This window comes from Amphibalanus amphitrite, unplaced genomic scaffold, assembly GCF_019059575.1.
Source record: "Amphibalanus amphitrite isolate SeventyFive unplaced genomic scaffold, NRLGWU_Aamphi_draft 000009F_arrow, whole genome shotgun sequence".
Classification (NCBI taxonomy): Eukaryota; Metazoa; Arthropoda; class Thecostraca; order Balanomorpha; family Balanidae; genus Amphibalanus; species Amphibalanus amphitrite.
The window spans coordinates 746,907-891,085 of record NW_024881505.1 but is presented as its reverse complement, the minus strand read 5'-3'; the positions used below and the strand labels follow the sequence as shown (position 1 = coordinate 891,085).

Genomic DNA, 144,179 nt, shown 5'->3' with positions numbered 1-144,179 from the left:
CTAATAAGAAAATGTAGCAAATATGGCATTGTTGAGCAAGCACTTAGCCTGATAGAATCTTACCTTACTAATAGAAAACAATGTGTAGAATATAACAGTGCAAGATCTTCAATAGAAAATGTAAACATTGGTGTACCCCAGGGCTCCATTCTTGGTCCTTTGCTTTTCTTACTTTATGTAAATGATCTTCCAAATATTTGTAAAACAGCACAATGTTTACTGTATGCAGATGATACAGTCTTCATTTTTGAAGGTGGAACAGCGTTCCAGCTTCAAAATATGATTGACGTTGAATTGCCCATTATATGCACGTGGTTGCAAGCAAATAAACTTAGCCTCAACACAAAGAAAACAGTGTATCAAATCTACAATAATACACTCAATCCAGCAGAACTTAATGTAACATTAAATGGTGATCCTATTGAGGCTGTTCAAGCAGTCAAGTACTTAGGAATGATTATAGATCCGAACCTTAAATGGAATCTCCATATTGACCACTTAACAACATGTATCAGTCGTAACATTGGGGTAATGAGCAGAGCAAAATTTTTCCTTGATACTCATTTGCTAACTCTTTTGTACAATTCACTGGTCTTACCATATATCAATTATTGTTGTGTGGTGTGGGGATTCACATTTCCTTCTTACTTAAACAAAATTGAGTTGCTTCAGAAGCGAGCCATTCGTATTATTACTCATCAACATCGTTTAGCACACACAGAGGAAATTTTCAAAAGCCTTATAAAGCTTCTCAAAGTTCATAATATAGCAAAACAGCAGGCTATTATCTTAATGCACAGAAAACTTTCTTTTTCTCTCCCATCATCTGTTGGTGGATTATTTACCCTTAGTGACCCTAGCGATTCAAGGACCAGAAATCGTCAACAGTTCATTGAACCATTTATAAAAAGATTATACTGCACTCGTAATGTAACATGGCTTGGGCCTCGCATCTGGAATAAAATTATGGCAACTCAATTTAACGCTCAATGCATTATCAACATGTCTAAATTGCAAGTAAAGAACATAAGTAAGGAGTATTTCCTAGAACACCCTGTGTAGCTTTTGTTTACATAAGTTCAATAATCAATAGTAAAATATGCAAATAAATAAGGTACTTTCAAATAGCATAATATGCATGCGTTGTATCACGTTGTAGTTTTTTATTCAACTCCTCCAAACACCTACTCGTATAGCGTAGCCTGTCAGCCATAGTGACTGTGGCTTACACCGAACCCACCCTTACGGCGTTGTGACCGGTGACCCCGACCAGCAACAAGCTCTGCTTAGCTGGAAGGGTTCATCCGGTCACACATGACCTTTTGCAGAATACTGACCAGAACCTGTGCTTTGTGTGTATGTATGTGTCCCTTTACTAACCCTGAATGAGTGTTCTTTTACATCATAAAACATGGTATTGGAAGTAGTGATTTAGTCTCCCGCTGCTTTCAGCGGGGACATCTTTTGCCGTTTTTTTTTCTTCTAACTAACCATACTTCCTCTTACCGACTGGTTGCTTATTTTGAGTTGTTTTCCGTTTCTTAGCAGGGAGTGCCGCGACTTTGCCATTTTTATGTTTTCTCTGGTGGTAAAGTAAGGTTCTGTGAGTCGCTGGGCTGAGGGAGGGGGCACTCCTGGTCACCTATTAATGGGTGGCGGTGTAGTTAGAAAAAAAAATGCTGACCCCCGGGCATCAAAAAGCGATCAAATCGATGCTATTAGTCAGTGGCTAGCAAGTAGGTGCTAGAGTATTACGTTTATGATTACAGCCTAAGCACTGTAATGCTTTCACGCGAAGATGAGAGATGTACGACTATAGCTTGATTAAATTAAGATCGGCACCGTGACATTCCATTTTTATTCCCCATTGATTACCTTAAAATCATTAACTTTGTTTTAAATATGAATGATTTTGTTTTCTATTGGCATAACATTTCTGTGAGCATTTTTGTCAACATGCGACATTTTCTGTTCAGGATCTGAGCCCAAAAGTAAATCACCTTCGACTGTCACTTCCGTCGTTTTAGAAGCTTGGTGCAAAATGCATAAGCCGTTGCAAGTTGCATTATTCGTCATTGCCGGGTGATAGCCAACTAGTGTCCAGTGTTCGCCACGGGCCGCAAAATCCCAGTCCAGCCCAGCCCAGCCCAGGCCCATGGGCTCAAAGCCCGGCCCAGCCCGAACCCATTCATGGTAAAAGTTTAAGAGCCCAGCCTGGCCCAGCCCGTCAAAAATGAGTGAATCAAAAATTGTGGACACCACACGGGTCATCCGAAGTTAGCAAAGAAGCAATCTTTTGCGAGCAGCATGCTCAATGCACATTGCATACATGCTTTATTATCTCGTTTTTCAGAGTCGCACAGTAATAAGCTAGTTACGGTTTTTGTGTCAGTCGCGAACCCTTGAGTTCCACTTTACAGTTATTGGCCCAGCCCATCCACAGCCCATCGATCCTTCATATTTGTGGGCCCAGCCCAGCCCGTAGCCCAGCCCAGCCCATGGCCCATTGGGCTGGCCCGGCCCGTGGTGAACACTGCTAGTGTCATACGCTGATGTGATGCGGATACCATCTGAGACGCACCTGATCTAGGTAACCCCTCCCCAGATCACCCTTCCCCCACATCCCCACATACACACATGTCCCACATGTATATAGTAGTGGTGTCAATCGGAACTTGAATACCACCCTTGTGGCGCAGTTGGCAAGTGCGTTCACGTTTGGTGTGGGAGGTCCTTGGATCAAAGCTGACCTCTGGCAGCGTTTTCCTCGGCCGGCTCCTACCCAGGAGATGGCAGTAACTGGGGAGTGTTCGCTCGGTCGTGGGGATTACCGCTGTGCCAGCCAGCGCCCCCGGCCGCAGGTACACGGGCCTGATCCGCCTTTAAACAGATCCTTCGGTCCGGTGACATGTCCCGAGGGCACGGCCTCGCTTCATGTCCCGGAGCAGCCCTCTGACCTGCCGGGCCCGAGAAATCGGGATAGCCCCAGCGTGCGCACCAGTGCGGTGCCACCTGGGGTGCGTGACAGGAAGCGTGCGGTCAAGGCTGTCCCGCGTAGCGGGTGCCGAAAACGATTCGTACCACTGCCGTGTATATAGTGTACTAACCCAGTATGAATGTGTGCTACTAACGACAAAAGCCCGGGTCGGGCAACAAAAATATTTTAAAAAAAAAAAATCGGAACTTGAATCTTCGGAATTCCGATTTTGTCCAATGTCCAATTCGAAATTCGGTTGGACAATGGCAGCAGGCTTTGGACAACTTTGGACAATCGCTTGCTACACCTCAACATTTTTAAAAAGTAATCGTGTTTAACATTGATTGGCTATTAGAAAGCTCAGCTTTCGATATGATTAACACTTTTGAGCTTGTAACGGTACATGAAAAGCAAATTAAATAACAATGTTGAGTGTAAACTATTGCGTACGTGTCGGACATCTTTGGACAAATGGCTGGCTTGGACATTTTTGGACGGACAATCGACGTAACCATTGGACATTGGACGGACTTTGGACATACGTTTTCTGAAATTGACACCACTAGTATAGTGACCAGTGGGTGCTGCAGCCCCGACTGTCGGAGAGATGCAACCAGTGGTGTAGATGAGAGCAGTAAACGATGACTGTTCCTAGTTTCTAGCCAGAGAGACGAGGAGCAGCCGCCGTTCGCCAGAGCTACCAATGAATACGGCTTCAGTAGCGCCCTCTGTACAGCTCTAGTACCGGTGGCTCCCAGCCCCGGAGTAGGTGGCGGCCTACGTTGCAGCGAGGAATCAACTCATTATCGAAAAGATAAAGTTCAAAACGTAAAATGAGTATATTAGGGAGCTTTTGGGCCCTGGCTCTTCGCCAACTGCTTATTCGTTCAATGTTGTTTGCTAGCTTAGGAGCTAAAATATTTTTGATCAGGGCCTCTTCTTGATTAGGGCGTTATGTTTGCTGTGTGGCATTGCAGTCTTGAATTTTCAGCACTGTTTTGAGAAGCATCATAAAATATAACATAACTAAATCAAAGGATAAAGAAATCCAATTATATCTAATCGCACTTTTTAGGTTTAGACCTTGAATTTGACCTAGTATAGGTCAAGGTTTAGAGCGGGACCGATACGATTTTCGCAATTCTCGTGCACGAGACTAATTGGACAAAACACCAAGCACCAATTGGACCATGGTCCAATTGGTGTTTGGCGCCATTTTGAGCGAAACCAGATCTCATCGCTTCGCTAAAAAACTCGCTGGCGTCGACGCCAACTTCGCGGCCATAAGCTGAGACACATGCATCATAACTTTCCGGTCCAAAAAAAGTTACCCAACATCAGCCACAGGAACCCTAGATCCTACCAGACAGCTAACGACGCTAAGGGGTGAGCTGTTTGCCTAGTAGTCCTTTGGAATTTGTCAAAGTAGCCTTAACAGATGCCAAAATAACCTTAAAAGTTATGAACTTTACCACAGAAAAAAAAATCCATGCAAACTTGGCAGCGTTGAACGGGTACGTACAGGAATACTGAGTTGTTTTTAGATAACGTTTTTTTTATGAAAAAAAGACCAAAGCACTACCCTCCCGGCTCCCTATGGGTTTTTAAGCTTCCTATCTCAGGTTAAACAGTTGGAAGGATAATAGCCGTTTTCACGACGGCCATCTGGTAAACATTTGGTGCAGATTAGGTGCGTATTTGCCATTTGGTCTGTATATTTGGTCAAATTAGGTTCACAGTGTTTCTTGAAAGTTGTTATAGTGGGTTGCGAAGATGCTTATAAGCCTCATTTGTCAAATTATCAGATAATATTTTCGATTAAAACACTGAAAAAAATCATGATATGAAGATATTTGTTGTAAGAGGGAGATGGTGCAGATTTGGTCAAATTAAGTATATACAGGGTGATCCAAAAAATTTGGAACCCCTAACTTAAAATGTCTATAAGTCCGAAAGTATTCCCTTTATTGACAAATTGCGAACACCATTAGAAAGAGCATTAAATCCTCTATTAAATCACGTCAAATTGGTGCATGTATGCTGTAAAGCATTGGCACACTACTAGCTTTTGGAATGAGCGTCAGAAAACTGAGTGAAACGAAATCGCCAAATGTTAACAATGCGCTGAAATCCGTTAGCACTCTATCTGTTGTCTTTTTGCGAATAACAGCACATCCAAATTCAATTTTATTGCATAAAAGTTTACACAAAAGCACACAGTAGAACAGATACACGCGTCCTAGCTTCCGCTGTTCATCCCAGCACTTGTGCTCAACGCGAGCTCCGTGGGCCGTCACGCAGGCCTGCAGTTGCTTGGGGACAGCTCCGACTGCGCGGACCAGCAGTCTCTGGGACAACTGGTCCCAGCAGGCCGTCAGCCTTTCCTTTCCTTACAATAGCACGTGAATGAGCTATTTTTATTCATGAACCTCCAACAAGCGACATGGTCAGAACAGCAAACCGTCAATCACTGATTTGCGCATAGGTAATGTTCAAAACCGTTTCACTAAGTTTCGTGACACAAATTTTATAGTCATATGTCTAGGGCAATACTTATAGTAATAATTAAGTTCAATCAACTTGGTTTTATAGAGAATTGAACGTTCTTTCTAATGGTGTTCGCAATTTGCCAATAAAGTGAGAATTTTCTGACTTACAGACATTTCAAGTTAGGGGTTCCAGTTTTTTTGGATCACCCTGTATGTTACAGGCAAAGTGAAAACTCGGGCATTTTGCAAAATGCCTAGGCAATTTGCAAAATGCCTGACTGGCTAGGCATTTTGCAAAATGCCCAGGCAATTTGCAAAATGCCTGACCGGCTAGGCATTTTGCAAAATGCCTAGGCAGTTTGCAAACTGCCTGGCCCACCAGGCATTTTGCAAACTGCCTGAAATTATTTTCTCAGGCAGTTTGCAAAATGCCTGACATCGAACTCACACCAGCGACGATGCGTAAGCATCATTGTAAGTGCCGCCAACAGGGGTTAATCACAAGCGATACGCACCAAGTGGGAGGACACACAGTGAGACATTCTCCGGGTAGCGCTGCCGAGTTCAATGTCACTGAGCCACAGGCAGCGCGTGCGGCCCGGCCGCTGCGCCGGCTACCGGGCGCCCGGCGCGGTTTTATCGGTAAACACACGCGTTAAACACGGTTATGTTTCTCAGAGCCTTGATGGCTCTGGAAATCAGGGCTGCGGAGTCGATGGATTTTAGGGTGACTCCGACTCCGACTCCGACTCCGGCTTCAAAAAACGACTCCGACTCCGACTCCAACTCCGACTCCGGACGGTTCTATTAAAATACATATCATGATATTGAAGTTCATAATGGAGATGTTTTTATCTTCCCTGAAACGATCTCTTGTGCTTTCCAAGGGGTTGCGTTGCAAATTGGCATTAAAAATAACATGCAGAATTAAAAAGCAGGTTCTGAGGAATTCACCGTCTTCTGCTTCCTTCGCTGTAAACGTTCGTCCAAAACAGCAAAATAACCTTTTTTTCGACAAAATCTAATTTCGAGCGCAGTATCGTCAATTAAACAGGTGCAGTGCATGACGCTGAGCCATGCAGGCAGCGTTAACTCCGGCTCCGGAGTCGGAGTCGGTAGGATTTTGGCGACTCCGACTCCGACTCCGACTCCGGGCAGAACTGTCGACTCCGACCGACTCCAACTCCGACTCCGACTCCGATTCCGCAGCCCTGCTGGAAATACTGTGTGTGGATATTGATCAGAAAAGAATGTTCTTTCGATTTATGGTAGCTTGGTTGGCGAGCCACACGTCTACATTATCAATGCATTGTGACTGTGTAAAGATGAACATGCCCGTTGCATGTAAAACTTGTAATTTCTAAACGTCTTTTTATTACAAAGGTGTGCACGTGGGTCGTGGATGACCAAAAACTTGCTTTTCTGGAAAAGCGGAAAAGCCACATGTTCTTGTTGTCTATGGAATGTATCTCATCTCATTCCAATTTCCAATGCATTGCCATTGTTTTTTTAAAATGCAGTTTTTCCTGAAATGTACCAAAAATGGCTGATTTCTCAAGATATAAATCATTTCTTTCCACGTGACACGTGATTCACAAAAATGTTTATTGGATACGCTTGTCTGCTCTATCGATCGCTGGCAACCCCGTGTCGCTGCCGTGATGTAAATAAGCACGGGAAACGAAGAATGTCGGGTCAATATTCGGCTGGTCGCCGCGTTTTTCCGCGCCCATGTTTCTCTGTGCCATGCTCCGCGCCCCATCGCAGCATACCTACACACGAACGGCTACAACTCCGTATACGAAAATTATAGGGAGACGTTGGCTCAATCTACACCAGTTCCATCTCGACGGAAGTGGCGCAAGACGTGGGTATATTCGTAAATATTGAATGTGTTTGGGGCGGCTCAGGCACATGGGAGCGACATGGTCAACGCCTGTGGTAAACAAAAACGGTAAAATAAATCAATCACAACTCAGGCTTTTTGCAAAATGCCTGACCCGCCAGGCATTTTGTAAACTGCCTAGGCAGTTCGCAAAATGCCTGGTGGGTCAGGCAGTTTGCAAACTGCCTAGGCATTTCGCAAAATGCCTGGCGGTCAGGCATTCTGCAAATTGCCTGGGCATTTTGCAAAATGCCTAGCCGGTCAGGCATTTTGCAAATTGCCTAGGCATTTTGCAAAATGCCCGAGTTTTCACTTTGCCTGTAACATATAGATTGACTCAGCAGCATAAATCAAATTAGGTGCATTCGCCAGATAGCCCGTCTTAAAAACGGCTGTCCCGTCTCCCCCATTGATCCCCGTCTCCACCATTGATCACACTTGCCTTTTTATTCGGGTTGACGATTATCCCACCACACAATCGGCGCAGTGGAAGACAGTTACAGAAGGACCTCAAACTCTCTGGGCCCTATAGGGTAACCGTTTGAGTAGCTGGGCGGCCGGTCTGCCTGACAGACATTTCCGTCTCAGCGGATTGGCTCAATTACACCAGGCTCACCAACACCAGGCTCACTAGCACCACTGAGGAGCACCAGTCCCCCGTCGATTCACCCCATGTATCCACCTTACCCCCGTACTTCACGGCTAAAGCAGAGTAGAGCCGGAGATGAGATAATAATGTGATATGAGGTCATCCATCCATGGTCATCCATGGTCATCCATCATATCATCCATGGTATAGCCACACTGGTGTGTAGCCTAACTAGTTGAACTTCTTTGATCTTAGACCATGCTGTGCACCCTTGAAAGTTATACTTCTATAGATACTTCACTATAGTAAATCATAAAAAGCCGATGCTTACTGGCGCCAGGCTTCTGGGACTTTTAGAAAACTCGCAGAGCAGTAATCAGCCGTTTATCACGAGTTTCTGAACGGTTTCGCTCGACGCGGCCTTCCGCGACACATGACGTGCGCGTTTTCATAGCTTTTCCCGACACCACACCGTATGACGGCACTAATCCAGACTTGCCGGTCACGTGATGTAACGGGCCCTTTCTCCGCGCCAGTGGCGTCCATCGACCCCGCCTCTTGTCTCGGAGACTTCCGTCTGCTGTCCCTTCGCCCATCACCCAGCTCCCGTACATTGGTCCCACCCGCTGACTCGTCTTCCTTTCCCAACGCTCGTCATAACTTCCAGAACGCATCGAGCGACGAGCATCAAATCGCGTGGCTTAGGTGAGACTGCACTTACAAAAAATAAAAATAAACACATCACGGATTGAGCTGCCGCCTGTCGAATTAGTATTGGTGCCGGTTAAGGTACGGACAATTTGTTTGTGACTACTGTCTTCTAACTCGGGATATTTACCCACAGTAGGAGCTTAAAACTGTTTATAAATGTGTGCGGCGCTAATGTATTTACATGTCAGCGCTTCTATGTTTCCAACGGTTGCTAGTCTGACGATACAAGTCTAGAGTGTTTCACTTCGAATAAAGCAAGCCAGTAATTGCCAATTTTAGATAATTTGAAAGCTGAAACCATATCATGCCTAGGTAAGTGCCAGTGCCCTCCCCATATGATGAAATTCAGAGAAAGCTGACCTTCATCAAATACAGACTCCATGTTTGCGCTTCCGAGAGACTTGGACTTCACCTGTGCCCTACAGTTATCGATAATTGATAAAACCGAAATTCTGCCAATACTAGTTTGATCTACCAAATATCAATTCGGTATTGGTATGGTATTCATGTAGGTATGCAAGTACTATAAAGATTTATCTTATCGACTGCACTGAGAGCAGCAAAAAAAAAACAGTTAGAGACTTACAACTCTGATGGGCGTTCAACAGCAGGCATCGTGACACACAACAAGGAACCAAAAACAAAGGACTGAATTAAAACAAGGCGCCTTGGTCGAGTCGCGGCAGCTGCATGCCTAGGTTTCCCTGGCACTTGCCACTTGGATCTCAAATGTGTGGGAGTGGTCGAGCTCGGGTGGCCCGGCTGGCTGCCACCACACGGCACACACAGCCTGCTTTCGCCGGGAGTAACACTCCCAGGCGGGCTGTATGCCCCTGTGCGGTCGACAGGGCCCCACTTTAGCGTCTCGCTCTGTCTGTGTCGACAATGACGTCACGGCCTACCTGCGTCGGCGTGACGTCAGACCTAGCGGCGGCGGCGCGGGCGGGCGGCCGGTCCGGCGCGGCGCCCGGCTATTGATCTGCCAGCATGGCCGCGGCACGGACGCTACTGGTGGCGCTCCTGCCCTGCCTGGGCCTCGGCCTGGAGACGGCTCGGTTCCCGCTGCTCATGCCCAAGGTGGTGCCGCCCAAGGTAAGGATCTCACACCCGCGGTCCGTGCGGCGCCAGTGTGCTGCTCCCCGGACCGGCGCGGGACCGCGCAGCCTGACCGACCCGACGGGATCCTCTTGTGACCCAGCCGGTTCCGGTCGGCATTCTGGGGCAATTGTGACCGTTACATTAGTTTGTCTACCGCTACTGCCACCGTCCTTCCCGACATTTGGGCCGTCCAGGGCGCTGGAAGCTCCCCGTCCGGCGCCATATGTCCCAGTTGCATCAGCGCGGTGCAGCCACAGGTGGCGCCCGATTTAGGCCGCTCAATGGTCAATAACGGCGCCGCAGCCAGACTGCGAACGGGCCAGCCGGAAGGGCGCAATATGCTCGGTATTTGAGAGGCATCAAACAGGATAATGTTCCACGGGGGATTGGCTTAATTTTGAGTTAGTCGAAAAGGTACGTGGACCTTGAACCCCTTCCATGAAGTTAGTTCAACTTCACCTGAGCCTGAGCAATTAAGCCGTCGCTTAGAAAGCTGTGTTCCACTTCATTCCATGTTGGATTTATTTCATTGCTGAACCATCTGATGTGTATACAATACATCTTCCTTCATTTTTACCATTTCATTTGGCTGATAAAAGCAAACAAATCCGGTAAAATGGTCACCTTTAATTACAAGTTACAACGGATTATATATATAGACAAAATTGCAGATCTGGATCGAAGCGCCTTACCATTTATTTATGCATAGTTGTGCTGCTGGCAGTATAACCTTCATTCTGTCTTGCCCCATATCTACATCCAGCATCGTAATGATTCGTCCGAGGCTGCTATTGGATCGATTGGATCAACCGATAACTACGGCAGTACGCCGTGATTGCATAAGTCCAATAACTGCCGCGCCATGATAGCTGGTGTTGCGCACCTTCTGTGGCGCTAATCCGGATGGAACAGGGTAGCAGCAAAAATATCCAACCAGAAATTTGTGTTTTCATGTTTTGATAAGAAAATGAAATACCGCAAGCTATCTTGCTTTTATAATTAAATTAAGACAACCTGAAAGGTTCCTAAGTAACTAAAATTTCGCGTTCATGCTTACTGGCATCGTTATGAAGCATCTAAGGTTACCTTCTTTTTTATCTAGCCGCAGCATCCTTCACTCTAGCCCCAGACTGTACCGCCCTGAACCATCGTGGCTCACTGTACTTCCCTTTATGTATGTCAGTGAGAGTGGTATGGTGCATCTACGGCGGGCAGGACCTTAGTCACGACCGACTGCATCGTGTCGGCTCCGCGGACTCCAACCGGTTCCCAAGATCGCATATTGGCGGTCCAGTGCAGCCGCACGACCCCACCGGAAAAGTCCTCACCCACGTGATATTCGAAAATATTCAGGGGAGTTTTAAAATAAGAAAACGGAGTTGTTTATTACCTTGGAATTAACAATCGCATTGCTAGATAAAATGAAGCCAGCGCTTTTACTCCAAACGGTGTTATGAATACAAATGCAATGCAAATCCCTTCTGGCACAAGCCCATTTAAATCTCGACAATGCCGTCATTTATGTTGGTCATGCGGATACTGTACGACGGCAATGTTACGTGGTGGGACATAAAACAAGTGAGAGCGAGCCTATGCGCCGTCACCCCCTCCCCTCCCCAGTGGGTAGAGAGCTACGAACCGACTGAGGTCAGCATGGTCGGACGAAAGATGCAACTGTCACTGACCGATATCCAAGTCCACCGATATCCAAGTATGCACACGATGCACTCTGGGGAAACTAAAAGCCAGCGGTCACTGTCTGGGATGATTTGGGCACATATAGTTATACAATTCAAACGGCAAGCTCAAAATTTGAAAAATGTCCGTAGTTTTGAAGGATATGATGACCTTGTGGTTTGTATGCATGCGCGGTTTTGTGGGAATATAAAATACAATTTGACGTCAACGTAGAGTAAATGGAAATGTACATACTCATGCTGTTCGACCGCATAGGTAAAGGCCGAGTCCCACTATCGCAGTACAAAGGTAAGGTATAGCTTTGTGAAAAAGTAAGGCAAAGGTCTGATGCAACCCCCAAGCATGGTAAAATAAAGCGAAATATTTTTTTTCCGTTTGTGTCGTCACGGTCAGTAGTCACCATGCTGGACTGTCGTATTCTAAGGCATTTTGTGTGCGATAATAGACGTTTTGGTCATTGCGAGCAAACATGCATCGATGTGATTGTGTATCAATTTTGGTGTTTCATGTTGACAGTTGATGTCTTATGTTTCAGCCCGAAACGTACTTCTGCACCTCCGTGCGGCTGTTGGACGACAAGGATCAATACATTCGTAAGTTTATATTTATGCCAGATAAACATCAATCTCAAATAGCACAGGCTTTCTCAATATTTTTAACACTGTGTAATCCAAACACATGGAGAAGCGTGACATATAGGAAACATTATAGGGTCATATCAATTAATTACTAATCAATAATAATTGTAATCGTGCCAGGCGAATGGAAGCTAATTGTGATGTGCTCGGTGTGTGATTTGTGTAGCAAAAGAACTGTTTGAGGGCTTGGGTTAAAGTGTATGGCAACAGGCAAATATGCGCGAAACATCGCATATTTCCTATGTAGACAGAAATACCTACATTAGATGTAGAAGTCATTTTTTTCTGTAGCTGCCGAAAAATAAGACATCAAATGGCTCTATCGTTTTTCACGCATCAGCTTTTCAAAAGCCAATATCTCCCGGAAGAAAACGTAAGGAGAGTGGGCGACGATGGCGGTGACGCTTTTCCCAAAGTTTCTCTTCATCTCGCGTGTTCTGGATATCACGTGCGATGACGATGGCGGCCGCCCCAGCACAAATCTCACGATGAATTGAGAATTTCAGTCACCCGACTGGCAGCCAAACCGAACGGGACTTGTTTCAGAGCATTAGTGGCCGGGACCGGTGAGATGCGACCTGTAGGCTTCAGACAGTTTATCTGATAATTGTTGGACGGAACAACTGGGTCACTTTCATCAAAGTTAAGATGCCAGAGAACATTAAACCCTTGACAGGTTTTCGAATTCCTCCCTATTTAATCGCTGTGTAATGGGGCGTGTTGGAATCAAAAGAACTAGATTTCGCTGTACGAGTATTTGTAACGTGAGAACCGATAAACGGGAACATCGGTATTAGTGGTCTGATGAGTGACTATTAAAATATGGGTTCGAGCGGACGTACTACATTCGATTACATGTGTGTTAGGAGACCATAGACAGTAGATGCTAATAAGTTGCTACGGTTAAGCAACGAGAAAACACAGTTTTCATAGCTAATAGATACCAAAAATTATATTGTGTCTGGAGATGTTTTATTAGCCTTCTGTCAGCTCCAAGTATGTTCAGGCATCAATATCGATTAAGCAGAACAGTTTTTTTCAAAGCGTCAAACATAACAAATAACACGAGCTGTTCACCCCCCCCCCCCACCCCACCCCACCCCAAAAAAAAACATTGCGTAGGATAAAATAAAAACTGAAAATTCGGCTCGAAAATAGCATGAACAGAGGATAGCATTGCCTTGTGAATATCAATCAAAACACTGTTCGTCACTAGGACCTCACCCTAACCATCTTGTCCGTACCGACAGGGAGCTTCTAGCCCAATGCCACTCGCTCTGACCGTGTTGACCGTTCCTGCAGCGAGTTTCGACCTCAAGTGACCGTTTTCCCCGCGCCGACAGTGAGTTTCGAGCCCAATGCCACCCAGAACACGGCCCACCACATGCTGCTGTACGGCTGCGAACAGCCGGGCACTGATGACGCCGTCTGGAGCTGCGGCGACATGGCCATCAGCGACCCCAGCAAAAAGTCGGGCCCCATCTGCCGCGGCACGTCGCAGGTAAGTGCCCTCAACATCATCGGCGGTCCTTTAGTTACCTAGAAAAAAGTTAATTTTGTACTTTGTCAGTCACAAAATAAGTCGACAGAGAGATTATTGTGGATCGACACACACCCCATGTTTGAACATAGTGTAGCCCGCATGCACGGCGGTTACGTAGCCCGTAACCACGTCACGCGCTACGTCAAACGTCACCCTCATGTGGGCTCAGGGCTGTATACTGGTTGTGCAGTCCTCATAGACGGCGCACAGCTCAGTCCATTCCGACCTCCCTGTCCTATCCTCCGACTCTCTCCCACTCCCATCCCCTCCGACTCTCTCCCCCCTGTTCGCCACGGCGTCTGAGCGCCCCGTCACGCTACCCACACAATACACGTGAATAAGTACCCGATTTAGGCCGCCCGCCAGCGGTAACGGATCGCACACGCCGCTGAGGTTCGTTCCAGTCCTCTGGAAGAGGGGTCAACAGCACACAACCGTTTCCGCTCCGGTCCCAATCCGTCCTCAGTCTACTATGTGCCGGGCCCGATTAGTTCCCAATCAATTCTTCGTCTCTTTCTCGGTTCCAAAATAGCTCCCACTCTAAATTGGTTAGTCTCCGATTTCGGTCAGTTCCTGGTCCATTTCCCGATTCGATCCAGCCTAGGAGGGCAGTGGACACGGGGCAGGTGGGAACCGACACTATATCCACTGACCGCCGCGCTCCAGACCGGTTCGTCTGGTGTAGCGCTGACCCAGTCCGTGGCAGTAGGTACCGACCGCTGACCCAGTCAGTTCAGGCATAATCCAGCCGGTGCCAACAGACCGGACGGACCGGCAGACCGGCTAACGGGTCAGCTCCACCGCTCTGAGAGGACTCTGTTTCTACAGAATCGGTGACAAATCTTGTGTCGCGGCTAAATAATGAAAACAGGCAATCATATAGGTACTGGCGCTGCTTTTGGTTTAGCAATTATCTTGCTTTTGATGCCATGCTGTTTGTGACGGGACTGACTTCTAATCTGCCTTTTATCAGTGATCACTGGTGAATGGTGAGTGACTCGACCAAGTATTATCAGTAAACCTTTGTCAGCTGGAAATGACAAGCAGTTAGTGCCTTGACGATCACAGATCACTGACCAATGGCTATCCATCCGCAGATAATCTACGCCTGGGCCAAGAACGCGCCCAAGCTGGTGCTGCCAGACGGCGTGGCATTCCACGTCGGGAAGAGCACCAAACTCAAATACCTGACTCTGCAGGTTCACTACGCTGACGTATCGCCGTTCAAAGGTGAGGTCAGCGCGGAATCAGCGCGGGGTCAGCGCAGGTCAGCGCAGGTAGGTCTTGCAGGTCAGCGCAGGCGGGTCAGCGTCTCTGCTGGCCGCAGGGCTATCATGACGCACTAAAGTCACCTTGAGGATAGGAGCTAATGCGCATTACGGCAGTAGAGGTTATGAGAAGGACGAATACGGTAAGCGAGCTGCCATGGCGTGGGAGCGGAGCAGTAAATTGGAAGGTAGCGGAGGCTATAAACGAGCGGTGCAGCCCGGCATGGGAGCCGAGGACTGAATGGAACGGCAGCGCGGCGGTCAGCTGAGAATAGGCACCGGAGTGGGCTCAGCGTCCGGATGTAACGACTGCTGAGCATACAGACCGCCACACAGACACAAACACGTCCGAGCAAATAGCAGCGCGCGAGATCACACACCGAGACGTGTGAGGCATACAAATTAGGTGTGACTTTGTAAGGACTGAGGGAACATGGATATGTGAAAGGCTCGTGGGCATGTGGCTCATTAACTGGGCTGATATACATATTACAACTCCCCAGAAGTTTGTGGTATTTCCGGAACAGGCTGTGTAGTGTGTAATGTAAGATAATCTTTAACCTTTGTTTCGCGCAGCAGCGTCTGACGTAGCCTGATTTTAATGACGCCATTAATTATTTGACGTGTAGGTGTAGGTACTAAAAACGTGTGGTGTAAGTATTCAACCCATTTAATTATAGTTTCCCGAAAGCCGGAGGTATTTAAGCGCCGCTCTCTATTAAAACGGCAATACTTGCACTCAGTCCCAAAAGTAAAGCATACTTACCTTCAACTGCCCTTCTAGCATGCAGTACTGTAACTGATTGGCTAGTTCCTGCACAAAACTCCTAAATCACTGGTTCGCGATACATGCTAAAATATCATCCGTTACGTTTCAGATGGAAAAACTAAGGACGACTCCGGGGTCTTCCTCACTTATACAGAAACGCCGTAAGTAAAAACGAATTGAAACACAAGTTAGCAATTGAATTTCTACTTAAGTTAGAGTTAGTGCCTTTGTCAAGTAAATTGTAAACTTTTAGGGGTGTAGTTAAATGTGTTGTGTAGACGGAACACAACTGATAAGTTGACAATTTTTAATCTTCGTTTTGAAATGTATTTATACATTTTTAAAATTTAAGTATCATATGAATATTGAATATATAGGAACCGCCATACGATTGATCAATAAGCTAAAAGAGGTACGCAGATCCACGGGGCGGGTACATGGCAGGTGAAGTCCCTATCATGACAAAATCGAAGTTTCTCCACTCGTACACTTTTTTTGCGACTACACATGCCAATGTTTTCGAGCGGCCGATTGGCAAACGTTTCCCGACACCACGCAAAAAGTGGCTCTCACCGTCTGTCCAGAATGCGCCGTCCGCTCGAGACGTCATTCTCATTTATCAGATATCTGCGCCGCTATACGTGCGGTGCCGCCACACCGGCCGCCACTCACCGCCGCGCCGTCGGCATCGGCAGCGAGCGGGTCCTCAGTTTCGGCAACATCCGGGTCACCAGCCCGCCCCTACGATCCACATAAAAAGCGTGCATCATGTGAAGAAAGCCTCGTCTGATGTGAAGAAAGCCTCTCAGTCTCTGGAGTGCCAGCCGCAAATATCACGTGACCGAGTGTCGTGTTCACTACCGCGCTGACGTTTTTGCTCGCTGGCTCCTGGCCAACTAACCATGAGATGTGACTTTCACTCGGTTTCATCCCGTGAAAGCATACTAACTGATCACGTGACTGGTGACAGCGCTATCTGCGGCTCAATCGCTGGTGAGCATAGCGGTGTTTTGTTGCTCTGTTAGTTCCGCTAAACTTCACCCAACATCCGTTAAAATCCGTTTTCTACATAGTTTTACCACCCACAAAGCACATTTCTTTATGCTCCCGTTCATGCCCTCACCAAATCTCTCTCTCTCTCTCTCTCTCTCTCTCTCTCTCTCTCTCTCTCTCTCTCTCTCTCTCTCTCTCTCTCTCTCTCTCTCTCTCTCTCTCGCCCTCTCGCCCTCTCGCCCTCTCGCCCTCTCGCCCTCTCGCCCTCTCGCCCTCTCGCCCTCTCGCCCTCTCGCCCTCTCGCCCTCTCGCTCTCTAGCCCTCTCGCCCTCTCGCTCTCTCGCTCTCTCGCTCTCTCGCTCTCTCGCTCTCTCGCTCTCTATTTATTTATTATTTTTATTTCTTACTCCCTCTCTCTCCACCTCTCCCTTTTCGCGCTCGCAAGCAGAATCACTTATATATGATGTAATAGATGATAGGTAAGGATGATATGATGAAAGTTGAAAAGCTGAAGTGTTTTCCACACCAGCTTTAAGTTAACATGCATTCGACATCCGGATAATCAGGGATAATTTTCCGGGATCACCGGGATCATTCGTTTTTTTAAGCTGACACCGTATACAACGGACATGACAACGAGTAAAAGAGCCGTTAAAGAAGCAAAAGCAATCTAAAAATGTGACTAATTGCATCGATAGTCCCTGCAACATCAAATTATTGCCGGTGATGCCGGATAATTATCCCTCAGAGGGCCTCTCTACACCGACCACACACCACATTTATGCCCGAATAGGTACTCACCAACGTTGTTTGCGGGCTGTCCACTAAGTTGCGGACTATTTCTTATGTGCATTGAACCATTGCTTGAAAAAATACGCTCGTGTCGCCTCATCAAGGGGTTCAGTTTCGGGGATACGGAGATTAAGGTCTCAGCGTATGCTGACGACCTGCTCCTTATTACGGACGGGGAGCCCACATCACTGAGAGAGTCGGTTAAACTGATGAATGAATTCCACGCAGCATCAGGACTGAAATTAAACGACAAAAAAACTCGGCCATTGTGGATAGGGTCAAATGCAGATGCAGACCATCGCATCTGCCCAGAATTAAAGCTAGGATGGAGTCACGGCCCTGCAGAGTACTTGGGGGTACTTCTAAACCCCAAAGAGAAAAACGTAGCCGAACCCAACTATGCCAGAAAGATAAGCGCCTTGGGAAGGAAACTTGCACCATGGGGCTCAAAAGGACTTACCCCATACGGAAAAGTACATATCATTAAAACTGAGGCACTTTCACAACTTACATACTTAATGAGCGTACTGGCTCGACCTTCCGCGGATCAGATAAAAGAGATCAACAGAATTGTTTACAAATTCATTTGGGGAACGACAGACAAAATAAAACGCAAAACACTAATTAATGACAAGGCGAAAGGCGGATTAAAGGTGCCAGACGTGGGCGTTCAATCGGCGAGCTTAAAGATTGCATGGGTAAAAAAATTCATCAACCCTGACTGCAAGAGCAAATGGAAAGCGGTGGTCAAAGATAAGCTTACAGTTGCAGAAGGCGTCACAGTGTTTCACTGCGAAGGAAACGTTGAACTCTTATCCACAGTTAGGGACAGCTTTTGGGCGGAGACAGCGGAATCGTGGTTTAAACTGGCCAAAGAACTCGATAAAGATGCATCTGGTGGTCAATGGCTTTCAAAACCTCTTTGGTTTAATGCAGAGTTGAATCTAGAAAATAACCCAAACATTCGAAAACGCGAACTCATCAGGCGCAGACTTCTAAGAATAGGTGACATTTATCATACGGAGCATAAACGAATGTTCACCGTTAACGAGCTGCAAAGCAGATATGGCTTCGGGCATTTTCTGATGTGGCAAGCGATGTTGCGTAGTGTCCCCAGCCATATCAGCAGAAAACTCGCACGAGACAAGCCTGGCAATGCCGAACCACTGGATAGCATTATAAAACTAGAAGAAGCTGGCAAAACGGCGCAGTGGTCATATAATATCCTACTTAAGAACTCCAATCCTACCAGTCCTACCAACAGTCAACTTAAATGGAGCAATGAACTGGCTCTTAATCAGAGCTTTAACTGGGAGAAAGCATATAGTCAACTGTATTCAAATACATCGGACTTCAAGCTCAGGTGGCTCCAATTTAGAATATGGCACAGAATCATCCCTACCAATGCTCGTCTAGCGATTTACGGGATACGGGAGACAGACGACTGCGACAGGTGTCCGGGCATAAGGGAGTCCATCCAGCATATTTTCCTTCAGTGTCCCGTAGTCGTTAAATTCTGGAGTGATTTCCGCAGTGCTCTAAGAGTAACTGTGGGAAGGCCAACGATACTTTTGAGTGAACCAATCCCAGATAGCCACCTTTCAAAGCAGTTATTTTACGTTCTTATTCTTCTTGCAAAATGGTATATTTGGAGTTGTAAACAACTTAACTTTATTCCTCATTTTAAAGGCTTTACCTCATGCGCGCTTGACTATATTGCAGTAGAAAGGTGTATCGCGAATACGGCAGGTCATAGGCCCGGGCAGCGCTTGTCGAACAGCACTGCGGATCCGAAGGTTGGGACTTGAATTGTGAAAAACCGCCCGCCCGCCGCCAAACGCAAACACCGCAAAACGCGCAAAACGGACGCCAAAACGCCAACGCAAATGCCGCAAAAAATCGCCCGCGAAAACCGCAAAAAAAAACTCAAAAAACGCAGCAAAAAAATCAAAACCGCCCGCATCGCACGCACCCCAAACGCCAAAAAACGCCCGTCCGCCGCAAAACGCGAAAACCGCAAAAAAACGCAAACCCCGCCGCCGCAAAAAAAAACCGCATCGCCCGCCGCCAACCGCGAAACGCCGCAAAAAACGACCGCCCGCCGCAAACCGCAACACCGCAAATAACGGCCGGCCGCCGGCGACCGCAAAACGCTGCAGAAAGCCGCCCGCCGCAAACCGCAAAACGCCGCAAAAGAAACGGCCAACCGCCACACACCGCCGCAAAAACGGCCGCCCGCCGCCAAACGCAAACACCGCAAAAACACCCGCATCGCCCGCCCGCCCGCCGCCAAACACAAAAACCGCAAAAAACGCAAACACCGCCGCAAAAAAAACGCCCGCAACGCCCGCCGCCAACCGCAAAACGCCGCAAAAAAAAACGGCCGCCCGCCGCCAAACGCAAACACCGCAAAAAAAACGCAAAAACGGCCGCCCACCGCCTAACACCGGAAAAACGCAAACACCGCCACAAAAAAACGACCGCCGTCCGTTAAACGCAAACACTGACGCCATTGACCTCTATTGACCTCTATTAGGTATTATAGAGGTCAATGACTGACGCATTAAGACAAATATGGCGCTCTGCGGCAAATGTGGTGCATTCATATCTGCCGTTTAAGCAGCCATCCCTTAATTACAGCGCATCCTAATCGTCCAATGTTCGACAAAGATACGCACATTCTGCGATTTGCGGCAAAAATGGCGCTTTGAGACAAACGTGGCGCACTGAGTCAAACGTGGCGCATTTGTTCCTGTCGCTTAACATTTCATCCACCCACCAAATTCTAGCCTAATCGGACTTAAACTGACAATGTTATGCACATTTGAATATTTCACTGTAAGATATCTCCGCAAAGGAGGTGCCCAAATTTGCACGTGTGCCATGTGACCGCCGGTGGTGTAAGCAGGACTTGTCCCCTCACTGATTGCACCATTTCAGTGTTCCTGGCTTGTGCTGTTTTCGTGCTATAAGGCCACAAATCGGCAAACACACGATAATCTGGGAGGTACGCGACTCAAACACGTGGCCACGTGGCACGTGCCGGACCTCTGATAGCTTCACCGCTCACGCCACGTGATGACCCATCGACGTGGCCATCAGCATGTAAAAGATGACCCCGGCCGGTGTCACCGTCTCTGAACAGTGGACGGCTAAACTCGAAAAACGGGAAAATTTAGGGAAATTTCACCTTTGAATATATAATTTCCCCAGAATTTTGAATTTTTCATTTTACAAAAAATCCGAGATAGCAGTTTTTTAGCCCCCTTCATTCTGTGCCTATACCCGTTTTCAGATCGACCCTATCATAAAACCTGACGGCCTGACGGCTATTTCCCCCATTCCTTGCATTTCACAATGCTAGTATATTTAAGCACCAAAATTGACCCCGTGCCACGGCACGTGCAATAGCACGTGGGCCACGTGACCACTAGTGCGACAAGCTGGACTCATCTGCTCACCGGCTGCACTGATTTGGTGTCGCTAGGTGGAGTGGTTTCCACGCCATAGGACCCCCAGTTGGCCAATGTCGCATTTACCACGAGGTTACCCCATCAAACACGTTTGCACGTGGCACGTGCTTTTCAATCGCCCCATATCTGACCCATACCACGTGGTAGCCGACACCCCGGGACACAACATATTCGAACATTTTCAAAATCTAACGTGGAAATTTTTGGCAAAATCGATTTGAAAATAATTTTTCGAAAATGCCATAGGCTCAACATGGGGTAACTGTCGGCGTCGATTACCCGAAATTTTGTCATTTATATTTTAAATAATTACCCCCAGAAGGTGAGGTGCCAGCCAAAGAACTGACCCTAAAAATGTGGACAAATATTACTGAACAGATTTTGCGCAAATCGCATTTTCAATTTTTCCCCATGTTAACCCTATGGGAAAATGCACGTGCCGATTACCCCAAAACGGGTTAATTATATTTCAAGCAACCGGTACCAGCCGGTAGCTCCCCCATAGGGGACCAAACGCTGAAAATGGCAAGAAAATCTAACGAGCCGTTTTCGAGGGTATCAAGATGTCCTAAATCGCGGCAGAAACGCTAAACACCCCCCTAGAGAGGTAGCTCAGGTTGGGATTTTCAATAGAAAATCACAATTCTAAAGAATAGTGATTGTCTAATTGAAAAGTCCCAACCTTCGGATATTTCAAAGTTTAATCACAAATGGTCGAGGCTGATCGAGCTTCTCAAGAACAGCGAACGTCCGCCTTAGTTAGACACTAACAGTTACCAGGGGAGGGGAGGGAAGGGGGGGGGGGCGGCGGGGGAGGGAACAGCATGAGGGAACAGCACCGGCCACGGTAGTGAACCGAAGGCAATGTTATGGTCCTGCGCCCATACAGATACCGGGGGGCCACTGGCAGGGACAGGCCCAATTAGCCGTGTCCTAGGAGCAAACTGTGAAACTTGGCGTAATGCCAGGCACTCGGCGCGTCCGCTAAGTTACCGTCTGTCCCATACGTGTCGCTAAGATCGTTGTTTGAAATGGGAAATGGGCTATGATGAGAACTTTGTAAGAGGGTCTAGTGAACACGAATCAGCCACCGCTCCTATGACCCATCCGGGCCAACCCGGGACCGGTCTCTTCGACAGGGGCCGGTCGGCCGGCCGGGCGTGCGGGGCGCCGGCCCTACAAGTCGACGGCTCGCACGCCCGGCCGGTGGATAGGGGGAGCCGCCCGCGATACCGTTCGCCGGGCGGCTCGGGCGGTGGCTGATGGCCCTTGTGGGACTGTGTAGAAGGTGGATGTGAGCGGGCTGTTAGAGCGGTCTGTTTGTCAAGTGGCTATGTTAATAAACGTTGAGAAACGACAAAAAAAAAGCACTACAAGTAAAAAAAAAAAAAAAAACAACGTTGTTTGTCGCACCGCAGGCAGCCGAAGGCCGCTGGCGTGATGCTGCTGGGCACCGGCGGCTTCATCTTCCCCAAGACGACGCAGTACATGGAGACCGCCTGCGACATCGAGGAGGACAAGGTCATCCACCCGTTCGCCTTCCGGACGCACACACACGCCCTCGGTGAGCGTCGGTGAAGAAACACCCGGGCATGAACACGGGACAAATAATTACGCTTCAATGAAATTAGTTTTATGAAGAGTTTGTTGCAGGTGGATTTGAAATGATCGTGATAGTTTCATTTTCCATATATTTGGCGGCTTTATCATTTAATTTCTTACGATGTTTATCTTTTGTTAAGTGGCCAGTTGCATTTCTCATAAATCCAAAAAACACCCATACTTAAACAGCAAAACCTAAAACTTAGGTGTTTCACTGTACGTTTTAACCCTATTCCTGGCGGGGGGGGCCTCAGGAGCCCCCCCCCCTGAGGTTTTTTGGTTATTTCTCCCAAACGCGTTGAGCTAGGAAGCTCAAATTTTCTGACTTTTCCTAAAAGGCTTCTACGCAACATGTCTGAAAATTTTGAGTTGATCTGACCTCAGGTCAGGTCACCAGAGGCGGTTTGGTGACCCTACCTCAGAAAAGTTTGCAATCACGCCAGAGCTAGAGTTTTTGACCGATCAATTTCTTCTCTTCAGGGTTTAGTTAGGGTACCAGTATGTGCAATTTGTATATCTCGGAATTTTGATATCGGTGACCTAAGGTCAGGTCAATTTCGCGACCTCCCCATTATAAGTCAATGGGGGAAAAATCAACTCCCTGTTTTTACCACTAAAACGGGTCGGAATGGCCCCATATACCATACATGACTTCATATACGATCAACCTTCACTACCTTGAGGTCTGTTTTGCTGTTGGGCAGCTGTGAGGTCATGTGACGTCATCAAAGGTCACCAAAGGTTTTTGGCCAATAACTCCGTACAGGAACAAGATACAGACGCGTGGATGGTCTCATTGTGTTCAGCTCGTCAAGACGCATCGAATGATATACATGATGACCTCGAGGTCACGTGACCTGAGGTCAACCTTTGACCTTGACCTTTCGAGGTCAACATATATATCATTCGATGCGGATTGACGAGAGGATCACGATGATGCCCTTAGTTTGTTCCTATCTTGACTAATTCGAAAGTTATTCGAGAAAAACTCTCCATATCTAGCGCCGCCATTTTGACTTTTTCGACCCCTGTGACGTCATCTTTGACCTGACCTGAAAATGACCTTAGTAAAAATTGTAGATCTTGGCCGTGCGTATCCGATGCCGTTTACCGCTTGTCGCTATCTTGCTTCGTTCTCGAGATCTCAGGGGGGGCCGAATCGGCCCCCCCCCCGCCAGTTTCTTGTCCCGGCGGAGCCCGCCAGGAATAGGGTTAAACATTTTCATGTACACTTTCATATGACAAGCACACATGTTCGCGTTCTCCAGGCACGGTGGTTTCGGGCTGGAAGGTGCAGTACAAGGACGGCGAGTACAAATGGACGCTGATCGGCAAGATGGACCCGCAGCTGCCGCAGATGTTCTACCCGGTGCTGGACGACATCACTCTCACAAAGGGAGACATTGTGGTAGGTAGAGACGTCAACCTCACCAAGGGAGACATTGTGGTAGGTAGAGATATCACTCTCACGAAGAGCGACATTGTGGTAGGGATTTAGTTATAGACATCATCCTCAACAAGGGAGGCATTGTGGTAGGTAGGCAGGATGTTGAGAAAGGTCACTTTGCTTTTATGCAAAGAAATTAACAAGTGTACCTCTATCTGTCTTCATGCATACCTATTTAATGTATTTTGGCGTGCCCGCCGCGAAGGCTTTCCGTATTTAGAATTGTGACTGCCTTGATTTATAACAATCATGTGTATCGTCTTGGCATTGAGCTAAATTCTGTTGCAGGCCGCACGATGCACCATGAATAATTTCCGGTCCCGAATCACCAGAGTTGGGTAAGGATACACTTTGTACAATGCACACATAATTGCCTTGTTTCTTCGATTCACTTAAGGGACTATCCCACCTTCTAAAATGTTGTTAAAACCAGTTAAATTGTGCCTGACTTAATAGATTGGATGACCAGGAACACGGTTCTGGCATTTATTTTTCATTAAACATCTTAGGCTTCCCATATTCCAAACACAAACTTTCAAATATGTGACGTCACAGCCCAAAATTACCTCCTTCCCCAGGCCACATTACTGTCATAAAGCTGATTCTTTTTACTCTGTAGGCACCACAACAAAGTTCATACCAAGTTCTAAGCGATTTTTCAACGAACAAACCCATTTAAATCAGAATGACTAAACGAGGTGACGTCACACTAACGGTCGCTCCATGTTGAAGATAGGGCCTTGCACAAGGCCCATTTTCAAATGAAGGGAACGAATTTCTTCAACACCAAGAGGCCGCGGGGTTGCAACCTAGATAGATAGTGGTTTCTGAACCTCGTCGCAAACTTGGCTATCTCAACTCAAACCCCATGTTAAAGGTGGGATAGTCCCTTTAAGTCGAGCTAATAAAAATCTGTGCGAATTATAATACTCAGCCAGTAAACGCATTCATTTTGTTCAGTGGGCATACGTTACATATTACATAATGCACCATATCTGTAATTTTTATGCCCACAATAATATAAATAGAGCGCTGTTTCTGTCAATTAACTTGAAAAGTATTGAGTAATTGAAAAAGGACATTCATGTTGATAAAGAAACGTAAAGCTTAGTTTCTGTATCACGGAATATTGAAAATATTGCATTCATCGTTTCATTTCCGCGTATATGCATATCGTTTTGAAAATGTTCTGTCGCTACACTTGTGCTTGCACTGATAACGACTTGCTGTGGGGCATGTCAATGCATGGTGCTGCCATTCACATCCATCATCGTTTAAATCCAAGATGATATCAATGATTGCATGTACCATGATCAATGAGGCCACCAGAAAAGCGTTCAGCATAAACTTCAAACAGCAGCTCTTCCAGCGCTTTGGTCGCCAGCATGGACTTTTGCAGGATGCAGCGTGCATGATAGCAACCATGGTGAAGGCAATTAACCTGCTTTCTTATAACGCATTACAGTGGAAGCTTTGTTATCGCCATTCAAAACTCACTTCCATTCGTGTACTTTTTGCTTGAGACTTAAAGCTTTGTACTCGTATGGCTTTTGTTGTCAATACCAGGGCTGCGGAGTCGATGGATCTTAGGGTGACTACGACTCCGGCTTAAAAAATCGACTCCAACTTCGACTCCAACTCCCACTCCGACTACGGACGGTTCTATGAAAATTCATATCATGATACCCTATTGAAGTTTATAATGGAGATGTTTTCATCTTGCCTGAAACGAGCCTTTGTGCTTTCCAACGCTTTGCGTTGCTAATATGCATTATAAATATATTTGTCAAAAATTAAAAAAAAAATCATAAAAGTTGTATTTTAACCCGCGCCCTGCTGGGGGGTTAAAATACAACAGTGTTAAAAAATACAGTGTTTGAACACCCCCCCCCCTTGTGGTTTTACGCGAAGACGCCGTTTTTGGTACACCTTATCATACATAAATTCTACACAGGTTGTGAAAATTTCAGACCAAGGTCATTCAAGGTCAGGTCACCAGGTCACTTGAAGTGACCTCACCTCATAAAAAGTTTCAATGTCTGTCATAGCTACACCGAATGACCGATCGCTTTGAAACTTTCAGCGATTGCTAAGAGCAATAGTATGTACAAAATGTATATCTCAGAATTTAGATATCGATGATCTAAGGCCAGGTCAATTTTGCGACCTCCCCATTAGGTATAAGTCAATGGGAGAAAATTGAAATGCGCCTCTTTTGGACGAAAGACATTATAAACACTCCAAAACACCGAATTACAAGTGGTTTAGACACACTGAACATGAAAATGGTGTCCGTGACCCTTGTTTATGTCCTGAGGTCATCTTAGGTCACGAATGGTATCTAACAGTTTTTCGCAAATAACTTTTGATAGAGGCATGCTAGAGCGATGAAAACGCCTTAGATGTGTTCAGCTCGACGATACGGATCGACTGATATGCAACATGACCCTTTCCGGTCAGGTCATGACCTTGACCTGAGGTCAAATTTTCAAGTTGACCTTTCAAGGTCAAGTTATAGTTCATTCGATGCGTCTTGACGAGAGGAACACGATGCCGGTAAAAGTAAGCTCGTACAGGGCTTGGGTCAAAAGTTATTGCAGAAAAACTGTTTCCGAAAAAATCGGCTATTTTTGCAGTTTTTGCCCCCTGCAGGCAAAACCGTTGACGTTAGGTCAAAACTGAGAGAATAATTCAGAAAGGGCGTTAATAGGGCTATCGAATGCGCTTTTCCGCGGCGCTGTAGCTCTATTGGTTCCCGAGTTATGCGTTGGCTTCTTGGAAATTTTCGACATTCGACCTGGAAATCGGCGAAATTTTGCCTTCAATGACCTCTGGTGACCTGACCTTTGACCTGACCAAAAAATTGACCGAAGTGATTTCCTCATTATTTTTTACGCTCTTTCGAACGCCGCCTTCCGCGTATCGCTACGTGGCCCAGGAGCCGGGTTACAAGGGGGGGGGGTGTTCAAACATCTCCCCCCAGCAGGGCGTGGAAATCCAGGACCCCCAGCCGGGCGCGGGTTAATGACACAAAATGTGAAATGCTATTGAGGCATTAAATGTAACCAGTATTAACGATCTGGATGTATTATCGAATTATTCGCTAAAAACGATTAGTATTTTTCCATGGTAGGTATAGGATGCAACTGCGATTAAGCCTAACTTTGTTACTGATTAAAGAAACTTTTAAGGTTTTTTAACATTTTCCTGAGAAGAGGCATATGCCATTTTGTTTAACTAAATTAAATTACTGTTTTAAATAAACGAAGTAACGAGGCCAGAGCCCAGTCTAGGCTGAGCTTACTGCGCAGACCTTAGATTCTTATGCTTCCATCCTATCGGGACTTTCGGGCCATGACGCCACAGTTTATCGTGCACACACAGCTGAGCACGCTTTGTTCAACTTTCTGACTTCAACTGGCTGCGGCTGCGTCCACCAGTCGCAGTATATGAAACCCCGTCCGGAATTCCATATATCGAGTGCCAGAGCTAAACCTGCAAGGTTATTAGGCGATGAGATATACGCGAATGTCCACTCGAAAACACAAGCCAGCCCACTCACACGCATGCCTCAATTAAATTCATATAAGGTAAAGGCCTGGTCTACATTATACATCATGTATAATCATTCATCTTCTTCCTAGCTGGCGCTGTACTATGAGCATGTGGAAACCTCACTTTCAATTCAGATGCGGTAAAGTTTTCCATTTTCTCAACTTCGCTCACTGTCTTCGAAGATCCGAAAAAAAAAACATTGAGAGATTATATTGTGGTGCTGATAGTGATCAGCCCAGCCTTAAAGGTACCAAGCCTATGGAGAGTTTTGCACCTCACGGCCATTCTATTGCAGCCCCCGAGCCCAAGATGAAATGTGCAATTTCTATATGATGTACTGGACAAAGAGCAAGCCGGTTGGAAGGAGCCTTTGCATTACGCTGGGGCCGCCGTACTATTCGTGGAAGAGCAATGAGATGGGTATGCGCCAGTTTTCCAACGTGCCGTCCATATCGGCGGCCTCGGAGATCACGACCGAAGAGATCCGCGCCTACTTTGGCACACCGTGAACAATCGTCCCCAAGGTGTGTTCAAAGTGATCGGAGATCCACGCTCACGCACAGTTGTGGTCAGCAAAGGCCAGCGGCACGGATCGTTTGTCAGTCGCGGCTACTAGCTAATGGTTCGGCGATGGAAAACTGAAAATAAGTATTTATTTTCTCGTAAGCCAGGGTATCGTATTTCGAAATGCCTATCATTTTGATTTTTTGGGACAAACTAAAAGGTGACTTCCTTGAGCATTCAATGCTGCACCCATCCCTGCAACACAACGTTGGCGGTCAGTTCTCATGTACATAAGGAGCGCACACTGTTAAATGCACAGTGCTGTCATGCATTCACTCTGTAAATAGGTATGCCGCACGTGGTCCGTATGCCATCCATGGGTGAAGGGTTCCGGTGACCCAGAAGCCTCTTGCACCAGTATACCTAGCTAAGTAGAATCAGCAAGCTATGAATTTTCGCAGGGAAATGATAGGCATTCTGGTGCACGAGGCTCCAGTGGTTTTACCAATAGCTCGACTGCAAAATGTGTGTGTCCGAAAACCGTCCGTCCGTCCCCACCCCGGCGTGGCAAATAATGTGTGACGCTGTTTATAATCCGTGCTTCATAACTACTAAAAAGCAGTGACACCATACAAACACGAGCAATCGTGTATGTACCTTATGACCAACATCAAAACTGAGTCAGTCGCAATGCTGACGAGTTTTCATTTGAGACTAACTTGTAAAAATGAGCTTACTTGTAAATAGTAAACTGCCTAACCGGGTACCTTATTAATTAGCTAATGTGATCAGGACAAACCACCAAAGCGAAAGGTGACCACCATTGGGCCAATGTTACAGAGCCACTGCCGACGACGAGATGTGCAATTTCTACATGATGTACTGGACCGAGCAGTCGCTGCTTTCCAAGGCCTACTGCTTCAGCTGGGGGCCGCCACTCTCGTACTGGCACCGCATACCCATGGGCTTCTGGAAACTGTTCTCCTTCCCGTGGCTCACCGGGATCCCCGAGGACAAACGCGCCTCGGAGATCGACAAAAATGAACTGCGCTCCTACTTTTTCGCCAAAATGCGAAACACGTAACTTACTCAGCCTGAAACAGGAATTAAGTCACTCTCAGGATCAGGATAAGAGTCATTTGGTTATCACAGAACAACACGGCAGACAAGGCGTAGTTTAAACATTTAAAAAAAATGCGAAAAATGCGAAATATTAAACGCGTAGCAGGCTATGGTGCATTTTCTGTGAAAATGATATCCATGCACGCTTCATTCACCCTGTTATTATTTTTTAATGTTTTTGCTTTGGTTACCTATGCCGCGCCTATGCTGAATTGTTACAGTTTTGTTACATAATCGTTTTGTTGATGTTTCTGCATGTTTTTGTGTGTGTGTTTAGTATGCGAGTGTTTAATGCCTATATATTTTATATATATTTTTTAACGTATTACTCCTTTTGTGTTCTGTCAAATAACGAGTCAAACTTCTGATCGCGCTTGTAACGACCATTCAGTGACGGACATTGAGTCATTGAGTCTGATAACTGACGCGCACGGGGCGGCGCCCGTTATTTGTTAGCCGCCCATGTTGCCGTCCATTGTCAGCCTGTCCTGTTCTGGCTATTGTTGTTAGTTGCTGGTTTGCATACATTGTAAACCACCCGAGTTGTTGCCCGTTAACGTTAGCCGCCCCTGATGTTTCCTTTAAACGGAGGCAGTCTTGTTACGGTTAGCTGTAAAGGTACCCCTTCCGCCGTTATGTAGTTGTAGTCGTTCCTGTTATCGCTTGGATATGGTGCAGGATTTATTAGTTTGGCATGCTGTCTGGTTATTTTGTGAAAATAAATTTCAATGTTCGTAGGGACACATGTTGACAGTGCTTTGTTTAATGAGTTAGATATCATATGTCGGTCTATATACCATAGGTCGAAGCTTTTGTTATCAGCTTTGCTAGTTCCCTGCTGATAGGCATGCTAGGACAGAGAGGAGGCTTTTGTTCCAAGCTGCATGTTAGCTTTATGTTTTATTTTTATGTGCTTTTTACCACATGCCGAGATATCCCTTTAACATTAGCACGTGCATTTGGGAAATGACTTCGGCCCGCCTCGGCTAATGTTGAAGGTATTTGGGAAACGATTCGGCCCTAGGGCTTTTTGATTTTCCCAGACAAAATTTTACTGAATATTCTGAGTGGAAGAACCAATTCCAAAGAAGATATTTACGGATTGTGTGTTCACTAACAGCAACAGCAGAAGTGAGCAAAATTAAGTGATGGCGTTTTCACTTACTTTTGCTGTCAACGTAATTCAACTAAACAAGGATAGGCTTTAGGTATCGTTCCAATGCCAATGTATTTATTGCTGCAGAACATGGTCAGAGTACTCATTATTACAACATAATGCACGCAAAAAACGAACATTTTAAATGCGCGAAGCATCTTAACGAGCCACAATAAACATTTGGTATTGTTCCAGCTGGGATCTAAGACGCGTTTGATTCAGCGTCTCACCCAATTTTCAGTTTTCCTCACGGTTTCCTCACTCCTGCTGCCTGCTGGACTCCATATCTTTATAGTTTGTCCTAACTTCTGGCGCTTCACCATCTTCATCCTCAGCTTTTTTCAAACCCTAAATAAGGGGGAAGTAGGATATTTCATTTTTCATATTCAACGCCGCCCAATAATAAAAAACACCAAAAATAATCACGATGACTATAAATATTAACATAGTATTAATATAATACTAACACAATAATAAGAATATAATATATAATATCAAATGAATATGATATTAACTGTTGCGCGGGTACGGCATGTGGTAAATCTCTTCCCAACCTTGGGCTGTGAAAATGCAGTTTTATTCACCTCGGTTTTTGGCTACGGACCTCGTGCCTACCGGCACTCGGTCCTCCGCACAAAAACCTCGGTGAATAAAACGCATTTTCCCAGCCGCGGTCGGGAATATATATACTCAAATATATGGGTACACTCCCCATCGTGCATGGTTTTGTTGTTTTCATATTATTGCCGTTTTTGCTCATTTTTGTACCTTTTGTTGCTGCACGTATTACTTTTGAACCCCAAAGCGCTCTATGCATCAACTATATGTAATGTATGTATACCCATGCATTACCTCATCCACTCGCTGCACAATTTACACATCAACAGTTCGACAAGCAATGCATATAAGTTGCGATGTTTATTTTCCCGCACATGACTGGGGAGGGGCCTAAAGAGCCTCTCAACTCACTTTTTCGCAATATCTTCTGAAACACTAAACGTACACCTATCACGAAACTTCCAGCACATTTAAAGGAAGGGTGCCACCTTCCGAAATTTTTGTTCTATGAATCTATTTTACTTATTTGAATTTTTAGACGTGGTTAGCGCGTCCACAATATACAAAAAACCGAAACATTGCATTTAATACATTGGCCAAAAAAAGATCGTTGTTTATATCACCACTACAACTCAAGGTCGTTTGATGTGGCAGCTAGGACGGCTGGCATATCCTGTTGTCATGGCAACATATCATTCTGCCATTTGCATTGATGGCGCAACTGAGACAAAAAGATGAACAAATAAAAAGGAAGAAGATAACATGATTTGAACTAAGTTGTAGGTAACCAAGTAGGTAACTGTTGGCCATATTTGCCAACAGTTAAAGAACATCAAATAAGTCGAGTAAAGGTTTTTCCTTTACAATGCTTAAGAGATCTATGGAACCCTTCACCCTTCATGCAACTTACTAGAAAAACTTCCCAATTAAAATTTTAAAACTTAAGTGTATACCATAAAGAAAAAATATACCCTTTCAAAATAATAAAACATGCTTCAAAAGTATAACTTTTATACATACCTTTGCTGATTTCATGTTTTATAAAATACCCTTAACACGACGAGGAAATAGTGCTGAAGATTTTTGCCTGCCCGAATGCTGGCAGCAAAACTCGCAAATGATAACTTCACGTGCGGATTCAATGCTGACCGTCTCGAGCATAGGTAAGTGAAGCCGGTTTTTAGGTTCATGTGAGGCTAATCTTGTAAAAACTGCGTTGTGTCCAAAAGGTGGCACCCTTCCTTTAACCCTCGCCGTGGCAGGGCATTTTTCATAACACGGCCTGGCAAGGGGGGGTCGATGCGACCCCCCTCGCGATTGGCTCCTATGCCACCTAGAAACACCAAATTTGGTAGGTAGGTGGGCCCTCTGGAGTTCTCTCCCCTGTGCAAATTTGGTTGATCTAGGTCAATATTTAGGGGGTTTTGGGGGTATAAATGTAAAAATTTCGCTAAAAACAGGTCAAACATTTTTCGCTTATAACTTTTGATCTAATTCAGATAGAGAAAAAAGAAAAGCACCAGTGAACTCAGCACGTCAAGGCGCGTCGAATGATATACTTTTGCTTGCTTAAGTGTACTTAAAGTTTTTCTTATTTTTTGGGTAAACTTTAATTAATTAATTAAGTTCAAGTTAACCAAATTGCATCATATCGCATAACATTCGATTCGGCTGATCACCAGGAACACAATGACACCATATTTTAATGGTGGTGGTAACCATATTTATTTGTATTCTCGTACACTTGTGTACACTGTCTTATTCTGAAGAAGACCTGTTGGTCGAAATATCAATACAGTAATATTTGGCAATTCAAATAATTTTAAATGTCGAGGAGAGGTCAATTTTTCATATATTTTCTCTCTCTCTCTAATATTCATAATGTTCCTCGCAAGAGCGCTCCAAAGAATAAACATATCCTGCAAGGTTGAATCAAATCAATGAAGAACTCTAGTCTTCATGAACAAAATAGTGCATTTTTAGTGCTACTAGGTTGACTATTAAATACTGGAAGTGCCCTTAGCAATAATAAGTTTTTGTATGTGGCATGCACTTTTTTTAGTGCCAACACATGCGCCGATGTTTTGTCTTTCCAATGGTAAAGACCCAATGTCTTTGGCTTCATTCTGCTCTGAGCAATCACCCTTTTTCCAAGAGACCGCCTAAACCTGTGGCGCACGATAAAAAATGAGCCGAGCAATGGCCAAAATCGCGCGCCATCGCCAGGTTATCAGAACCCAGCAGCTTTGTCATATCTCACTAGCTAATACCTCATTGTCATATCGCGTATGTATGCCTAAGCGCCTATCGCCTATGATCATTTTCCCCACTTGGTCTCGCGCATGCGCCATGTGAACGCTCTTGGGTGCCCCCGGACGCTGCCTGTCCGCGATGTCGGCACCTCTCCCCCTTTTGAAATCGATGACACCACCTACATATCATTTGTAGACAGGCTACAGTCGCTCCTTACATTAATATGACATGTCCTATCTCGGTAGAACTTATTCCTACCACGAACTGACCTCTGGGGACCTCGCGCCGCGCTGGCACGCGCTTTTGTCCATTTCCAGGCTTCTTTTTTATTTATGTGGGCGCCTTCTCCCTTCTCCCACAGGCGAAGGCGCCTATGTGGGCGCCTTCGCCTTCAACGCCTTCTCCCACAGCACACCCGAACAGCAGAATTATATGGTCTACCGAAGACTCACAAAACAGGCAACCCGCTGCGCCCCATAGTCTCAGCTTGCGGTGATCCCCTAGATAAGCTGTCCTGGTTCATTCAGTGTATTCTTACCCAAATTCTAAGTCTTATTCCGGCACATCTACCCAACACAGAGGCTTTCCTTACTAAACTCAACGCTGCCTTCCCCAAGAGTCTCCCGCCTGGATCCCTCATCTTCTCTCTAGATGTGTGTAACCTTTACGGGACCATCCCTATCCAGGAGGGGATTGATGCTGTGATAACCCTGATAGGAAATAATATCACCAAAGTCAATTTGTTCGGAATCACACTTTCGGATCTTCGCACACTGCTGAGTCATGTTCTTACAAACAATTTCGTGCGCTTCGGATCTAAAATATTCAAGCAAACGTCAGGCATCGCGATGGGAAACAGGATAGCCCCTCCCGTGGCGATCACCTTTATGCATATACTAGAGACTGGATTTATGTCGAGCTTGGAATTTGCCCCTGTCCTTTACTTACGCTACATTGACGATATTGTCGGGGTCTGGACACATGGGATTGATCGCCTGAACCATTTTTTCAACTGTATTAATGCTTACAACCGATCCATAAGCTTCACAATGGAGTCTACCTTCAGCACCGGTCAACTTCCTTTCTTAGATACCCTCATAACAGTATACCCCACCGGTGAGTACACCACGGAATTATACTTTAAACCGATGGCAGCCCCGATCATTCTCCACTTTACGTCCGCCCACCCCATGAGTACCAAGAAGGCCGTTCTCAATTCCCAGATCAAGCGAGCGATGAGGGTGTCATCTGACGACCGAACGAGGGATCGCAGCGTAAAGCGGGTAAAACTTCTGTTTGAGCAGAACGGGTACCCAACAGCCATGTTAGACACGAGCATAAAGAATAACCTTCGCAAGCGTAGTGAACGTAAAACTCGGCGCAACAAAGAAAACGAGATTTTCATGCGGCTTCCCTATTTAGACGAAAACGTCGTTAGAAGAGTCAATGGTGTTTTGAGAAGATCTAAAACTAATATCAAAGTAGCCTGGATTAGTGGTCCCACAATAGGAAACAAACTTATCTCTTCCGCCTTCTCTAAACCGCCCTGCCCAGCCGGGACTAAGCACTGTCACACCTGTGAGAGTGGGCTGAAGGGTAAGTGTACTAAGAAAAACATAGTCTATAAAATTACCTGTAGCCTCTGTGAAAGAAACGGACGAACTGAATTTTATATCGGAGAAAGCACCCGCCCCGTACGTTATCGATTCAACGAGCACCTAAGTGACGCTCGCCTGAGAAAACCAGACACCCCACTAGGTGAACATATTGCTGATTCGCACTTTAACGCAAGTAGCACTGAAATCAACTCCGCCTTTACTATTGATATAATCGGTTGGGGACGGGATTCTGCTGAACTAAAAATCACTGAATCCATCAAAATTAGAGACCTAAGGCCCACATTAAACATGATGAAAAGCTCATGGCCCCTCGCTCGTAAACCATAGGTCATAACACACACACACACACACACACACACACACACACACACACACACACACACACACACACACACACACACACACACTTCTCTCTCATTCACTCACCCCTCACTCACTCACACACTCACTCTCTCACTCACTCACTCTCTCACAAACTTATACACTCACTCACTTATCTCTACCCTTTGTTTCACATGTTTACTCTACCACGCACACGCACACGTACACATGCACCTAACTGACTTGCCCGACTCACGACTGGTTGACTGGAATCGAGCTAAGAACAGCGGCAATGTTTTTCAATATGATTATAATGTCAATGTTTACTGCAACCGGGTGTTGATGATGTATGCGGCTGATGTTGAGATGAGATTTATTGACCTTGTTGTACCTATGATATATTGTGTGCATGTCATGTTGTAGCGTACGTAATGATACATTGTTGTACATTATTTACTTGCCATGTGCAATGTACCACACTATTTGCAACGTATTGCAATACGTTTAAAAAAGTGAGCTGCTATGAGGATGCCTGGAACAATATGATTGTGCTCTAGCTTTTGAAAATCAAAAACATGTTAATTTATTCAAACTTGATGATGGCGTAATGCCGAAAGCTTGTTTTACTGTTTTAGATATTTATTTTGCCTAAAATAAAAGGGACGCCATTTAATTGCGTCCCAGAAAAGCTATTTCTGGCACCTAAAAGCTGACTCGCCCCAAAATTGGTCCTCAGCACCTATTTGGTGGATACCAGCACCAATCATGGAAAATGACCTTAATTAGCTGTTTCTGGCACCTATTCATCGGTACGCCTTACTCTTTTTTCTGAATCTGGCACCTAAATGCTGAGCGTAGCACCAATCTAGTAGAAAAATGAACTACTGGCTGGTAGAATCATGTTGTTCTGGTATAATGACCCCTGGAGTCTAGCCTAAAGGTTGCCAGTGCAGCTACACTCTAAGACAGCCCCGTAGTGATCTCAGCATTGTATATGACGTTTAAGTAAGCAAATAATATTAATTTGTTTGAAAAAACAATGTCATTTAAATATTTAAAAGTATTTATTTGTAATGCTTAAAGGGAAACATTTTTGTGAGTAATTGTCTCGATTTTGACCATTAAAACGGGTATTGTATTTTTTGACGTCATCAAATAGCTCCAAAAAAGAAATGTAATGTTTTCATTCCGTTCAAGGCCGCTGAAGAAACGCGGGATCTTGCGTGGGACATTGTCCGTTGTTTGCCGCGCAGAGTTGTGCCGTGGTTGTGCCTTTTTCATCCGTTTCTTACGTATGGCATATGTGTGCATGAAGCTTTGATTTTGTTTTTGGTTATTGTGTGGCCGGTGAGTCAAACGCCCCTGTAGAAACCGGATGCTGCCTTTGATCGAGATGGAGTCAGACGATGATTGCAGAAAGCTAATAATATTGAAAAGAGGGCCGGTTGCGTGGCATGTCTGTTCAGAGTTGACATTTTGCTTTACTCCAGTTTATGACCTGAGAGCCTGGCTGGAAGTGACGGATCCAAACTTTTCACGTTAAAATGGCTGAGGGTGCAATAATCTCTTCTCTACATAGCGGGCTGGTATAGGAGCGTCGGGAGCGTCTTGCTACGCTGCACCATAGCTGGCTAGTGTTTCTCTTTTGGCTAGAAATGGCATTAATCATTATCTCCACTGGCGAAAATGGCACTTGACATCACCGAATGCAACGTTCATGTTAGGATACATAAAATCAGGAAGATTACGCGAATTAGGTAGGCAAACGTGGAATAAAATAGGTGCTGGATGTTTTGGTTTTGGTGCTGAATCAGCAAACAGCAAATACGGAGTTCAACTAGACGATCTGGCAACTTTAGGCTGTGTGGTGGAAGCAATTAGGTGCCAGATTCAGATATTAGGGTCGAATAAGCATTTTGGGGCTGATCAGCAATTAGGTGCCAGAAACAGCTTTTTAGGGACCAGAAACAAATATTCCCCAAATAAAAGCACTTTGACATGCGTGAGATCATTTCAAGCCTCGTTATCTTCTTTTTTATGGTGCGCCACAGGTTTAGGGGGTCTCTTGGAAAAACGGTGATAGCCGGTTGCATCAATCCCCTCGCCGGGCGAGGATTAGGAGAAACTTTTTAGGTTTAAAACTGATATCTTCAAAAATGAAAAAGTTATAACGTGTAATTAGTTAAACCTCGCGGGCCCGGAGTATCGTTTTTCGCTCCCCCCCCCCCTCCCCCTGGCGAATATTGGCGATGGCTCTCGAACTTTTAGGGATAGAAAAGCGAACCTTCAGTGCCTTTTCAGTAAAGATCCTGAAAAGCCAGACCGATCGTACGATAGAAGGTTTAGAAGTTAGATGGCCAACGTGAATGCCAAACCGATAGTACGATAAAAACGGATCGTACCACGTCGACAGGAATACGGGCCAGGCCTACGAAACCAAACTAGATACCTGCATATTGATCATTTTCAAGAATACAAACAAAACTTAGTAAATTTATACGCTACACAAAAAAAAAACTAGCACAGTGGAACTCCTGAGATTTAACTGCATCAGATAGAAAACTTTTTGTTGATATTCCGCCATAAACATTTGGCATTTTCGGACCTGGATGACCTTGAGGTCACGTGACTTGAGGGCAACCTTTGACCTTGACCTTTCGAGGTCAACATATATATACATATGCTTCGATGCGGATTGACGAGAGGATCACGATGGTGCCATTAGTTTGCTCCTAGCTTGGTTACTTCGAAAGTTATTTCAGAAAAACTCCCTGCATATCTAGCGCCGCTACTTTGACGTTTTTACCCCTGTGACGTCTTTGACCTGACCTGAAAATGACCTCAGTAAAAATTGTAGGCCTTGTCCGTGTGTACCACATGCCGTTTACCGCTGCTTGTCGCTATTTTGCTTGGTTCTCTATATCTCAGGGGGCGGATATCCGCCCTCCCACCCCCCCCCCCCCCCCCTCCTTCGGAACTAAGTTGGCGTGGACCCCCGTCGGTGCGCGCGCGGGTTAAATTTTCCGCGACCTTTTGTGACCTGAACTGGCCTGGGAGAGAGAGAGAGAGAGAGAGAGAGAGAGAGAGAGAGAGAGAGAGAGAGAGAGAGAGAGAGAGAGAGAGAGAGAGAGGGGGGGAAGATAGGGGACAGACAGAGACAGAGACAGATAGAGACAGATAGAGCCGGAGACGGACACGGATACAAAGAGAGATAGTATAGAGACGGAGTCAGACTTCAGAGACGGCTAAAGTGACGGCGACAAGATGGCGACAGAGACAGAGCCAGAGACAGGCAGACAGGCAGACAGACTGACACTAATACAGGAAGACTATGTGACACGGGGGTGAGGGATCGCACACAATCGGTCCATCGTCCATGCTTCCCCATATTCAACTGCTTATCTTACCTCTGAGATTGACGTGTGACAGATCCTCGTTGCCAAACTAATTAGTGTCGTCAAGATAGCAACGAAAAAAGCTTCGTAATACCGCGCTTTACGTTTCCGACAAGGCACTGCCAGGAAGTATGTACACCAGTACAGCAGTACCTAAAGCAGTACAGTAAAAGGATACGGTGCGCTCACATTACCACGATTCCTATCTCCAACCGACGACTGAGTCACTGACCCGCCTGTTCGGGTCGCTAGGCCACGCACTCACCCTCCCCACCCCCCCCCCCCCCCCCACCCCCCGCCAGCGCCCCAAGGCCCACGCAGTACGGCTGAATGAACAAAAAATGCGTCTCAGTGCGACCCTGGATCAGATTTCAAATTTCAGCCTACGTTACGTGGGCATCGTCGCCAGATCAGGCCATTTCAGAAATACTGTACTGCATTATTGGTCGGCGTTCATGTGATTGAAGAGTATCAGGGGATGCTTATTATATATGATTGGCGGAAAACCACCGGCTGTGGAGTGAGGTAAGGCGCCAAAGTTCGGTCCTCCAGCCGCCTGACCATGGGTGGAGAATGTTTGAAAAAGTTACCCCGGCCGACGACCAATAGTCGGGAAGACAATATGCTCACATTGTTGTCAACGGTCATCATAAGCAAACCGCTTACGCAGCCTTCTTCAATGTTGGGCAGCTCAACCTCCTATAAAACAAACAGGGAGTCGATCCAGGAATATCGACCTGTCCCGGTCTCGCAGCTCAGTCGGTAGAGCGTTGGACTCCGCGTGGCAAGAGTACGCGTCCCGGTTACAACAGTCCGATTTCGAAGCGTGCAACGGATGCTCGGTGTTTCTGAGCATCCTGACGACTACGCTTATAAACAGGTATGATGGCGGTCTTTGGCACTGGCAGGCCAGTCAAAGGCAGCGAGGTCAAGCATTGTTTCAGAAAAAGTGCGCCGAAAACGCGCCAAATTTTCGAAACTGAACCGGATTTGAGAGCAGCATTGGCGACCACACGCGGGTCCTGGGGTTGAAGATTATGGTATGTTAAGCAAATAGTTACCTGATTTGCAATATTACGCCCATCGGCCCATGGCAGTGAACATTTGAAGAAAGAGTTTTCTTTTCTCGTTTGGAGACAGCTTCTAGGATTTACAAGAGTGGAAAAGTTACCCCGGCCGCGCCGGGGTAGGCTGAAAGTTACCCCGGCCACGGCCGGGGTGGCCGGGGCAGGTTCTCCACCCATGCGCCTGACCATCTCCAGACGAAGAGCTGAGACGTCTTACACTTCACAATTCATAGCAATTTAATTTTACTTACCGGTGGCCGTCCGAAGTCCGCCTTCGTTGGAGCAAAAGCAAGGAGGATCACCACATGCACATTGCATATGGCGCCATTGCAGCACGCGTCCTTTTCAATCACCATTCACCGACCACCGACCGCCCCTCGTTTCCTATTGCAGCGACACCGGCCGCGACGAGATGTGCAACTTCTACGTGATGTACTGGACGAAAGATGGCGCTCTAAGCACCAACAACTGTTTCCGCGAGGGGCCGCCGCAGCTGTTCTGGACCGACATGGGCCTGGACAACATCCCCGACTACGAGGCGTCTCACCTGCCGGTGGAGATGGAGGAGCTGGCCAGGCAGCACCGGCACAGCCACCACGGCTAGCTCCGCCGAGCTGCTCGGTCCGGCAGACAGCTGACGGCTGCCGCTACGGGTCCGCCCGGCAGTGCGATACGTGCCTCTGCGGCACGCGGGCATGGGCGCCCAGAGTACTGCGCGGTCTATCGGTCCACCACTGGGCTGGATATGTAGCACATAGTAGTCCGTTTTGTTGTCACAATTCGCATATTTAACTGTGCTCGCTGTCGCACGCGTCCTGTCGCTATCGTTGCGCCGGATAAGTAAACGTTCATTGTTGCGCTTGTCTGAAAATAATTAGGTAAATGTTCTTTAAGATTTTTGTCTCTCCCGTATTTCTACAATGTCGTATAAGCGCTTAGCGAACATTGGCGAACTGGGCTTCAATGTTGGTATTCTGTTATTTTGACCCTGGACCTCACCGATCTGACCTAGCTATAACCTACTCAAGGGAAACTATTTGTGTTTATACAAATATGTCTCGGTAAGAGCTATCGAGTGCTGTTTGCTTTGTCTTTGGATTACCATCCGTTGGGAAATTAGATGGTGGGAAGACAGAATCGGTCCACGCCAGCGGAACGCGGGCTGCGTTCCTACAAAATGTTATGATCACTGGTTAGGAGCAGATTGTAAGTGCACGCTTGGGTCAACGCCGAGATATATACTTTGTACCATACAATGTTAAGAAAATGTGCAATTACCGACGTGGTGTAATTGCAAGCCGAGTCACTGACTAAATTAGCATAAAACTGTCTACTTTTCACTTGAGTAAGCGATGTCTATCGTGTCAGCGTACATATTTACATGCAGACTATCGAGCTTATATGTCATAACATCGTAGCATATAACTACAGTGTGCATTGCATTGTGACTGCTTGTTACATCTGCTACGTAACCGAAATAATATTTTCATGAATATGAACGCGAGTGATATCTTAGCTAAACGCAGCTGTTGCGTTGGCCATGTATGTAACTACATATATTATACCTTCCACGACCACGTGCATAAATGTACCAGTGGGCGCACCAGGGTGAAGGGTCCATGGGCGCACCAAAAGTCGTCATGCTGATGTATCAATGAATGGATGATGTGGTCGATTCGAAGAGTCAACAGTCACAGTCCGGCGGGGAAGGAGCACAAAATGAACATGAAACGTAGTGTAAACGCGACTGACAACTGACTGTACCTATACCTACTATGTACTTGTAGCCCAGACGTGCATCATTAGTTCATGAAAACATGCATGAACTTGGATCAGACACATGTGTTTCCATGTACAATCAAACCTCAACTCCTTGGTCATTTGTCAACCGGGGAATAGGCATGTTTTGGGCCTAGCATTTCTTTTTGTGCCCGGCGCTGTAGTATACATACCTACCTATGAAAAGGTTACTTCATGATCCCCTATATTGCTGCGTCATGTAAACGGAGCAGCCGACATAATAAACCATATATATGGTTTGCATGTACTTACCATGAAGCATAGTTAGTTTAAAGTCAGTGTCGGTCTCAATGGACATGTGGTGGACACCTATTAGTAGGATTGATACAGAATAAAATAGCCAAGCCTATTATCCTGCGAATGTTTTCAAGATCTGGCATCGTTCAACCCTCGTCCGCATTGGTGTTATGCCAGCCGCTAACCTGCATACAAGAGGGGCAGAGGGGGGTCCCCCCCCCCGCGACCCCCGCGCGGGTTAAATGTCATATGGGGTAGGTATTGGTTGACCTTCCAGGTCAGGTCGATGGCCCAAAAGTCGCGAAAATAATAACTTTCTAGTTTACGAGGTCCTGATTCCGAATTGCATATTGTTTAAACAGTTCAAACAGTTCAAAACTAATTTCATGCAATTGGGATAGGTCGGGTCAGGTCAGGTCCGGTTATAACCAGTAGGCGTTCCGCCGGCTATAGATAGATAGATAGATAGATAATGTATTAAGACCTTCCATAACATGGATTATATAGCGTCTACGTCAGTACAAAAGTGATGGTTAAAACACATCAATACAATACACTTCGTGTGATAAAAGGCGATAAATGAGACAGTAAAAAACGGCCGTTGCTATAAAATCGCACCCAATCGGTGAGCTCCAGCTACATCGTAGCATTCAGAGCCTTCACCGCACGGTAGAGGAAACTGCGCTTGGCAAACTCAGTCCGTACTCGGGGTAGCTCAGCCTGCCCGCTCTCACTGGCGCGTGTGCGGCGAGAGGACACATCGGACCGCGCCAACACTCGGCGGCGCAGCATCTCAGGAGCGTCGGGGCAGGTGATGAGACGGCGCATGGTGGCAATGTCACTATCCGTAGTAGGTGTCAACCACCACTGACAGCTTGGCAACATGTTGCCTGTTTCATAGGCGTTTATTTATTTATTTCTCAAATGTTCAAATAGGCGCCAAATTTGAAATGCATAAGCTAATAAAATGCGTACCTATGTTAAAGAAGACGTAAAACTTGAAAGAAAAAAGTCACCCTAGGTCACCAAAGTTCAATTCAAAGTTTCAGATTCAAAGTCTCCAATTCAAAGTTCGAGAATAGGAGGATGCACAAAATACCTAATAAAAAACATATTTTCCGCCCGCCATAAAATCTTTCCTCCTTACCTTACCACCAAAGGTCCACTGCCTTGAACCGGCCTTCAAGTGACCTTGACATCCATCAAAGTTTTAGAGACAAGCATCATTTCACATGTTAGCACATTCCTTTTACAAAAAGACTGGAACCGAATACATGTGCGCCCTACACCGAATCGCAATTCCGGCCTGACATGTCTCGAGAAACAGGTCATCAGTTCAAAGCAGGGATGCGGAGCCGGAGCCGGAGCCGGAGCCGGAGCCACCGGAGCCGGCATATTTTGCCCGGAGCCGGAGCCGGAGCCGGAGCCGTGAAACAATATATAGCCCGGAGCCGGAGCCGGAGCCGGAGCCGTCAAAAAAGGGGGCGACTCCGGCTCCTTTTCTTAAGAGGAAACAATTATTTACCTAGTTCGGTTTGACAGAACAAGGCGTAAAACAATGTGGTATTCAAAATAGCCTTGTTATACAAATACAGAAGCAACGTGTACCAATCCCATCGCCTTTTTTCTTCCACCCGTATTTAATTGATCGCATAGGGGATGTACTGAGTAGAAGCCGGAGCCGGAGCCGCCGGAGCCGGAGCCGCCGGAGCCGGAGCCGCCGGAGCCGGATCATTTTACTCGGAGCCGGAGCCGGAGCCGGAGCCGCCATGGCATTTCACCCGGAGCCGGAGCCGGAGCCGGAGTCGATTTTTTTCTCCGGAGCCGGAGCCGGAGCCGGAGCCGTCTGAAATTTCCACGGCTCCGCATCCCTGGTTCAAAGGTCATCTGCTTCAGAGTGATGAAATTTTCAGAGTACCTATGTACAAAATTGTTTAGCCGATTTGACCGTGAGTTATTCGTGAAAAACCGAGTGGGTCCATTTTCCATAAATTTGGCGGCGCTATAGCGCCGCCAAATTTAGCATACCCTCGAGGGCAGCCTTTTGGCACCTATCCTGAAAATAACTCTAGACTGACCGTATAGAAGACTACTAGACTAAACTAGTAGTCTTCTACGGTACGGTAACCGTAGAAGACTACTAGTAGTACTAGTAGTACTAGTAGACTAACTTCTAACCGTAGAAGAAAGTGGCTGAGGTACCAATCCGATGTCCTCCATCCAAAAATCACCTAATTTCTAAATGGTGGCCCTCCACAGGTCATCCGTCTGTGTGTCGAGTTAATTGGCGCATCTGGCTCATTAGACTTTCGAGAATAGGAGGATGCATACCTAAAATATCTAATTAAAAGCATGTTTTGCGCCCGCCATAAAATCTTTCCTCCTTACCTTACCTTGTATGCATGTATGTAGGTATGTATTGACAGTTAAAACACTCTCCGATGCACACTCTCCGATGTAATACCGGCTATTCTGAGCGTCGCGTCACTTGTGTTGGTAAAAGGGAGAAAACATGCTAAATCGACGCGCGAAACAATTACGTCTCACATAAAAATCAGCTAAGATCACATAAGTGTCCACCGCATAGATAAATCATGAGAAAACCAATAAAAATGACGCTATGTGGCGTTTACAAGCAGATACGGACATGTCGGGAGATCAGGTGACAGAAAGTTGTATAGAGATGGACTGCATAAAACAAGAAGCGGCGCCTGCGCTGCGTTAGTTCTCACGCGCGGGAGGGCCAGGGCAGCGTCCTGTCGAGTGTCGGGTGGATTTAGAGCGCTGAGCGAAGCTCATGGTTTGCTGAAAGGCTTATCCTTAGTCCTTACCTTACCAATACAAAATTTTGAGGCCTGTAAGGCCTGATGGCCGATGGGGATCTAATCTCATCGAGCTCTTTATTGGAGACAGTCTTGAATTAAATTGGATGTCATGAATCTTGGACTCCTAGGTTTAACCCTAGCATGTGTAGGGGGGGGAGGCTCGGATGGACCACCCAATAGTTTTTCGCGAATAGCTCGCGCAAAAAGCGGACGATCGCAACGAAACTTTCAGTAGGTACCCTAGAGGTGATTAATTATACACCTACTCTAAAACTGTCATGGCCCTGACCCAAGTGACCTTTGACCTGTGACCTATTTCTCGAGGCCATGTTTGGCTGGAACCGCGATTCGCACGGCATATTTTAACAAATTTTTACTGCGTCCCAAAGTTGAGCAGAGGGCACGTGCTACGACTAAGGGCACAGGGCAAGGAACAGAGTAAAGTACTGAGGAGGACAGAAAGTAGGGCACGGCAGGTTACAGGCATGACACAGGACATTTTAGAGGGAAGGGTACAGGTCAGGGCAGACAGCAGGGCACAGGTCAGGGAACCGGACAGGGCACAGGGCAGGGACGCAGTGGGTCAAATCAGCAGGGGCTACGTCCCAAGGTGAGTGAGCTGCGTCCCAAAATGGGACGCAGTAAGGTAAGTGCCTTAAAATATGCGCTGGCGATTCGGCGTATGTTGGCTCGCACTTAGCCACGCGTTTGCAGTCTTTTCGTGGTTTCAAACGTTCAAACATGTGATTTGATGCTGCTCCCATGCATTAGGGTGGATGTCAAAGTCATCTGAAGGTCAGGTCAGGTCATTGACCTTTGGTGAACTCGGTTCACTTTTTCGAGTTTTACATGTTTCTAGGCCAGTTTTTGGAGCTGAATTCGAATTAAGCAGCCATATGAACATTTGTGAAGTAGTTTTGGTGCCTTCGTAACATGTTACGAAGCTGTCAGAGGCGGTCGACAACTAATACGAATACCCGGCAGGACCCCTACTGGTTGACCTGACCTGACCTGACCTGGCCTAAGTGCATGAAGACATCATCTGTGATCTAAACTAACATGATATTCGTGATCAGCACCCCGAAAAACCCCATAGCAGCCACCCTTAACCCGCGCCTGGTCGGGGGATGTTTGGACACCCCCCCCCCCCCCCTGCGGTTTTTCGCAGATACCTATCTCAAAAACGGAGGCGCTCCGCGCCGCCGTGATTGGCACACCTGTTTGTGCATCTTTTCCGCACATGTTGTGAAAATTTCAGACCCAGGTCGCCTTAGGTCAGGTCACCAGGTCACGCCAAGTGACATCATCTTAGAAAAAAATAAGAATGCTCGTCATAGCTACACCAACTGATCGATTGCCTTGAAACTTTCAGCGATGGATTAGAGCAACCTTATCTATTAAATGTATATCTCGGAATTTTGATATCGGTGACCTAAGGTCAGGTCAATTTTGCGGCCTCTCCATTAGGTATAGGTAAGTCAATGGGAGAAAATTGAAAAGCGTCTGTTTTGCACGAACGCTATTCTAGACACTCTCAAACATCGAGATGTAGGTAAAATTGACACACTGAGCCGGAAAATGGCAACTGTGACCCCTCGTTATGTCCCCGAGGTCATCTCAGGAGTCACGAACAGAATCTAACAGTTTTTCGCTAATAACTTATGATAGAGGCGTGCTAGAGCGCTGAAAACGCCTTAGATGTGTTCGGCTTGACGTTGCAGATCGACTGATATGCAACATGACCTTTTCCGGTCAGGTCATGACCTTGACCTGAGGTCAAATTTTCAAGTTGACCTTTCAAGGTCAAATTTTAGATCATTCGACGCGTCTTGACGAGAGGAACACGATGCTGATAAAAGTAATGTCATGGCTCTTTTGAGTCAAAAGTTATTGCCGAAAAAAAAACGTTTTTCGTAAAAACGGCTATTTTGGAGTTTTTGCCCTCTGGAGGCTAAACCGTTGACCTGAGGTCAAATCTGAGAACAATACTCAGAAAGGTCTGTAAAAGGGCTATCGAATACCTACACTTTTCCGCGGCGATGCAGCTCTATCGTTTCCCGAGATAGCCGTCGGCAGTTTCCAAAATGTTGAAATAGTCAACATTTTACCTCTGGTGACCTCTGGTGACCTGACCTTTGACCTGACCGAAAAAATGATCGAAGTGTTTTCGTCCTTATTTTGGACGTTCTTTCGATTGCCACTTATCGTGTGTCGCTACGTGGCCCAGGAGCCGAGTTAGAAGGGGGTGTTCAGACACCCCCGGCCCGGCGCGGAATCTCGGAGCACCGGCCCGGCGCGGGTTAACGACGTTCTAACAGTAACAGGTCCCGATTTTCCGACTTTTGGGTCATTGACTTGACCTGGAAGGTCAACCAATGACCTAGGACCTCAAAATTGGGGTCATCGGCTTCCTCTCGTCACGGGCAGCACGCTCGTTTTTTCCGCGAAGCTCTAGCTTGATCAGGGGACAAACGGCAATAGGATCCAACCGACCCCCCAACCCAACCCCTACATGTTAGAACATGGCAAACGCCGCAAGTGAGTGCACATGCGACTAGCGCGAGAGTGTCGGCAGAAGGTGCATTTTGCGACAACAGATGTACCTATATACCTGCTGAAACCAATTGCATTTGAATGGTAATTGAGCATTGAAGGCTTGGAATATCAAGCCTTGACGCCAGGCACGTAGCTAGGATTTGGCCAAGGGAGGGGCGGAGGAATCCCGGGGGCCTCCTTTCTACAGGGGGCCTCCTCCCTAAAGGGGCCTCCTTTCTACAGAGGGTCTCATGCCTACATAATTACATATACAACATAATGCAGACTTTTGTTCAGCTTTCATATGGCCAGCGCACTGGTATGTTTCTTTCTTCTTACCGCTGTCGCGGTAAGAAACATACGCATATCACAAGTCTCCGAGTGGCATGGTAACTGGAAAAAAAAAAAAAAAAACTCGGGCGCCGGCGGCGGCGGCGGCGGCGGCGGCCGGAGCGGAGCAGGAGGGGGGGGGGGGGAGGATCTGCGAGGAATGGGTGGATACTGGTTGACGGTCAGAACACTTGGTGTATTATCATATATCGTTCAAGCGCTTAACCGTATTCCGGGCGGGCTCTGAAAGACTCTGAATCGGGCGGGGGCCTTTTTGGCCCCCGTCAGAACTCGAAAAGCACGAATCGTAGCGACAAACGGGCCACGGCAACGGCGTTTGATAGTTCGTTGAACGACTTACAACTTTTGTAAACAACTTTTTTGGGTCAGGTCAATATTGAGGTCGCCAGAGGTCATAACAAATAACATGGATTATAACGACCTACATAGATAGGTCAACTTCAAAATCTGACCTAGGAAGGTCACGCTGGGTACCAATCGGCGCGTCATGACCAGGCGAACGGTTTGGTACACTAACAACTATCTAGCCCCATCATGTCGTGATTTATTGGCTAAAAACTGTTGATGACCTCACCTCACCTCAGATGATCCTTCCCGGTGCCCCTGTCAGTAAATGCCACCTGGGTGCTTACAGATCAGATAATCTGACGTAATTCAGAAAGAATTGGGTGGTTTTGTCTTTTGACTCGTTTTCTCGAAGCAGGACACAGTTCATTATATTTTCCAATAGGCTTGTCACGATTCTGACCTGACTGACGTCTGCAAGATTGAAACTATACGGTTATCAATTTTTTATGTGTGAATGATGCCACGTTTACTTGCTGTAATTAAAAATGGTTTCGTTAGTAAATTTTCCTAGGTCCAGGTGGTTTGCTTCATTTACGCCGTAGATGAAACAAACAATCGATGGATAGGTATATATTAATTTCCCGGTCAAATAAATTATTATGAGTTGTGCGAAGCATGGCTATGGGAATATCACCACGGTCTGAAAAATGGTTTGGGTAATTGCATCCATCGTAAAAATACCAACACAGCCACAGAGGGCTTCCTCTCTACAGATTGCCTCTTATCTACAGAGGGCCTCCTCTCTGCTGAGGGTGTCTTTCTCTCCAGAGGGCCTCCTTTACAGAGGGCATCCTCTCTACAGAGGGCATCCTCTCTACAGAGGGCCTCCTCTCTAGTCTCTATAGGGACCTCCTCTCTACAGAGGGCTTCCTATCTATGTAGGGCCTCCTCTCTTCAGAGTCTCGTCTCTACACAGGACCTCCTCTATACCGAGGACCTCATCTCTGCAAAGGGCCTCCTCTCTTCAGAGGGCCTTCACTCTACTGAGGGCCTCCTACCTACAGAGGACCTCCTTTCTACTGAGGGAGTCCTCCTCTACAGAGGGCCTCCTCTCTTCAGACGATCTCCTCTCTACAGAGGGCCTCCTCTCTACAGAGGGCCTCCTTTTTACAGAGTGCCTCTATTTTACAGAGGGCCTCTTTTTACAGAGGGCCTCCTTTTTGCAGAGGGCCTCCTTTTTGCAGAGGGCCTCCTCTCTAAGGGGGCCTCCTCTCTACACAGGGCCTCCTACCCACAGAGGGCCTCCTCTCTACTGAGGAGTCAGAGGGGCCTTAGCGGTCAGACACAGACACTAGTGGTTATTCACAGGAGATGAGAAGGGCCCTAGGTGTCACTTGTCAGGCTGGTCAGAGGGCCCTGATTGTTCTGACGTCATTTTTTAGATTCCCGGGTGAATTTCGTTCGCCTCCGACGTGATTTTGGCCAACGTGGGCCGAAGGCCCACGTTGGATTCAGGCCGAAAGGATTCAGGCCAACGTGGGCCTTCGGCCCACGTTGGCCTGAATCCTTTCGGGGGGCCTCCTGAAAACCCCAAGGGAGGGGCGGGCGCCCCCTCCGCCCCCCCCCTTGGCTACGTCCCTGCTTGACGCACCTTAAATTCGGTTTGGGATTTTTTAGGATATGGTGGTCAATTTCGAGATATTTTTGCAGCAATCTTGGGATTTTAGTGGTAGCGTCGCTAAATTCTAACTGGCAGCGCTGGGTGGCAGCCTTCAGTAGGCATATTTACGTCTGGACAACGAGTTGCGTTGGAGAGGCCGGAAATAGTGGCGATTTCAGGACCGCAACAATGGACCCTCATAAGAATGATTCTTTTCTAAATCGTGCACTGTTTTAAGCCGGAATTTAATAGTCACTACAAAATATTTTGTAATTACATTTTGGCCAAGAACGAATACCATCAGCGCTAAGTTTTAGCTACCATTATATTTTGCCCAGAAGCATATAGTGCTGCTATATTGCAGTTTTTGCGCGTTTGTTACAAAATATGACGCGAACATGCAAAAAAATTCCAAAGGTATATCGCAAAATATCATATTGACCTGAAGTTTATCTGTGGCATGATTGACTAGACGGATTTATACATTCCAAGTGTATCTTGGAGCAGAGGTGTCAGCGTAATTCATCAGTGTCAGAGGTTAACTTGAGGGAAAGCTATGATAATTGTTCTTGTCCATCCACTAAGAAGAAGTTCAAGTTGATGTGCTGAATTTTGCTTTGAGCACAGTGTATATAAAAAGCTTCGTGTACTCCAAGAGTAGAGGGAACTACTTTCTTTGTGCATTCATGTCAGAATTGAAGATTGATAATTACATTTTCAAGGCAGTTTATCAACCAAGCATTTAGTCTTTCTCGTAATAAGCAGTGGCTAAGAAGAAAGGGTTGATCAATGCTAAAGTTCAGTCATCTTACTTCAATTTGGCAGCAAGATCCCCAAAGATGGGATATATTGTATACCTATCCTGTAAATCAAAACATTTTTGTGTCCGCCAAGGCTAAAGTTATTGTGTGTTCAGAGTAAGGCTATGGGCATTTTTGTTGCATGTTTATGTGGAGATTGAATATAACTGTGACCCTGTGTTTGTTTGTATATTTGCTACAGTCAAACAGCGCATTCACATAACATACTCACCTAGCTCATAGCTGTACCCCGCAGGATTTGTAATAGTTGTCTTCAGCGACGAGCATGAACAAAGCAATAAAGTAGCTTAGTGTAAGTTATCATTTCCCTCATTTTTTTCTGAGCATCTAGCATGACATACAGCAGTGCAGAGCAGCTTCAAAGAAGAAACACATAAAATGCACAGACTCACACCAGCCACCCAATGAGCCAGTTCCTCTGTCCTCATTCTGTTTCCCTGGATGCAGCTTGGCAAGGTGAGCTAACTGTTGGCAAGTTGAAGGTTAGCAGCTAAGATTGATTTAGGGTGAACTGAGAGTCTTCAGTCTGAGTACCAACTTATAACTGGGTGCTACTGCTATGCAGGTCTTAAGTAGGTCGCAAATATGTGTGATGATTGAGGTTAGGTCAGGTTAGTGAGGTAGGCTCAGGACACATTTTTTATGGACACTTAGAAAATTAAAAAAACTAACATAACCTAATCTAAACTATCCCAACTAATCCTACACAACTACTAACAATAGGTACTAAGCAGTAAGCACCTACCTACTTGTGCCTACATCTCATACCAAGTCAAAGTTCCTTGCTGAAAGATTACCCTCAATACTTTTTATCCCAGCCCTGTGAAGACAACACTTCTACGCTCTGAGTCACTTCTGGCCATCCACAGAAAGAAATGCTGAGAGCTTTCCATTGTATATTGGACCAATAATCACTATCGCGAATGACTATGAACACATCATATGATCACATTGTTGCATATGGATGGTCACATTGACAATTTTACTACAATCCTTTTTTTCAAGAAATACAGTGCAGTGATTAACATCAAATTCAACATCAAGCTGATTTAGTGACCCAAGCTTTCTCCTCCAGTAGCAATGGAATGATTGCATGTTTCATTTGCCAGACACTGAGTAATGCTCATTATTTGCATAGCAAAGTAAAGCTGCTCAAGTCCATTCATTCTAGATTTTTCACTTGATAGTTAGCGCTGATTAATCTTGCTTTTGTAAGTTATAATTCAATATTCATACCAATACATCAATATACTGATGAACGCATAATGCATATGCGTTCATCAGCCAACATTTTCTGGCTTGATTCTGCTCAGCGTGCTTTACAGTACTGATCTCCTGCAATTTATAGCTTGTTTTAGCCAATAAGCTCTTTTAATTTTACTTTTTCTTGCTGATATGTGACTCGTGAGCCAGATCAACTTGCGTTTATCAACCAACATTTCTAACTTCAACTTGATATTGCTTAGGATGGAGTCAGGACCTCTGTTAGCCTCCTGGATACTTGGGATTATTTTCAGTCCACATAATTCACTTATATGATATAAGTCAATCACAAGGGATTCAAAACTAACAACAAAGCGACGTACAATAGTACGAAAACCACCAAGTGAACTTGAAAAGGGCCTTGGAACAGAACCATGTGGTGCTCCATTTGTTTGTTTACAATAATTGTAGTGCTGACGTATTTTTTAGGACTCTAGCGGTCGACCTATAAAAATGAAACGTTTTTACAAAACTTGTAAGGCAAGCAATATTTATCTGAAAGAACTAAAATATTCAAAAGCCAAACACAATGAAATACAGGAATCGGAACGAAAAAGTAGCCCAAAAATCCAGCCAAATCACCGGCTCCTAAAACTGCGACAAAATCAGCACTTTTCCCCGCAACTCGTTGTCCAGACGTAAATATGCCTTCAGTAGCGTATTTGGAAATTCCGACCTCGACGAGCATCTGTGGTAGAAAACCACCCCTTTGGTAGGGGAAACTACTGCTGTCTGCTACCATTTGCACTACATGTGTCGCTATAGCTGCGACATTAAATCGCGACGTGTGTGTGCGGTGGCCGGTGATTCTTGGGTGATTCTAATTAGCGATTAGCTAGGGCAGCAGGGTGAATCCAGACTTTCAGTTTTAGGGTGGGCGGACTCTTGGCCGGCCCGATCCCCGGCAGTCAAAGTTGCTGAGCGGGGGCCGGGGGGGGGGAGGAAGGTCCAATATAATGACCCAAAAGACATGCCTATAGGCATGTCTTTGGGCAATATATGGGCAATATATTGCCCATAGGTATATACGTATGTATTGAATGGTATCAGCACTCAGCAGTGTGCCTCCTGAGATGTTAGTGATTTTTATCGATTCATCAAGTTGACGATTTGTTTTTTGCGGATATCTTAAAAACGGCAGCGCTCCGCGTCGGTGTTTTTTTAACTTATTTAACAGGCTTCGGTAGGATTGTGATTGCAGGATTGCAAAATCCTGATTGCATTCCTTTTTGGTGGATTGCACCTGGATTTGAAATCCATTCCAAAAAACAGGATTTGATTGCGGATTGGATTGCATCATACTTCCAATTTTTGCAATCCAATCCGGATTGTGTTTGATTAGTGCTTTGAAATGGTTTGTTGCGATTGAAAATTATGAAATCGGCTTCATCGGCTTATTGTAATTTGCTATCAAGGGCTTTACATCGAAACTGGAAATAATTTAAACGCTTTTAATTTAAAGGCTCAAAATAATATACGCTGATGAACTACACAGGAAGGGCAAAATTACGTATTAGAGGGCGAGTTCTAAAAATATAAAACACTGGTTGGGTAGAGGTTTAAATGTGCCGGGGTGTTTGAGGCAAAATATATTTCCCATAAAATACCTGTGCCTTAGATAGGAATTACTCGCAAAACTAGGCACTAGAAATGGGTGATTTAGGGATGGAGGCACGGCCCTATGCCCCCCTCCCTCCCCCAGATCCACTAGTGCACATAATGATACAACAGGATTGCAAAAAAGGATTGCCGATTTGATCACAATCCAAGTGAAAAAAGGGGATTGCGGGTTGGAATGCAATCCACTTCGGCACTAGGAATGTGGATTGGGAATGCAATCCTTTCAAAAAGGATTTTACCGATGCCTGTTATTTAATAACCTTTAGCTTTAACTTTACCAATACCAATACAAACCAATACATAGGTACTATATATGCCTATAGGCAATAGATGTGGCATCATATTGAACCTTTCTCCCCCCCCCCCCCCGCTCAGCAACCGGACTGCCAGGGATGCATATTTACGTCTGGACAACGAGTTGCGGGGAAAAGTGCTGATTCTGTTGCAGTTTTAGGAGCCGGTGATTAGGCTGGACTTTGGGGTTACTTTTTCGTTCCGATTCACGTATTTCATAGTGTTTGGCTTTTGAATATTTTAGTTCTTTCAGATAAATATTAATCACCTTACAACTTTTGTAAAAACGTTTCATTTTTTATAAGCCGACATTCAGAGTCCTAAAAATACATCAGCACTACAATCATTGTAAACAAACAAATGGAGCACCACTTGGCTCTGTTCCAAGGCGCTTTTTAAGTTTATCTGGTTGTTTCCGTACTCTTGTACGTCGTTTTGTTGGATGTTTTGAATCCTTTAAGATTGACTTACATCATATTTAAGAAGCATGTGACTGAAAACAATCCGAAGTATCCAGGAAGCTGACAGAGGTCCTGACTCCTGAACAATATCAATATCAAGTTGAACTTGAAGTTATGAAATTTTGGTTGATAAACACAAGTTGATCGGGCTCATATGTCAGCAAGAAAAAGTAAAATTAAAAGAGCTTATTGGCCAAAAACAAGCTATAATATTGCAGACCTTGGAGCAATACTGAAGAGCACGCTGAGCAGGATCATGCCAGAAAATGTTGACTGATGAGCGCATATTGATGTATTGGTATGAATATTGAATAATAACTTACAACAGCAAGATAAATTAGTGCAAACTATCAAGTTAAAAATCTACAGTGAATGGACTTGGGCAGTTTTACTATGCTTAGATGCTATGCAGATTGTAATGTGCATCAGGTACCTACTCAGTGTCTGGCAAATGAAACATGCGATCATTCCATTGCTACTGGAGGAGAAAGCTTGGATCACTAAATCCACTTTATGTTGATTTTGATGTTAATCATCACTGTATTTCTTGAAAAAAGGATTGTAGTAAAATTGTCAATGTGACAATCCATGCAACGATATGATCATATAATGTGTTCATAGTCATTCGTGATAGTGATTATTGGTCCAATATACAATGGCAAAGCTCTCAGTCTCAGTGTTTCTTCCTGTGGATGGCCAGCAGTGACTCAGAGCTTAGAGGTATTAGTTTTCTTCACAGGGCTGGGATAAAAAGTACTGAGGGTAATCTTCCACCAAGGAACTCTACTTTGACATGGTATGAGATGTAGGCACAAGTAGGTAGGTGCTTAGTTCCCATAGTCAGTAGTTGTGTATGCTTAGTCGGGTTAGCTTAGATTAGATTGTTAGTTTTTTAATTCGCCAAGTGTCCATAAAAATGTGACCTGAGCAATGAGCATACCTGACTAACCTGACAGCTGACCTAACCTCAATCATCACACATATTTGCAGCCTACCCAAGACCTGCATAGCAGTAGCACCCAGTTATAGGTAGGTACTCACCCTAACTCAATCTTACCTGCTAACCTTCAACTTGCCAAAAGTTAGCTCACATTGCCAAGCTGCATCCAGGGAAACAGTCAACTGAGGAACTGGCTCATTGGGTGGCTGGTGTTAGTCTGTGCATTTAAAGTGTTTCTTCTCTGAAGCTGCTCTGCACTGCTGTATGTCATGTTACTGCTCAGAAAATGTGGGAAATGATTACTAAGCTACTTTGGCGCTTTGTTAATGCTCGAGACAAGTACAGATCCTGCAGGGTACAGCTATGAGTTAGATGCTAGGTGAGTATGTTATGTGCATGTGCTGTTCCCTGTTTGACCATAGTAAGTATAAAAACAAGCACAGGGTCACAGTTATATTCATTTGCAGGCACAAAAATGTTTTGATTAACAGGACAGGTATACAATATATCCTCTGTCCTTGGGGGATCTTGCTGCCAAGTTGAGGTACAATGACTGGACTTCAGGATTGATCAACCTTTTCTTAGCCACTGCTTATACACAAGAAAGACCAAATGCTTGTTTGTTTTGATTTACAGGACATGTATCAGTATAGGTACAATACATCCTCTGTCCTTGGGGATCTTGCTGCCAAGTTGAGGTACGATGACTGAACTTCAGGATTGATCAACCTTTTCTTAGCCACTGCTTATGTATATACGAGAAAGACCAAATTGAAATGCTTGTTTGTAAACTGCGTTGAAAATTTAATGATCCACCTTCAATTCTGACATGAAGGCACAAATGAAATAGTTCCGTCACCTTTTGGAATACACAAAGCAAAATATTTAATAAATTTTAGTGGATGGACAAGAGCAATTAGCATAGCCCCCCCCCCCCCCTCAAGTTAACTTCTGGCACTGATGAACTGAACTGATGAATAATTACACTGACGCTTATTCGCTTAATATTTTGTAACAAACGCGCTAAAACTGCAATATAACAGCACTATATGCTTCTTGATAAAATGCATTAGTAGTAAAAATTTAGTCCTGATGGCATTCATTCTTGGTGGAAACGTAATTAAAAAATATTTTGTAGTAACTATTAAATTCCGGCCGAAAACAGTGCACGGTTTAAAAAAGAATCATTCCAATGACGGTCCATTTTTGCGGTCCTGAAATCGCCACTATTTCCGGCCTCTCCAACGCAACTCGTTGTCCAGACGTAAATATGCGCCAGGGATCGGGTCGGCCATGAGTTACCCCACGCCCACCCTTAACCAGGGATGCGGAGTCGTGGACATTTCAGACGGTTCCGACTCCGGCTCCGGCTCCGGGTGAAATGCCATGGCGGCTCCGGCTCCGGCTCCGGCTCCGAGTAAAATGGTCCGGCGGCTCCGGCTCCAATACTCAGTACATTTTAAATACCTACGGGTTGCAGAAAAAAGAAGATGGGATTGGTGCACGTTGCTTCTGCATTTGCATAACTTAAAGGGACACTCCCACCTTAACATTAGTTTTGAGTTGAGATAGCCAAATTGGTGGCCATGGCCTGCAAATACCGGTTTGGGCACTCACAACATCGACAAATGCTTTAATTCGGAGATATGGAATTTCAAACTTGCAGTTTTCGGATTCTAAGGGGCTAGTGCATTGGTATGCCCCCTTAGAATTTGTGACGTCAGCGGAGATCTAACGATTTTTAAATCTTTTACTAAAACGTTTGGTAGCACGCGGTGGTATATGCTGCTTTGCGCGCAACAAATGCCGCACTTTCAAATAAAGTCGCTAGGAACAGCGGAGATCCCAAAAAGTAAACAAAAGTAAAAGTCTAATATCTTGAAAACCGGTGAATATTTTTCGATGAAATTTGGTAGATATTCGTTTTCGCTCTTTCTGAACCGAGCGACATCACTTTCGTGCCAATTCATTAACTTTTTTGAAGGTGGGAGGGTCCCTTTAAGGCTATTTTCATATTTTGAATACCGTATTTCTTACTGCCTGGAGCTGTAAGTTCAAGGCAGTTCGGTTTGACAAACCGAACTAGGTCAATATTTGTTTCCTCTTCAAAAAAGGAGCCGGAGTCGCCCCCTTTTTTTGACAGCTCCGGCTCTGGCTCCGGCTCCGAACTATATTGTTTCACGGCTTCGGCTCCGGCTCCGGGCAAAATATGCCGGCTCCGGCTCCGGCTCCGGCTCCGCACCCCGGCCCTGCCTCAAACCGAAAGTCTGGATCCACCCTGGTGCCCTAGCTAATCGCTTACTAGAATCAGCGCACACAGATGTCGTGGTTTACATGTATATGCATAGATGTCGCAGCGATAGCGACACATGCAGTGCAAATGGTAGCAGACAGCAGTAGTTTCCCCTACCAAAGTGGTGGTTTTCTACCACAGACGCTCGTCAAGGTCGGAAATTCCAAATACGCCCTTCAGCATTCGGCCTTCGATTAGCTGTGGCCAAGGCTATAGAACTCCGCTGTGGCCTTGAGATACGTTTGACAGATTTGGCGCAGAGACATGAGGTGCTATGCATTGGTGGATGTAAAATGATAATCACTGAACTCTATAATGATGATAATAATTAATACCTACAACACCTTCGACGTGATTATCTGGTCTTAGTACTGGGAATTCATTCTGTCCTTTCTTTCATCAAGCTGATTCAGGTTCAAATTGACAGGAAGATTCAGACCAAGACAGGTGAGTCAGATAGTCTGATTTTGTCGTTTTTGTGCCTTTTATTTGTTAATTTCAATTTAGCTTTTGGGCTGAGAACACATTCACTGTCATTGTGGCATTACAATCAGTTCAGCTGTGGAATTTGGAAATTTAGTATTGATATGGCCGTGGGCATTACCTACTTATTTTGTCAATTGAACTACGTACCAATGACCAATACCAATACTTTTTTAGGACATGCCAATGGCAAAATGATAGATACCTGGTGCGTAATATTAACGGGGTGTGGTATGCCCTCAGATACGACATCCCTCTAAGAGTGTGATGCTCTTGCAAAAATTTGTGACATCTGTATTCACTGCTGAGTGCTTCATAATGTTATATACCTCTAAGTGATGGATGGCACGACATGCCCATGGCCAGGTTGCAAACCATGGCAGTAGACTGTAGAGTCGATGGGCCACAGCAGCCAGAGTGGCAAGTGTGCACCAGGCACCAGCTCATATTAATCAAGCTAGAAATCCATACCAGCATGCACCAAATATAAAACAATGCGTAAATTTTGCGATTTCATAACAAAAAAATACTTGTTTCTGTTGTGGAAAACTGCAGTGATGCAATAAAAGGGTAATGATTCTCTGGTTGACCTGCTAAATGCTATCTCACATGAATATCATGTTCTTAGTAGTTGCATAGCACTGCACCCACATAGCAGTTCAGCACAGTGAAGATTTCAGACCTGCACTGCTCCAAACAAAATCTGCACTGTACCACAAATCTGTGCTTTTCTACAACCTGCTGAGTGCCCCCACATTGACAAGATGTTGTAAGATTGTGATGCTTTGCAGCTTGGACCCCATGGCCCATGGTTATGGAAACATTTTTGAAGAGATTGTGATTGTGAGGTTGGCCATATGCAACCCAGTTTGCATAACAGCCTTGGATTGGTACTTTTACTATGCAATGTGTGCCTAGGTGGAACTAGCTCACGTCATTTTTTCAACTTTCGCTTCAATATTTTTTTGTACTTCATTTAAACATTACAGAACCAGAACTAAAGTGCATAGGAACTAAGAACTAGAAGGGTAAAAATGAAAGGATTCAAATAAGTTTGTGTGTAACATCCACACCAAATGGGACAGTTTTGGCTCCCCAAACAAGTGACATGTTTACAAAGTATGCCGATGAGCAATGGGCATGTCCTCTCTGATACCTAATGTGATGCCCCTTTTGGATGTTCCTGTTGTGATGCCTCTCAGGATTGTGATGCCATTGTTGTTGGTTGTGATGCTGATGCCCCTTGGAGATCGTGGAGTGACTTTTTGCAGATGGATTGTTGGACCATGAAAAATTATGAGTAGTCAAAGTTAGCTTAAGCTACAAAAATGTTCTCATAGTTTAAAGCTTTGTGTTAAAATTGTAGCATTTCGTTACACGTAACAAATATTTTAAATGGCAAATCGATCTGAATCATTGACTGCAGCGACTGACATCTTTTTCTTACTTATAACATTAATATTGGCACAGAGGTATTTCAAGAAACAAAGCTATGCTTCAGGCTTGATGCTGGATATTAGAGTATACACATTCAAATTAAAGTTCATCAGTATGCTGCACCTGCATTATTAGATTAAATTTGTCGCCTTTGCCTATTGTTAGCATAAACTTATCTCTGTTTATGTTACATGTTGCCTATTTCAAATGCACCCCTGAATCCATTTGTGCAATTCTTACCCTCTAGCTTAGGTATCAAGGCAGAACGGCCGATGTTCTGTAGGTTGTCTTTGTTTGCTATTGTTTTCTTCCACGAGGAAGACTCAAGGAGTCACCGACGTGATCAATTTTGCTTGATTGATTAGCCGTTAGGTCTCATCTGTAATGCTAAAACAGCACGTGCATCCCTTGCGTCCGGCAGTGCATGACTTGTGCTTTCTTCGCGGTCACTTTTTCCAGCCACCAGCGATTTCTAGTTCTCCTTGCAAGGACAGTGGCTGGTTTTCCTGGGTGGGAAGCGTGTGAGTCCCCGCGGTGCACCGCTCGCCACTGTGGGAGGGAGGCCGCACCGCCGTCCGTCACCCTGACCGCACCGCTGACCTTGACCGGTGCGCCTCTCTCATCCGGGGGGGGGGGGGGGCGCACGGTCCGGCGCCCACGAACTGATGGCTGCCGTTGGGCAGACTCCCGAGTCGTGTCGGCCGCTGACGTGTATTCAAATGTATTGAATGCGGCGTGCATCGTATTTGTGGGAGATCGTGACTGCCGGAGTGGACACGAGGATGTGCCGCGGGCCGGTGGCGCCGCGGCCAGGCCCGGCCCGGCCGGCAGTGGGTCTGTGACCATTTGAGGAGCCTCGCAGAGCGGGGACGGCGGCCTGCCAGAGATGCCTTTCACGATGCCGACAGTTCCTCGGCTAGATCGTTTGCCATGAATTCTATGGCCGACGCATGACCTTAAGGAGAGTTTTATTACCGGGCCCAAGTTCTCGGAGCTCCGTGTGCGTCCTTACCCGGAGTTTGTTCCGATATTAAATCACCATTACAATATAAAACCCATCTGGGCTGCATGGTGCCATAAGCATAAATCAGCCGAAGTTTAGATGGATATGCTAAGGAGCACATCGCCTGTATTTCTTCAACGTGCTTGCATTCACCTGGCAAATCCCGTGGCTTGAGTCGATAAATGCCGAGCGTTTTGTGATATGTCCACTTCTCTCGCAGGTGTGTCTGTTTGATGTGTCTGCTGACACCGTGTAATGTTGCGGTCGGTTTTGAATAACGTCCGTTCATGCATGCTATAAATCTTGGTTTTAGCGCAGAACTGTTCTGACCGCCAACGGGAGGATTCCGGCTGTTGGCTGTCGCATCTTATGTTGATTGTGCCCGCCTGGGCCTCCCGGTATGACAAGCCTTGCGGATGCTCCAAAACGCCGCAGGAATCGAATATAATGATCAGTGGAGTGAATCGTAGTAGGTAATCGTATCGGCTTGGGCCGTGTGTGTCGCTTCTCGAATGCGTCTGGCAATTTGGTTAGTTTTTGTTCTGTCATACTGTGCTAACTGTCATACTGTGTTAGTTAAATGTGGTGTTATCCACTGCCTACGCACTATCGTGCTATGTCATGTCCCTCCTTCAGTGCCATTGTCAATGAACACTTCTCTGTCATAATTGTCGTTTCTAGCTTTTTATATCGTGATCTTGTGGTTTCCTGTCAATTGCCATATCGCTGTTATCCTGTTGTATTATACAATATCCCGTATGCCATTTCCCATCGTTCTCTGCCGTACCTTTCTATGTGGCATCCTCCGTGACCTGCCATTCACTGTCGTTCGTTGCTGTGCCGTTGTTATGTGCCGTTCAATGTCGCTCGTTGCCTTGTCTTCGCGATGCACCATTCCCTGCCGTTTATTATTGCTCGTTGCCGTGCCCTTCCATGTGGTGATGTGCCGTTCCCCGTTGTTCACTGCTGTTTCCCGCCGTTTACCGTCGTTATTTGCCGTGTCGAACTGCGCTGTTCCCTGCCGTTTAGCTACTATTGTTCGTGATCGTGCTGTTCCATCCATTGATGCGCCAATATGTTCCGTACACTGTCGCTCGTTGCACGCAGCTTTATGCAGTAATGCGCCATTCCCTGTCGTGCCCTGTCACTCGATGCCGTGTCGTTGCCGTGTCGTTGTGCTGCGTCGTTCCCTGCTGTTCCTTTCCGCTCGTTGACGTGTCGTTCTACGTGGTAGTACGCCATTCCCCACCGTGCCCTATCGTTTTCTGCCGTGCCGTTCCATGCAGTGTTGCGCCGGTCCGTGTGTGGTGTGCCGTTTACCGTCGCTCGTTGTTGCCGTTTGTCGTGATGTGCCGTTCCCTGCCATGTCATGTTGTTGTGATTCACCGTTCCCTGTCGTTCACTGTAGTTTATTACCGTGCCGTTGTGATACACCAATATCTATTGTTCGTTGCCGTGTCATTGTGACGCGTCGTTCCCTGTCGTTCACTGTCGTTCGTTGCTGTGTCGTTGTGATGTGCCGTTCCCCATCGTGTCGTTGTGACCTGCCGCTCCCTGTCGTCGTTGCCGTGCCGTTGTGATCGCCGTTCCCGTCGTGTCGTGCCGTGGCCGTCGGAGCTGCGCCGCGCTGCCGGCACGACCGCCGTATGGCCACGTCACGTTCTGATGGCTGACTTCTGTGTGGCCGCAGGCGCCTGGCGACTGCTGCAGCCGAGCGCCGGCCGCCGCTGGCGGCATGAGCCGCACAGGTAAGTGACATCAGCGAGCGTCGGCTGGTCGTGACGCGGCGCTCTGCACCCTACACGGCTCGGAGAGGAGCCCCGGGACTCTCGTGGCTCCCGGACAGAGCTGACGGTCGCCGGGCGCCACTGATTGGTCACCTGTCCGCGCGGCTGAGCTGTGGCGGCTCCCGAGTCCGTGTCGTCTGCCGATGCCGTCCGCTGTGTGTCCCCGCCTGGCTACCACAGCAGCTGTGGGCGTGTCTCCTTTGCGGCCGGGCGGCGGCGGCGCGTTGATGTGGTGCGGCGCCGTCGGCTGCTCGTCCCGGCCGGCCAGGTGGGCCCGTTCCGCGAACCGGCGGCGTACTGCGCACCGCGCCCTCCCAGAGACAGCCGGTAATTGGCGCCGGGTCGCCGCGGTCAGGGCCAGTTGCAGATGCCCCGGCGTGGCCATTGTTCTGACACCGGCCCGGCTGATGGGAGCGCCGCTCATGGCTGAAGGGTGGCGGAGAAAATCGGCCTTACTCCCAGAGGTAGCCGCGCGGGGTGTTGATATTGTGGGAGGGAGACGGCGCTTGGTGTTTGTGAAATTATCGCATGGCTCAGAGAAGGCCGAGTTGGTACGAAGGTTGATGATAGGACATAGGCGAGCACTGTGGTGTACGCTGGGAGCACGGTGTGCTATCGGGCTGAGTAATAGTGTTCGCTCCAGCTGCGACTGTGGGAGCGGGCTCGTCCCGGCGCCCGCCACAAGGCCGGTCCCTGGTCTCAGGCGGGGTCAGCTGCACAACTCAGGGTCAAGAGCGGCCCGGCGGCCGGGCGTGGACACGGCTGAGAGTTGAGACTGAGGGACAGTCACCATGTGGGGATGGACCGCCTACTGTGCAGTCTCCCCGGCTCGCTGGCTGAGGGAAAGGGATTTCAAGAGACTTCCTAACTGCCCTGCAGGGGCGGATCCAAGGGGGGGGGGGTCACATGGTCATGGCCCCCCCCTTGAGGCCCGGGGGCCCAAGACCTGCCAGGGGCACCACCGGCCTATCAGGGGTATCACAGTCCTGACAGGGGCACCACAGGACCGCCAGGGGCACCACAGGCCTAACAGGGACACCACGGGCCTGGTGCCCCTGGGCCCTGACAGGACTGTAACGCCCCTGACAAGCCTGAAGTGTCCCCGGCAGGCACGTGGTGCCCCTGACAGGCCTGAGGCGCCCCTGCAAGGCCGGTGGTGCCCCCTGTGGTGTCCATGGCAGGCCTGTGGTGCCCTTGCTAGGCCTCTGGTGCCCCTGACAGGCTTGTAATGCCCCTGGAAGGACTGTGGTGCCCTGGGCCCTGACAAGCCTGAGGTGCCCCTGACAGGCCAGTGGTGCCCTTGCTAGGCCTGTGGTGCCCCTGGCAGGCCTCTGGTGCCCCTGTCAGGCTTGCGGTGCCCTTGGAAGGACTGTGGTGTCCCTGGGCCCTGACAAGCCTGAGGTGCCCCTGACAGGCCCGTGGTGCCCTTGTTAGGCCTGTGGTGCCCCTGGCAGGCCTCTGGTGCCCTTGCTAGGCCGCTGGTGCCCCTGGCAGGCCTCTGGTGCCCCTGGCAGGCCTCTGGTGCCCTTGCGCCCGGAGAGGACTGGTGCCCCTGAAAAGTCTGAAGTGCCCCTCGGCAGGCCCGTTGTGCCCCTGACAGGCCCAAGGTGCCCCTGCGAGGCCGGTGGTGCCCCTGGCAGACCTCTGGTGCCCCTGGCAGGTCTGTGGTGCCCCTGGCAGGTCTGTGGCGCCCCTGGCAGACCTGTGTTGACTGGTGCCCCTGCTAGGTCGCTGGTGCCCCTCACAGACCTGTGGTGCCCCTGGGCCTTGACAAGCCTGAGATGCCAGGCTATGACAGGCTCGTGGTGCCCCTGATAGACCAGTGGTGCCCTTGCTAGGCCTGTAGTGCCCCTGGCAGGCCTCTGGTGCCCCTGCTACCCCTGCGCCCGGAGAGGACTATGGTGCCCCTGAAAAGCCTGAAGTGCCTCTCGACAAGCCCGTGGTGCCCTGGGCCCTGACAGGCCCATGTTACCCTGCGAGGTCGGTGGTGCTCCTGGCAGGCCTCTGGTGCCCCTGGCAGGTCTGTGGTGCCCTGGCAGGCCTGTGTTGACTGGTGCCCTGCTAGGCCGCTGGTGCCCTCACAGGCCTGCGGTGCCCCTGGAAGGACTGTGGTGCCCCTGCCCCTAGGGGTGCTCATGGGCCCAACAGGCCCGTTGTGCCCCTGACAGGCCTGTGTGTATACTTGCTAGACCTGTGGTGCCCCTGCTTCCTGGCAGGCCTGTGGTGCCCTGGTGGGCCTGTGGCGCCCTACAAGGCCGTAGGTGCCCCTGACAGGTTTGTGGTGTCCCTGGAAGGTTTTTGGTGCCCCTGACAAGCCTGAAGTGTCAAGGACAGACCCTTTAGACGCCAGGGTCAAGTTCGTCGGACTGACAACGATTTGCTTACCTGATAACGTTCCTGGTAAGTACTCGCTACTCAGCGTCCACAACATAATATGTTGCAGGCACTTTAGAAAATCGGTCATTTGTAAATGCTAGGCATTTTGCAAAAGACGGTGTTTGAAAATACATGAATAGGTATTTTGTAAATGCCTAGCATTTGCAAAATGACTGGAGAGTCAGTCATTTTGTAAAATGCCTAGGCTTTTTGCAAAAAGCCTGGAAAATCAGGCATTTTGCAAAATGCCTAGGCATTTTACAAAATGACTGATTTTCTAAAATGCCTGCAACATATACACATAGCACATCATATACTTGCTTACAATTGGTAAATGTGGTTGTGGCTAAGAGCTAAGATACTGACTAAAAATAAAAAATAAAAAAAACTGAAAATGGGGGCACCACCAAAATGAAGTGGACGAAATCCGTTGAGTTTTTAATTTTGGGTATAGGTAGGGGCACCACTTCGATTCATGACCCTCCCCTTGGAGTTTTCCTGGATCCGCCCCTGCTGCCCTGTGGTGAGAGGATCTCTCGGGAGACACCAGGTCGGTCCTGCTCAGGAGCTTGTCTGAAGGACGGCTTCCGACACGGACGGCAGCCCGTGTCTCCATCTGGATGGTGTGCTTCCACGGGCGGGGATTGTGATAGCGCTCGCCGTCATCCGGAGCTGAACGAAGGCAGAAGGGTGACGGGTCACGGTCTCTGAAATTCCAAGCCCACAGAAGCAGAGATGTCGTATGGCAGCGAAATATTGTCGGGGCAGTGCCCATTTTTTCTATTGGATGGTTCTTATGATATAAGAAAATAACAAATTTATTGGGCTTTACCGATCTTTCGGTGGATACATTGTAAAATGTATTTCTTCTCTGTCTGATTTTCCATGTAAAGGTTGTGAAAAATGTTCCCGCCAATTTCATTCGTTTTTGGCTCGGTTTCAGAGCTGCCGATGCACTTCGGAGGCCTTTCAAAATCAAACGGATTTATATGTTCCTGTCAATGCAAATTACCAGAATTGAAGGAGAGCTTGCATCGATCTTTCCGTAGCTTAGCTACTTACCGGCGCAAAAGCCGGTCCGGGAGTGTCCCGTTCCTAGAGGTCGGTCGATCGTCCCCAGTGCTGCAGTCATCGGCCTCATCCAGTGGCCGGCAACACTGGCACCTTGGCGTCACGAGCCGATCGTCAGCCGTGATGGCACACCCTTTCTCCTGGAACTGACCCAGGAACACTCGTTTTATCGGTTGATTAGTGATAGTAAAAAGTCGCACTACCGAGAAGAGGGGACCGCTCTCGTCATCGGTGCCGTTTACGGCCGGCGGCCGTGCTCATTTTGTTGGCCGGTCAAGGTGAGCGTCCAATTAGCGCCCGCGAATTGGCGGCCGGGACTGGCTGATTGGCCGACGGCTGGTCAATTGGCCGGGATTTTTCAGCCACGGCCGCCGGCGCGGAGCTTCCGATGCCGTGCCGAATGCAGACGCCACTGGAGGGGAATTTATTCTGTATTTGACCTTGAAAGGCAAGTGGTCGTTTTCAGTTTTAGCATTCTTGACTAATGTCTTGGATGCTTGAATATTGCTAATTAGAGAACTGGTTTCTGAAGTTGTAGTGGCATATGCAGTATGCACTATGCAGTAACTTTGTATCTTGGTACGAATCTCATAATGCATTCGTGTCTGGCCTGGCGTCCCCGATCCCATGACTTGCTGTCTGCTGACGTCACGGCTGTAGGTATTCCAACATGTGCGATCGGCGTGCCTGACGCGACTGGCGTCATTGCTAAAATAGCCGAATGTTTGGGGATGTTACTAATGTAAAGATTCTTATCAGCTATCACCACTATAAATGGAGCTCGGTGAGAGTGCCATTGTTCTTTGAAGCACATTATCAGTTGATGACTGGGCCAAGACTCTCCACTTCTAGATGGCTCGTGATTGAACTCGCGCTATCTGCAGAACAGTTCCTTTATTGGTCATATCTGTCGGGCCCACCGTGAATGTCGATGGGTTGACGTTTGCCTTGGACCAACAGCATTACGCTCTGCTAAGCTGAGCCCTCTCAGCAGTTGGCCCCATTGTGACCGTGACGCTCTCCCCTACGTCACACTTGTAACGTGCAGATAGTGCAGCCTTTCTCGAAGGCCGCTGCGTGGGCTGCGTCTGTTTCTGCCATCATGTGCGCTCTCGCCGAGAACACTGGGCACCGCGGTGTGGGATAGCACGCGATGTGTCATTAGCGTCACGTCACTGTCTCGTCACGTCACGGAGTGTTCGGCCGAGGAACTACGTCACTGGCTGCTGTGACGTCACTGTCGCGGATGCGTCACTGCAGTGCGCGGCTGTCGGCGCCGTCCTTCTCACCCGGGCGGATACTGCTCGGCTGCTAATGACGGCCTTCAATATCGCTCTGAGACCCAGTGACGTCACGCACAGTATGTGCGGCGGACGTTCACGTGTGGGTAATGCGTCACTGGGTCTTTAGGCTGGCTCGGTTCGACGGACTGGCCCGGTGAAAAGGACCGAGATGACGGAGGCGAGAGGAGATGAGACGGAGGCGACGCGATCGGCGGCTGAGTGGAGTGACTCATGGCGAGCGGAATATACGCTGGATGTGTCACATCCTTACAGAATGTCAGTTGGACCAGATAAAACAGATGACATGTGTTGTACGAGCTCAGCTGGTGTTCCTTGGCAGATGGTTCCGCTATTTGGTATGATAGCCATCTTGCATCAGTTTATTAGCTGTGATTTGATAAACATAGTTAACAAATCGGTATCGAACACATCTCCAATATTTGGTTCCAATTACTTATTGCCACGCGGTCAAGAACATTGTTGGTTCTTGCCTAAAATAACCATGTGCTTATTCTGTAGGCTGTAGCACTACTGAAGCTGTTTAAACCTGTTATTATTCTCCGTTCAATGTTGGGTGCAAACAAATGCTATTCAAGTTCGCGTCACCAAGGTCTCCAAATGCCATCATTTTCTGGAAGTATCGCCAGCTGGCGCTGATGTCCTTGAATTGCTTACGCCACAGGTAATGCTCCATCAGATCCAGCCTGTTTGGTAGCAGCTGTCCCTGTCACGGCCGCCGGTGCTACAACAATCTGGAGGAAGGGGTGTACCACGGGACCCGGTACCGGAGTGCCGGTCCGTATGTCCAGTCGGGGAGGCCGAGTGACCGGTCGGTGCCGAGCCGCCACTGATGTCACCGCAGGTGTCGGAGGAGGGGATGGGTGCAGCGGCTCGGGCCCCGCTGAGAACACCGTCTGGTAATTCATAAGGCGCGCGGCGAGCCTCTTGACTCTAAGCGCCATGAACCGATCTTAACAGCCGTCTGAGCGCAGGGAATACCGGTCTAGGCCGCGTCCAAACCGGATGAATGACGCTGATGGCTTGTCTTTGTAATTAAAATCGCCTTAAATCTGGCCAAAGTCCATGTGGATGGGTCAGATATTAACCGCAAATCTGGGAAACTCCTGCACTGACTGTGCCCCCAGTCGGCTGGTTTGGAAATTAGCGTTCTCGGCCGGCCGATCCGTCTGCCATTGGCTCTGGTGTGTCTGATTGCGGCGCTGCCGCCGATGGTATCCGGCGCCGATGTTTGAGTGAATGACACCGGCCCACGATAGCGGCCTGAGCCGGCCGCCGCCGCTGCTAATATGGCGCTGCATACTTAGCGAACATCCGGGATGCACATTAGCGCCGCTGACAACGCTCGTTGATAGGGGCCGCCTACTGGCGACCCACTCCCATAGACTCTACTGTTTGCGCGGTAAAGTTAGTCCCCATTGCAGGATTACTTGCGATCGAAGTGAATGTATATGGTGCACCTGCATCGTTGTAATTACGATGACTCGTTTCACTTGTCTCTGGAGTATTCAGGAGTGGTCATCGAGCACTCATTTTGTCGCATTTCTTCCAATCAATGTACACAAAGAACGTGCTTGTGTAATTATATCGTGAAGTTTAACATGTTCGCTACATTTTCTGTTCTTTTCTGCTTCGTTCGCTCAGTCCAAATGCATTCGTTTTTTTTTACGTCGAGACAAAAAAGTCACGGCGAAGGAAGCGGTGCTACGGCTGAGGCTTTCGTTTCTGATCTCTCCTGCTGCCTCCGCTGTATCACCTTGGGGATCAGTGGCTGCCAACTGCAAAAGTTACCTAATCTCGGCTGCTTGTTTACCTGGCTGTCATTTTAAATAATAACTATATAGATCGTCTTTTTTCTTCTAATAACTAATTCAGCTCTATTGGACTTGTGCACACTACGACGAGAAGACCATCAAAGTGGTAGCGAAGTCTTGCTGATCCAGGTGTCTTGTAATGCTCCTACCGCTATGCTATGGATGCAGCAATAATGTTACTATGAAGCGATTGAGAGGTGGCGGCTCTAGTTAAATGCTGCCCCATCTCGCAAGCATGCATCAATTAAGCCAGATGATTTATGTATGTAATAGGAAGTCGATGCAAAAGACGTGACCTTCGCCCGAGCAGGTCCATGTGTTGGCTTTATGCCACGGGCGCTGCATTATTCGAGATCAACATTGCGCCCTCGGTTTCATTTTCTTATGTCGGTGATATCATGGAGGGTATTACCATAAACATGCGATTGACATCATCTCTGGCATACATCCGTGAAGCCTCTGTGGTTTTCTCTGGTGTACTGTACGACACACGCCAGTTGTCTGTTGAGGCCGATGGGCTGTCATCCTGCCGGTGTCCGCACGTGCCGACCGGCCGGCGGTGACGGATGGCTCTGATCGCCGCCCGTCTGCGGCCGTGTCGCCGTGACTGGTGACGTCATCAGGTCGTGACCCGGTGACGTCACCGGCGTGTCGCGTCCGCCGGTGACCTCAGGACGGCGCCGGCACGGAGCCTGTTCGGGCTTCCCGGCGGCACTGATGGACCACTGGCTCTGTATTGTGGGGATTGCCGCCCGTCGGGCTGTCATCACAAACTGCGGCGCTGGGACTTTCTCGTGGTATTTAAACGACAGACTGGTTTAGTTGTTGATTATGGGTCGAAGACTGACGGAACAGGCAGTAGGGGAGAGTGGGGTAATTTGGCCGCTTTTTTTAGAAAACGATGTAACTAAAAATCGACAACACATTTCTGCATTTTCTCAACGCTGACAGGTGTGGCATACATTTTACTTTCGTGGACAGTAAACTTGAAATGATAGGGTAACTACTTATATTGAAATTGTGACGTATTACAAAGGTCTGCAAAGCGGCCAAATTGCCCCACTAGCAGGGTTATTTGGCCGGGGGTGTGGGGCAATTTGGCCGGTGTTATTTTGAGGCCATGATTTTTGATATCGGCGAGTCAGCTTCACATTCAGCAATGACGCCTGTCCTACGACGCATTTGAAGCATTTTGGAGGTTGACTCAGCCGTCACAGGGGTCGAAAATAGTCAAAATAGCGGCTCTAGATGCGATGACAGTTTTTTATGAATAGCTTTTGAAGCAATCAAGCTAGGCCAAAACTAAAAGTACCATCGTAATTCTCTCGTCATTCCGCATCGAAACATTTAGGGTGAAGTCGTATAAGAGTACGCACTTAGTGGATTTCTTGCTCTCATTTGTTTAATATTTGAAAGAAAGAAATCGCAAATAGGGAATATTAAAGTTCATTGAATTAGCCATCGACCCATGGTGCAACGATCCTTCAGCGTAAATGGAACTGGTCTAAAACTGACATTTTCTGAACCGCCGCAGTTGCGTACTCTTACCATATGGGGTGTGTAAGAGTACGCACGCCAGGCGGGTGGAGTACGCAAGCATATGAACACACACCTATGCAGCTTGTACTGTCCAAATGCTTAACTTCAAACTCAGAAGGCATTTAAAGGTAGTGTGCCAGCTTTCTTGGACCGTATGGAGTTAATGGCCCAGATAAGGAGAACCGGATTTTTAGAACTTATCCATACCTTCAAAACTCATGGAAACGTCTTAAATTCTTCAAATTTTGAGTACCCCAGTGCGAAATTCGCCCCGACGGGTTGTCGGTCGTACCCCAACCACATTTCACACCACTATGAACAATAAATGCACACACTGAAATCGCTATTACCGATATGCTCATCCAATCAAGTTTCGATAAACCCGTTCATCATCATCTCCTGCGGTTTCGAACACGCCTGTTAGGTGGCTTCTGATGCTCGTCGAGGTCGGAATTTCCAAATACGCGTGGTGCGTCGGGCCGCGCGCTCTGACTTCGGCCAAGAAAAATGCGTCAGCTGATCATTGTCATTTCTGCCACTTGCGTGTGGTGAAATGGGGTCATAACTTATAAGACGGCTTTTTCATATCAATTATTTTACATAAAATCATATTTCAAACCATAAATAATGTTCGACAGCCAAATAAAAGAAACAATACCAATACGGGCTTACAGTTTAACCCTCGCACGACCAGGCCATTTCTCATAACACGAACGACCAGGGGGGGGGGGGTTGTTACGACCCCCCCCTGGCGTTTCGAAACGGAAGGTCGTAGAGCTTAGCGGAAAAGACCAACGGATTGCTCTCGCCGAGATCTCGCAATTGGTGGTATATTTTTTGGTCCTAGGTCAACATTTGACCTATTTTTGACTGGTCAAAGGTCAAATTTTCGGAAAAATAGACTTTTTTCAACTTTCGGCGGCGATTGCGGCAAAACGGTGGGAGATATCGACTTGAAACCTTCACTATCGTGTTCCTTGATCAATTCTCTATCGTTTGGTATGTATTTCGTTTCCCTAGCTCTAAAAATGGCGCGTTGGGAGCGCCGGAAGTCGGCAAGGTCACAGTCGGCGGCAGAAATTCGAAAAATCAAAATTTAAATTTTTGAAATCTGATTGTATTTTTGGATTTGGGAGGTCCATTTGCTCCCTGTAGAAGCTAATATTGCTGCATATTCCCATTGAGGTGACAAGAATTAGCAAAATAGTGGTTCGGGCGCTTTTCAAAAATAGTACCGGACGCTGTTCCTCTTGTGACGTCATAGCTCCGTGACCTGACCTGACCCGGTCAAATTTCTTATACCATATGATAGCCAATACTTGCCCCAACATGCATGGGAAGTTTCATCACGATCCATCAACCGATGTCCGTACCACCGGCAGGAAACCTCGGGCGTTGGCACTCAGTTTGTGAAAATCCGGCCGGAGGCTGTACCTCTTATGACGTCATAACTCCGTGACCTGACATGACCCGATCAATTTTTTTTCGGCAAAAGATGCGCAAAGGTTGCCCCATAAGGTACCCAAAATTTGGCGGCGCTGCGCGCCGCCGTTTTTGCACCATTTCCGAAAAACCTCAGGGGGGGGGGGTTGATACAACCCCCCCCCTAGGCGTTCTAGGGTTAAGGCTCGACATTGTGTTGTCTACGATTAGACAGCTGATAACTCATTCCCGTACGTCGTATGGTCGTAACACTATAATGACCTTTGCTTATTGTCACAAGTGCGCCGCAATCGCGATTGTTGCCCGACGCCTGTTTGCAGGTGAGCCCACTACAGTTGTTATACATATCTAAAAACCGAAAAACTTTTAGGCGAAAAAGGCACTATTCCAGGCCCATTTTTGATTTTTTTTGCGATATTAGGTAAAAACAGAAGCTTCTTATCCTAGGAAAAATAAAATGGGAAATCTTTCAAAGGTGGCACACTACCTTTAAGTTAATTCTAGTATCCAAAAAGAAAAACTTAAAATAAATATTTCAAGTCTATAAATCAGGAAATAATCATGTCGTGTGTTTCTTAAAAAAAAAAAATGCACAATCAAAAGGGAGAATAACTCGTATTTGGAAGAATTTCGGGTACGCATCTGCATCACAGTGCTCCATTGATGATATATCTACAAAACAAACGTAATTGAGCGATATATTAATAATTTTATATTTCTGTATATTCCATTTAATGTATAATTCTGCGTACTCTTACCCTCCTGAACAGTGCGTCCTCTTACCGTACATGCAATTCACGCACAAAACAACCCCGAAACGTTGTGCAAAACTTCGGAAACATAATATTGCACTGCACAGTATTTCCCCAGATAACCTCACAAGTTTCCCACAACAATCCCGAAAATGTACCTTATCTCAACTGCCAAGTATCAAAATTATTGTACCATACCATAATAATATCATAACGCTCGAAAATAATATTCATCGCCTTAAACTCAACAGCATCGCCGCTCAACGCCCACGTTCCGTTGGTGACAAGCACGCACTGGCGGCTTCATGTCACTTCATGAACTCGACAAGCCCGCGTTGCTAAGCAACCAAAACAGCTGATGCGTACTCTTATCGCCCGCGTACTCTTACCCGCCCTTACCCTATGTGTTGACCTCGAGAGGTCAAGGTCAAAGGTTGGCTTCAGGTCACGTTACCTCAGGTCGCTTGACCTCAAGGTTACGTGAGTTCAAGGTCATCATGTATATCATTCGATGCGCCTTGACGAGCTGAACACAATGAGACCATTTGCGCGGTTGTATCTTTTTTCTGTAAGTATTTATTAGCAAAAAAGCGTTAGGTAACCGTTGATGACGTCACATGCCCTTACAGCTGTCCAATAGGAAATATGGCATCAAGGTATTTAAAGTTGGTCATGAATTATGTCCTTTATGGGATAATTGACCATGACAACTCAGCCGTCCGAGCATAGTGACTCTGAGCGCACCGGCCAAGTTGCCCCGCTAGTCCCGGCCAAATAACCCCACTTGGCCATTCTGAAAATTTTTGTCTATAAAGTCGTCATGGCTGTACAGAACTAGATGAAATTGCTCTTGGAACCGCTGAACACCCTCAAGAATGGCGCTATAATGTTGGAATTCGTTTACAGCCCATATACTGCATGTCATACAAATTTTTAAACGGAAGTAAAAGTTACCATTTTCTAACGAAATTCACGTTTTATTAATTTTGAATAAAACTAAGAGGGGGAAAGTTTTGACATTTGTCCTCCAGTAAGTTCTGCCGATGACAAATGAATAGAGACTAAAGTTATTTCATTCACTTTTGTCAGCTTTCGTACAGGTGGGGGCGGCCAATTTACACCACCGGCCAAATTACCCCACTCTCCCCTATTTGAATTACAATTCAGTGGCAGAATATAATGCAGTTGTATGTTGATTCTAAAGCACGGTTAATGCGTTCGTTTGAAAACAAACGAATGTATTTCAAGGAATAACGTTCCCGCGCTTATTTACGCATTCTGGAAACCGCTTCGATCCTACTTGTGCTTGGAGTCTGTGAATATAAACTATTTGGTTGCATGTGTTTTGCGCTTTGCTTTCAAAGGGTCATGTTCTGTTATACTTTGCTGGTTATTCGTTTATTTATCAGATAAAATTTCACCACACGGATAAGGCAGTGACAGGCTTACCTTCATCTCTTGGCACAAAGACAGGGATATTTTGACTTAGCTTCCGAAGAATCTGTCTTCATCCTATTATCTGGGAAAGCCCAAAACTGCTGCGCAGTCCATTTTCTTTTCGGCTTTGACATCACGCTGTATGTAGCTCAGATCCCACTGCATTAGTTTGGGGGAGAGTGTCTAATCATGGCTTGAAGCTTTGCCAAGCAGCTTGTGTTCAATGGCCATGGCAGCAGGAAAGTGGCACGAAACATTTGTCTTTTTGCTTAGCCTTGACATTAAGCTTCTATTAGGCATTTTGATGACGTCGTTCATGCCTCACCCCAGGGCGGTATGTGTTTCCGCTGGAAAACCTGGAGATTGCGCTCAGCCAGCTTTACAATTTTAACTGAGCTGGGTTTAAAAATTGTTATGCAAGGTTCTTGTGTCCTGACGTAGTCGCACTACGGATGAACGATCTGGAATATTAGACACCACTTTTCTTATATGGGTTTTGCATTTTCATCACTGAAGCCGGTGACGCCTACGCGCTGTTTTCGTACTGCCGTGCCGGATGTTGCCGCTTCAGACGCTCGCTCCCAGTGGACCAAAATAAGCCGGGATGTCCTGTGAACTTCGTCGGAAATGCCTTGTGCGGCGCTAGTTTTTAGCCGGGCTTCTAAATGTGCTCTCAGGCCAGCGCTTTTAGTTTTCAAAGTTGTGACGAGCGCTCTCCCGTGAGGCACAGCCTCTGTCCTCTACCAAGCGCGCCCGCAGCAGTGCCGTCCTCAATCGAATCGAATTATAACACACCGACTGACTGGCTGGTTACTTATACCAATACAATGTACAGGTCCAAGTTGCAATGCTGATTTCTGATTAAGTGAGGTTAGGTTAGTTTTTTATTTATTAGACTTCTGTTTAGTCGTATTCGCCGCTGTATACAAGGTAGCGGTAAACATCGCGAAGTGACTTATCACTGCCAACGCTGAACGTATTGCCAAAGATACATTGATTGGCCAACACGAGTTGGCAATTACTGCAATAGTATGCTGCTGTATGATCCAAGAGAGCACTCGAGTGAAATGAATGCACTAACGCGCCGATATTGTGTTTTAATGCACGCACGTATAAAGTTGCTCGACATTCGCCATCCGCCATACTAATCAATCAGAACATCCCAGAAGTATCGGCGATAATGTATGAGCTGCGAATGTACCACAGTCCGCTGACTGTGTGGTACGCCCGTTTCCGTCTCCTTATCCTGTTGCACGGTTTCGCTTTGGCCGGGGAGGGGCGCCACCACGTCTGTAGCGCAGCACCCCTCCGAAGGGTTCGGGGTAGGGGCGTCACCCCGTCTGTGACGCAGCTCCCCTTTGAAGGGACGTCACCCCGTCTGTGGGGCGGCTCCCCTCCGCAGGGCCCGGCGCCTCCCCTCCTCGTCCGGGGTGATCGTGACGTCACTCCAGGATGCACGGCGGCCGGATCGAGGCCGCTCTCAGCGGCGGCCGCCCGCGCCGATCCAGGTCACCAGGTGAGACTCTGGCCGGACGCGGCGCGCGCACCGTCCCCGGCCAGGGCCGCGCCGCGCCGGTTCCGGGTGCGTGTGTGCGCTCTCCACTGCCGCCCTTCTCTCCCGGAGACGGTGGCCCATATGGTGTGTGTGCCGATATCACTGGGCGGACCGGCAGCGAGCTCGGATCGCCCGCGGCGGCGCGGCGCCCGCCGTGTCCGCGGATCGGGTCGTGACTCGCTGCTCCGGCCCGCTCGCCGTATCCGATGTCCAGCCGGCGGCGCGGCGCTCCGGCGCTCGACGACAGCCGCCCATATTGTGGCCGCGGGCGGCAATCGTGACCCCGCGACACGGATGCTGACCGCCGCGGCGGCGCTCCGATCGCGGAGCGGGCTCAGTAATGCTGCCGACAACAGTCGGACAGAATGGCCGATGGCTCGAGAGGTAGCCGAGTCGCTGGTTCCCGGCTCTGCCGTGGCTGTGACGGCGCAGCCGAGCTCGTCGGCCGCACCCTCCCCGCCGCCGAGCGCGGGTACAAACTGGTTCCGACCGTGATTTAAGCCGGCGCCGCGGCCGTCCTGTGCGGTCGCCGTGTGTCCGACTCCGAGTGGCGCACTCAGCGACCTGCCGGCACTGCGTACAGCCAGCGATTGATGCTCCTGCCACGACTCGAACGTGACGGGGGTTTTGCGCCGATCGCGCCGGTCTGAGCCTCCTCGCTGCACTCGCAGTATAATTCGTTCCGGAAGATGTGTGGTAATTGGTGAATCTAGCTAATGCTTGGTTGACTGCAGGCAAACTCATAGATGTAGCGTGCTAGAATACTACGTAAAAGGTGTCGATCAAGAGTGCAGCGACTCAATTGGATGGCTTTCTCCTCCCCCAGTGCACAGAAGGTATAAATATTGGTGAATATTTTCAGAAAATCTGCAGATTAGTTGTGCTTGCGGCTCTGACGGGCTCCAAGCATTCGAGGGAAAGTGATCTCGAACGTTTCGTAGGCCCACTATTGCGCAGTAGTTCTTCGATATTGTTCGTAGAATTGATGATTGCGGAAGATTATTTCATCAGATAAAACTGGATCCCATATTGATAGATTTCAACACAAGCTGTGCATTTCTCTCATCCGAACGCTAGCTATGATTCTAAAGCATAGTTTTTTTTCTTTGTGAAAGATGAATGCTTCCGTTCACTGTTGGAATATTCTAAATGCAATTGTTTTCTGTTCCGTGGAACAGTAATGATAACACTCTTTTTTGACACCCTGACTTCCATGACCCTACCAGCATGCCCTGGCCTGCGCCTGCACCCCACCTGTCCCTTACTTCTACCCAACCTGCCCCTTATTTCTACCGTGCTCCGTCAGCTCTGGAGAAGTTGGTGCGCCAATTAGTACAGGACAGCTTCACCATTGCTCTAGTGGCATACGCTTACCTACATGATGATTGATGAATCTGACCGCCATTCCGAGCATGTCTTGCTTAGCACCCCTGGCTACAGCTGCGTCTCTGACTTTTTAATATCTCGGCTAACATTAGTTTGCTTGGTATCGTCGGGTTTCCTTGACGACCGTCCCGGTGCCGAGTGCAAACGGCTTTGTTCTGTCAGGTGATAAATGCTATCACGTAGACACAGGCGGATGTCATTACACGAGACTGCTGCGGGGATTCCTTCGCACATTTTCACATTTCGTCATCCTTGTATCGAGTAACGCATTACTGCGAAAACTTGGTATTTTTCACCTGCAGCGCTGCCCTCATTGCCTGAAAATACCGCGCCCGAAACATCCGGGAGATTCCTATGGGGCATTCCACGATAGATCGTACCAGGCCCGTCACCCTCATCTCTCAGATTTTAATTAAAATCGGTCCTAGGGGTAATCATAGGCCCCAAAGACGCCTGGCAAAATATCAGACTTCTCAGATCAAAACTTTTTGAGTTATATTGCATTACATTTTTTTAACTTCGGTATGTAACGGTGAGTTTGATGGCCTATAACTCAAGAACGGGTTAAGCAACCAACAAAAAGTAAACAGCACTAAGCTTGCGATGAATCAAAAATTAATATTACTATTTAAAAATTCCAAAGAAAAAATTTCATTGTTGAGCAAAAACCTTAATCTTTTTTCATTTGCCTCTAATGACTTTTGGGACCAAAATTTTTCACATTTTTATTTTTTCAAAATAATATTCATGTCATTGCAAATCGACATGCAAAAAATTAGAAAGGTGTTCTTTCTATAAGTTCCTCATTTTCCCGCAAACAAAATGGGTTTCGGAGGGGTTGATACGACCCCAGCACGCCGTTTCGCTTCTAATAGAGCTAGAGCCTCGCGGAAAAAACGAGCGTGTGTGCCGTTACAAGTCGCAGCGATTGATACCCGATTTTAAGGTCTCAGGTTAACCGGTAGCGTCTGAGGTCAGGTCACGTGACTGAAGTTACGGGTTCGGTTTTTAGTAAATAACTTCGCAAAAAATGGCCGCAGAGCCGCGATTTTGGCATCATTGTGTTCGCCTAGCTCAGGTGCATCGAATGGTATACTTTTTGCTAGGGTGAGGTCAACTTAAGTAGTTGACCTCGGGTCAAGGTCAGGTCAGAGCCCCTCAGGTCACGAAGCTGGGCAAAGGGTATCATATGGCATATCATTCGATTCGGAAGGTCTTCCCGAGTCCATTGGTGGCTTTCCCGACTCTCTAGCTCCATTTGATCGGGAGTTATTGACGAAAAACTCGTACGACCCTAGTGACGTCATAAATGACGTCACGCAAGGTTAACAATGCAAAAGTAAAGCATTGGACTTTGCAAGGAGTGCATGAAATCACGATACCATGTACGTGGGATAGTTTTAGATCATTCTCGGCGCCAAAATAACAGTTTTTATATTTCCCCATTGATTTATAACAGTGATGTCACGTGACCGACCTGACCTCATGTAACCTTGACAAATTCCCAGATATACAAGTTGTGAGACCTCTGGAGGACACCATGTATGCGTCCTGTAGCTTTTATCTCGGACAGCTATGGTCATTGGCGTCCAAAACAATGTCAGAACCAAACAGCCTTTTTCACCCTCGCGCTTATAGGAAAGAGGGTTGAATGAACCCTCTTTTCACTTTTTCAGATGACTCAGACTTGAATTGAAATTTCAGTAACCCGTGATGTCACTAGGCAGCTTTACCACGCCATTTGTAAGCTCCTCACCCGAAATCACTATTCGAAACCGTTATCGTGACGTAAAATAAATACATTTATAGAAAGAACACCTTCCTAATTTTTTGCATATTTCTTAACAATGAGCCAAATATTTTTTCAAAGAAATAAAAATTCAAAAAAATTTGGTCCCAAAGTCCAAAAAATACAAATGAAAGAAAACTCGATATGTCATACATCAAAAACAGCGTATTTTTCGAAATTTCAAAAATACATATTAATCTCTGTTTCATTGCAGCTTCAATGTTATATAACATTTGGCATTTGAATAATCCGTCTTAGAGTTACAGCCCGCCAAACTTAGCGCTGCAAAGCAAGATCCAAAAAATGTTATACACCATAACTCAAAAAATACTTATCTGATAAGCCTGAAATTGTTACAGGTGGATTCAGAGCCCCTGATTACCCCTGAGACCAATTCTCGTCAAATTCCGAGAGATGAGGGTGTCAAATTGGAAAAAAGTGGTACGATCTATCGTGGAATGCCCCATATTCCAGAGTTAAACTGCTCGGCCTCGGCGTTTGACAGCTAATGGCTTTTGTAATTATTATCGTCCCTTTGATGCAGGCTGCTTGACTACTCACTATTTTTGCTGTGCCCTACTGAAGTATGAATTGAATTCCAGTGTGGGAGGCGGTATGTGTTCTATTTAGTGGCTGTATTCTACGAGGTCTGGCTTGATGACGGGACTTTGTTGCTGAACCCGTACGTTTGTAGAGCTTGCCCTCGTTTTTCAGAACCGTGGCTTCTAGTCTGATAAAACTGGCCACGAACGGAGATTGCTGAGATTGTTGGCCGTCTTGTTCAGACACTGGAGTGTTTCAGATGCCAGGGAGCATAGCCGTATTTTTCGGTATTTTAAGGAAGATTAAAGAATTGGGGCGCATTCAGCGAGAATTTAGCTTTCTTTCTAATCTCAGATTGAAACGCTCACACAAGCATGTATTGGGCCGCCAGCCAGCGGCATCATGCAATATACAGATTGTGCGCCCCTCTGAACACATGAGCACTGTTAACTCTCCCGTTGCTGGGCAATATGTTGCTTGATATCACCGTGTGAACACTCGCCTGACTTAACCATACCTGATAACGCTACCACGCTACTTTTCTTATAGAAACGCTGACACCTACGTGTGCCGTATTGCTGCTTCATATCTGACATGACCGATCTGCGGCTGTTGTCTATCGTTCATTCCATTGATATTGATATATCACGATGAGTTGTGAGCATCTTAAACGCATTCGCTTATTCATGATTGTCTATAGCCTTTCTATTGTCTATTGCCTGATTAAAATACCTTGCGTTTCTTTAGGTCAAATAGGGTGAAACTGCCACACGATAGTACTGCATAATCTCGTGTTCCGGCGACAAGGCCCGGCCATGGGCTTCAGCTCAGCAGCCGCATCTGTCCGGTGGGGACGCTGACCACCGGAATGTGGCACCCCAGTGTCTAAGAAACAGCCATGCAATATGCATGCTAAACAGTCTGGGACATTATCTTACATGGAAAATGTCCTTATTAATAACCTGAATCGCTGATGAGAACCTCCGCACTGGTGTTGGCTTAATGGCGGTGATTTTACAGTTGGCCCCCCAGGGACCCATCCGTCACCTCATAAACTGGTGACGGTGGTGGCGGTTGTGTCACCTTCCCCGCCGTCGTGTCTGTTATGCCGCGGCCCTTTGTAGCCGGTCTGAGGCGCTGCGTGTCGGCGCGGCCGGTCCGTTCCCGGATCTGGGGCGCCCGCATCTGTCGGCGGCCGCCTCCGCCGCCGCACGCCAGTTCCGGTTGACATCGATCGCCCCCTGCCGTCGACCCTGCCCCTCCCGGCGGCGCCCACACCCTGGTCGGTCGGTGGAGCTGTCGGTAGGCACGGCACGGCGCCGGTGACCGGCCCGTGTTGTCCGGTGACACGGATCCGCTCCTCCCCGGGGACACGCACGCACTCGGCCGCCGCACAGGGCCGGCCACCATACCGCCGAGCACGTAGCTCGGCGGTCCAGGGGCGCCCCGGCCAGTTCGGACGGGTGCGAACTGCGAGCTGCGTCGGCCGATCGGTGGGACTTCCCACGCCGGCTGCCGAGACGGGGTGTCGGCCGCCCGCCGCTCTCAGGGTCGGCGGCGCCGGTGACGCAGTCCAGGGCCTCGTTTCATAAAACTCTGCCGTAACTTACACCTTTCCGTAATTCACACCCTTTCAAACTACGGAGCGCAAATAAATCCGTTTCACAAAGCCACAACTGGAATTGTTTACACCTCCGTAACTAAGCACATTTGCGTAGTTACCGTAATTTATCAAGCGTCCTACAAATTACAATTTCATGTCAACACTTATTTTTTACGAGAATTTATAAAACAATTATGTTGAATTTAAATCTTAAAAATTATTTATGAAAAAACAAAATTGATATTGATGACCATCCTTTATTAAAACAATATATTAAAAACAGCAGAAAGCCAGCTAAGCAGAAGTGCCTAACTACGAAAGTGGCGCGGCGCGGCGAATAAGCAAAATTCCGATAGTGGCCACAAAAAGCGACTGGTACAGAAGATTTGCAGTTTCTTTTTCTCATTTTGGCTGTTCTTTCTTCCTCACCGGGCTCAACATTATAAAATATATCAAAAATTAGCTTCGAATCTTCACATTAATTCAAAATCACGCAACATTTTTGTGCGTAGTTTACACCACTGATATCAAGAGCTTGATAAAACATTTGGCGTTAATTACGTCGTTTTATGAAACCCAAATGGCATCAATTGGTCCGGAATCGAGCATTTGCCGTAAATGAAGCTCCGTACTTTCGATGGCGTGAATTACTCCGGTCTCCGGCTTTATGAAACCGATTTGGCATCAAATACGCCAAATCTGGCATAATTGACGGAACGCCGTAAGTAATTCCTTTTATGAAACGAGGCCCAGGTGGGGCACGCCGATCGGCCCAGCTTCTCGCCGAGCGCAGCCGGACCTGCGTGACCTCGCTGCCGCTTAGCGCAGGACAGCCCGCGTCCCTCAGCCGAGGAGGCTGAACCGCTGGGTAAACCCACTCCCTCAGCGGGCTGCGCTAAATATGAAGCAGGCTGGTATGCTCCTTTTTCATATGACCGTTTCGCTCGCGGATCCTGTTTGCAGATCAGTACTTTGCTAAACGCTCTCAGACGACGATGACCGGTGAACCCGGCGTCCGTAAATCCCAAACATGATATTAGGGTGCCGGTGTTACAATTTCAAAACATCACACTGCTAAATCACACAGTGAAAATAATGTTTGATGGGACCGTCTGAATTCATCCTGCTAGACTAGCCCCTCTGTGGTCGAGCTGGCGGTCTCGGTCGGCTCAGCTGCAGCTCGGCGCTGTCGTCTGACCGCCGCCGCCGCCGCGGCCGCCGTGTGTGGTCGTCACCAGTCGCTGACACGGGGTGTGGCCGGACAATGCACCGACGTCGATCGGCGCCGGCCGCCCGGCGATTTGTGGCCGGCCGCCGCCGCCCCAGGGTGAGGGATGGCCGCGCTCCGGACACCGCCCTGGCGTGACCGGAAGGCTGCCGCGGTGACCCTTCTCTGCGGGATGCGGCGGCCGGCCAATCCGACCACTCGCCAGCTCTCGTCATTGATTGATGTGGGAGACTCGGATAAAAGACAACGGTGATGAGTTTTGGGAGGCTGTTCGTTTGTTGCTCTTCGTATCACGTGTCAATTGAGTTAAGTTTAGTTACGATGTCTTTCGAGACGAATATTTTAAGTTCTGCGAAGCTTTTATGAATGTTTTAACCTCTGGGAAATACGTTCTGTGATTGCTGTAGGTAAAAATACGCGCTCATAAAATACGTGGAGCTGCTAGGGTGATACGGTTCAGCGATGTTTCAGGGTAATACCGCGACATAATCCGTTATGTTCTTGGTGCAGCCCTGCCTGGCTCAGGGAGAAGGTGCGGCCGGGCTCTATTTCGGATTCTAGAGGACGGTCATTCTGAAGGACAGATTGCGAGGTGGTTTGGCCGTAGTTCAAGCGTCATTCTGCGGATTACGGTCTGAATGTGACTGCTTTAGCCGCCCTTAGAGATAGTGAGATGGTACTGCTCTGATTTGAGACGGCGGCCTGTGAGGTTGTGTGGCTGTAGGTTTAGAGAGCGGCTTGTGATATGTTGCGGCCGTGGTTTCAGAGAGTAGCTTATGAGATGGTTTGACGGAGCGCTGAGATTAGAGGGCGGCCTGTGGGATGGCGTCGTACGGACGCCGCCCGGAGCAGGGTGAGGGTCAGAGCCGGCGGCTCAGACTCGGCGGATCCTCCGGCGCGTCTCAGTCCATCCGGCTGGGGGCTGCTTAGCGCGGTCACCGCCCGCCGCCACGGTTTGGGAGGCCTGGACTTTCCCAGTTCAAACAGCACCGCAGAAGGTCGGCGAGTTGTTCGTGGGTCACACAGTGCGCACGAAGAGCCGCTCGGCTCGGCTAAAGTAGCTGCTTCACCCCGAACAGCTGGCGAGCTTTGAGTGGTTCGTGGAATTAAACATGGAATGCGCGGCTGCTGGCAAGTCATTAGTTGCTGAAATGATAATTTAAGGTCTCGTTGGGCGTATTTGGAGGCTGGTTATCCAGGGTAGGTAAGTGAAAACCAAGTGGTCCGCAGCAGCTGTTGTCGTTTTGCTTACGCGCTCATTGCACGGCAGTCAGCCGGGAAGGGCTGCACCCGAGAAACGAATCCATCTCTGCAGAGAATGACACTAGAAGATCTACCTGGAAAAAGTTCAGCTCGTAGCGACATCCCCTTAGCTGACTGTCGGCACACCTGTCTCCAGTTGGCCAAGCCAGGGCTTATGCTTGTTTGGTGGTGTGCTGTATTTTTGTCGTTTCTGCCGCCTGGCCGCCTCGGTGGAAGCCGGATCGGCTCAGAGCGCCGGTGGAAAGCTGAGCCGCTCTGCCGCGCCTGCATCCGTCAGTGTCCCGGCCGGCGGCTCCGGGTCACCGGGCTGGAAACGGATCCTGGCTGGGAGAGCGGCTGGATGGGGCGGTAGTGATACGCCTGGGACGACGGGCTCCGCACGTCTGATGTTGCTGGCGGGCATCTAAGGACTTGGGCGACGCACCTACCTGACACGATGTGATCGGTACATTTCGCCTGAAGGCGTCAGCAGGCATCGGTAAAATCCTTATTGAAAGGATTGCATTCCCAATCCACATTCCTAGTGCCGAAGTGGATTGCATTCCTACCCGCAATCCCCTTTTTTCACTTGGATTGTGATCAAATCCGCAATCCTTTTTTGCAATCCTGTTGTATTATTATGTGCACTAGTGGATCTGGGGGAGGGAGGGGATCCCCAAATCACCCATTTCTAGTACCTAGTCTTGCGAGTAATTCCTATCTAAGGCACAGGCATTTTATGGGAAATATGTTTTGCCTCAAACACCCCCACATTTAAACCTCTACCCAACCAGTGTTTTATATTTTTAAAACTCGCCTTCAAATACGTAATTTTGCCCTTTCTATGTAGTTCATCAGCGTATATTATTTTGAGCGTTTAAATTAAAAGCGTTTAAATTATTTCAAGTTTCGATGTAAAGCCATTGATAGCAAAGTACATTAAGCCGATGAAGCCGATTTCATAATTTTCAATCGCAACAAACCATTTCAAAGCACTAATCAAACACAATCCGGATTGGATTGCAAAAATTGGAAGTATGATGCAATCCAATCCGCAATCAAATCCTGTTTTTTGGAATGGATTTCAAATCCAGGTGCAATCCACCAAAAAGGAATGCAATCAGGATTTTGCAATCCTGCAATCACAATCCTACCGATGCCTGGGCGTCAGCAGTCAACTCGTACCGGTGACGGAGACGTTCACGTGTCGACAGCAATAGCAGCACCGACCCATGGCACTTGAAAGACGGACTTTGAAACCTCCGTGTATATTCGGGTTCTGAACGTGAAACGAACGCGTCAGCCTCGCGTGAAAAAACCAACACGATGTTTAAAAGTGACCTAGCATGCCACCCTCAAAGTCGAGGTGCAGGTAAACGGGCAGTTAATTACCTGATTCCCGGTAGGGCGAGGTTTTCTTGGAGGATGGCACAGGACCTTGCTTTCTTCGCAAGTATTTTGTTTGTCAGCTACCTGTTCCATTGTTCGCGGGTTCCTGGTCGTCCTGCATATCTGCCAGGGTGAGCCGGTTAGCTTCGAAGGTGCCCCGTGACCACTGTTTGTCATGCCATCACTAGCCGCGGGCACACGCTACGTGTGCCTCATTTGCCACTCCAAGCACCACTGCTGTGACGCGCCTACTGGCACCGAGCGCAATGTGGTCGTCCATTCGTATGAACTTTTGTGACAAAAGTAAAAAAATTGTTTGCTGTAATGTTCGAATGTAGGAACCGGCAGGCATGATGATGCGCCTGAGAGTGGGCGTATGAAGTTGGCAAGACAAAAGTATTATATTGATGAGATTGCAGGCTGGCCTTGACGCCAGGCTAAATAGATTACTGTCATGAATGGGCGGGACCTCTCGAGCTCCCCGAATAGTTTGGCGATGTGTTGGCGCTGATCTGACTTTCTAGAATTTCTGATAAGGCGCAATCAGATTGTGGTCCGGTATCCATATATTAGCCGACGTTCATCTCCAGGGACATTATGTTTTGATATTGGCCGCCCTGTCCTGCACCAGGTGGGATGCACTCTCTGTTCCCAGACAAAGCCGCTCGCAATTGCCGGGCACGTTCCGGCTAGTAACCGCCGCCCGCCGCCACCACAGAGTCGCCATTGGGGTCAGCGCCGCGGGCGAGCCGGGTCACTTCCGCGTCCGGCGCCGGACTGAAGTGATCCCTGTCTGGACACCGGGTCCATGCTGAGCGGCTGATGGTCACCGCCGTGTCGGGGGACGGGGTTCCGCGCCAGGGGTGACAGCGGGGAGGAGCCCCCGCACCGGTTCGTGCGCCGTCTGCCTGAATCTGGCTCTGGTGGGCCCGGACCCGTGTCGGCGCGACTGTTCGGACATTACACATCCGTTTGGAGGTCTGGCCCGGGGAAGCGCGGCTATATTTCTGCATAGTGGTCGTCTTATGTCGTCGAACGGCGACAGGCGGAGCATAACTTTGCTGGATGACTTTATAAGACGTCCGGGAAGCGAGCGCCGGCGGCGTTCTCAGCAGGGCGGCTATCACCCGAGGGCGGGCGGACCGAGCGATCCCCAGGCGCTGCGCGTCGGCCTGTCACGGCGAATCTCCTGGCCAATCCACCTGCGCCGTCGGGGAGCATGTATGATCACCTCCGTCGCTGGCAGGCACAGTTATGCAACGATGCTTATCATGAACGAGCAACAGACTGCATAGCCATCTGGCTCGGAGTTCTCGAAACTCATCATAAAAATGTCGTGTTTCTCTGACTGCGGAGCACGACTCGGAGGGTCTCCAAACGAGGCGCCACATGTCAGCTGTCCGACTCCGTGACGGCCGGGCACGCCGCGCGCGGCCGGCCGTGTCCGGCTGGTGACCGGCTATTGGCACACGGTCCGCTCCGACTGGGACACATCCGGCTGGCCGGCCGCCGCGCCGACTTTCCCTGCGGCCGGCGCGCGTGCCGCTGCCCCGCCCCCGCGCCGAAATCGGCCCGGCCCGGCCCGGTCCGAGCGGCGGTCGGGTGAGATCGGCCCCTGGAATCCGTGGATGGACGGGTGGATGTCTCCTCTCGGCTCTCACAGGTGAGGAAGCGCCGCCGCCCGGGCGTCCTCTGCTCCGCGGCGCGAGCGAGCCTTTGTCTCCTGCGCCGGGGCACGTGGGAGCGCGACACGGCGGCGTGCACGGGGCGCGAGGTGCACGGCGCTCACCGCTCTGTCTCACGTGTCCGGGTCGCCGGGTGGGCCGGGGTCAAGGCGCCGGCGTGCCGTGGAGGCGGTGGTGGTGCAGTTGGCGGCGCTACCACGGTGGCCGCGACCCTGCCCCGGCCCCGCCCTCGCCCCGGCTGAGGCAACCCCGGCTGACGGAACTGTCTGCGGTCGTTTCATGGATAGCTGGCTGACTCCATCCCGGAGCTTCTTGTCTCATGTCGACACACTGAACAGATGATCGGCCGCGGCGCCGCGCTCCCCGCACTGTCTGTCTGACTGTGGCAAAAGGATCTCACCATACCGGTACCGGAGCTCAGAGACTCGGGCGTCAGGTCATGTGCGTTGATCGGGAGATTTATTGGCGCTGCGGTGTCGGGAGGTGACTGACGACCGTGTGTGATTTAAAGTTGAGAGCTCGTTGAACTGCGACGATGAGCTGACGCAGTTCGACACGGTATTGTACGCAAGAGGACGCTACGATTTGGATTTGGATTGGAGAACTTGTTCATACTCAAACGGTCTCTATAGTCTATATGCTATGCAATCAAAGGGGACGAACCACCAGTGCCCCCACTCCCATCCCTCGTGCTCGTATGGTATGGGGCTGGTATGCTGCAGTATGGTGCAGTGCCCGTTGATGGGCCGCTGTTAGTACGAAACTGTCGCTCTCTGACCGTTTCGGGCGGCACATTACACCAGTGAGGCCGAGGGGGCTGCGACGATGGCGCTGCGGGACGCGCCGAACGAACATATGAGGCGGTAAAAGTTCTACCATCGCGTGCCGGCCGGGTATGTCATGTCATGCTATTGGCTGCACTATCCTTAAATAGCGCACCTAAGTGGTGGCGTCCGCTCCGCGCTCGGTCGTACCAGGCCGCAGCGCCAGGCAATTGTCTCCCGCTGTCACGTAAACAATATTTGCGCCAGACATTACCCCCGAGTGGCATTGCCAATGCAGTAAATGGCTATTCCGGGACGTCGGTGGCCGCTGGTGCTGTGCGCGGATCAAGAGAAGCACGCGAGCGAGGCTTCTGCCCTTCGCGGAGAGGTTCCGGGAGCAAGACCCCACATTTGGCACGCTGATGGATGTATCGGGTATCCAGCCGCCCCGCTCCCGGTGACGCTTTTAGTCGAGTCCGTGGAAGTGGATTCTCTGCTGAAGAGGACTCACAGAGCCGGGAGTCCTCGCGACTGTCTCGATGCTGAGAACGACCCCAAGTTCGTCTCGCGTCGCTAATAGCGGGACCGATATTGTCTGCGGTCGACTCTCCGTGAAGCTCGCCCACCCGTCCCCGGTCCCGCCGTGTCGCGTGTGGGTAGGTCGTGCGGCGCCTCCCCGTCCGATGGCCGGCGGTCGGCTCAGCCATCGATCGTGCGTGGGTCTCGCGGCGTGCTCGGACGCCGTGTTGTGCGGCTCGCTCTCCATCCCCTGGGTCTTACCGACGTCCAGCGGCTGTTAACGCTCCGAGTCCCACCGGCACCTGAACGCCCCGTCGTGCTTTCTCAACCCTTCCGCTCCGCTGAACGTCCGCGGTGCCCTGGAGCACGGTAACACCAGCAGGATGTCAGGGTAACGGTGGTAGCTGGTAGCTGCGGCCGGCTCCCGGACTTCGAAGCTCCGACCGACTCGCTCGAGATCGGGGACTCACCCGAGATCCCCGGCCTCTTTCTCGCAGAAATCAATAACGCTGCACAAAAAGTCAGGTGCGTTCTCGAGTCAGCTATTATCGTAATGTCAGTAAGCAAAAAGTTGGGGCTCCTGCAATATCAGTAATGTTGTACCTTGATATAATTAGTAATATCGTGCATTTAGTCTTTACTGAAGTCCACCGCCACCGGCAGCATGAGTTTTAGTTTCGATATAAAATGTTGCCGCTTTTACTACATAATTAAATTTGCATATTTACGCCCGATGTGTAATATAATTTGTACGTTTTTATCAGATATGGATAAGCAAGCATCTCACAGTCTTTTAAACCGTCTGGGAAATACGCATTTAGTTCCAGTGTGCAAAAATTGCTTGTTCATGAGGTGTGGATCCCCGCGTGAGATCATTGCAACCGATTCCGGCTTTGGTTTGGATCAGGCGTGCACCGTGAGCAGCGCCACCGGGAATGTGGCGTCAGCTGATTGATGCGTGTGCTGCTTTTGAACAGTTGCGTACGGTACATATCGTTCACATTAAAAATTAACCAATGTTTCAAATTCTATTATTATAAATTGACACTTTATATTATTACATTGTGTCAAAATATAATCATTATAATGTGTTATTCAATGTATAATCAAGTAGCTATCAAAAGGCTTAAATTATAAATTGAGTCTTTACCAGTAAATAGAAATAGCATATTATCCGCGTAGTAAAGCATAGGCGTATTTGTGAGAAAATGGATAGAATTGAATTAGGCAGAGTCGCTTTCCTGGTTGATCTAATTTTGGCATCGCTTCTTATTTTACATCCGCAACTATATATTCCTGATGCCGAATATCCAGCGGCAGGCATAGACACAACACTTACGGCAGGGACTTTGATGCAAAACCGCTTCTGTAAATAAAATAACTCTGAAATGGTGCTGGTTGTCCACCTATTATCTCCAGTGTAAATGAAGGCCGAGAGAACGCGCTTTCTGAAAGTTTTAATTATATGACATCCCGGCGTACTGTACGTCGTCGTGAGCGACGTTTCACGGCCGCTGCTAGCACCCTCCCACCACACGCAGCGAAATCGGTTTCCACCATTAGAGTTCAGTGGTTTCCACATACATTTAAGAACTCGGACGCTCCAATATTGAATGACGTTAGCTGGTCTCTAAACCCAATGCAGTGACTTGTCTCAGACTTAACCTGACATCGACGTGACTTGTTGACCTACTGATGGAGAATGCACCAAAAAAATCTGTCTCGACCATCCATTCGGAAGTTTGATGAGGAGCCAAAAATCTGCATCCCTCCCAGCGATTCGTATATTCATCTCAATGCTTCAAGAAGTCCGGGTTAAAAATATGCGCACAAAACACACATTAACGACTTTAAAACGGAAACAAGCTTCACCACTCACACGCAAAACTGAGGCGAAACTTGAGCTGTCATTAATTGTATAAATGATAATGTGAATTTACCACGAGCACAGAGTAGTAACCAACAGCGCAGAACCAACATGCTCGGTCCGAACTCAGCTCTGCAAATATCAGTTCTCACCGCGCCAAACAGTCTCACAAACGGCAAATAACCGAGGTTACCACGATCACGAATGTGAATGATCATTGATCACCAATACCATAAAAGTCTTGCGGCACGCCGCCGCCGGCTCCCGCCACAGCCAGCACAGCGGCGCAGCACACAAAGCAGGGCCACGCTAAAGTCTTGCGGCACGCCACCGCCGGCTCCCGCCACAGCCAGCACAGCGGCGCAGCACACAAAGCGAGGCCACGCTAAAGTCTTGCGGCACGGCGCCGCCGGCTCCCGCCACAGCCAGCGCAGCACACAAAGCGAGGCCACGCTAAAGTCTTGCGGCACGCCGCCGCCGGCTCCCGCCACAGTCAGCGCAGCGGCGCAGCACACAAAGCGAGGCCACGCTAAAGTCTTGCGGCACGCCGCCGCCGGCTCCTGCCACAGCCAGCACAGCGGCGCAGCACACAAAGCGAGGCCACGCTTAAGTCTTGCGGCACGCCGCCGCCGGCTCCCGCCACAGTCAGCGCAGCGGCGCAGCACACAAAGCGAGGCCACGCTAAAGTCTTGCGGCACGCCGCCGCCGGCTCCCGCCACAGCCAGCACAGCGGCGCAGCACACAAAGCGAGGCCACGCTAAAGTCTTGCGGCACGGCGCCGCCGGCTCCCGCCACAGTCAGCGCAGCGGCGCAGCACACAAAGCGAGGCCACGCTAAAGTCTTGTGGCACGCCGTCGCCGGCTCCCGCCACAGCCAGCGCAGCGGCGCAGCACACAAAGCGAGGCCACGCTAAAGTCTTGCGGCACGCCGCCGCCGGCTCCCGCCACAGTCAGCGCAGCGGCGCAGCACACAAAGCGAGGCCACGCTAAAGTCTTGTGGCACGCCGTCGCCGGCTCCCGCCACAGCCAGCGCAGCGGCGCAGCACACAAAGCGAGGCCACGCTAAAGTCTTGTGGCACGCCGTCGCCGGCTCCCGCCACAGTCAGCGCAGCGGCGCAGCACACAAAGCGAGGCCACGCTAAAGTCTTGCGGCACGCCGCCGCCGGCTCCCGCCACAGTCAGCGCAGCGGCGCAGCACACAAAGCGAGGCCACGCTAAAGTCTTGTGGCACGCCGTCGCCGGCTCCCGCCACAGCCAGCGCAGCGGCGCAGCACACAAAGCGAGGCCACGCTAAAGTCTTGTGGCACGCCGTCGCCGGCTCCCGCCACAGCCAGCGCAGCGGCGCAGCACACAAAGCGAGACCACGCTAAAGTCTTGCGGCACGCCGCCGCCGGCTCCTGCCACAGCCAGCACAGCGGCGCAGCACACAAAGCGAGACCACGCTAAAGTCTTGCGGCACGCCGCCGCCGGCTCCTGCCACAGTCAGCGCAGCGGCGCAGCACACAAAGCGAGGCCACGCTAAAGTCTTGCGGCACGCCGCCGCCGGCTCCCGCCACAGCCAGCGCAGCACACAAAGCGAGGCCACGCTAAAGTCTTGTGGCACGCCGCCGCCGGCTTCCGCCACAGCCGGCGCGGCACACAAAGCAGGGCCACGCTGAAGTCTAATCACCAGGATGCACGTACAGGCGCGCACGCTTGGCCTCCCGGCTGCAGGTAGGCTGCTCCTTTCGGAGACGTTCTCTGTCGCCGATGAGGCGCCGGATCTCACGTACCCGCAGCTGCGTCCTAGTCATAGCGTACTTCCTCAGTACGTATGGATGCAGCTGCGGGAACTTCAGCGCAGCAGCCTCGGCAAGTCGCCTAACGACGCCGGGGCCGCGGTCGACATCTCCTCCGTGCATCGTGGTGAACAGCACCTCCAGCTGCTCAACCTCATCGAGCCACCGCGCGCTGGGCACCGTGAGGCCGCCGCGGCTGAGGGTGTCAATCCAGGCGTAGCGCTCGTCACGGGGTACCTCGCTGGCATCGGACGTGATCTTGCCGAGCGTGCTGTCCACTGTGGCGCACTTAGCGGCCACGTACCCCGCGACGTACGCCAGCGCCTGCCTGGAGAGACTGGCGACACCGGTTGCTCCAGAGGGAAGGCTTGCAGGTGGCGGGGCGGCGCCGGCGCTGGCTGCGGGTCCCGGACACGGCTGGCGGGCGGTCACCAGGTTCTCCACCGCGGTGACGTCCGCGTCCGGCACCTCTGGCTCCACTGGCGGCTCGTGGTCCAGGTCCAGCGTCGTGGCGCTCAGGTAAGTCGGCTCCTTCTCCTCCAGCAGTACTGAGGCCCCGGACTCGCGCGGGTCATCGTGGGTTGCGGCGGCCACTGTCGGCGCAGCTCCTATGAGGAGCAGGCGGAGGCGGTTCTTGGCCTCCACTGCCGTGGGGTTGGTGTTCGCCGCACCCATGCCTCTCAACTGAAATAGAAACAGTGGTTGGTAAAATACCTAAAAAAAGACTCGATTAGGTGGGCATTAAAGGTGCGGGGTATAACTTAACCACTGTGACAACAGGTCTAATATTTATTGTTTTTTTACCATTACCGGGTCACCCAGTGAAATCAAAGAAGTGAAACAAAACATAGTTTATCAGAGTGAGGTAATTAAAGTCTATTATAACACAAAAGAGGTGAGTGTGAGTGGGTAACACTTAATATATATAAAAAAGACCAATGTCTTCATTACGAGTAAACCATGAATGTTTATTGTTTAAGGATAGAAAAAATGCCGTCAAAGTACTTATATACACAACCCAGATATGTAGTAAGCTACACATTCGGGCGAGACGTATTAAAACAATCAAATTAAAATAAATTTCAAGGCTAGATACAATACCAGGACAAAGGGCTTTGCGTGATAGTCTATGTGCATATTGCTCTTAATGTTTACCTGCATAAAAAAAGAAAGAAAGAAAGAAAGAAAAGAATCGCCCGTGTTTTATTTGAGTTGCATCAAAATGTGTGACTGATGTTAGAATGCTTACCTGCGAGAAGAAGTTTTCGACGCAGTCCTGATTGAGCCGGGAGGTCAGTAGGTAGCTGAGCCCGTGATGCCGCTGCACAGCGCTGTACAGGCCGCGCAGAGCGGTGGAGGACATCACGAAGCCCTTCTGAAAGGGCAGCATCGAGTTGCTGCCGACCACGCGCGCGTCTCGCATCACCTTCGTGAACTTGAGGAGGCAGGAGTACTGGTCCTCGATGGTATGGGCCAGCCCAAACGCCGACCGGTGTAGTTTGCCGTCCGACACGTGGCGGGAGTTGAACGTGTCGAAGGCTTGGTCGACGAGGGCGATGAACTCCGCCTCCTTCCGGTACCGGTCACCGAAGATGTGCGAGACCGCCTTGGCCACGCGCTCACTGAGGAGCTGGGCGGCCAGGTACACGCGCTGGCATTCCTGACCCCGCACCTGCGACACACGGGGAACCAAAGGAGTAATAAATAATGACGTTGGTTGACTTTTTGTTGGTCAACATTCAGGCTCACTGAAGGGTCAAATTTCGTAAATTTTTAACTTGTTTCCAATGACGAGATAAATTTTTGACTACAGTTAACACACACTATAATGTGCTACACTATCACAGCTTTGCATCAAATGTAAAAAGACATTGCTTTTCAGCGTCACGGAATTAATCATCCAAGTTGATGGCACATATCATTCATAATGCTGCTGGTTATGGTAATTAACATTGATAACTTGCTCACCGTGATGTGCTTCCACTTCAGAAAGTGGCATAGCCGAAACTCAGAGTTATCTTTCTCCAGAAGGTTGCAAAAGACCTTCTTGTCGATGACAGGGCCGCCTGGCAGCTGGAGGCCTTGCCGGAGAATGTGATTGCGGAGAAGCTTTAGGAGGTGTGGCACGTCCGCGAAGGTGAAGATTTTTCTGCAGAGTGAAACGGAACGAAGTTGCCGTCAGCTAGCATTTACACGGAAATTAAGCTACAATTTTAGTGGTTTTCGAAAGGCTGAATGCCGGTACCAAGGCCATCAAGACAATCGTTGCCAGCGGCATGACATACATGACATATTTGGTTTCAATGCAACATGAATGAAGAGTTGCTGTGGCTACATAAACTTGCTACACAACATCGAAATATAAGCTCTTATTTATGGTCTCCCTAGAAATTAGTGTCCGAAGTTAAAAACCGATGAATAAGAAAGTTAGAAAAGTTGACTTACCGGCTGGGGTCGCACGGATGGGCAAAGAACCCGTCCTCCGGGTCGATGCCCAGTCCGTCAGCGGCCTTCGGCGACCACAGCAGCTTCCGGTTGGCCGGCCCCAGGTCGCACACCATGGCGACGACCACGTAGCCGGCAGACTCCACGGCGGCGATGATGCGGTGGAGAAGGTCCTTGGTGACGTCCTTGTTGTAGTCGAAGAAGACGGGCTGCTTCCAACGACTGCACAAGGAGCGGACCATCACCACCTGCATCTTGTCGTTGGGGCCGTAGACCGCGTCGTCCGTGGAGTCGTACGCCACGCGGGGATCGATGGTGATCTCGTCGAAGGACATGACGAGCAGCCTCTCATGCGACGTCATGGTGTCTGCGGACGAGCGCATGATCTGCAGAGCCATGTCCAGGATCCCCGGTGACGTCCGGAAGCCTCGAGTCCAGCGGCGGAGGGTGGAGAGTCCGGGCAGCGGGAACTGGAACTTGTCCTTGAGGAGCTGGTAGCACTTCCTCGAGCAGCAGCGGATCACCAGCGCGCGGACGATGTCCTGCTGCTCCCAGTTCACGCGCCGCCCGGTCCGCAGGGTGGTGAGCTGGCGGTCGGAGAAAATCCCACCAAGCGCGCTCTTCAGCTGGGTGACGGCGTCCTCCGCGTCGCTTAGCTGTGTGCGCAGCCGCTTCTCTTCGGCCCTCCAGCGGCGCTCCTCGGCGCGGTGTCGCCGACGCTCGCGGCGCAGTTCGGCCGTCAGCTCGCGCTTCTCTGCCTTCAGTGAGGCGCAGCGCCGCTGGCTGATGGTGAGATCCCCCTTCCACAGGCGGCAGTGGAGAGGCGTCCTCACGGACGGCGGCCTGTGAAAATAATCGTAGGTGGTAAAGGTGTGTTGCTGTGCAGTAGAAATGGTCGATATCGAAAGCAGATTTAAATCCAAAGAGCTTTCGATTGTTACCATTTCTGTACATTTGTTATTTCACAGAACAGTATGACACAAGTGCAGATCTGCACGGTGTCCAAGAATTACCCGAATATCTTATCCTTAGCTTATGAAAGATGGCTAAGCCGATATGCACAGTGAACTTACCGATCATATCCGGGCCGCCGAGAAGACGGCGTGTGACCACTGGCGTTGGACCTGGCGGCGAAAAAGATAAGAGGGATCAATCACAACGGCTGGCAGTTGGCAAAAGCAAAATAAATGCAAGATGACAAAGCCTTTCACTTCGACAAGGGCACGAAAATTCCGGCGCGCACAGTCTGGTACGTCTTAACAGTACCATTTGGTCATATGGTACATATGAGGTAAAAATTGGTGTAAAAAGTTGGTGCATATGGTTTAAACTTACGTCGCAGACGTAGTGCGGCAGGCAGCAGTTGCCGTGGTTGAGGTAGTCCCAGACAGTCCAAGGCCTCGCCTCGGAACACGCCTATAAAAGACAAGAGTTAAGTGCATTTCAATGATATTGCAAACGCAAATGGTAAATAAAGCCATTTCGACGCCATGTACTTAACGGTAATCCGACTGTCATTTGGTTGCGCTAAAAGCAGTATCCACATTCTGACAAAGAAGTTAAACCAAGCCAAGAGAGGAAATGTGATCGCATGGTACGTACCGAATTCACTTAATACCGTGCGTACTTAATAGATATACTATAAAATACACATAAATGCTGAAAAAATGAACCTTATTCACATCGCTTTACAACTAACCTATGTGGTCGGATCGGAGTTGCGACATTCAGGTCCCCGCACTCTGCGGCAACGGACGGCGTGCCGCACGTAGAGACGCTGGCGGGCGCCTCGGACGGAGCGGCCCTGGCGGGCGTAGAGACGCTGGCGGGCGCCTCGGACGGAGCGGCCCTGGTGGGCGCCTCGGACGGAGCGGCCCTGGCGGGCGCCGCGGGCGTAGAGGACCAGGAGTAGGCCAAGGTCTCCGGGTGACTGAGGAGACGAACAGGAGTGGATTGAACATGGGACTGCATGGCAATGAACAGCATGGAACTGCGCCAAGGTCAGTAAAGCACAAGACGGACGCATACTGCTGATGCATGATGACCGATACATAAACACAATGCCCTGAAAAGAAACCAACCAGATATTTTGAAAAGTTTACACATTGTCTTAGTGCGTAAGCTGTTAGAGTCTCAGACCAAAAAGCTGTCAGAGTCTCAGACACAGGCCGCGAGCTACAAATCCACTGGAGGGGAGGGGAGGGAGGGAGGGAGGGAGGGAGGGAGGGGGAGGAGAAGCGGCCGCTGCGGAACAGCCGGACGTCCCAATCGACTTCGCCAGCGCCAGAAGCGCGATCGGGCGTCGGGTGGGGACGATGGTCGACGCGAGAACAGGAGCGTCCCACCCCCACCCGGCGCCCACACCGGGCCACAACGATCTGTCCCGCTGGGAGGCGTGTACCCTCTCCCAGCTGCGGACGGGCGCGTCGCCGCTCACGCGGGACGTCGCCCACCGCCTAGGCTTGGCGGTGAACGCGGCCTGCCCTGCGTGCGGCGAGCCGGACAGCGCGGCCCACCTGTTGACCGACTGTCCGGCCTATGAAGCTGCGCGACGCCGCCGCTGGGGACTCGACCCGAGCCTGGGGGACGTCCTCGGCGGACCGGCGACGTTGGTGATAGAATTCATCCGGGCTGTCCGGCGAGTCGACCCTCCGATCGACCCTCCGAGAGAGAGAGAGAGAGAGAGAGAGAGAGAGAGAGAGAGAGAGAGAGAGAGAGAGAGAGAGAGAGAGAGAGAGAGACTGACAGAGAGAGAGAGAGAGAGAGAGAGAGAGAGAGAGAGAGAGAGAGAGAGAGAGAGAGAGAGAGAGAGAGAGAGAGAGAGAGAAAGAGAGAGAGAGAGAGAGAAAGAGAGAGAAAGAGAGAGAAAGAGAGAGAAAGAGAGAGAAAGAGAGAGAAAGAGAGAGAGAGAAAGAGAGAGAGAGAGAGAGAGAGAGAGAGAGAGAGAGAGAGAGAGAGAGAGAGAGAGAGAGAGAGAGAGAGAGAGAGAGAGAGAGAGAGAGAGAGAGAGACTCGTCGCATCTAATAAACTGGCCGCTGGAAGATACTTTCATCACCTGCAGACAATTAATACAAACGGCACATGACATCCAGATAATGAACTGCACAAGTATCACCCTACAGCTGAGTTATGTAGGCACAAAGTTGCATTGCAATAGGTACACTCAATGGAATAGAGCAATCCAGTTTCAGAAAAAAATCATATAAATGGGTCCAGAAAGATAATGATGGAGAAATGATTCAACAAAGAAACAAGTTGAGAACACAAGAAGCAGGTTCCCTAAAAATAATTGTATCAGTGTTATCGGTGAAGTTGTCTGACACACAATGACAAAAATAACAAAAAGACAGAAAGTGAGTGTATGATTACTCTAAATTTACCTGGACAAAACTAATCAGTAATAGCTCACCTCCGTGACTCTCCGCCCTGCGTGGCTACATCAGGCGAGGTGCCATGCAGAAGGGCGCTGGTCGGCACCGCAGACAAAGCGGCGCTGGCGGGGACCGCAGACGAAGCGGCGCTGGCGGGGGCCGCAGACGAAGAGGCGCTGGCGGGCGTAGAGGACCAGGAGTAGGCCAAGGTCTCCGGGTGACTGAGGAGACGAACAGGAGTGGATTGAACATGGGACTGCATGGCAATGAACAGCATGGAACTGCGCCTAGGTCAGTGGAGCACAAGATGGACGCACACTGCTGATGCATGATGACCGATACATAAACACAATCCCCTGAAAAGAAACCAACCAGATTTAGGAAGGGTGTACACATTGTCTAAGCGCGTGTATGTAACACACGCCACTGGTCCAGCTGTGACCAGCTGCTGTATTACTTTTTACTTTTTGGGACCTCCGCTGTTCCTACGACGTCATTTGGAAGCAATACCTAATTTGGCATGCTTAAAGTGCGGCAGATGTTGCGCGCAATGCAGCATATATCACCAGGTGTTACCAAACGTTTTAGTAAAATATTTTAACCCGCGCCGTGCTGGGGGGGGGCGTTTTTACGCCCCCCCCCCCCTCAGGTTTTTCGCGAATATCTCAAAAACGGCGGCGCGCAGCGCCGCCGTTTTTGGTACACGTGTTCCTACATCATTTCCGCACATGTTGTGAAAATTTCAGACCTAGGCCGTTCAAGGTCAGGTCACCAGGTCACGTCAAGTGACCTTACCTCAGAAAAAGTTCAAAGGCTCGCTATAGCTACACCGACTGAACGAGCACTTTGAAACTTTCAGCGATTGATATGAGTAACAGTATGTATAAAATGTATATCTCGGATTTTTGATATCTGTGACCTAAGGTCAGGTCAATTTTGCGACCTCTCCATTATAAGTCAATGGGAGAAAATTGAAATGCGCCTCTTTTGGACGAATATCGTTCAAAACGCTCTCAAACATCGGTTCATAGGTAAACATGACACACTGAATAGGAAAAATGCACCTGTGACCCCTCTGTGTGCCCCTGAGGTCATCTCAGGTCATGAACGGTCGCCAGCAGTTTTTTGGCTATAACTTTTGATAGAGACGTGCTAGAGCGGTGAAAACACGTCAGATGTGTTCAGCTCGACGATACGGATCGACTGATATGCAACATGACCCTTTTCGGTCAGGTCATGACCTTGACCTGAGGTCAAATTTTCAAAATGACCTTTCAAGGTCAACAAATAGTTCATTCGACGCGTCTCGACGAGAGGAACACGATGCTGGCAAAAGTAATGTAATGGCGCTTATGAGTCAAAAGTTATTGACGAAAAAACGTTTTTCGTAAAAACGGCTATATTTGGAGTTTTTGCCCTCTGGAGGCTAAACCGTTGACCTGAGGTCAAATCTGAGAACATTACTCAGAAAGGTCTGTAAAAGGGCTATCGAATGCGCTTTTCCGCGGCGCTGTAGCTCTATCGGTTCCCGAGATAGCCGTTGGCAGTTTCCAAAATGTTGAAATAGTCAACATTTTACCTTTGGTGACCTCTGGTGACCTGACCTTTGACCTGACCCAAAAAATGACCGAAGTGTTTTCGTCCTTATTTTTGACACTCTTTCGATTGCCGCTTACCGCGTGTCGCTACGTGGCCCAGGAGCCGAGTTAGACGGGGGGGCGTGAAAACGCCCCCCCCCCCCCCCAGCACTCGGCGGAAAGTTCAGGCCACCAGCACGGCGCGGGTTAAAATCGTCAGATCTGCGCTGACGTCACACATTCAGAGGGGGACATTCAAAAACATTAGCCCTTCTGAATCCAAGTGCTGCAACTTTGAGATCAAATATTTTCGATTTGAAGCATTTTTCGATGTTGTGAGTACCCAAACCGGTAATTGCACGCCAGGGACCCCAATCTTGCTATCTCAACTGAAAACTAATGCTAAGGTGGGATGGTCACTTAAAGGAGAGGGCTGCATAACATATTAGCAGCCGCTGGAAATTATCTTCATATGCAAACCATTCAACATACAAACAAAACATGATATTTTAATGAAATACACTTCTTATTAGCCTAGAGCTAGGCACAAAGTTGCATTTTTGTACATCCCATGGCATATAGCAATTCTATCCATGAAAAAGTACATAGTTTGGTTTGTAAAGAGACTAAGGGATACAGATTCAACAAAGAAACAAGGTGAGAAGTGAGAACAAATACAAATGGGTCCCCTGGACCCTCATCCCTGAAAATATTATGTTGATTGGTGAGGCGACTCTGATGATGTGGCATGAACATGATATTTCTGAATTTACCTGGACAAAACTAATCAGTAATAGCTCACCTCCACTCTCCGCCCTGCGTGGCTACATCAGGCGAGGTACCATGCAGAAGGGCGCTGGTCGGCACCGCAGACGAAGCGGCGCTGGCGGGGACCGCAGACGAAGCGGCGCTGGTCGGCACCGCAGACGAAGCGGCGCTGGCGGGGACCGCAGACGAAGCGGCGCTGGCGGGGGCCGCAGACGAAGCGGCGCTGGTCGGCACCGCAGACGAAGCGGCGCTGGTCGGCACCGCAGACGAAGCGGCGCTGGCGGGGACCGCAGACGAAGCGGCGCTGGCGGGGGCCGCAGACGAAGCGGCGCTGGTCGGCACCGCAGACGAAGCGGCGCTGGCGGGGGCCGCAGACGAAGCGGCGCTGGCGGGGGCCGCAGACGAAGCGGCGCTGGTCGGCACCGCAGACGAAGCGGCGCTGGCGGGCGTAGAGGACCAGGAGTAGGTCAAGGTCTCCGGGTGACTGAGGAGACGAACAGGAGTGGATTGAACATGTGATTTAATGGTTGTGAACAGCATTGAAATGTACCCATTTCAGAGCAGAAACGCATACTAATTGGTGCGTGATGATGTTTGTAATGTGATGGTGTGTGGAACGGTGATATGATGATGTGCTGAGCATATACCCGTTGGTCATTAGAGGGTAGTGATTGATTAGGATATTGCAATCCCTGTGAAAGGAGGAAAATGGATTAAAACATATTTGCAAATGTACACAAAATTACCCTCCCACCTTCAAAAAAGTTAATAAATTGGCATGACAGTGATGTCGCTCGGTTCAGAAAAAGCGAAAAAGAATATCTACCAAATTTCACTGAAAAATATTCACCGGTTTTCAAGATATTAGACTTTTACTTTTGTTTACTTTTTGGGATCTCCGCTGTTCCTAGCGACTTTATTTGGAAGCAATAGTTTGGCAGCTGAAAGTGCGGCACTTGCTGCGCGCAAAGCAGCATATACCACCGCATGCTATCAAACGTTTTAGTCAAAACATTTAAAAATCGTTAGATCTGCGCGCTGACGTCACACATTCAGAGGGGTATCAAATGCATTAGCCCCTCTGAATCCAAAGTGCTGCAACTTTGAAATTAGATATTTTCGATTTGAGGCATTTCTCGATGTTGTGAGTGCTCAAACCAGTAATTGTGAGCCAGGGACCCCATTTTGGCTATCTCAACTCAAATCTAATGTTAAGGTGGGAGGGTCCCTTTAACAAAGATGTCAAAGGTGAAGGTCTCGAAATAAATAACGAGTGAGTATGAAATGTCATAATTCTTTCATTCAACGTCATTTATTAAGTTGTCTAAATAAATATCAATGGATAATGAAATACATTTCATACTCATTTGTTATTTATTTGATGTCTTCCATGTCTTGTACTAATTGAGTTCAGTTAGTTCCAGCTTCCAACAAGGACTCTGCAGGGGTCAGCCTGTCGCTCGTTTGTTTACAGCCCTATCCTGATTTGCAATATTTTTGACCACACTTTCATTAGGGTACTGGGTAGCATAGTATGTCTGAAAGGTGGCCAAAAAGATGGCAAATCAGGATAGGGCTGTAAAACAAGTGAGCAACAGGGTGACCCCTGCATGTGCAGAAGTGAAAGGATTTAGATTACTTCCAGATATGTGGAAAGGACCTTACTGACTAGTGACTGGGTAAGATACATAACCATTCCATAAGGGTACCTACTGGGTAGCATAGTATGTCTGAAAGGGGGGCCAAAAAGATCAGATGGCAAAGCATAGAAATGTGTCCCAAATAAAGAAATCAACAATTGACAGTGAAAGGCAAAGCTCTATGATATAAACACTATCAATGGCAAACATTGGCAGCACTACCAAGTGCTTATCAGTTGCTGGTAATCCTCACCAGACAATGCTGACATGCAGAGCATTTTCAGATCCGGAATGGCGCTGGCTCTCCTGGAAGAAAACAAAATAGTCATTAATTGATGTTGAAAGAAAGCAAAGTAATCATTAGGTATTAGGTAATTATTAGGTACGTAATAGTTATCATTTGGCCGGACGGCAACCATCATAAGGATTATAAGGAGGCACATTTATTTTTTATAAATTTAGTCCGAACCTTTTGAATGGAAGGATTCTCAAGGACAGAGCCACCGCTAAGCAGAGCTCGTTGCGATGGCTCTGCCCTCTACCCTCCGATCGTGCAATTCCTGGTGCATGGCAGAATTTAGAGTCAGAAGTTTAACTACGCACATAGCCGCGCACGGCCGGTCCCCTCACTGACTTCGCCTGGCTACGGCCTGCCACCAACCGCAACCATACCCGCCAGGAGGCTCATAAACATCGAGCGCCCGTCGCGCTTCGAACCCGGACCGTCATACCGGGACACGAGCTCTCACCTCGCGGAGTCCAACGCTCTACCGACTGAGCTACAGGACCAGCTTTATTTATGAGTTTGTTTAGGTCAGGTTTGGTTTGGTTTGGTTTGGTTTTGTTTGATTTGATTTGGTTTGGTAACTGGTTAGGCTAGAAAGGACTAAGGAGTATCTCCAAGTAGCGCGGACCCAAAATGCAGAGTGAGATATACCTAGTGGCTACAGTTTTTGCGCACTCTCCGTAGAAGCCTGCCCAAACGGTCTGAGGAATATTCCCTGGGATTCTCTTAGCAGACATCACCCGAGCTGCCATATCCAGTTAGGTAGGTTGGTAGGTTGTAGGTTGGTAGGTTAGGTTGTAGGTTGGTAGGTTAGGTTGTAGGTTGGTAGGTTGTAGGTTGTAGGTAAGGTAAGGTCAGGTTAGATATGTTTTGTTATATATTTAACCATGAAAAGACAATTGTTGCGCAAGTGAGACATAGATATGGCAGCTCGGGTGACGTCTGCAAAGAGAGTACCTGATCCCCGATGAAAAAACGAAACCGCCCATCCGAACGCAGCATGTGTCTGCCCCAACCAGATCTTGTCGAACCCTGCCACGTTTTGCAGACTGGATCGCTCCCAAAAATAGCAGAATCGTTGTCATTTTTAGCACATGTGACAAAAATAGCATATGATAAAAATGACTGATTGACCAAACCTCCCAGACTGATACAAATTCCTGTGAATCTGCACAGCACAAGAGTAAATTCACACTGCAAACATCAATGGAGAGCCCAGCTATGAGCCAACACATCAGTCAAGTAATCTCACCTGAACAATTTTCATCTGCGACCTGCCATAGGAAATACACTTATGACACAGGTATCGTCCAGCAAGCTTGCCAGGGTCACCCATTCCCAGGGCCTGAATGACGGACTTCGAAACGTACTTGGAACCAATCTTGTTCAATTTTGGCACTTCCGACTCACTTGAAATCAGTGCGTGCCCCCCATATGCACAACGCCGTCTTCTGCCGTCAATATTCATCTTGAAATTTAGAAGCCAAGGCGTACAAGCGCTCAAATCTCGGGCAACATGGCGTCCAAATGGCGTCGGCGACGGAAGTGGCGCACGTCGCCATTTCTAATATACGGTTTATAACAAAAACGAGATAGTTTTCGACAAATTTAGCCATTTTCCGTAAAACCATATGCTTAATGAGGTATATCAATCGAAAGTCAATACGCTAATCTATCTCAATCAACAACTTGTAGAGGCCAGCTCCCTCCCATTTTTCAACTACCTCTTTACCATAGTGCCTTTTTTCATTCAGACATTGAAGCCTTTAGGGGCGAATTTCGCCTTTTTCCGTAGAACCTTAAGCTTAATGAAAATTAACATCTAACAGACAATTAAATACTGGTGCTAATTTTAATTTTTATAGAGGCCAGCTCACTCTAGATTTTTTATAGGAACGCTCTGTCTAAGGGCCATCACTTCTTATCAAGCACAAAATGGCACTTTGAAAAGCGATAATTTAATGTTTTTCTGTTGTTTTCCAAAAAGTTCATATCAAGAGAATGCAAAAATCAATTTCATTTCTAAAAACATCAGAATTAAGTAGGTTCACTGCCTAGATACTGAGATATCCGAGGCTTCCTGAAGGCATGATGTCATACCGTGAAATTACAAATTTCTTGGCAAGAACGAATTTTAATGAGGATAACTAAAAATATGTCTTTATTAAATCGCGAAACATAAGTAATAGCAAAGTATTAGGAAAATCTGTAAAGTAGTTACGTAGCAAGTATCTTGCAAATCAGGCGCGGATACAAGGGGGGGGCCATGGGGGCCATGGCCCCCCCCTTGGCCGATTTTTTTCAAAAATAAAATAAAAAGTTAAAAAGCTGAAAAGGGGGCCTCCTGAAAATAAAGTGGCCGAAATCCGATGAGTTTTTTTTAACCTACCCACTTAGTTATTTCTTAGAAGACTAGCTGAGAAGACTTCTTTGTTAGAAGATTGGTAAAGCTTTTCATAACTTGGAGGTCTCTTATACTCACAGAGATGACCACTTTTACAGGGCCTCCTAACCTGCACAGAGGGCCTCCAAGCCTGCACAGATGTCCTAACAAACACAAAATCTCTTAGCCTACACAGAGGCCTCCACTCGCATCCGAACAAAGGGCCTCCTAGCCAACACAGAGGGCCTCCTAACTCACACAGAAGGTCTCCTATCCTGCACAGAGGGACTCCAAGCCTGCACAGATATCCTATTCGCCAACACAGGACCTCTTAATCTCCACAGAGGGCCTCCACTCGCATCCACACAAAGGGTCTCCAAGTCTGTACTGAGGGCCTGCGCTCGCATCTGCACAGAGGGCCTCCTAGCTATCACAGAGGGCTTCCTAGTTCACATACAAGGCCTCCTAGCAGGGGCGGATCCAGGGGGGCGATAGGGACTATAGCGCCCCCCCCCCCCGGGCGACTTTCTCATTTTCTTTTTTTTTTTGCAAAAAAAGCATGATAGGGGGCCCCTAAAAATAAAGTGGACGAAATCCAGGCTTAAACTTTTGGGGGTAGGTAGGGCCCCCATCGATGGGGGGCCCCCGATTCGGAATAGCCCCTCCCTTGGCAAAATGCTGGATCCGCCCCTGTTGCAAATCATGCTAGCACTAGTTGTCAAGACCTGAACCCGTTGCCTTCATGTTGAAGGAATTTTTCGGTGTTACCTAGTGTTTTTATATACCTTGGTTTGGATACTTTTCGCCCCATTTCATGATGCAATTGGCGTGTATTGTAGATCAGTCGGCGCGTGATATTGGCGTGCTGTAATACCCATCCGGTTGGGTATTCAGTGCCCGGGTATTGCGGCCGATTACAGTACAGTCGGCACTCGGCAGTGTACCGGGGATGTTTGTGGTCTAAGCGGATTGGAGCTGCTCTTGACGTGACGACTGCAGAATGACGCTACAAATAAGCTCCCCTGATATGCCTGCTTGGAGATTGAAATGAGCTCCGGGATGGGGTTTTATGGGTTTATTTTTCCAGGCTAAGAATTTGAGAAAAAATGTCTCACTCCCGAAAATTTGCACCTTTGCGTTGATGACATTACCTCTATTAATTAACCTATAGTGAGATGGGACATAGTGTTTTGTCTCAGTCTTCAGTAGCGTAGCTATCTTGTCATTGCCCTACTGTTGTTATGCATCAGCATCCTTGGCCGATGGGCCTAGGGGTTCGATGTGGATCGATGCCAGCTCTACATAGCTACTCGACTGGTCAGCGCCACCGATTGAGAAACGGTAACTTTCCCGGCTGAGCAGCTATTGAGGCCCGGAATGTCGCATGCAGTACGTGCGCCTAAGAAACGTGGTTAGACTGGGCACGTACCTTGATGGGCTTTGCAATTAAGGTTCTCTATGGGAACCGTTGCAGAAGGGCGCGGGGAAGACCCATTGAGGAAAAATTATGTGTTGCTGTGCTGGCTGAGCTCCCACAGGGTCGGCGCACGGAGCTACGCCTTTCGGCCGTGTAGGCAGTGTGCCTCGGGTATGGTTACACTCCATCTTTGTTATTGAGTTCGCCCCAGACGTATAGTCTTCATCGTTCAGCCGGTGGTTCAATGGTAAGTTTCCTGTAACTCTGCCAGTCAGTTGCGGTGGAAGAGTTGGAGTGCTTATGTATCGCAATGAAACAGTGAATCTCAAAGAATTACTGGCCTGGTCGACTGAAACAGTTTTCAAGCACGTTCATTGGACTGTGCAGTTTTTAATGACGTTAGCTAAGCTGTTTGCTCGGCAGATCGTTTTCTGTAAAGAAGCTTCTTATTACAACTACATAGTCAGCTTATCACTGGGCTGCGTCTTACGACATGTCTGGAAACCCCGCGGCCGATTTTTCTCATGGAATCAGTTTATGGCTCAAGCTCGAGTGCATTTGTCTCGACATGATGAGATCGGGCGCACCTGGATAAAGAGCAGGATGTGTGAGGGGCTCAGTCGGTCGGTCGGGCGCTGTCCGTCGGACAGTTCGGCCTGTAAACGCTCCGGGCACCGTTAGACGCCGCTCTAAGCAGCATCGTCGGCCAAGCGCTAAAGCGATTGTGTTGGTCAAAAGTGCCATTCTGCTCCGCATAAGCGCTCAGGTATGAGAAGAGACGGCGATATTTAAGATAAGAAGATCATGTCCTATTAAAAAGTCTCATTACATACTTTGGCTGTTCTCTGGCTAAGCTGAGCTCTCCAGGCCGTGGCTCCGCCACTCGAGGCAGGCGAGTCGCTGGGCGGCTTTACGGTCCGAGTGAAGGATAGCCCTACCACCAGGCTACCCTCTGATATCCGGCTTGTGGCGGTGATTTGCGATTCCTGGATGCGCCGCGGCCGCTTTTCTCCCCATTAGCTGGAATCGCCCCCAGTGCCGTCGTTAAAGTCGCCGGGCTCGGCTCCCGCATCGTTCCAGTGTGGCCAGTCAGGCAGACCGTCTGCAAACATCCTCGTCGATACCGAACTTTCTCCTGAGCAGGATAATAATATCGGAGCGGAGCTACTTACGGTGTCGTGTTGACGCTGTGCAATATTCATCTACGTAGGTGCCCTCAGGCCTCAAATATGCAGCGAAAACGGATGCAGCTACTGAGGCTGTGAGGACTTCGGTACCGGGGCCTGGATAAAACGAAGACAGGGCGGATGATACGATTCTGCCCGTGGGATAATTGTGGCAACATTTTGCGGAGCATTGCCTAATGGCTGTTGCTTGAACGTTCAGTGCGTACTGAGTTTGTTTTTGCCAGAGAGCATTATATTTGCTTGTTTTCAGTGAATGTCCACACATTTTAGTATACCTTTATAGTGTTTCACAAACATCTGGAACTTTCTAACGGATATGGCCATATAAGTTATCCGTTTGTTGAACTTGCACTGAGCAGGAAACTCCAGTCCTGAATGCAGTCAATTCGCAGGATTTGGCCCGGAGCACGTAGGCGCAGATCTGCCTGTCCGTTTCAGGGAAACGTGACGTATCTTCTGATGGTATAGTGATTGCGCCGACTGGTATCAGAGTGAAACCCCAATATGGCGGACTACGGAGAGCATCCATCACAAATCCTGTGTGCTCTGCCGTTTGAGTAAGCGCTGCGGAGATATACCGCCCCCCCCCCCCGTCCCCGTCACCGGGGAGTGGTCCTGGATGAATGAATCGGGGAGTGGCGATACTGATTCTGTCCGTCCGTATCAAACTTCTGGCGCTGTGTTGGTGGATTATGGAAGCGGTCGGCCACTTGTCTACTTTCCCGTGCCCACCTTTCTCTCTTCAAATCCGGCCCTGTCCCTTTCAGTCATTAGTTAGTCCTGACTCCGGGCGTGTTCCCCTTTTGTTTTCCGCATGCCTAGAACTCTCGATCATGTCAGTTCATTTAAAGATGATAAAAAACTTGTTCTGAATCTTGCCTTGTATTGTCAAATTATATTTTATGTTTGTATGACTTCACGCGGTGCAATTAAATCACCAATCAGTTCGTTAGCCTTTTGGTAATTGTATGTTATCTCCCCTTTTGTGTATCGTTTACGTCCCATTAATGCCTACTCGTATATTATTTTATTTGTTCATAGGAAGCGAAGCGGTTACACATGGAAATGTACTTACGCTTTGCGAGTGGCTTGTCCTTGGAATTCTGCCGGCTTCCCCACATAATGCATTCACGGCGCACCTACAGCCATATTTATCCGCCACACCTTACTCCTCATTCTCATTCCATCGCCGTCCTTTCTTTTAACGGTTTCGCCGTTATGTGCGGGGCTGTCACAAAGCTGCTGACGGCAACCCCTCGGTATGGGCAGGCGCAGTCGACACGTGTGACGTGCGACGGAACGATACGATTGAGGTGCGCGACGGGGTCTGAGCGGCGGGTAGCGGCTGTTCGGAGGTCAGTCAGCTCAGAAGCCAGTCACTGGAGAGTGGAGGTCTCTGGTTATTGCTCAAAGGTCAGTCGCCGGAGGTCACGGGTCACTGTCTTTGGACACCATTGATCGGTGGTCAATCGCTGCAGGTCGCTGGCCAGTGCTCAGAGGTCGGTCACTGAAGGTCATTGCTGAGAGGTCACTTACTCACTGGAGGCTGCTGGTCGGCGGTCGTCCTGACCGCGATGGTCCCGCCGCGTTGTTCGACCGGCAGTGAGTCGCGAAACCCTCAAGGTCGGCCGCGGCCACAGCCACAGCTCGCCGCCGGTCTGCTGTCGACATAGCTTCTTGGCACTGTCGCCATTAGTGCTTTGTACCGTCGATGTACTGACGACTCTCTGGAGTGACCGTACTGACAGATGCCCTCGGGTACTTTATCCCAAGTTGACGGCTGCCTATTCGTACCTACGATCAAGGCCCTACTACTGCTAAACTAACAACTGCCTCTCGACACCATTGCATTGCTATGCTGACAGCTTTGCCGTGTTGACGACTGCCTCTCGCCACCACACCGCCGCGAGCAGAGGTGGAACTTTTTGTTTTTCATTGGGGTTGTAGTTTGCCGGAGTCCAGGGTATACCCCCACCAAAACCCGAAAAGTCCCCGGATTCGGCCCACTATTTTTCGGGAGGGGCCCACATTTTCATTTACAAAAAAGTGGTCCATCTTCAGGGAGAGACGGCTGACCCTGTCGTCCCTCTATTGGCTATGTGCCTGGTTGTAGGTACTCTGGTATCGCCACCATGGTCGTGGCCATAGGCGGCGGAACGGGGAGGGCACCGGGGCACCTCGCCCCCTTTGATTTTGGCATTTTAGCCCTACCTATGGGCGTTGCATGGAAAGAATGGGACCAAAAGTCGGCAGTGCCCCCTTTAATTGAGGGTGTTCCGCCGCCACTGGTCGTGGCGATTTGGAATAGGTAAACGCCCAAAATCACAGTCCCTATGAATACTTGTTTCTTTCCACATTTGACACAAACATTACTCAGTATTGGAGCAAGGCTCTTTCCCTACGAGTAACAATTTGAGCCACTCGTGGCAATTGACAAAGAAGACCTAAACAGGAATACGTTATTTTTAGACTAAAAAACTTAAAACGAGTCCATCTTTGTATATTAATGCCACGGTCGTCTGGAATACGTCTATTACGGAAACGGGTAGTAGAAACCGGAATAGTGACTGACCAGACATGAGATATTTTGCAAACGAGGACAACATACCGAACACAATGCCGCAAAGGAACCTAACACTGGATCTAAATAATCTCAATCTGAGGAAATTAAATAATAAATGCCACAGCCTTTTCATATCACCGAATACTTCAGATGATCTTCTTTTTTCAACGAGCAAATGTAGATATTATGCATTGTTTGGCGAATCGTAAACAAAACTCATACTCTTCACAGCCACGATGGCTAGGAACACATCACGGCTTGTCTGTCTGCCCCTGAGACACTGAACGTACACCGATTTTCAGCTAAATCGAAAGACCCCGCCGTTTACCGTTAAAATGTTGATTGGCCGTTTACTCGTTAACCCGCGCGGGGCTGGGGGGGTAAATTTTACCCCCCCTCGCGAATTTTTGCGATATCTCAAAAACGGCGGCGCGCAGCGCCGCCAAACTTTCAGTACCTTTTCTTACATCAATTTGGCACGTTCCCTGAAAATTTGAGCGAAATCCGTCGGAAAATTTTTGAGAAATTGACGTTTTAGTGACGTCATGTTCGCCATTTTCGCCTCAAAAACGGCAAAAGTTCAAACGCCGCTAACATCTTCATTTTTAAAAGAATCAAGACGTAACAAAAAAGGTTATACGTAATTTTACTTTGTCTATCAAATGGCTATCTCGGTTTTTTGAAAATTTTGGATTTTGGCCTAATTTTTTTCAAAAAACTGACTTTTTTGGGAAAATCATTATAAAATCCAAAATTTTGAGTCTATCGAAAAAACTGGAATATATGTCAAAGAAGTGGTCTATGTGCACCTACATACCAAATTTCAGAAGAATCGGTTCAAAAATGTGGGAGTTATTCAAAATTTTATGACGTCACGACACACAAATTTTTTGAAAAATGACTTTTTTGGAAGTTCTAGACCTCGTACGGAAACAAAAATAGCACCATTCGATTCGCCGTGAAAAACTGCATCAGATAGACACCTTTTTAGGCCTTAACAACCAACTTCAAAATTTGACCTCACTTGACCTGACCTTGACCTGACCTCGACCTGAAATTCATCCAGAGGTGGTCCATATCACTTATTGAGTGTGCCTATTGAATTCTATGAGTAAAATGACCCATAAAACATGTGTCGCACATGCCCTTTTCTATATTTTGTTTTTTGGTGACCTGACCTGACCTGACCTTGACCTTGACCTCTGAATGATATTGTATGCAACGCATATTGTCTTGGTAGCCTAAGAACACGTTTTGGGCGATCAGTCTCAGTCCATGACTCCATTCTTCGGCAACTACGGTGCAAGGCCGATACTGTAGAAACTTGCAATTTGTACCCTTGACCTGACCTTGACCTTGACCTCAAACTTTAAATTAAGTACATGTTTTTAGTAGTTCGTGATGAGAGCTTTCGATTGGCGTTTGAATTTTCCAAATCGGACCATTAGTTCGGGAGATAACAGGGGGGGGGGTAAAATTTACCCCCCCCCCCCCCCCCCCAGCCCCGCGCGTTCGGCTGGAGACCCCAGCCCCGCGCGGGTTAACGGTGCAAAATACCACCCCAAAGAGGTATATTTTCGGAATCAGCGCATCGAGGAGGCCCTGTATACCGATTTTCGGCTAAATCGAAAGACCCCACCGTTTCCCATTAAAATGTTAATTGGTCGTTAACTCGGTAACGGTGCAAAATACCACCCCAAAGAGGTACATTTTCGGAATCAGCGCATCGAGGAGGCCCTGTATACAGATTTTCAGCCAAATCGAAAGACGCCGCCGTTTCCCGTTAAAATGTTAATTGGTCGTTAACTCGTTAACGGTGCAAAATACTACCTCAAAGAAGTACATTTTCGGAATCAGCGCATCAAACAGACCCTGTATACTAATTTCCAGCTAAATCGAAAGACCCCGCCGTTTCCGGTTAAAATGTTAATTAGCCGTTTCAAAATACCACCCCAAAGAGGTACATTTTCGGAATCAGCGCATCGAGGGGGCCCTGTACACCGATTTTCAGCTAAATCGAAAGACCCCGCCGTTTCCCGTTAAAATGTTAATTAGTCGTTAACTCGTTAACGGTGCAAAATACCACCTCAAAGAGGTACATTTTCGGAATCAGCGCATCGAGGAGGCCCTGTACACCGATTTTCAGCTAAATCGAAAGACCCCGCTGGTTCACGTTAAAATGTTAAGTAGTCATTAACTCGTTAACAGTGCAAAATACTGTGATGATGCCCCCTGGGGGTCCGGAAGCGGTGGGGAGTATGTTTCCGAAAAAAAAATTATTGTTTAATAAAATTTCGTTCATCGGGGGTGTTTTCTGTCCGAGATGGTTGCCGACCTGCGCCGTGCTCTGGAACGACCTCAGGTGAGTGTTTTCGGCTGGTAGATCCTCAAATGGTTGATTAATGAGTTGATTTTCTTGCTGTTTGATTTCTCTCTGGTTCAAACGTAATTACACACCCATTTCCAATTGCTGGTCGGTCCGTTGGTTTCAAGCTGACCGATTCCTTTCCGCCACCGTTCCTTGTGCTTGGGGCTCGTCACAAACAATATTTATAATGAGGCTGGCTTGTCGCTTGTCAACATATAGTCTTCACTGCCTAGGATGGTACCTGTCTCATAAGGAATTTAGGACACGGATGTCTCCCCAAAGCATATAATTTTGATGCCTCCCTTGAGGACATAACCTGAAGCCACCATCTGATACCTGATAGCTACCCACCATTCTCTCCCTTTCTAATGCCTATCATCCCAAAGATAATCGAGTACATCCCCATTTAATGTCGCCCTCAATGCTGAGATTAGATCTCCCGCTGGTCCTTACACTATATGACGCATACATCAATCTCCCTCAGACTCACTCTCTTTGTCATACCTCTCTCATCCCACTACAATAAATTTGATCCCGCGTCGACCTCTCAGTCCCTCCCAGCAATTATTCTAACTCCCTCCAGCGGTACATATCCGGGACAATAAACGCAATTTGTTCAATAGACTCCGTGATTAGTGTAATTTTCATCTAGGCTTACTCTTACCTCCCAACGACTTATCGCGCCCTATTCCAACATTGGAATCGTGTGTGCTCTTCCTAGCACCTCTTGGGCTCCCTGGCCCAATATCCTCGAACACCTACATCACTTGACCCTGATTACTTGTCTAAAGGTGCAACGCAGGTAGCGATTACATTATTAGCGTTCGTCGAGGGTGTGATTGGTTCAATCAATCTCTGCCGGCCCACTCTCTTCGAATACCTACATCATTTGACCCCGATTACTTGTCTAAAGATCGACGCGGGTAGCGTCAGTTATTAGCGTTCCTCGGTGGCTTATGATTGGTCCGTCAACCTCTGCCGCTCACGGCACATCTCTGTTTCCCTACTAAAATCCCGCGGCCGGACGTTGGTTACTGACCCTTGCAGCCCTTCTGTGAGAGACCGTCTTACGCGTTTTCACCTAACGAACCGGTGGACACAATCCTGCTGCCCCGGCGACCGCAGTCTCACCGGGCTCGTAGACAGGTACCTACTCAGTACTCTCATGCAGTCATGGCACCCGCAAGTGGCGCCTTTGAATCATTGACCGGTGTGACTCGAAGACTCCATGACTGAATCTATCCTACAATTTTATCCGACGCCGTGGAATCCTGTCCTGCAGATGTGTGTTCAAGCGCGTTAGCGTCATGAGTGATGCATGCTGCGATCCTTTCCGACGGTGGACTTACCTCACCTCATCCTGGCGGAATTACCCCTTCGCCTCAATCTATCACCTTCGTATTTTGTCACTCACCTTCGGCGGAGTGCTCCCTCGTCCTGTCTCTCTGACTCACCTCTCAGCTTGGGCGTCTTATGGCGTTCTTTGTTCTGATATCTGCCTAACATATTTACTTACTTACTCCGTAACGTGAGACAGTCCAACCCTAGAAGACTTAGACGTATCAGCAGAGTCAAAAACACATGGAAGTGTTGCAACATACCTCCTCTTCGGCTAGCATTCATCCTTAGGTCTTTCCTCCTTGTGTAATTCCGGTTTCAATATCTATCGACCACTTGAGCGTCACTCCTTCTGTATCTCCTTACCTGTCTGATCCGTAGAATCCCTTCAGTCCATGTGCGCACCGCTGCGCGGTATGAATCAATTGTTACCCGCGACCCGAACAAAAAAAAAAAAAATGTCGGATAGAGAAATCTGCGCCGCCAAATACTCAGACCATCTACTACTCCTTTCATCTACACGATGTTTACGCCTACCAGCCGAAACGTCTCCACCGCAGCTTGCTATATTCACTCAGTGACGTCATATTCCAGGAAACAGACTGTGTTTACGCTTGTTGATCAGTAATGACGTCATAAGATCGTGTCGTCTGCGGGTTGGTACTTGGTGCATCCTGACTTCTCATCGTCTAACCTTGGACACGCCAACTTTGATCGGAATTTCAACTTGACTATTCTGAGTGTTGCCTGTGATTTAATGAAGTAATTCTCGGTAGTGCCCAATCATTTGTGATCATGAATATTTTATTTGTGGATTGCTGTCTGGCGTCCCTCCCCGCGCTGTCGCAAATTTCTCTGGGGTCGTAAGTATTTGCATCAAGGGAATTCTAAGGTAGTGCGCCGGATTAGTCTCAATTTGGCATTTCGATTTAAAAAAAACAATCCAACTCATGTGATTTCATGTTATCTTACTGAACCAATTTTTGAGAGTCAATTTTATAATGCAGGTTTTTATTGACATACTCGACCAGATGATTTATTTAACTTGCAATTCAATTGCAATTGACAATCGACTTGTGGTGTTCTAATTTAAAGAAGCTCGGTTTACCGATTGCTGTGTTGTTGAAGGTATACAAATTTTGGCAAATGTGATATCCAATTATTGAGTGGGAACATTAGCAATGAGAAGTGGTTATATCAAATCAAGGGGGGGGGGCTGTAAATTACAATAAGCTAATGGGGAACGGACCATTGGAGAATGGTACTAATTTCAAGCTAAATTGATGGCTCGGCAAAGACTGGTGTAATCAATAGTACGCTCATTGCCATTTCTCCAGTGTTAATGGTAATTTGATTTATTTACCTAGTGGGTACTTCTGCTGGCAAACCTGCTATTATAATTTCAGTCAAGGTAGCTGTCCAGGATAGAGGATAATCCTATAGACAGCCCTCCGTTGTATCTGTTCCGCCACCTGACAGAGTTTGTCATGTTCAATGATGCCTTAAAAATTGTCAATTCCAGGATGTTAAGTGAAAACCGCACTGGTTTGAAACTGTTGTGCTAGCATCCAAGGCCAGATATGAGATCAGTTGTGACCTGAGGGGTCAATGGTCATTGACATCGAAATTCCATGTTCAATAGATCATGTCAATCGAAAGAGATCTACTAACGGATGTTACTGGGAATAATATGACTTGAATTGTTGCATGTTACTGATTTATCATCTGAATTCATTAATTTCAGCGTATCCCTCTAAAACTTTGTAAGTACAGTTGTCAGTAGCTTTCACACCACGCATGACATGAGATGAATGTCCTAGGCTTGGGGTGGCAATGACCTTTGCCATTTTTGTTGTACCTGTTCGTTAGGAAATGACAATAGAAATGTGACTGGGATTGGTGCAATTTCCTCATAAGTCCCTAGTACGGCTCAATAATCTAGTATCATCTGACTCAGCCATGGCCTCTTTCTGTCAATTTCTAAGTTTAGTGATGTGCGCTCAATCATAACACAAGTTATTCTCCATTCCTGCCTTTTAGCCTATAATTGTCTGCTAATCTGATTTGGTGGCATGCCTCGTGAGGTAGAGTTTGGTTTCGACTGACAAAGGGAACCAGTTTCTCCCAGAATTAGACCGTAGAGTTGTTCACCAAGATTTGCTAAAATTTGATCATATGCGACTGCTGTCTATTTCTCCCCTTTTTGACCACCCACAATTTTGTCCGTCTTTTCTACTGAGGTCATCGTGGGTCAATCGTTAAAAGAAGGGTTCGTCCAGCTGTCTTAACAGATAATTTGTTTCTCTCAGCAGGTCCATATTCGTGTACTGCCCGCGGTTCAGCTGAGCTGAGGACTTCATGGGCCCGTGCTTTCTCCGATCCAGCGGCGGGGGGGACCAGGTCGCATTTTTGAGATCCAAAGCATTCGCGTCATTGTCTTTCTCTGGTTTAAATTAGCATGAAGGTCGCTTTTGCCTACAGATATAAATGAAGTATTACACCTGGATATCTCACTCACTCACTCACCCACTCTCTCTCTCTCTCTCTCTCTCTCTCTCTCTCTCTCTCTCTCTCTCTCTCTCTCTCTCTCTCTCTCTCTCTCTCTCTCTCTCTCTCTCTCTCTCTCTCTCTCTCTCTCTCTCTCTCTCTCTCTCTCTCTCTCTCTCTCTCTCTCTCTCTCTCTCTCTCTCTCTCTCTCTCTCTCTCTCTCTCTCTCTCTCTCTCTCTCTCTCTCTCTCTCTCTCTCTCTCTCTCTCTCTCTCTCTCTCTCTCTCTCTCTCTCTCTCTCTCTCTCTCTCTCTCTCTCTCTCTCTCTCTCTCTCTCTCTCTCTCTCTCTCTCTCTCTCTCTCTCTCTCTCTCTCTCTCTCTCTGTCTCTGTCTCTGTCTCTGTCTCTGTCTCTGTCTCTGTCTCTGTCTCACTCTCGATTATCTGTTCTAACTCACTGTCGCAGGTCTTAAGATTGAAACCATATCGTTGAGTCCTTTAGGCAAACGGGATTTATCGAAATTGTACAATATTTGTAAATTAAGCAAACACAAAGGGACAGGTGATAACCGGCCTTTAATTGATTGTAATGAAAGCTCTGCGGCGACCTGACCCTGCTTCAGATCTGATCGGCGCCCATTCTGACTCATCGGTGATTTTGGCGACTCCTAGCGGATGTCGTCAAGGTTACGTTAGCTAGGTGGCGGTAGGGAGTCACGGGTTGGTCTGGATTGTCGAACTTGTACCAAAATATTTCATGTATGAGATCGATCTTCATACTACTGATTTAGAAACTTCGACATCTTGCTCTCTTTCTCACATACATACCAACTCACGCCCCAATTTACTCATCCACTCCCGCACGCGTCCACTCATTCACTAATCACTCACTTACTCTTTCTATCCTTGCCCGTCTGTCTCTCCTACGCATACTCGCATACGCGTCAGATTCAGGGTTATGTGGCGACCTCTCATGGCAGTTTTAGGAACCAGTGTGGCGTATTCCATGCTAGGTGGCACTGTTAGTACTGTCAGCTGCAGCTGAGCAGTGAGCACTGTCGGAGTTTGCACTGAAGGCATTGGATCTTGTAGGTGGCGCTAGTGGTGCTGTCGTCGGTGCGTCTATTGACCTGTTAAGTGTTTAAGGTCATGTTTAAGGTCAAGGGTCATACATTTCCATTTCGTTTGGACTACAATCGCTCAGTTTAAAGAAAAGCTCACAGGTCCAACATCAGTTAATTAGGGTCTGCATCTCGTTCAATAAGGTGGCCTGGTGACAATGTGACCTGAACAGAACAAATTCTTTATTCTACATGAAGGACATGAGCTGCGGTAATTTCTCGCTTCCCTCCGTAACCAACTCTAGACGTGTGCGAGCAGGGTGACATTTTTGACATAGTCACGTCACATTGAACGGTAACTCGCTTAATGTTTATGATCCATTGTCTCAAATGATGCATCAATTTAACAACCGTGACATTTCCACGTTATTCTTTGATATACCTCGAAGGGGGAGCTGGCATCAGTATCAGTTAGGTACTGATACTGCTAGGAGAGAAAGGGGGATTGATTGACAGGTTACGAACAGCGATAAAATTTACAACGATTGAAATGGTGATTCAGATTTGTATCGGTTAGATGAACGCGAATCATGAAACGACTCAATGCTGATTTAATAACAACCCGGAAGGCAATTCAAACTTGTTCTGGCGCTGAGCTGCCGAAGGAGCAGAATAATGTTTGATGTTTACAATGTTTACTCTCCCTATCCGAATGTAACTGAACACGTTACGACTTCTTGGGCCGCCTTCGTATCAAACCTTATCGAAATGACTAATCTATCCCACGGACGTGACAATCCTACGCTGACCGTCGATTTATCTCGAAGAGCACTTTGTAAGAATTGAGAATCGATTGATAAGCCTTGGATTAACACTGGACTGATAGTGGATTGAAACGCTGATCTACCGAGACCAGCCAAGTCAGATTGTAGAGCAGCTTATATTGACCTACTAGCAAAAAAAAAAAAAAAACAAAAAAAAACGAATTTGTGGTGGTCGCGTCGTGAGGGCGTGACCATTGTGTTTCCGTTGATTCGTGATCAGATCGCCGCGGTGCAGTCCCGGTGAGCCTGTGAGGTTATGCCGGCGTAAAGTCGTGTGGTCGACGTGACAACTTAAAGATAATTACGTTAGCGGTCTCTGTGAATCCGAATCAGCAACATATCTGAAGTAACCCTCCCTTCTTTCCCAGACAGATTGTTGAATTTTCACGCTATATTTACAAACGGGCGATACAGTAATGCTCAAGCTCAAGCCATCACCGGTGCGTTGCGATCGATATAGTCAACTCGCCATTCTCGATACAAACTTAGCCTTAAACCTAATCCTAACGCCCTAACCGCAAAAAGATTATTTACAAACATCGCCAATTGAACTGTCATGACGTCATCTGACGTAGTTTGACGCGTCAGTGGTGACCAGCGCCCTAAAAATGACACCACCTGACCTGTTCCACTCCCCTCTCATACATTTGAATCCCACACCTCACTGCGGCCGGACCGCGCGCGCGATGGCCGACAGATAGCGCTACCCCACTACCAATGTAATGGTGAGCCATTAGCCTACACTGACCATTACTGACCCGCCCCGGCTGTCCCTCTAACCCCTCTGTCTATCCCATAGACAAGGCCGGACCAGTCAGGCCCATTAACCCCTTCCCGCCTTTACAAACAGACGCACCACTGCCGCGCTGCTCGGTCGGGAGCGGAATGTAGCGACCATCTGCCCTCCCTTCCCTGCCGAATAACACTCCCACGATGTTAAATCCATTACCCCCTAATGGTGGCTCAGGTTAGACCCCAGGGAGTGGCATTTGTAATCCAGATCAGAGACATCCGATGGGTAAATGGAGGGTGAATCGTCCATGGCGGGGAGGCAGTCTTGATGAGGCGGACAGATGAGATGACTCACTTGACAGTTTGATGATGGGTGACACGTCGAATCTCCGTCGCGACAGCAGAGTCCCTCCGCTCCGGCAGGGGTGGGGTCGGCCAGCCTCAGACTCAGACGTGCCGGCCGACCCGCCGTCCAGATGAGCTCTCTCCTCCGTGGTCTGTCACCCGTGGTCTGATACCGTAGTCTGTTCCCCTCTCTCCTTCTGCATTGAGTTTTGTTCTCCCGTGATTTCCGGGCCGGAGGTTCCGGGCGTCGGCGGGCCTCCCTGACCGGGGCAGAAAATTGGCGACATCCCGTCTCGCATCCGGAGTCGAGACCGTCGTCCTCTTCCCTCCATTCCGCCGGAACGTGACGTCATCCTCACTAGCACGGCTCATCCGTCTCAGCTGTCTCCTGCCGGATGACGTTTTCACACTCGATTTTCGCCGGATGTCGGTCCCTGCCTGTGCCGGACGGCTGACCGCAACGACATCCTCCCACCTTCCTGTCAGCTGCGTCGGCAGGATGTGCGTGGCGCCAGGCGTCGGGAGGCTGGTCTAACACTGGCAGCAGGTGTTTCCGACTGCGTTGCGTTTGTCGGCGGCCACTGCGCCGGCCCGGATGGGTGTGTTTGTACTCCACCCTTCGGCGAGCCTTTGATCTTCGCTTAATGGTGACCGGCCGACGAGTCGGGGATCGTTTGGTCGACCCCCTCCCCACGCCGGCTCAGCGCCGCGGCAGGCAGTGCGATCGTCCTTACGTATAGAGTGTGAGAGATGTCCTTTTTTTGACGTACGGAGAAAAAAATGTCACAGCCTCCAGCTGTTACAATACCACCCCAAAGAGTTACATTCTCGGAATCAGCGCATCGAGGATGCCCTGTATACCGATTTTCAGCCAAATCGAAAGACCCCGCCGTTTCCCGTTAAAATGCTAATTGGTCGTTAACTCGTTAACGGTGCAAACTACCACCTCAAAGAAGTACATTTTCGGAATCAGCGCATCAAACAGGCCCTGTATATCAATTTTCAGCTAAATCGAAAGACCCCGCCGTTTCCGGTTAAAATGTTAATTTAACTCGTTAACGGTGCAAATACCACCTCAAAGAGGTACATTTTCGGAATCAGCGCATCGAGGAGGCCCTGTACACCGATTTTCAGCTAAATCGAAAGACCCCGCTGGTTCACGTTAAAATGTTAAGTAGTCATTAACTCGTTAACAGTGCAAAATACCACCCCAAAGAGTTACATTCTCGGAATCAGCGCATCGAGGATGCCCTGTATACCGATTTTCAGCCAAATCGAAAGACCCCGCCGTTTCCCGTTAAAATGCTAATTGGTCGTTAACTCGTTAACGGTGCAAACTACCACCTCAAAGAAGTACATTTTCGGAATCAGCGCATCAAACAGGCCCTGTATACCAATTTTCAGCTAAATCGAAAGACCCCGCCGTTTCCGGTTAAAATGTTAATTAGCCGTTAACTCGTTAACGGTGCAAATACCACCTCAAGGAGGTACATTTTCGGAATCAGCGCATCGAGGAGGCCCTGTACACCGATTTTTAGCTAAATCGAAAGACCCCCCCCCCCCCGTTTCCCGTTAAAATGTTAACCCTCGCCGGACCTATTGGTTTTCTACATACGCGCCGGCCGAGGGGGGGGGGCGGGTACGACCCTCCCCCCCTCGCCGTTTCGCCCCTGGTGGAACTAGCGCGTCGCGGAAAAAACGAGCGTGTGCGCCGTTACGAGACGCAGAGATTGGTACCCGATTTTAAGGTCCTAGGTCAGCCGGTGACCTCTGAGGTCAGGTCAAGTGCCCCAGGGTACGGTTCAGTTTTTGGTGAATAACTTCGCAAAAAACGGCCGCAGAGCCGCGATTTTGGCAGCATCGTGTTCGCCTTGCTCAGGCGCGTCGAATGATATACTTTTTGTTCGGGTCAGGTCAACTTTGGGTGTTGACCTCAGGTCAAGGTCAGGTCAGCACCCCCAGGTCACGATGTTGGTCGAAAGAGGTCATGTCGCATATCATTCGATCCGGCAGGTCTTCCTGAGTCCATAGGTGGCTTTCTCGACTCGCTAGCTCAATTTGATCGGGAGTTATTGACGAAAAACTAATATGACCTTGATGACGTCATAAATGACGTCACGGAAGGTCAACATTGCAAAAGTGACGCATCTAACCTTGCAAGGAGTGCATCAAATCATGATTCTGTGTGCTTGAGATAGTTGGAGATCGTTCCCGGCGCCAGAATAGCAGTTTGAATTTTTCCCCATTGACTTATAATGGTGAGGTCACGAAAATGACCTGACCTCATATGACCTTTAGGAAAAATCCGAGATATACAAATTGTGAGACTCATAATGGATACTAGATCCTGCAAGTTTCATTTCCCTGTGACATCTCCTCTGGCAGTGAGGGCGTTGCGAAGTTGCGACATCTGAAGACCGTGCAGAGGTTCACTTATGACGTCATAGGTCAGTGACCTGACCTGACCCAAAAATGCGGTTGGTGTCAAAAGATGCGGCTTCGATCAAAGGTCAGGTTTGCCAAGTTTCAGCTCTCTATCGGCAGCGTGTTCGGAGCTATCGCGAAAAAACCCTATGGGGGGGCGGCACCCGCCCCCCCCCCCTCGGCCGGCGAGGGTTAATTAGTCGTTAACTCGTTAACGGTGCAAAATACCACCCCAAAGAGGCACATTTTCGGAATCAGCGCATCGAGGATGCCCTGTATACCGATTTTCAGCCAAATCGAAAGACCCCGCCGTTTCCCGTTAAAATGTTAATTGGTCGTTAACTCGTTAACGGTGCAAAATACCACCTCAAAGAAGTTCATTTTCGGAATAAGCGCATCAAACAGGCCCTGTATACCAATTTTCAGCTAAATCGAAAGAACCCGCCGTTTCCCGTTAAAATGTTAATTAGTCGTTAACTCGTTAACGGTGCAAAATACCACCCCAAAGAGGCATATTTTCGGAATCAGCGCATCGAGGAGGCCCTGGATACCGATTTTCAGCCAAATCGAAAGACACCGAAATATGCTGCTGTGAGGCTGATATTCGTTGCTGCTGAATTGACAGTCGCCAAAACCTTGCATTTGTATCAGATGCGTCATGTTGGCTTACATGTGACTTAGTTTGCATTCTGTTCGCGAGCCTGTCAGTAAGATTATTAGCACTAATTATCGCACAGGATTGGTTGTCATGGTCGTCAACGTTGGTTTTAAGTGTCGTCATTTTAGCCAAATATTCGTGCTGATTGGTGGTATTGTGCCAACTGACAAAATTGCGAACAGAGTGATATTTCACTTTAGTTCTGTGGTTCTGTGGTCGTTGACACGCAATATTATGGTCAGATTATGGTGATAGAATGCTACATAGGGTGAAGGCTTAGGTTAGGTTAATTTATTTCTGAAGCTTACTGTTGTCTGTCAAGCTTTTCATATATGCTTATCTATTTGATAAGCACAGCCCACAGATATGAAATGTTTAGTGAGAAAACCCAAAAGTACAGTGGCGGATCCAGGGGGGGGGGGCAAAATGGGCATTTGCCCCTCCCAAACGGCATAATTTAAACATTATGCCTATGGACGAGGCATGGAAAGAATCGATAAGTTGTTATGGTTTCCCCCCAAAAAAAAAACTGAGCTGGATCCGCCACTGCAAAAGTATGATGAATGTTATGATTTTTTTGCTTCACACTTTCATGTTACATGTTAAGATTTTTTGGAACACTTTCAATGTGATTCACTCAGTATGCTTAAGAAGTGTGAAGTGATTAACTTTCATATCATGCTCACGGTCTCAGTCTCAGCGGAATAATATGTTCTTAACAGAGCACTTTCAATGTTTTTAGCATCTGGAATTCAAAAAGATGTCCTAATTTGTTGATATCTTCAATTTCTTGATATATCTCAATTATCTGCTTCTGTATGATACATATTTTGTTCATTTTCATGTGTTTTAGGCTGATTCTTAATTTTCCAATGTTGGGGTTGTAGTTTTGCCATTGGGGTTGTACTTTTAAAAGTTGGGGTTGTAGCTACACCCCCCACAGTATATAAAGTTCCGCATGTGGCCGCGAGGACGGATCCACAACAGGTGGCCACAAATGCCGGGGCAATGAATACCACAGGCATGATGACATACGCTATCGGTGTGCTGATTGCGGCTGTTTGTGTTACCCCGAATAGTTGCGAATCTGATAAATGCATGCCGTTACATAAGCCGGGCTTCTGTGGTTTGATTCAATCCGTATGTTCTTTGTGTGTCTTTTTTTCTTTCATTTTTATGTTCTTTGCTTTCTTTATGTGCCACCTTCCCCCTTCCGTCGCTGCGAAGAATGGAGGCCGGGCGAGCACGGAAGTCTGGCACAGGCACAGCCGACCCTCTCTGCTACCGATGTCGGCCCTTAGCTCTGCCAGTGGAGGCCCTTCCTGCTGTCAGTGTCGGCCCTCGGCTCTGCCAGTGTCGGTCCTCAGTGCTGCCACTGTCTGCCCTCTGCACTGTCCACCGCCGCCGGACCCTGTCCGCCCCTCAGCACTGTCCTCGGCGGCCGGACCAGCAGCGGCGGACGGCTCAGAACGGCGCAACCTTGCCACTCTGAGCCGACGGCCGGCCGATAGCCATCCTAATCCGCCGCGGCGATCCTCTTAGCTGGATGCCGAGCTGACGTCAGCGCCGGTGAGGCCGGCGGGACGTGCATGGTCCGCGGCCGGCCGGGCCGGCCGTCTGTGCCGAGCGGCCGCAGCTCCTCCGGCGGCCGTGCTGCCATGAACCGCCGTGACCCTGGCGGCGGCGCCGTGCGTCACCGCAGCACGGCGCAGGTGGACCGGCCGCCAACCCAGCGGCTCGATGCATCTCCGATTCGCATTTGCATCGATAAGTTTGTCACGATTTTGGCGTGTGCAGAGGCGGCCGTGCACGACGGACCGACTGTTTGTCCGGCTCGGCAGCGCCCCGAGGGCAGGACCGACCGGAGCTCTCGGTGCGAGCTGGCCCGTTCAGTACACACTGGGTGGACATTTTTGCGCGTGTCTTTTCATTGTGTGAGGCTCATCTGGGGCTTGGCGTAACCGCAGCGTCGCCTGATGAGGCGCTCCGGGCTGGGTTTGACGTCATCTCGCGGCCATTGATGACGCAGTCGGGTGTCGTAGCGGGCTCTCGGCGCCGCGCTGCGGTTCCTGTGACCGCCGCGGTGGTAGGACGCCATTCACCGGCGGGTCCGGGTGGGTGAATTGTCGCGCACGCACTGCGTCAGACAGACCGGAGCTCGAGACGATACTATCGGCCGGTATACCCCAGAGGCCGGTCATGAGCGTCGGACCGGAGCCGTCTGGTTCCATTGCGGACGGACAGATGCTGACGATGTGTTGGAGCGGCCTGCTCGGCGTCAACTCGACGCAGCGTGGTGCTTCAAGTGGACAAGGCTGGTGGCCCATTATTGTGTACTTAGCTGTTTGAAGTGGTAGCCGCTAATGTCCATGGCATTCCTGCGCTCCGGACAGCTGCCTTCGTCTAGCCAATGGAAATGCTGAGGTGGAACAGGCATGCATTAGCGGCTGCTGAATGAATTATCTATGCCAAGCAAAGGAGCTGAACCTATGCAATGGAAAATAAAATAAAAAAGCAGCTTAGCCGGTTGGTGTTGTGTTGGTCTCAGATACGTATGTTTTTTTCTGCTAATGTAATGTGGTGAACCGTGAGCAGGGATGTGCGACTGTTGGTGTAATCTGTCTCGACATATCACGGTATCATCAGACTGGAAGTGCACTCGCTGTGCGCATCGTGTACCAGATGGCTTGGACGGCGCTCAACCGGATTACGAACATGTTTTTGATTGATTGCTTTTTTCAATGTCAATCTCTGGCATTTGAACATTCAGCTTTGAACACTCGAATGAACCCTCTCTGTGCGCGGCAGAGTCATCCTGCTGATGGGTTTTCTCATGATTGATTGAACATCATCCCGACATCGTGATGGGAGCGTTACACAGACAGGCCTTTGAAAGTCATGACTAGAGGTGGCAAAATGTGGACCCGAGGACCCGGTCCAAAGAACCAGTCTGGTCCAGACCGGTTCCTGGAAATTTTCTGACGGGTCCAACCGGGTCCTTCCATAAACTATACATATTGCACACTACGCATTATTGCAAAATATGAAGTGAATGAAGTGAATGTTTCTTTGCACACAATAGCTCGTGAGTATTCCCAGTGGGAAATAGGCTGTTTTACTTGATGCAACTAATGATACCTACTAGTAGTTTGTATTAATTGACATTTGGGGAACGGGTCCAACTGGTTCCGATTCCAACTAAGACCGGGTCTGACCATGGTTCCAGAAATGTCCAGCCGGGTCTGGTTCGAGTCTGGTTCCCAAAATTTTCATCTTTTGCCACCTCTAGTCATGACCCAGGCAGGTAGAGTGTGCATTTTGGTTGATAAACAATGAAAATTTATAGTAATATAGTGCATCTTTTGTTGATATTTTTATTGTGATTTTGAAGACACGTTACACGAGTTACGAGAGTTATATGCTGGTGCTAAAATATGCGGTAAAACGCAGTTCTCCCGGATTGGAAGCGATGATAATGGAATCTTCGCTGCTGGGGGCCCCTTTGTACCCCGTGCCATGAACTCTCGTCCCGGCGCAGTGATAACGGATTCGTGTGAGTGCACTCGCTGATCGTGCGCTTCCGGTTGCGTTTAACCTTTGTGGTTAACGTGTTAGGTGCTCTTTTTTCTGGTTGGTTGCAGACGGGTACTTTGGAATGGAAAACACGTTCGGAGGGCGGCGGGTGGCGTGCTGCGGATCCCGGTGCGTGGCGCGCCGCTCCGGTCCGTGTTGAAACCGCCCCGGCCGACACCATATCCTGAGCACACACGAGGTGACTAAGAAATGCCGGCCGAGGGAGGGCGACCCGAGCAGTTCCGTTTCACACATGAGCCGGCCGAGCCGGATCCGCGGGTTTCACAACCGGGGCCGGCCGCGGCTTTGTCACCTGCAGACAGGCTCGAGGTTTAGCTTCGTCGCGGCTTAGCTCCGGCTCAGCTCTGGCGCTGCTCTGGGCTCAGCTCCGGCTCAGCTCGGGCGCTGCTCTGGGCTCAGCTCCGGGATAGTTTCGGGCTCGGCCATCGTCGCTCTGATGTAGTTTTTGGATCAGCTCCGAGCTGAGCTGTGAGCTAACATTCGGACCCAGCTCAGGGCTCAGCGCGTTGCTCAGATCGTGGTTCAGCTCTAGCGCAGCTCCGTGCGCTTAGCTCCAGCGCAACCCCAGCGCAGCCCCGCCCCAATCGCCCCCTATCCTAGGAGCTCTCGGGGCTCGGCTCACCTGCCTGGCGCGGCGCTACCGGACAAAGGCAGCGGCGCGGCACCGGATGGGCCTCCCAGCGGCCGCGGCCGTCGTACATGGACCGCACACGGTGAGGAAATGGCCAAAACCTGTCCCGGCGACGTGATGCCGCCACCGCTGCCAAAAGCCGGCTTAGATCAGTGCTCTCAAGGTCCCCCTATCCCCCAGCCGCCTTATCCGGATTTTGTCAGATTTGTGGAAATGAGTGAAAAGTGATTGTAGTAACTGCATCTTCTTTCGACGTTTGAAACATATTTTCACCGGAAAATTATGTGTAACATTACGCTGTTGCTAAACGGCCTCTCAAAGACAGTTGTGTTGTCCTGGGGACAGCGCCTTCAGATACACACTCCGCCTTTCGCAATTAGTTTCCAATATTGCCTTCTGCGCACCGGAGTGACTACGTCAGACGGCCGTCAGGGCGATGCCGTGCGTTGAAGGCCACGGCAGGCGTGCCGATGCCGTGCTATGATGACGCTGATGACGTCACGCCGGCGCAGAGTGCCGCGGTGACGCCGCTGACCGCAGCCGATGAAGCGGCATGACGAGTCCGGACCGGCCGGTCGGGAGGTGCGCGAGAATTCGACTGGGCCGGCCCCTCTGCCCTGCGCAGGCCGATAAGATGCTGAGATCTTTGAAATGTGTGGCGCTTGGGATGTGAGTCAGAGAGGGCTGCTGGTCAGAAACAGATAGCAATGCGTGTGGCTGCAGTTCGGGCAGGGTGTCTGAACAATATCATAAGGCTGAGAACCATATCGTGCTCGGGGGCTGCCCCGGGCACACTTCTAGTTAACTCGTTCTGCACAAGTGAGTCAGCCCAGACGCCTGATGTGCTGTCGGGATGTCCAATGTTCGTTCTGTGTAAAACAGAGTGTTGAGCTGTATGTCGGGCGGCGAGAGTGGTGGCCCGGGTCGGGGAGCCCGTCGGTCGCTCGGCCTGTCTGCGGAGCGGGCCGGATCTGGACGGTCACCGCCGCGCCACCCGGATGTGCCACCACTGGGAGCTGTCGCCCGGCGGACAGTGAGCGCGCCTTTCGCCGCGTCCCGCGGGAAAGCGCGCGGCGCCCCGCCCGCCGCGCGGTCGGCACGCACTGAATCGGGTCGGCGGCGGCGGCCAGGTCCGGGTGGCGCTCCACTCGCCGGCCGGCCGGCCCGTGACGTCACCGGCCGGCGGCGGCCGTGGCCGCGCCGTGCGCCGCCGCAGTCGCTGCCGACCGTCCCGCTGGTGAGGAGGTGTGCGGTGCGCGCCGACCCCCGCTGCCGTCTGTGAGTGCCATGGCTGCTGGCCAGTGAACGGTGCGGGAGCCGAGCGAGCCGTGTGTCCGTCCGTTCCTGCGCCACTCATCACGCGTGTTCCTGTCTTTCTGTCGTCCGTCCGAACAGGATGATCGCCATGTCACAGGTACGGTGTAAGGGACAGGTGATGATGCAGGGGAACCAGGTGTGTACTGTGTGATAACAGCGTGCGCACGGAGAACAAATCCACGCAGATGGAACGCACTTTGCGGCTTTCGGGCACACACGTGTGGCTATGTTCTTTGTTTCCGTTCTATCGCATGTATTCTTCGTCTGTGGATGACGCTGTAAGGACTGTTGCCATCACCTTTCCTCACCGACCGGTCGTCGACTCGGCTGTTTCCGGTGCGTGTTCAACAACATCCACCCCGGCGCCCTATTGGCGGCGGCCGGCCGGGGTGACTCGTCACTCCCGATTCCTGGAACTTCACTCATGATGCAGGAAATCTGGCCGGCCGGCCGACTGGTCACGGGGTGACGCGGCCCGCTCAGTCAGCCCGCCCCGTGTGTCAGCTGTCGTGTACCCGTTCCGGAGTCGGAACTCGACCCCAGCCTGTGTCACACTAGTCGACCTCAGTCGACCCAATCGGCGGCCTTGGGCGGCGCTCGCGGTCTGTTTCCTTGGCCGGACATCGAGCACATGCGGCTCACGTAGTCTGGTTACACAACTTGGTCCGCCATTGAGGCCGGCCGATTGCACCAGCGCGGCGGCTGCGGTCGACCGGAGGTGCCTTGGCTCGTTGTCCGCCGGCTCGGCTCACGGCCGGACGGCCACCGCGTACTGCCGTCCCGGACCTGCCGGAGCCGGCGGCCGCGCCGTAACCGCGGCCGCCCATTCATTGGCGGAGTTAGCAGCCGGTCCGCGCGCCGTGTGTGTGCAAACAGGGGCTGCCGCCGCTGCTGCGGTGTGGCGGCGCGGCGGCGCGGTGGTGGGGTGGCCGATAATGGTACCGACCGGGGGAGGCTCGAGGGAGGTGTGTTTGTCGGGCCGTATTTGTCAGGCCGGATGTTCCAGGGTGCAATTGCGGTGCACGGTACCGTTCCATGTAGCGTAATCGGTAGTCGATAGATGTCAACATCTAATGTGTTTGTCCATTAGTAATGTAAACGGCATTCCGCGGGGTCGCCTGTCCGCGTCCATTGGTCATTCACCCATTCACTGACAGCACCTCGCTGAGCTGTTGGGCCGTCCAGTGGGTAAGGTCCGTCACACTCACTCTCGAGTGGTATCCGTGTGTCTGATTGACGGCCGGACATTGTGTCGGGTGACAGACGGACACGCTGCGGACCTCCCCTGACCCCTGAATGACGCGGACATCCGGGAGCGGACACCTCGCAGCACGGCGACGCCGCAACTCCCCGAACCGGACGGCCCGGGTACGGAACCTTTTCAGCTGTCGGCCGGAACGTGATCGGGTGCGATATGAGCGGCGCTGCAGCGCTGCACAAAACTTCAGCGTATGACGTAAAGGTCGCCAAAATGAATGGGGAGGTGGGGAGGTGTTTGAAATGTTTGATCACCCTAGTCGATTTAGTGTACCCTTAGTGACTGATTTGAAAGAGAAGAGAGCGGTGGCGACGGCGCGATTCGGTGTCTGCTTTCTCCCGCCCCCGCCTATCTTCTAGTCTGCAGCGGTGATCGACAGGTCAGCGACTCTCTCCCTCTCCCTCCTTCCATCCCCCTCCCTTTCTCCCTCCTTTCCCTCTGGCCCTGCGTTCCTCTAGGAAAGCGGACCGGATCCGCTCGCACCCTCCGCTCGTTTCTCGGTGTCCGCCGCCGGCTGTGCGGCCCGGTTACCCAACTGAGCTATTGCACGTCGCGAACAAAGACGGGAAGGCCGCGCTCTCGTCACCGGGCGGTGGATTTGGTAGTGGCAGCAATCCCTGGTCCGGTCAGCTGTGTCGAGAGTAGACTGTCTACCCGTCCCGGCCCGGCTGGGTTTCTCGGGAAGTTTCCCGGACCCGCCCGATGTTCACGCGCGCTCAGCGGCGCAGTAAGCGTCTTAACACTGATACATTCCTTTTGGCCGGCTTGCGGTGCTTGCCCCGTTAGCCGACGGCGCTTGCATGAGTGACTGGTCCCGGGGAGACTGGCGTGGCGTGCCGGCGGGTCGGCGCGGCCTTCGCCGCCGGCCGGCCGGCCGGTGGCGCGGAGTGGGTCACGGGCCGTCTCCGCCGTCCCGGATGTGGGTCTATGTGGGTCGGAGACGCGCTGGCCGGATCTGGTCCACGCCAGACGCCCTCGGCCACAATGGCAGTCCTCAGGTGTCAAATACGCCACGGTGTGTGATAGCTCACCTCAGCCGGAACATTAAGGCGGTGCGCTCTAATGACCATGGCGGGCGCGACCCTCATGTGTCGGCGAAATCCGGATTTGTTTGGATGGCCATCGTTGGCAGCACGATATCGATTTCCGCCTTATGTAACGTGTTTGGTCCGCGCCCGTGTCTCCGGCGCTGCTCATTCACGTGTGTTCTCAGTGTGCCGCGGGCAGTGCGCGTCTGTGCAGCGCCGGGGATGCTCGGCCCGCTCGGTATGCCGGCCGCGGCGCGGCGCGGCACTGCGTTGTTTGTTCTGCCGTCTGTTATTGTCCCGTCGGTCGCCCTCGCCGGCTGCCGGACGCGTTTGTGACATCCGGCGGGTGCCGGCGCGATCTGCCCGCCGCGGGATGCCGATCATGCCTCGGGGTGGCGTCACTTTTCAAAGGGAGAGATGAGCCATGTGGTGGGCGGTCAATTGCCGGAGGCTCTTCGTGGTAATGATCTCGGCCGTCGCTGTAATAGGTGGTCGTCCCGTATTGACTGGCTGGCTCGCTGGGCGGGTGGCGCAGGTCACCAGGTGTGCCGTGACAGTGTGATCCCGACTGTGACTGTGACTGACGGTGTGTCTCTCTGTCTCCGCAGGAGGGGTGCCGGCGTCTGGTGCCGCTGGCGCGCTGCTACCAGCCAGTGTCGCCGGCCGCGCCGGGCCCGGCCCGTGACGGCCGCCGGTTGGTCATGTCCTCGCGGCTGCCGGCCCAGTCGGCGCTCGACGAGCCGCCGCGCAAACTCAAACTGGAGGCCGAGGACAGCAGCTACGACAGCGACTCGGAGGCGGCGCCGGCGCCCGAGCACGAGGATGTGTCGCGCACCGTGAGCGACACGCTGGGCGCCGAGTTCGCCGAGTATGTGACCGCCGGCGCCTCCGAGACCGCCGACTACGCCAACAAGGTCGAGTTCGCCTGCAAGCTCGGCTACACCGAGGAGCATGTGCAGCGGGCGCTGCGCAAGCTCGGCGCCCACCCGGGAAACAATGACTTCCTCGAGGAGCTCATCCGTGTCGGCAAGGACGGCAAGGGGGCTGTCGCTGATGTGGAGGAGCTCGACGAGCGCACGGCGCGTCTGCGAATCTCGCGCGAGTCTCGCGAGGAGCCCTCCAACCTCCGTCACATCGTACTCGACGGCAGCAACGTCGCCATGAGGTGAGTGACGCGCCGAGACCGGCGGGGAGAGCCTGGGGCGGTACTGATCAGACGAACGGGGTGATATTTACGGGAGAGTTAGAGTTATACCAATGGGAGTGGCGGATGTTGACAGCTGAATGTGCTACGGTGTTCCCCGTGGCGACCTTGTAGCTATGACTAATCTAGATTGCAAACGAAACCACGTGCTGAGCTGAGCCGTATAAATAAGCGCTGTACCGTGTTTCAACAAGTTGCTGTGTCAGTGTTTCACTGCTGAGTAAACTGTCGCTCCCACGCGACGAGCGTCTCGGCCGGCGCTGAATCGTAACCGGCGAAAGGGGAGATTCTGTGGCGGTGCCAGCGCGGAGAGACGGGCGGAGCGCCGCCGGCGGACGCGGCGCTGCCAAAGTGAAACTGGCCCGGCCGCCGCCGCGGGTCACCGACTCGGGGTTTTCCCTAGGGTGACGGCGGAAGGCTGTGGATAGATCGGGAAACCATCTGGGTGGAGCAGAGTCAGCTGCTGTGTACGATGAGTGCCTGGACCAACCGGTTGCATCACTCTCGACTGTGTCACGTGTTGTGGGGACCTTTTCGGGCGTCAGAATGCTGTTTCTGTCTGTTGTTGTGTTGTAGTCCGAGGCGCGGCCTGTCGGGCACCTCGTCGTCTCCTAAGCTGGCTCGGTGTGAGTGACAGCGGAGTGCCCGGACGGCGCCGGAGCCGGGCCGTGCCGCGTGACCGATCTGCCGGATACCACCGACGCACAGTGGCCCTTTTTCAGAATTAGCACGCATTAATTCCCACATTACCTGAAAGTGGAGCAAGACATCACCACATGATCAAGGACGTATTCCTTGCCAATGCAAAGAGAAGAAAAGAAACGAACTGCCCAAGGAGATACGGCCCAACAGCGACAGGCCGCTCGGCCCAAGATTTGGCGCACGTTCGCACGGCTCGCCCGCCGGCCCAGGCCGCTCCGAACGCAAGTGTGGCGAGCCCGCCAGCCGACCGCGCTGCACTGACCGCCAGGACGCCCCAGGGCGTCACGTGACCGCATCTACAGCTGTTGCAAGCCACCCTTAGTCGGCCCCGGCCGGGCAGCAACTAAGGTCAGCGCGACGCGAACAATACAAACACATAGGCGCTTTTGACGTTAGATCTCAAGCCGACCACGGGACTTGTGCGGCTTGGACATCAAACGCGACAAGAAATCGGACAGTTTTTCTTGAGCACAGCGTTATGCCTACATGACATTTCAATAAGCACATCTTATGGCAAAAGTCAAGCCACATTTAGGCGCACACCAGATGACACCAGCTTCGAGCCAGGTCAATGAGCTTAGTCGTATCGAACAGGAGCCACAGCCGCTCGCGGACTGAACTGGCTCACGTTATCCACCGTAGAAGCAAAGTGGCGCAAAATGGCGCGATGCCCTTTGGTGGACATGGTCAGAAGAGATCGGCGATTCGAACGATGTATAATACGACATGTTCCAGAGTGTGCTACTTAACATAAGGCTTCATATGTATGCCACCATCTCCAGTTAATAATTGTCCTGTTATTGTGTTCACAATATTCGGCAAAAGTGGTCTATTTAAGTTTATACAATGAAAATTGTGGTTTCTAGGGCTTCTACGTAAACTCAGCTTCACAGCCATGCCACTAATTTTTAGTATTTTCTCACCGAAAGCCTTACAAATTGATGTTCATCTCACCCTTCTTTTTAGGGTCCGCCGGTGGTGTCCGCGCGCCTCACGATAAACTTCGTTTTTGCGGTCAGTTTTACCAAAGATAATTATTTTTTAGGAGGTAAAAATGGCACCATAGGATAGTTTGGAATGTTTTGCACACGATTAGACTACTTTTTACTCAAAAGAAGAGAAAAAATATTTTGAATTTATGCGTGCTAATTCTGAAAAAGGGCCACTGTGCGACGGCCAATTGGCGCCGGACAATATCTCCCGACATCCACTGCCGGAGCCGCTCGGACGGCAATGTCAAAATGATTGTATCGCGCGCCGCCTCCTTTATGGCCCGACGGCCGGCTCAGATCCGGGAGTGCGCTGCTGCTCTCCAGATTGTCGTCTGATCTGCCCGTGGCGTATTCCTAATGACGGCTGCAGCCGCAGCGGGATGTCTTCATTCCAATCGGGAGCCGGTGCTGCCGTCAAACGCGGCGGCGACACGGCGCTGCGACCGGACCTTCTGCGGCCGGCCGGCGGCGGTGATCAATGTGCACCCGCCGAGCCGGCGGTTTTATTGCATTCCGCCCGCTGCCCGGTGCCGTGTGCCGCCGCGGTGACCCGGATGTGGCCATCAGGTCGCGGCTGCCTCCGTGCCGTCCACTGACCAGGCCGGGACGGTGGCCGCACCGGCGCCGGGCGCCGGGGCCGCTCGGCTGACCCCGTCAGCTGGTCGGCCGCTCGCCGACCCGGATGCGGCCGCCGGTCGCTCCTTTCGCTCGCCTCACGATTTCACCTTGAGCCCGAGGAGCGGCGCTGGCAGCTGGTGAGACTGTGCGCCGCCGGAGCGCCGCCGGGTCACCGGGCGACCCGGAGCGCCGCCGGCGCGGGCGGCGGGACGGCGCCGGGCCTGGTCACGGCGGACCGACGGGCCTGTTGCGTCAGTCGGCTCCGGTGTGGTAATTCCGCAACAGAGAGTCGCTGTTGGACCGTCCGACAGACGGGAGACAGGAGCCGCCGCTGCTGCCGGTACCAGCGCTGTCCGCCGGCCATTGTTCGGCGCTGAGCTCCGGTCAGCGCGCGGCGGACCGGTCGCCGGTGGGGGGGCCGAGTGCAGCTGCTGCCGCTAGCCTTTATCGTGTCAGTGTATGAATCCATGTCGTGGGGACTGGCGAGACATGTTAACACCGTACTTAAATCAGCACGGTTTTGTCGAGAGCGGCCGGCCGCCGCTACCAGATCTGTTCTCGCGGACAATGGATGCGGATGTGAGGAGAACTGGGTAACGTTTTCGCTGTAACTGTTCAGCCGGTGAATGGGGCACGGACAGCGTATTCCGGCACGGTGTTGGTAGGTGCGGCGAGGGTCGTGCTGACGGCGGTGGGGTAGGTTCCTCCTTCAGAACCGCTCGGAGCCGACCCTCCAGGAAAACGGACGCGGACTGACCGGAGGATCATCCCCGAATCGTGACACGGAAAGCACGGTTGACGTTCCCGGTGCGTCCGCCTGACGGTCGGCCGAGGACGGACGTTTCTGGGCGATACTAGCCGGTGGAAAACCCCGCGCGGCTGTCGAGCTGCTGGCTGCAGCTGCGTCAGAGTCGCAGGAAGGGTCAGCGCGGCTGCCCGCGCGGCCTTGGTGCGCCGTCCTCCACCCAGCGGCTGGCTCGCAACAGAGCGCAGGTGCCGCCCGCGGCGCCCCAGGCAGCCGCTGCAGCGCGCATTCAGCCGCTCCCGAGCTACAACGACGCATCGCCAGAGCCGCGCGGGCGATTCCATGCATCGCGACCCTTACTGCCGCCGGCCGCCGCGGCGCGATTCCTAATGGCCTAATGGACGACGGTGCGGCGGCGGCGGCATCCGGGTTGGTCCGGCCTCTGGCGGCCCGCGCGGCGGCGCTTTGTACACTCTCGGGCAGCGATGCGGGCGGGCGGTATATCGACGGCGGCGGCGGCGGCGCACCGTATGGTCGGTCAGCGATGCCGTCACTCTCCGCCGGATGCTGCTGCCCGCGCACCTGCAATTGGTCGCCGCCGGCCGCCCACACTCTCGGCTCGGCTCCAAGGGGACGGTGACCGGCGACAGCTCGGGAGGAGTCGAGCTGGTGGGGATTCGAGGGAGTGCCCACGGTCCATTGAATGAGCGTTGAATGGAGTTCCAGATGGCAGCGCCCAGTCTCTGGGGGGGGGGGGGGGGCTGTTCTGACCGCTCCAGGTCGGTGCGATGCGGTGGGTGTCTATCGGATTACGCCTACTGCCGCCGGATGAGCGCCGAGGCTGCGGAGGTCGTTCTGTTCCGTCCTGCCGGCCGGTGGGGCTCGCACATCCCTCCCTCGCCGGCCTTGAGTACCGGCCGCCGCGCTGGAGAGCTGTCTCAGCTCGACTGCGGTGATGGAAGTGCCAGGATGATCGGGACTTGCCCGGCGTTTCCCCGACTGGTCGCTGGCGATACTCCGCAGTCCCAGGCCGATTTATGTCGTCACCGGAGGGCCGTGGGCTCGGCTGTCCGTCCAACTCTCGGCAGCGACTAATAGCAGCCGGAGAGGCGCGGTGCCGCCGGCCACACGCCGGCTGAGCCGGTGATGGATGCTTTCCGGCAACGTTCCCTGTATCGGCATGAGCCAGGGCATTTGATGTATTGCTGGACTGACCGCGCGGAGTGGGTGCGACCGACTCCATCGGCATTCTTGTGAGTCCGTGAGTCCCGCGGTGACAGCGGCGATATTGCCAAGGTGCCTTTGACCGTGTGGTGTAGTGCAGGGTCCTTGTCGCCATAGTGCCTCTGTAGGTACTTGCGAAGTATGCATGATGTACGATGTGCCTGGGAACTTCGTGCGACCAGCGACTATAAGTGGCTAGCAGCAGCAATTACAAGCACATACAAACACCGTAAGCAGCAATCAGATACACATGCCAGGCTCTCAGCGAAATTAATATGGTCCGTGCATCGTCCGGTCGTTCATCATCGCCCCGCTGCCGTGTTTATTCCGTGGCTCCGGCCCTGCGATGTTTAGCGTTACGTCACACTTGCTCTGGGATTTCGCTATCGACTGCGGAAGCTGGCTATTTGATGACGTAGAAAAGTTGCGTCACTTGCGCGGGTGTTAATCGTGAATCACCCGTCACTCACTCGTCTTTGTAGTTGACGCGACCTCGACGGTGAAGGAGGTCGCGTCCTTGTCCTGTTATGCTACACCTCAATCGCAAACTTGCCACCTGCATCCTGATTCCTCACAAGTGCCAGGCGTTGTATTGAGTCCGTTCCGTGAGGCGCTATCAGCGTCTGTTTGGAGATGTGTCAGCCGGTCAGCTGGCGCGGCGAATCGACTCGCCGGCGCCGGCGGGCCGGACACCGGACGGAGTTGTTTACCTGTCGCTATCGCAGATCCGGGTCACGACGGAGTGCCCCCGCTCCGCCCCGCCCCGCCCCGGTGCTCGGCCGTCGCGTGCCGGCCGGGGGCAGGGGTGTCGCCTTCTGCCCTCCATCGCCTGGACGACAAGCTGCATAGCCCTTCGGGAGTTACCGTTGTTGTGCTGCGTGGATTCCCCTGAATTGGTTATAGTAGATATCCCCATTTGCAGTTTGGTGATTCCCCATGTGTGTGAGACAATGCTCAAGCTATTTTGAGCGAACCTTTAAATGAACTAAGTTGTGCGAGCCATTTATTTGGTTTGGCCGTTCAGATAGCTCGTCTGTAGACTGTTCACGGCCGGCAAAGTATGCATCAGGTGATGTGTTTGTTCGGTCACGCTCAATATTCATAAAGCAAGATACATGACTTACTGCTTACGTGGTTAGTGGAATATATGCAGGTTTCATATAATCGTGTTCCTACATAATCCTGTATGACCTCATTCAACGTACTGTGATGAACGAGATAGCAAGCACGTCTGACGAGAATGACCTCATGTAATTGACCACAATCGCGCCGGTGCTGCGCGCGGTAGTGCTCCATATTTGAGCGGCTCGCATGGCGTTTGAGGCTGTAAACCATTTGCGCCAGCGCCCAGGGGCTCACGCTGCTCGGGCCCGCCCTTGCATGATCCGCCGCCTCTGTCCGATGTGTGTCTGGTGCCGAGACACGACCTCACAGACGGTCGGCCGTGCTCGGGGAACGTAGGCCGTAGCGTGGGACGTGCGTGAGAGCTGAGCCGGCGCCGTAGTGAGACGGTGTGCACGGGAGGAGTGTTACGGGATCTGACAGATCGCCGAGAAAGGCTGGTTGAAGAGCGTGGGTCCTATGATCGTACCCTGGCGGACGCCGTAAGAACTCGGCAGTACAGCACTGAGGGCTGATGTCTCACAGCTGGGCCGCGGCGCGCTTACCGACCACAGCGAGCACAATCGACGGAAACGGCGAACAAAGCCGAGCGGATCGTCCCTGGCACCGGCGACGACATCGCGAACTGACTACCAGTTCCGAGCACCACAAGGACAGACGCTTCATTGGACAGACAATTTTTATTGGCTGTTCTTTGTAGCCGGTGCGCCCAGTTGCCGGCGATTGTGTCCCAGGTTCCTGTGTGCAGTTCGACCGCTGTCCGTGTGTCGTTAATGAGATGCGGCGCGTGGCCCGTCAGCTTCCTGGTGGCTCTGGCGGCCTTGTGTGCGGCTGATCACGGCCAGTGACGTCATGTGCTAGCCGTGACGTCAGCAGACTGACGGCGACCGACAGCCGACGACAAAACCCGATATATTGCGCAGAAATGCTGCTAATGCGCGTCAGTAAAAATAGAAACCAGAGTATTTGCGTCTGGAGGTACTGGATCACTTATGTTGTTATCTACTCGGAAATTAGTCGGACATAGAGCAGCGGCGAATATTGATGTTTCCGCTGCGCGTTAGATGACTCGGCTCGGTCTCTGCTCAGTCTCCGATCTGTTTAGTCGCTGATCAGGCTGTGTGTCGGTGGATGGTGCGCGCCGCGCGGTCGTCGGCGCAGGCCGCTATTATTGGCGCTGGGGCGGTTAGAGCCGTCGCTCCCGGATGTTGTACACGGCGGGCTCGGCTCCGATCGGCTCGGCGGCAGTCACCGCCCCCGTCACTCGCTCTCGGGGCGGCGAATGATTATCACCCGGGCAACGGGGAACGACCAGATAAAAGCGTTAGCGGGCACGGCGGGATCGGGTTCAGTCATCGGCTTTGCGCCGCGGTTTGGCGGTGCTCGGATGGGATGGACGCGTGTTCGTTATGACGCTAGAGTTTTGTCAGATTGTCGTGGAGCGTATATTTGAATTCCACACCGCTCGTTTGTGTCATTCGGTTGTCGGTGGATTGATTTATGGGCTCGTGTGACAGCGCTTGTCATATCGCTGAATAGTGGAAATAAGTCAGGTCTGAGTGCTGAATGGCTGAAGAGCTGGGGTAGATGCGGGTCGCCCCGAATGCCACTGTGAAACGGCGGCCTTCGGTGGAGACTGCGCCGGCCGGACGCGGACAGCTCCGTGGGCCCGGCGCCGGCTCGGTCCGAGACTGATCTCGGGAGAGGCGCCGCTCTCGTGGGAAGCCGCGTGGTCGCCGGCGGTCGAGCGCGTCACAGACGGCTCGCTGGCGCCAGTCGTGAAAGGCGGCGAAAGCGGCGCTGGCTGGCACCGCGGTGCGGCCTTTGGGGTGGCCCGCGGCGGGGACGGGACGACCCGATCGTCGTCAGGTCGTGCACCAGCACACCGTCGGCCGTCTTTGTTGTGGTCAGAGGTTTTTTCTTGGCTAATGATGGGAATCGGGAAGATGGAGCTGTCAACAAACAAATGAGCCCTGGACACCGATCTGAAAAAGAGCTTGTGAATGACTGAGGGATTTATGAGAGAACCGACCTGCCTTAGAGACCGGGTGTGAGAGGCCAGTGATACTATTTGTGGAACGAAAACTATTTGCTATTTATGTGCTTTGGATAATGAATTACTCCGTGCACCTCTAGTTGGTTTCATGTCGACAACACATAAACATCAAAACTAGGACCGTTTCTGGCCACCAGCAGCCGGCCATTTGTCGCAGCTCTCCGTCTGGGCGGTGTCTGTGCCGGGGTTCGTCGGGGCCGTGCCCTCTGACCATGTCCCGTCTGTCTGACCCGCAGTCACGGCAACAAGGAGCGCTTCTCGTGTCGCGGCATCCGTCTGGCGGTCGAGTACTTCCGGGCGCGCGGCCACCAGGGTATCACCGTGTTCGTACCCATGTGGAGGAAGGAGGCGCCGCGGCCCGACACGCCCATCACAGGTGAGAGGGAGCGGAGAGAGCGAGAGAGAGAGAGAGAGAGAGAGAGAGAGAGAGAGAGAGAGAGAGAGAGAGAGAGAGAGAGAGAGAGAGAGAGACCGACCGACCGCGCCGAGCACGCTTCAGCGCGCACGAGCGCCGCTTTCGTGTCTGTGGCGCCGCTGCTTGTAAGGCGCCAGGGAAACCTGTGCAGGGTTTTCAGGGAGGATGGGAGAAACATGGCGCCGATTGCCGGTTGCCTGGGAAGCGGCGCCGGGCGGGGTGGGAACCTGAGGTCTGATGGTGGTGCCGGCGGCGGTGCGATTCCCGGGCGGCTGTGCGCGCCGCTGCCGCCGCCGGGTGACCGGGGTCGTGCCCGGCGCGGCGGCGCATCTCGCGGCGCATCTGCCGACGGGGAGTGTCGCGCCGCACGACGCCGCAGATGGAGCGGCGTCGTGACGCGCCGGCTGCTGGACGCGCGATGAAGGCGACCGCCGCCGCCGCCGCTGACGTCAGCGCCGGACCGGTCTGGCCGACCGACCGGCCCGCCGGCCCGCCGGAAGTGAAGGGCTGTCCACTCGGTGCGTCGAGTTCTCACTGCTGGGGAAGGGAATTGGGCTATAGACCGCTCTCCCCGTGGGGCTCGTTGTGACGGTGTCCTCGGTCGCCCCGGAGGTAGTGTCTCTCGGAGACAGTGCGACTCCCGGCCGGCGCTCCAGGGGTCTCCTCGGCGCACCACCTGCCGCTCCGTGAGGCCTCCAAATATGGTGGGCGCCGCCGCGCGGCCGCGTCACGACCCGGCCGGCTGCGAGGCCTTTAAAGGCGGCCGCCGCTGGCTGCCGTCGCTGCTGCGTACCGGCTGTCACAAATTATGAATCCTCCCCTGCCGTGCATAATGTCGACTGCCGGAGCGGATCAGCTGAGCCGACGGCGGGTGGCCTCTGACCGTTGTGCCGCTATCAGTACGGCGCTGGCCAACTTGGCACTGCCGGATGATGTAAGCCAACTGCGCTGGTGGCCGCCGGGGCGCGCTCGCCAGGCAGATGGACCGCTGAGATGGCGAGCCGGAGTTTCTCTGGCCGCGGGCTGATTTTCGCCGTCAACTGGGAGCGCGCCACTGACCGGGGCCTTCTGCGTCTTCACAGATCAGGATGTGCTGTTGGAACTGGAGAGAGAGGGCATCCTGGTGTTCACGCCGTCGCGAGTGGTGGACGGAAAGCGGATCACGTGCTATGATGACAGGTGAGCACAGAAGTTTCCGGGCTCGTGAATGTGGTGAGGTGCATTCTCACGGTATTGCTGTTGTTTGAAACGGGTTCTGTACAAGCCGGACCTGGCCTGGCTCGGATGTTATGTTTGGGCGAATGCGTCGTGTCTGGCGGAGCCCTTGATCAATGTGTCACGTGCTGCGTCTCCGTCTCTCCAGGTATATTCTCCAGACAGCGCTCGACGAGGATGGAGTCGTCGTCTCGAATGATAACTACCGTGATCTGCACAAAGAGAAACAGTTCAAAAAGATCATCGAAGAGCGCATCCTCATGTATTCCTTCGCCAATGACAGGTGAGTTAATGCTGCTTTACTGCTTGTCCATACTGTCCTACCATTGCTGCTATCCGGCAGGGTTGTGCTTGACTCATGAGTCGAGTCAGAGATTTGACTCAACTCTGACTCAAATGAGTCAGGTTTGAGTCGAGTCGGATAAAATGTTGAGCTGTTGAGTTGAGTCAGAGTTGAGTCAGACAAAAATATTAAGGTGTTGAGTTGAGTCAGAGTTGAGTCAGTAAAATAACGTTTGACATTGAGTTGAGTCAAAAACATTTAGGAACATGAGTCAGCTGACTCATCTTTCTAGAAACAATATATACAAGCTTTTCATTCTCCCCCCGCTTAACAACTTAGGCCTGGCCCTGCTGGCGGATTTTTTTTCACCCCCCCCCCCGCTCAACAACTTTTTTATGTGAGTCAATTTTGAGTCAACACGCTTGACTCAACAAAAAATTTGAGTCAAGTTTGAGTCAACTCATATTTTCATTGAGCCGCTTGATTTATGAGTCGAGTCAAGGAAAAAAAATCAGCTCCTTGTTTGAGTCAGAGTTGAGTCAGGGCTTTCTAAAGTTGAATGATGAGTCGAGTCGGCAAATTTTTTTGAGTCGAGCACAACCCTGCTATCCGGTTTAAAATAAATGCATTTTTTTAAGGATTTGCTTTGGTGAATGCTCAATGACAATGTTTTAGTAGCGAGGCCCCTCGGCTGCCATAGCCCGTTTTGGCGTGGTTGTACATACATGATGCTATCTACCGGCCGAACGACTATAGCCTATCAATAGGTGGGCTCGGCCGGGACAATGCCGACCGCTCGTTTTCCTCACTGTTCCGAGACACAGCGGCATTTCGCTGGGCCAAGGACACGCGCAGCTGTGTGGTATTTGTCCTCGCCAACTTGTGTGAGGTGTTTTCCGAGCACCGCCGATCGGGCGCGCGCTCTCGGCCTCTCGCTGACCGGCTGCCTCTCCTGTTCGCAGGTTTATGCCGCCTGACGACCCGCTCGGCAGGAACGGACCGACGCTGGACAACTTCCTGCGCAAGAGTCCGCGCCCGTCCGAGTCGCTGTGTCCGTACGGCAAGGTGAGAGTCGTCGCCACTTTCCTGTCGGCCGAGGCCGCTCGACAGGACATAACGTCCGTGCAGGCGCGACAAAAAGCACCCGGTGCCGGTCGGCCGGCGATTTTTACGCGGTCGCGCTCCTACTGTGGTGGTACCGATAAGCCGAATGTGTGCCTGGCGGCGGCCCGGTTTTTGCGCGGCCAGGTCCGGGTTGGCGCCGCCAATGACTAAGGAAGCTCCATTGTTTGGTGCCAGGCGGTGATCGCGGGCAGGGGGAGGGAGGGGCGCGCTGACCGGTCGCCGACTGACGGACGTGACATTTGCCGTGTCCGGGCCACGTTATCGGCTCGAGGCGATTGCCGGACGCTGCGCACGGAAGTATGACCCAATGCCGCCCCCGGCATGTCGAGCTGACATGTTAGTACTCACAACCCGGATAGGCGCTGTGTCCGCCATGTGATTCATTGCGTCGTGCGGCCCGACTCGTTTGCCTAGAGACTCTGTTTAACTCTATGTCTCTCACCTGTTACAGAAATGTACATATGGGAACAAGTGCAAATACTACCATCCGGAGCGTGGCAACCAGCCGCAGAAGTCTGTGACTGAGAAGCTGGCCGAGCACGCTCAGCGCAGCCTGCAGGGCCGGCGCGGCCTGGGAGACGGTCTGTCAGGTGAGCGAACAGGACAGGTCGGCGGCGCGCGGCCGGACCCTCCCGGATGCGGCCGATCGTGCATGTCATGGCCAGCCGTTTTTCCGTTACGGGGAAGGAATGCAGTTCGTGTCGGCGGCCGCTCACGGGCTGCCCGCTGGTCTGTTTAGTGCATCACATCGATCTTTTACTGATGGCTTGCGGATATCGTTGATGGATGCCATACCGGGCCCCACAGCGACGACAGGCTTTCATAACTGGATCCTGCTTGCATGGCACGCAGGTGAACCGGACTGAGCCCTCCATCGGTGCTGACCGTGTGTGTGTCTGTCTGTCCACCAGGTGGCGGTCGCAGCGTGCGCGACAAGACGCTGAGTCTGCCGCCGAGCGAGGCGCGTCAGCCCGGCGGCCAGCCGCGGAAACAGCCCGTGAGCCGGACCCGGTCGCTGGTGCCGGGCTCGGTGCCGGCCGACTCGCGGCCCGCGCCGCCCGACGACACGCACCTGCGCGCCTCCGCCAAGAGCCGCAGCATGGAGAACGTAGCCAGCGCGTCCCGACTGCGCTCGTTCCCCATCGACCCGGCGTCCTACGACCCGGGCGCGGCGGCCGGCGGGGCGGCTGGGGGTGACTGGCAGCAGCAGCAGCAGCAGCAGCAACAACAACAGCAGCAGTGGGCCGCCCACCAGCAGCCGCACGTGCACACCAAGGGCGTGCGCCAGCACCTGGACCTGTGCCGAAAGTCGTCCGACCCCAGCTACCAGAGCAGCCAGGAGCAGCGCGCGCACAAGCCACTGGTGCGCCAGCTCACACTCAATCCGACGTACGACCCGCGGCTGGCGCAGCGGGAGCAGTACGTGCGCGAACTGGAAGCGCAGCTGGGCCGGCAGCAGATGATGGCCAACCGTAACCTGTTGTCGCCTCACTGGGACGGCGGCCACAGCCACGGCGGCCAGCACCCCCAGCACGCCAGCGTGACGCGCATCGCGTCCGCGCCGGACTCGTGCCGCCAGCTGGGCATGGCGCCGCCGCCGCCCCACGAGTACACCATGCAGCGTCTGAGCAGCACCTCGGACCCGCAGCTGAACGTGAACGCGTACGCGGCCGGTCTGCCTGATCAGCAGCAGCAGCACTACGGCGCGTACGGCGGCGGCGAGCAGCTGGTGGAGCGCTCGGCGCCCTGGCACCGGCCCGTCACCTCCAGCCCGGGCAGCGGCTGGCCCAGCGTGGCCGCCTCGCGAGCGCCCGCCTTCAACCCATTCCAGCCGAACCCCCTGACGGCCAGCCTGTCGACGCCGCCGCTCGGTGGCGCCGGCAGCCAGTCGCCGGGCGGCGCGGCGGTGGCGCCGGCCGCCGCCGCACCGTTCGGGGTGCTCGGCTTCGGCGCCGGGACCGGCTACAACCCGGACCCGGTGGGCACGCAGCCCTCGTCCCCGCGACAGAGCAAGGACGAGCTGCGCAGGAACATTTACTGGCACCTCTGCGCTCTCTTCCCCGAAGAGAAGGTACGAGTGGCCATGAACCTTATGCCCGATGAGACGGACGCTGCGAAAATATGCGCGGAAATAGTGCAACCCAAGTGACGCGCGGCGCCGATGTCCATTGTTTGCGCGCGTATTTGTGTCGTTATTGTGGATGTGTTGTGATGAGCGGGCGCTGGGCAATCTGGGCACAGCGCGGGGCCGGGGACTTTGAGTGGGCTATGTGAGTGGCCGGAGCGCCGTATGAATGAACTCAGAGTGAGTGTGAGAGAGATGGCGGGGCAGCGCCCCAGCAGACACCCGACAATCGCGCTGGGCGCGGCGGCGCGCAGCCTGCTTCTCGTAGTTGACTGTTGTGATAACATGGCTGCCAAACGGTCAGCTGCCGGCGGCCAGGGCCGTCGCTGAGTAGGCGGAATCCGCTGACAGCATCGCCGACAATACCATGTATTGGGCGACTCGAGCCGGGCGCGGTACCATCGCCCGGCCTGCCGTATTGCTGGTTATCAGCAGTTTTTTTACGTAGCCATCTTCAGGAGTTTTCTTTTTTGTTGTTGCTTCACTAACCCATGGTTGTAGAATGACGTGGTTAGAGGGCTGTAGATAATATTCATTCTTCCGATGTTATTTTGTATAATTCTTGTAAAATAAACTGTACTACTGATCGTCACAGATGTGTGTTATCAACTCCAGCCGCCCGGGTTGTTGTGAGATTACCCGGTCACTCGAAGGTCGGACCCGTGTAATCGAGGGCCGTTTAACGCAGCCGGCGTCGGTGCTGTTCGTGAAGCAAGGACGACTCGGACGTGCATTTTATGGATGGTATCGCGATACAAGGCCGTTGGCCGCACCTCGCCATGTGAAGGTGAAATTCCGGGAAGGCGTGACTGTCGGCTCTAGGTAAATCCGGTACCATCCATAGTCCGCTGAGGCCCAGCTCGATTTCTGGCTGTATTGATGGAAGAGGAAGAACGGGGTATCGTGCACAGCCGTGCCTCGATATATTTACGGCCGATGGTTAGATTTCCTTATCCGCATAATGAGGTGGTGGTGTGAGCGGGGCAGGCTAGAACTAATTCTCAAACCGAGCTCTACCAGAACGAAACGAGCGTATCAGTCAGAGGATGGCTACAATCGAAGAGAAGATAATAGCAGCCATTGGGAAAAAGAGAAGCACATACGGAGAAAGTTGTATGTATGATCTAGCCTGCTCACCGTGCCCAGCGATACGGAACAAGTCGATTTCTGGAGCCTGGTACAGCTCGATGAAATTCTGACGAATAACCACAGGGATGGGTCGTATACCTTAAAGGTAAACCAGCAGCTGATTATGACCACATCAAAGTTTTTTTTTAATCAAACAATGTACATAGTTATAGCGAAATCAAAATCAAAGACCTCGTACCGCTTCGTATAATTACTCGCTTTACTTGTATTGTAAGAGCTATATCTCGTACTAAGCACTGCAGCTACTGGCTGGATAACAGTGAGCTGCGGGTGAGCCTGCAGGGTCGGTGGCTGGCCTGCAAGACGGTGTGCACACAAAATATACCTACGGTATGGGCTTCTGATATGATAGCGAGAGGCTATTACCACTTATCAATTCAACGAGATTAGGCGATATTTGTTATAAGCGATTTTTCTTATTTGCGATATATCTTATTTGAGAAGTCTATGCGAGTATAAATGCATATGTAGTTCAGGGAGATTTGTTCGAACGTTTCAGCCGGCTAGTGCGATATCTTGTCATAAGCTGAGCGCCTCGTAGCCTTCTGATTCCGGTTCTCTATATGCATTCCTATGCCGTTCCACCGCCGGAGCTACGGTCACCCGGTGCCAAATATGCAGACCCTCCACAGTCTTTTTGGAATCCCTAATCCGACTGAGAACAATCTGGGCCAAGAAATTTGTGTATATTTGCATAATTCACACGGTAGCCGGCCTCTATTTATCACGCGATATGTTAGATGGCCCGTAAAGCTTTTGTGCTGCGACCCCTCGTCTTTTCGCCGGGATAATCTATCTGCCC

The 144,179-nt window shown here is 50.0% G+C and overlaps 2 protein-coding genes and 2 long non-coding RNA genes across 7 annotated transcripts; 2 read left to right on the top strand and 2 right to left on the bottom strand.

Moving 5' to 3' along the window:
* The first annotated feature begins 9,630 nt into the window (after positions 1-9,630).
* On the top strand, positions 9,631-41,200 carry LOC122380104 (peptidylglycine alpha-hydroxylating monooxygenase-like). Of its 3 annotated transcripts, XM_043362934.1 has the most exons (10): positions 9,633-9,743; positions 11,983-12,040; positions 13,429-13,586; positions 14,726-14,858; positions 15,775-15,826; positions 22,342-22,487; positions 23,794-23,933; positions 24,261-24,310; positions 27,823-28,051; positions 28,872-28,962. In XM_043362934.1, exons 1-9 carry the CDS (start codon positions 9,639-9,641, stop codon positions 28,034-28,036), a joined length of 1,056 nt encoding a protein of 351 aa, XP_043218869.1. In that variant the 5' UTR covers positions 9,633-9,638; the 3' UTR covers positions 28,037-28,051; positions 28,872-28,962. The 3 variants fall into 3 exon arrangements, with proteins under 3 accessions (XP_043218877.1, XP_043218861.1, XP_043218869.1); XM_043362942.1 differs by lacking the exons at positions 27,823-28,051; positions 28,872-28,962 and adding an exon at positions 39,916-41,200 and having other exon boundaries at positions 9,631-9,743; XM_043362926.1 differs by lacking the exon at positions 27,823-28,051 and having other exon boundaries at positions 9,631-9,743; positions 28,872-29,906.
* A 15,941-nt stretch (positions 41,201-57,141) lies between these two features.
* Positions 57,142-142,820, top strand: LOC122380084. 2 transcript variants are annotated; one of them, XM_043362901.1, is made up of 9 exons: positions 57,142-57,357; positions 61,524-61,581; positions 129,011-129,567; positions 137,302-137,441; positions 138,563-138,659; positions 138,844-138,978; positions 139,941-140,043; positions 140,555-140,693; positions 141,015-142,820. In XM_043362901.1, exons 3-9 carry the CDS (start codon positions 129,104-129,106, stop codon positions 142,250-142,252), a joined length of 2,316 nt encoding a protein of 771 aa, XP_043218836.1. In that variant the 5' UTR covers positions 57,142-57,357; positions 61,524-61,581; positions 129,011-129,103; the 3' UTR covers positions 142,253-142,820. The 2 variants fall into 2 exon arrangements, with proteins under 2 accessions (XP_043218836.1, XP_043218826.1); XM_043362891.1 differs by lacking the exons at positions 57,142-57,357; positions 61,524-61,581 and adding an exon at positions 126,014-126,213.
* Positions 96,065-99,073, bottom strand: LOC122380097. Its single transcript, XR_006256283.1, has 2 exons — positions 98,897-99,073; positions 96,065-96,873 (listed from the first exon to the last, which is right to left on the bottom strand). It is a non-coding gene; the product is annotated as an uncharacterized LOC122380097 (long non-coding RNA).
* LOC122380092 lies at positions 99,190-102,615 on the bottom strand. The gene is made up of 3 exons (XR_006256279.1): positions 102,041-102,615; positions 100,756-100,808; positions 99,190-99,554 (listed from the first exon to the last, which is right to left on the bottom strand). It is a non-coding gene; the product is annotated as an uncharacterized LOC122380092 (long non-coding RNA).
* Positions 142,821-144,179: the final 1,359 nt, after the last annotated feature.

What these genes read in the sequence shown, in the direction of transcription:
- LOC122380084 (XM_043362891.1), top strand. An exon ending in GCCCGACACGCCCATCACAG is followed by an intron (nt 137,442 to 138,562) that starts GTGAGAGGGAGC and finishes GCGTCTTCACAG; the next exon opens with ATCAGGATGTGCTGTTGGAA. An exon ending in ATCACGTGCTATGATGACAG is followed by an intron (nt 138,660 to 138,843) that starts GTGAGCACAGAA and finishes CCGTCTCTCCAG; the next exon opens with GTATATTCTCCAGACAGCGC.
- LOC122380104 (XM_043362926.1), top strand. Translation starts at nt 9,639, where the DNA reads ATGGCCGCGGCACGGACGCTACTGGTGGCGCTCCTGCCCTGCCTGGGC. An exon ending in CCAAGGTGGTGCCGCCCAAG is followed by an intron (nt 9,744 to 11,982) that starts GTAAGGATCTCA and finishes CTTATGTTTCAG; the next exon opens with CCCGAAACGTACTTCTGCAC. An exon ending in TCACAAAGGGAGACATTGTG is followed by an intron (nt 23,934 to 24,260) that starts GTAGGTAGAGAC and finishes ATTCTGTTGCAG; the next exon opens with GCCGCACGATGCACCATGAA.